The 121,896-nt window shown below is 39.5% G+C and overlaps 2 protein-coding genes across 2 annotated transcripts; one reads left to right on the top strand and one right to left on the bottom strand.

The window, feature by feature from the left end:
• Window positions 1-12,292: 12,292 nt before the first annotated feature.
• On the top strand, window positions 12,293-47,021 carry GTF2A1L (general transcription factor IIA subunit 1 like). Its single transcript, XM_033124935.1, has 9 exons — window positions 12,293-12,313; window positions 14,665-14,766; window positions 14,980-15,103; window positions 23,376-23,431; window positions 24,727-24,811; window positions 25,729-26,318; window positions 39,903-40,163; window positions 40,838-40,927; window positions 46,761-47,021. The coding sequence occupies exons 1-9, from the start codon at window positions 12,293-12,295 to the stop codon at window positions 46,866-46,868; spliced, it is 1,437 nt and encodes a 478-aa protein (XP_032980826.1). The 3' UTR covers window positions 46,869-47,021.
• A 6,429-nt stretch (window positions 47,022-53,450) lies between these two features.
• Window positions 53,451-108,965, bottom strand: LHCGR (luteinizing hormone/choriogonadotropin receptor). The gene is made up of 11 exons (XM_033125124.1): window positions 108,792-108,965; window positions 90,908-90,979; window positions 88,897-88,971; window positions 85,867-85,941; window positions 84,300-84,374; window positions 84,134-84,211; window positions 71,257-71,325; window positions 65,885-65,959; window positions 64,055-64,240; window positions 59,893-59,973; window positions 53,451-55,287 (listed from the first exon to the last, which is right to left on the bottom strand). The coding sequence occupies exons 1-11, from the start codon at window positions 108,953-108,955 to the stop codon at window positions 54,147-54,149; spliced, it is 2,091 nt and encodes a 696-aa protein (XP_032981015.1). The 5' UTR covers window positions 108,956-108,965; the 3' UTR covers window positions 53,451-54,146.
• Window positions 108,966-121,896: the final 12,931 nt, after the last annotated feature.

Genomic DNA, 121,896 nt, shown 5'->3' with positions numbered 1-121,896 from the left:
CTGATGGATTGCATTGGATTTCCAGTGTGAGGGAAAGAGGGCACCAAAACTGACTTCCAGACTTTTAGTGTGAACAAATGGAGCTGTCTCTTGTGGAGAAGTGGAAGATTTTTGTAGGAACAGGTTTTGGGGAGAAAAATCAGAAATTTAGTTTTGGATGTATTAACTTTAAGATGCCTACGAGACATCCAAGTGGAGACAGTAAGTAGCAATTTGATATATAATTGGGAAGAGGACTGGGCTAGAGATGTAATGTTTAGAGATACAGGTACTTAGAGCTGTGAGACCGGATGAATATAAAGAGTAGAAGTGGTCTGAGAACTGAGCCTTTGGACTCTGTGTAGTTTAGAGGTCAGGAAAAGGAGGATGATTTAGTAAAGGAAACTGAAGATGAGCAGCCACCTAGCATTAAGTGTAATCAGCGGCCTCAAATGTTGCTGATAGGGTAAGAGGAGGACTAAGAATTGACCGTGAATTTAGCAACATGGAAATTGTTCATGATCTTGACAGGTAACTCAGGTGGACGTGGAAACAGTGAGTAGATGGCTTTCTTGCAGTGAGTAGAACCTTGTTGTAAATGTGAGCATTGGGACAGTAGCTGGTGAGGATATCTTTTTTAACACCCCTTCCCTACTTAAGACCAAAGTCTTAGTCTTGGTCTTTGCTAGAGTCTCTCTTTCGTTTTAACAAATTTTATTGATGTTGACACTTGCTAAAAATTTACTTCTCTTCCTCGTTGTCAGTGCTTGTAGAAAACGGGTCCTTGTGATCTTTCAGTCCCATGTCATGTGAATCTTGTGTTATTTCTATCATAGGTGCTTCGGATGTGCCAGCTCGTATTTCTTCAGAGTTTTCATTAACTATATGTGCGGTGTTGAAGGCATTACATATTTAAAAATAAATTCATCATTGCTTCAATCACCTCTTGTTTTTAAATTTTTTCTTGGTGGAGCTGGTCAATGTCATTTCATGTTGGTATGGAGATCTCACTTTAGATTTTGTTGTGAAATTCAGAATAATTATGAATTACCGTGTTTCCCCGAAAATAAGACCTAACCGGAAAATAAGCCCTAGTATGATTTTTCAGGATGACATCCCCTGAACATAAACCCTAATGCGTATTTTGGAGCAAAAATTAATATAAGACCCGGTCTTATTTTCAGGGAAACCTGGTAGTTGCTGGTTTCAGAATCTTGCAAACACCTGCAAATTCTTCCAAGTTCCTGCAGGATAACAACAACAACAAAAAAACTTCAATAGTTTTTATATTTACCTAACAGTTTGTACTTTGGTTCTTTGTTACAGTTTGGTGTAATAACATTCTATGTAAATGGTTGTCCAGTAACTAAGTGAATTTTAATAAAATAAAAATATCTGCAAAAGGTACAATTTAAGCAACTGCTAATGTAATGTTTTATCTTCTTGATTCCTTTTTTTAGCTTTAAAACTGATTAAAATAGAAGAGTAAATTTCAATTTTAGAGATATTATTACTCAACTACAATAAATATTTTGTGTGAAAAGTAACCAAACAAAACTTACCAAGCAAAAATATTACATCTTGCCATTCACACTCTATTTCACTTTTTAAAATTTAAAGACACAAATAGCAACTCCAAATGGTCACATAGAATGACAGAAATTAAAGTAACTCACGTTCTATTTCTTCATCTTTGCAATGGTTTATTTGAACCTATGGTTTAAGCCCAGGAATATGTAGTACCAAAGGGGATAGAGACAAGAATTGCACCTGAAGCAAGATTCTGCACCATTATGAATTCCCAAAATGAATATGTGTATCTGAATCTGAGTGTAGGTCCTGGGTTCGACTGTATAACTGGCAGTTTTCCAAATTAACTTCTACATAGAAGACAATGTTTATTAAATGCTAAGAAATTAAAATGTGCTGATTTGAAGCTTATATATGCTTCATTAAAACTCTAGTTATTGCAGCAATTGTTTAGAACACTATGCTAATAAACAAGTTTGGGGGGGGCGTTATCTTAGACATCTCTTACAATTGCCAGCATATGGTTTTTATAGAAGGCAGATTGACTTTTGTGGGTTTCATTATTGTATTGCAATTCCGTACAGACAATGCCTCCCCCATCCTGTATGCCACTGAATGGTGGCTATCTCTACATGTTGGCAGTGATCCAGTAGTGACTGATGGTGCAGAAGACAGAGGACGAAAATGCTAGGACTATATTTCTGAGCAGATGAGGGGACGGGATCAGAGGCGCTAGCAGAGGAGCTGATTTAGATAAGGGCATGAAAAGTTCACCCATTGCAATAGGAGGAAGGCAGAGTTTATGGGTACAGATGCAGGCAGGCCTATATATCCAAGGTATTATTTCTTTGTTTCTTTTCCAGAAATGGAATTGGATTCAGAGACTTGTCACCCTCCACAGACAGTGGGTTGTATGTGGATTCCCTTTAAGGGCCCTTTATGACTGACTTTATTTTCTTGACTACTTTGGCCTTGTTTTCCAATTTATGTGCTCTTTACCGATACTAATGCTTGAGTATCAACTACACTGACCCAAAGAAAGACACACTTGTGATTTTGGAATGGAGGTTATTAATTTCCTCTAACAGAGAATAAGTGTTCTGATTTGGGAAACCCAGGTTGTGAATACTATAGAATTTAGTCTCTTTCTCCTTCTCGCCTCGGAGAGGGAGGCTGCAGATCTGTGAGTGGCTGCGTGCGGGGCGGGGGAAGATGGCACCCAGTTGCTGTGCTTGTTCTTTTCTGTAGGGTTTTATTTTGATATTTTCACACTACTCAGAGAGAATTCCACTGAAAGGTCCTCAAGTGCCATGAAAAGGACAAGGAAAGAGCATCTTTGAAGAATGACATTGTTAAATGCCAAGAGCCTGCCTCTCCAGTGGATAATTTTGAGATGTTCTGAAACACTTTTCAAAGGCTTTGCTAAGTACTCATTGTGGAAAAGGACAGATTCTATATAAACTCACGCTGGGATCAGAAGTGGCCTTGGGTAAAACTGAACAGGATGATGCCCTCTTTTTATTGCCTTTTTCTCCATCAGTGGATGCTCCTCAACTCTCTTGGGGTCATCCCCCTCTCTTCCCATTTGTCTTATTTGAATGAGTGTCAAGACAGGATATATACGAGGTCTGATAATTAAGTTTGTGAACTGTTGCACCGATGTTGCTAACTTTTTGATATCAGAGGGATTATTCATTATGAATTTGTACCAACTGGACAAACAGTTAATCAAGTTTACTCTTTGGAAGTGCTGAAAAGGCTGCGTGAAAAAGTTAGACGACCTGAACTTTTTGCCAACAATTCATGGCTCTTGCATCATGACAATGCACCGGCTCACATGGCGCTGTCTGTGAGGGAGTTTTTAGCCAGTAAACAAATCACTCTATTAGAACAGCCTCCCTACTCACCTGATCTGGCCCCCAGTGACTTCTTTCTTTACCCAAAGATAAAGGAAATATTGAAACAAAGACATTTTGATGACAGTCAGGACATCAAGGGTGATATGATGACAGCTCTGAGGGCCATTCCAGAAAATGTGGAATGGCTGCCGGCGTCAGTGCACAGCTTCCCAAGGGAGTTATTTCCTTTATCTCTGGCTAATAGATCATTAGCCAGAGCTTATAATCTATAGGTTGCATAAAATATATTGAGTGAATGAATAGGATGAATTTAGATCAATGTACTACTTCTCCTAAGGATAGTTGCATCTTAGTCCCTAATTTTCCCCCCACATATAGGCTAGAAATTCCATTTTATAGCAATTTAACAAAAAATTCAAATCAATAACAGTACTATGTTAGGAGGTACTGTGCTAGGAATTTAGGAGGCTTTTAAGGGTGAATGATACACAACTTCAGTCCTTAAGAAATTTAAAGTATGTCACATTTATAAATATACTTTTTCTTAATAAACACAAACATATATCTTCAAGGGACTGAAAAGATTAAAATGTTTGTTTTAAATTTGATTTAATCATGCTTGTGAAAGCTGCTGAAAGTGAAGATCAAACACCTTTAGCCTTTTAGCACCTACTATGTGCCACGGATTGTGTTTTTTTCATTTAATACACAACATCTGATAAAGTCAGTGTTATTTCTCGTTGTGAAATGAGAGTATCTGTCTTTTGTTAAAAGTATTTCGACAACATGGATAGATCTTGAGATTATCATGCTAAGCAAAATAAGTCAGACAGAAAAAGTTGAGAACCATGTGATTTCACTCATGTTGGATACAAAACTAAAAGCAATAAACAAACAAGACAAACGAACAAAAATTCAGACACAGACAACAGTTTAGTGGTTACCAGAGGGAAAGGGGGTAGGGGAGTGGTAGAAGAGCTCACCTATGTATGATGATGGAAGGAGATTTGACTTTGGGTGTTGAACACAGTGCAATATACAGATGATATACAAGTATGATAGAATTATACACTACACTTATATAACCTATATAATTTTATTAACCAATGTCACCCCAATGAATTTAATTTTAAAAATGTATTTTGGACCCATTATGTAGCTGCAGAAGGTATTTTCTTGCACTTGTAACAATACCAGGAGCTCCATTTCCTTGACCTGTCCACAAAAGGATAAAATGTAACCCCAAATTAAAATGGTCATTAAATTATTGTTTATTGGGTAAAGAATTTCAGTTTTGCAAGTTGAAAAGAGTTTTAGAGATGGATGGTGGTGATGGTTGTAAAACATTGTCAATATACTTAATGCCACTGAACTATACACTTAAAAATGGTTAAGATGGAAATTTTTATGTTACGTGTATTTTACCACAATTAAAAAAAAAAGATTAGGTCCAACTTAAAGAAGAGAGCCTCCCCTGATATCTTTTAACAGTTTTGTTGAGGACTAATTTATATATCACAAATTTTACCAATTTTAAGTGTACAATTCAATGGTTTTTAGTATATTCACACAATTGTACAACCATCACCACAAGCAACTTTAGAACATTTTTATCTCCCCCAAAAGATCTCTCAAGCCCATTTTCAGTCACTCCTTGTTCTCATCCCAGCCCCAGGCAACCACTAATCTAATTTCTGTCTCTCTATATTTATCTTCCCTGGACATTTCATACAAATATAACTACAGAATGTAGACCCTTTGTCTCCGGCTTCTTTCACTTAGTATAATGTTTTTGAGATTCACCCACGTCATTCATATATGTTCATTAAGTGTCATGCATGTACCATAACTTTATTCCTTTTTATTGTTAAATAGTATTCCATTACATTGTATGGCCATACCACATTTTATTTACCCATTCATCAGTTGATGGACATTAGGTTTTCCCCACTTTTTCATTATTGTCAACAGCACTACTATAAACATCCATGTAGAATTATTTGTGTGGACATATGGTTTCATTTCTCTTGGGGTATGAGTGGAATTGCTGGGTCATATGATAAATTTATATTTAAATTTTAAAGAAACTGCCAAACTGTTTTTGCAAAGTAGCGGCACCATTGTATAGTTTCTTTTCATCGTTGCTAACACTGGTTTGTGCCTGTCTTTTTGTTCCCTCTGTTTTTATTTCTCTTCTCTTTTTCTTGCCGTCCTGTTCATTAATTGTACATTTTTTAGGATTCCATTTTAATTTATCTATAGAATTTGTGAGTGCATTTCTTTGTGTAGCTTTTTTTTTGTGGTTGCTCTTGTATTACATTATATATATATATACATATATATATGTGTATATATATGTATATATATATATATATATATATATATATATATATATATATATAAAACTTGTCTTAGTCAACATTTTTACCAGTTCCAGTAAATTAAAGAAAGCTTACCTTCCTGTATCCTCCCCCACTGATAATAGAATTTGAGAACAACATGAGGCAATGTTGTTTCAATTTTTGCTTCAACTCTCAAACACAATAGAAAACTCAAGAGAAGGAAAGTCTATTATATTTACTCATATTTTTACTTTTTGTTCTTCTTTTCTTCCTGATATTCCTTCCTTTATTTCAACAACTTCCTTTAGCCATTGTTTTTAGGGTGCTTTCCTAGTGGTAAATCATCTTAGTTTTCTTTCATCTGAAAATGTTTTGATTTCCCCTTTGTTTTTCTGAAGGATATTTTCACTGAGTATGGGATTCCGAGTTGACAGTTCTTTTGTTTCAGACCACTTCCTTCTGGCCTCCATGGTTCTGGATGAGAAATCCCCTTGTGTTTGAGTTATCTATTTTTCATTCTGTTGTTCAAATTGGGTTATTTCTCTTTTTCAATCTTCAAGTTTACTGATTCTTTCCTTTACCATTTTGCTGTTAATTTCTTAGGTCTACCATAACAAATGATCATGAACTGGGTAACTTAAAATAACAGAAATTTATTGTCTCAAGTTTGAAGTTTGGCTAAAAGTTTGAAATCAAGGTTTTGACAGAGCCATACTCCTGGAACCTGTAGGGGAGAATTTCTTCCTTGCTTCTATTAGCTTCTGGTATTCGTTGGAAATCATTGGTGTTCCTTGGCTCATAGATCCATCACTCCAATCTCTGCCTCTGTTGTCACATGGCTATCTTTCTGTGTGTCTTTGTTCTTTTCTTATAAGGATATCAGTCATATTGGATTAAAGGCCAACCCTATTTCAGTATGACCTCATCTTAAGTAATTACATTTGCAATGACCCTATTTCCAAACAAGGTCACATTCTGACCCTATTTCCAAATAAGGTCCTGGGAATTAAAGGTTCTTCTTTATACCTTCTGTTTCTTTGCTGAGACTTTAAATTGTTTCATTTGTTCAAAGTGCTTTTTAAATTGTTTGCTTAATTGCTCATCAAAGCAGTTTAATGAAGGCTGCTTTATTTATTTATTTAAAAATTTATGTTTTTCAGTTACACTTGACATTCAATATTATTTTATATTGGTTTCAGGTGTACAATATAGAGGTTAGGCATTTCTATAATTTATGCAGTCATCTCCCCGATTAGTCTAGTACCCACCTGGCACTATACATGGTTGTCGTAACATTATTGACTAGATCCTCTATGCTGTACTTGACATCCCTGTGACTATTTTGTAACTACCAATTTGTACTTAATCCCGTCACCTGTGAAGGCTGCTTTAACATCCTTGTCAGATAATTCCAACATCTTAGTCATCTTTGTGTCCGTGTCTATTGATTTTCTTCTCGTTCAAGTTGAGATTTGCCTGGTTCTTGGTACGACAGATGATTTCCAATTGCATCCTGGACATTTTGGTTATTATGAGACTCTGGAAATCATTGAAATCTTGTTTTAGCAGGTGTCCTCTGACACTGGACCTGTGGAGGATGGTGAGAGTGCTATCTTGCTCTTGCCACCGGCCAAGGCCCCCCTCCCCCCGTCGCCCCCCCTACAGTCTCTGTAGACACCCTAGGGGAAGGAGGAGCTCCTCATTACTGCTCGGTTTGGGTGGAAGTTCAGGCCCCACCACCAGGCTTCCACTGACATCATCCTGGCTGAGACAGGGAGCGGTACCTTGTTACTCCTCACATGGCCTCCGCTGACACTGCAGAGGGGACGTCTCATGATCACCTGGCTGGAATGAAAGTCTCAGCCTTCTCTAACACCATCCCGGCAGGTGGTGTGGTTGCCTCATTAGAGCTGGGTGGAGTACAAGTCCAGGCACCTGACATCGTGGGGACGGCTGCACCTCATTGCAGCTGTGCAAGAGAGGAAGTTAAACTCCCTACTCTGCCTTTGCTGACAAAGGTGGGGTGGGGCCAATTCTTTCTGTGGTGTTTAACTGGGGTAGAACAGTCATTGTCTAAAAGTTTTCTGTCTTGATATCCCTTTCCTGAGCCTTTGGCTAGAGAGAAAGGCATTTGTTCTTTTTTGTCTGTGACTATTGAGATTTCTGGGTTGCTAGTTTTACCAGTACCCAGTCCAGTATACATGAGGCAAAAAAAAAACAAAACCAGGGAATTAACTGCTGTATCATTCTTTGGGTTGTGAGGTCCCTAGCTGGTCTGTGCTCTTCTTTCCACCTTTCAGAGTTTTCTTATGTTTGTTTTATATATAACATCTAGAGTTTTTAGCTATACGTAGCGGAAGGAATAGGAAGAAGAGTCTACTTCATGTGGTTCCTGCCTCTCCTGATATTTGAGGCACCTAATATAACCTAAGATATAGAATATTCAAGATGCTTCCATTTCCCTCTTATAAAATGAGACAAATTAGGAAAAAAGAAAAGTAGTTATTGTGAGAACAAATCTGTTTGGTTCTCTCCAGTTCATAGCCTTAAGTTCAGTTTATTGGTCTCTAAGTAGAAATTTAGGTTGGAAAATTAACTGGAGACAATGGACATTATGCTTGCTAATATTTCATGTTCAATGTATGATTATACAATTGTGATTAAAGAAATGAAAATGGAATAATTCGTTAGCTAGGAAATTACTGAATCCTTATCAAGACCCTGATGAGAATGTTGAAGAAGTAGCCATGGGAAAAATTGTGTTTGAAGTCATCCTTCATAGTTTCCTGAGTTAATTATAATCACTAATTTTCATAAGCACACAATGTATACAGCTCTTTAATATTAAAACATTTTGAAATAGGCAGCAATGTGATCATTAACAGTGTTCCACTGTGTGATAAGGTCACCAGTTAGCTATAGCATTGTGTCACATGGTCATTTCAACTGAAATCCTGTCGGGGTGGGGGATGGGAGTCACCATGGTGGAGCAATATCTGATGTTCAAACAATGTAAGTTGATTTTGGAGTTGTATTAGAAAATGGAAAATGTTACAAAAATGCAGAGTATAAATAAATCAGAACTACCAACATTGTAACTATTTCAGAGTTACAAGGTGAGGCAAAGATTATCTGGATTTTCATTTCCTGGAAGATGTGAAGGATGAAACAGAGGCAGAGAAACACAATACTGCTGGTTTTAGTGCACTGGTTGCAAAATGTTCAGAAAGTAATTATGAATATTTTTTGCCTTAAGCCATATGCTCATCGACTAACTTGTATTTTTCATTACTGATAAATGTTATTTAGAGTTTATACAGTTACTGAAATGCTGTGTATTTGATTGTAAAATTTAATGTGTAAAAGATAATGGGATATCTCTAAAACACATTTCAAAAATTCATATTCAGAGAGAGGACTTCATACACAATGGCCTTTTCTCACTATAAGCGAAGTAAAATTGTTTCTTTACTTTTGTGATAGTATCACTGAAACCTCTAGGCAAAAGTAATGAGAACATGCAGAATGCAAAGAAATTAATCTGATTATTAAGATTTGCTTAAAAGTTACAAAACAGGTATTGATTATAAATGATATATTAAATATATATTGTAATCGCTAACCAAAGCAGGAGGAAATGAAAATCTGATGCTCTGAACTGTGACAGGCAGTTGGGGGAAGAGCTTTATGCTTTTCCACAGGTGTAATTTCAAAGAACCGGATACTCAACTAAGGACCAAAGCTCAGCATTCCTTTTTTATTTTCTATTTACTAACATAAAAAAATAGTCACTGTAAAATTGCCTCAGTGAGGCTTTTGGATCTTGAAATTCTAATTTTAGCATCAAGAGTGTTTTGTGTATGCAACACACTTTAGCTCTTGAAAAAGGTAAAAAAATTTGAAAAATTGACAAAAGAAATGTGACCATTACATGCCTATAACAGTCTGCTTGTTTGATGATAACCTGGGGTCAGTGGTATCAAATAAAGTCTATAAAGATTCCTTTACATACTTTTCAAGTGCTCTTGTGATTGTGAAGGTGTTCAAGAAACTTTAAATGTTGAGATTACAATGAGGGAAAGCCAAGCCTTCACGAGTCACAGGCCAATCAGAGAATGTGCCCTACATTAATTATCTCATGCTATGAACAAATTACCCCCAAATTAATCTGCTTAAAATGACAAATATTTCTTATCTCACACAATTTCTGAGGACTGAGAATCTGAGAGATTCCTAGAGGGTGGTTCTGATTCAAGGTCTCTCAAAGGGATGCCAGTCAAGCTGTTCATCAGGGCTGCAATAATCTGACAGCCCAAATGGGGAAGGATCAATTTCCAAGGTTACTCATGTGATTGTCACAGGCTCTGGTCCTTGCTGGCCATGGGCTGAAGTCTCAGTTTTTGTCATATGGGCCTCTCCATGGGCTACCTGAGTGCCTGAGTGTCCTCATAACACGACAGCTTTCTTTTCCCAAAGTGTGTGACCCAAAGGAATTTCAGAGAAGGCAGGTATAGTCATTGATTATCTATTCTAAGAAGTGACACACCATCACTTCTGCTTTGTGCTATTAGTCACCCAGAAAAACCATGACATACTGTGAGAGGGCACAACACAAGGTTGTAAATATTAGGAGGAGAGGATCACTGGGGCCATCTAGAAGTGGGCTACCACAGGTCCAGAGCAGATTTGCAACTTGGATTCAGCCAGAATGTGAGTTAAACTATACCTCTTCTAAAAGCCCTTGTCTATTATTGGGAAGACATTACATCTGAGTCTGCCGGTGACCATCCAGATAGACCACAAGGAGCAAATGGAAAGTTGCTGACGTTGCACTTCCAAACCTACATGACCACTCTGTAACCTGAGTCTACTAAGTATGCTAAGCAATAACAGTTCAACTCTTAGTCACACTGTTTTGGGGGTACCAAGGTCCATATTTAATTTCAAAAGTATGTATGGTCTACAGTGTAGCCCAGGAAGGTAAAATACATAATGAAATAATATGAAACAATATGCTCTCACAAAAAGTTAGGTGATTACCAATCCTATGCATTTTGGAATATAGTTTTAAAATTTGGGTATGAAAAATATGGAAAACAAGAGACCTTTCAGCTTTCTTATTTCCCAGCTTGAATAACTGAATTGGATTTTACAATATCAGTAGGAATCAATGACTGCTTTTAGCTTTTCTATTTTGGGTGAAAGATAAGTCACTTTGAGTACTTCTGGTGGTAAATTGCCAGGTAGTGATACAATCATTAAAAATTACTATATAAAATTCTTGGCTTTTTGTAAAAGAAATTTCAGATAGTTTTCAATTTAGGGAAGTCTTCTAAAGGGCTTCATATAAATCAGCTGCTTGAAACCCACAAAAGGTAAGGTACCTGACCCAGGCAAAGCAAATAGAGTGGTAGGGCATAAATAGCTCTATTAAATTTACATGCACAAAAGTAAATAAACAACCAATTGAAAACCTAATGGGATTTTTAATCATTAAATAACTTAGCCATCTGGTTAGGCCAGGACCTATCTGCTGGCTAGAAAGGTCTATTTCAAAGACAGAGTAGCGGCAATAGATGACTTTTCCCCTGCAGGATTCTAATCCTGCAGATTACCTGTGTTTACATCTATCCTCAGTCCTAAACAAGGTATGCACCTGGATGTTCTACCCTGCACGGAATGGGAGGAACTATGGTATGTCAAGAGATGGTGATTTCTGCCTGAGGAGGAAAGGAGCCTGGGTGGGATTGGGGTGCTGACACTATTTTAGCAGTTGTTCTCCACCTCGGCTGCATGATAGAATCAGATTCTCGGGGTGCGACTCAGGTGCCAAGCCTTTATTAAGTTCTCCAGGTGATTTCAATGTGCAGCAAAAGCTCAGAGTCGTGTTTTGAGACAGTCTCATTTAAGTGCCCATCAGCGTCACGTGAGCATGTTAAAGTCATAGCAGGCTGGGCCTCATCCTCAGAGTTTCTGCTTCAGTAGGTCTGGGGTGGTACCCACTAATTTGCATTTTAACAGGTTTCCAGTTAGTGCTGATGTTGCTGTTCCATACTTTGAGAACTAATCTTAGAAGAGTTTGGCTCTCGTTATATTTTTACTGGAGTTCAGCTGCGAGTGGGGCGGAATGACATTTGGTAGAGGGAGCGAACAGATATCACTAGTCTCCCTTCTTTCCTGGCCCAACTCCCTTCAAAGCTGAAGGTGAACCTGGATCTATCACTGCATCATCCCTCACCTATCTTCTTAGTCTTTATTTCATAGATGGAGAAACTAAGGTTCTTCGGGAGTCATGTGAACGGCCCAAAGCTGGTTTGACCGGATTTAACCATCCCGTTGTAGCTGGGCCTCTGTGCTCACGCAGGACAACCTTTTCCTGCCTTGGTACCATGTCTCCCGTTTACCCCGCTTAAGTCATTAACCTTTCTCTCCTCCCCAGCCCCGCCCCCAGCATCCTTACGTAGTTGCGCAGGCAACTGCACCGACATTCAAAGCGCGCCAGGAGCGGTCCTCGGCCGCGCACCGCGTGCTGCGCAGACGCGAGGGGCCCGACGCGAGGAGCCAGGCGCTGCCGCCGCTGTTATGGCCTATGTCACCTCCGTGGTAAGGAGGCCCAGCCTGGCCTCACGGCCTGGGCTCTGTAGAGGGAGCGCTGGTCCCGGGTTCACGGCTGCCGAGCTCTGGACACCCTTTTCTCTGCTGGCCCTTTACAGACTTTCAGATCCCCTCTCCCTTAGGGACTCCGGCTATTGTCCTACGTGCGGAAGGAAGCTGATGAGGGTCAGCTCAGCTGGAAGTTGGGCCTGGCCCCCATCGGAAGAGCAAGTGTCTCTCCTTCTCACTCCTCACCCAAATTGAGGTTGTCTAGAAAGAGATGCTTAGAAGATGTTTAGATACGGACACTTAACCCTCCCAGTTTCCTACGTGTTCATAAAATTCCCGAGTTCAGTCGCACTCTGGTTGTAATTCTTAATTTTAGTATGATATTGTTGATTCTAAGCTATGTTATTTACGTGAAATAACAGGTGATGTGAAGTTTTATGTTACCCCACCACATAGTTTTAGAGTTCTCGTCCCACCTCCATCTCTCCATCCTTTAGCATCTTAATGCTTAAATGTACATTTGGAATTAAACACAAACACTGCTCTCCTACCCTTAAAGGGTTCCCAAGCCTCACAATGAGAACTGAGAGACCAAATGGCACTTGTGAGACCCTCTATCAATCATAAAAACCTGAATTAAAAAAATATATGTATGTCAAGGATTCACTTTCACTTTTAGTTCCATCTCAACAGACTTCACATTTGGGGAAAGGCTATGTGCTTGTGCAGATCTGTGTTATGTTATGGGTTCTGTGCATACATGTGTAGCATAAAGCGTCCATTTTTAGAGACATTATTTTGATGTGTATCCATTTTCTGATGTTAGTGTGTTTTAAGATATGTAAAATACGTATGCCTGAATGTAAGCTTGTCATGTATACCATTTTATCTGATGGGAAACTTTAAGGAGAGAGTATGTATGCACGGGTATGTTTGTGTGTGTGTGTGTCCTATTAAATAGAGAAGAGGTTAAGGTGGATTTCTTGGACTATACATAGTTTTAGTAAAGATAACAGGGGAAGAAAATAAAGTCTAACTGTAGTCCTAGAAGAGAAAGTATGTTTAATGACTACTTTCCTTTTGAAAATTTATGTTCTAATGGGTTATTTTTGATGGCTGCTGTTACACTCTGAGGGCAGATCTTAAAGATGGTTTTAGCCTTACGAGTTTTTTCTTTAGCTGCTAGAACTAACAAGCGTAAATTTAGTATACCTTTACCAGAGTAAACTGTTTTAGAAGAAGCAATTAATCTAGGGCACTTAATGGATATATTTGTGAAGAATTTATTATTTAAATGTAACTGATTGGCCTATTCATAGGCTTACCCTAGATCTTTAGAAGGATCAGTTTAAAACCAAGCTACTCTTATCATGAGCAGGATTATCTAGAGTATTTACCGGGTAGTATGAAAAAGCAATTGTAGAATGCCACAATTTTCATTTTGGCCTGATTAAGCAATTTGAAATAAGAGCAACTCAACTAAATTCCTGTTTTGCCATTTTTTATCACTGAAACTTCCACTAGATCACTATTGTTAGTACACTTAGCATTGTTAGTTTTGGGCTAGGGTGGGAGTGGAGCACAATTTACATAGCTTTATAGGACTGAGTTTATTTCACAGGGTTATTTTTCTATTGATATTGACCAATGTTCAATCTGGATAGAAATCTGCTTAATATTACTGTCATGGCCTGTTTTTGTTAGGAAGCATTTTAGTATGTTGCTTAATCTCTGCAGAGTGCCGATTGTGTAACGGTAAGGTTCATTCATGTCCTTAGTTGCTGTTAGGAAATCCATTTTGGTGCAGTTGTGTTTTTAATTGACAATAGTTCAGAGTATTTTTTTGGACTATGTGTATTTTGGATGTGGGATGGGTTTTGGTTACTCTATTGTAAGTGCTTGCCCCAATCTTATGGCTTGGAATGTATTTACATTTGTGGAAATAATTTAGTGAACTCTTAAGAAAGCTCCTTTGGCCTCTGAGAAAAAGGTAAATTGGAAACAGGTTCATTTCCACCTGCCTTAAATTAATTTCCCTTTTAAAAAGGAGTGGGGAGATTAAATACTTACTCAAAAGCCAAGTGACATAACGTAACCATACATCTTGATGAGATTATTATCTCATATTTTATCGTAGTCCTGTAATTCAGCCTTGTAGATAGGCTGAGACTATAGGTAACAATTTATGGAAATCGAAGACTATATGTACTGGAAGTAAGATGCACTTAGAAAAAATCCTTATCATGGTTTTTCTTTAAACTGTAAGATTAGAAAGTGTACACTGTATGTATTTTAAGGCTGAATACGTTCAAACTTGAGAATTTAAAGCTTGAATAATTACTATTATGTAGCCTAAACTCTACAGATCTGTAATTGAAGATGTCATTGAAGGAGTGCGGGATCTATTTGCTGAAGAAGGTATAGAGGAACAAGTCTTAAAAGACCTGAAGCAGGTTTGTATACAATAGAAGTTTCTCTGCCTTATTGTTATTTCTCAGCTTATATAACTGATAAATTATATAGTTCTAACCCCTTAATTACAGTTTAGTACTTACCCATTCATTGTGCCATCAACTGACAGTTAATTTTTAAAAAGTGAAAAAGGTAGAAATAAATATTATAATGTTTTATTTTATTTAATAAAAGGAAACATTTTTTCTCTGCAGCTCTGGGAAACAAAGGTTTTGCAGTCTAAAGCAACAGAAGACTTCTTCAGAAATAGCATCCCTTCACCTCTGTTCACGCTTCAGTTGCCACACAGCTTGCACCAAACATTGCAATCATCAACAGGTTGGATACAGTTAGTAAATTAGTACCATTTGGATCTTCAGAACAAATTCTCGTTTGGTGGAGGTTTTGAATTAGACAGGGTACTGTTCTTAAGATGACAGGGCTCTGACCTCAAAATCATTAAATGGACACAGTCATCCCATGTACTTACTGACAAAAAATTAGGTTATTTAAAGTGGTTTTTTAAAATGTTAATGCCCACAAAGGTGACAAAGCCTTATTCAGAGAACAAGTTATATAGTTTGTGGGCTATTGGGAGTACGCATTGGTTATTTCAGAGAATTTGGGTCTAGTGAAGGAGTAATCCAGCCACCTTTGCTGAAGAAGCAGAAGGAAAGATGGGGGCTTGCACACTGTGCTTTCTTTCTCTCGTTTGCTTCCTGTACATACTATATATCTGTTATTGGAAGCCAAGTGGAGAGTTAACAAGAATATGGAGATTATTCAGGTTACCTTATTGTTTTGGATATACAGAATGATGGCTAGAAATTGACCTTATACCTTTTATCTTTATTCTTGGCCTTTTGAATCTCTGCCTCTGGTTGTAAGAGAAATATTTGTCCATATTTGTATCAGTTTAAACTGGAAAAGACTAGTGAATGAAAGATAAAAACTATTCTGCTATATCTTTCTAGCCTTTATTCCTTCTTTTCTCCTCTGATTCTTATACTCTTTATACTACTCTAATGTGTGTCTGTCTGTGTGTAGATATCTATCTATCTATCTATCTATCTATCTATCTATCTATCTATCTATCTACACAGACACACACAAATAGATCTTACTGAGTGTAGCTGAAATCCACCAGATTCATGTTTGCAAAGGATTAGATCGTCTGTAATAACTAGATTGTTCATTGCTCACTGGGGAAAATTCACATGAAAATCCCGTGGGCTAAGATGAAGAGAAAAATAGTAAGGAGGCTAGTACCTCGTCTATTACAAAAATGAGAGCATTTAAGTGTGGTAGCAATCATAACTTATAAAAATGAAATAAATTAACAATGAATATTGGATTATCAGGCACATCTTTTATCTAATGCTATGCTTATAAAGTATAGTATAACTCTGCTCTATAAGAATTAGCCATAACAGTTTTAATTACTAAGTTGACACACTGAAACATTTTCTATTAGTTGTTGGATTTGTGGCTGTTTTTGTTTTTAACTTTCCCATTTTATTAAGGCATCCCTTTTATTTCTGTACTTCATAACATTTAAATAACATTAAAAATTTTTTTCTTTATTAAACAACTTCAAAGATTTTTACTTAGAAGTGGTTTGGAGGGTGGCAAGTGTGGAGAAGTAAAATACTTGACTGTCTTCTGACAAAAGCATAGTGAACACTTCTCAGGTTTTTTTGTCATTCAAAATTGCAATACTTGATTTTGCCGCAAGATGGTAATATTCCCAGTGATTTAAATCACAAAATAGTCTTGCAATTGTATATCTCATTGGCTTTCACTCAGCACTTTATTATTCTCTGTCTTAGAAGTTAGAATAATAGAAAGAATTACATTTAAACAAGACGGTTTTTCTCATTCTCTTTTACATCATTTATAATGAAGTAGTTTTAAGAAGAAGTATGTGTACCCTTTAACAATGCATTATGGGCCTTGTTCCTATCCTTCTTCATTTCTAAGTATCCTACAATAAGATTCTTAAAGCAAATAGCCTTATAAAATTGATATTCTTCTTAATTGTATCTTCTCATTGTATACTTTTAAAAGCTTGACTAACATAACCTAAACTAACTTATGTCTACAACGTTTTTATCTCTTGATAACAAGTTCAAATTAAATTCACAATGGAATAACTCATCTGTTTTTGGGCAAACAATAGGGAAAACTTGTTTGCCCTATTATATTTTTTTAACTGTATTATCCATTTGCTTAATAATTTTTTTTAAAGATTTTATTGGGGAAGGAGAACAAGACTTTATTGGGGTACAGTGTGTACTTCCAGGACTTTTTTTTTTTTCCAAGTCAAGTAGTTGTCCTTTCAATCTTAGTTGTGGAGGGTGCAGCTCAACTCCAGGTCCAGTTGCCGTTGCTAGTTTCAGGGGGCGCAACCCACTATCCCTTGCGGGAGTCAAACCGGCAACCTTGTGATTGAGAGGACATGCTCCAACCAACTGAGCCATCTGGGAGCTCAGTGGCAGCTCAGCTCAAGGTGCCATGTTCAATCTTTAGTTGCAGGGGACGCTGCCCACCATCCCTTGTGGGATTCGAGGAATCGAACTGGCAACCTGTGGTTGAGAGCCCACTGGCCCATGTGGAAATCGAACCTGCAGCCTTCAGAGTTAAGAGCACGGAACTCTAACTGCCTTGAGCCACTGGGCCGGCCCCTGTTTAATAATTTCTTGTATCTTCAGTTGTCAACCTTTTTTTTTTTTTTATTTTTTGGTCTCAGGACCCCTTTACACTCCTAAAAATTGAGGATCTCAAAGACCTTTCTTTTATGGGGGTTGTAAGTATCTATTTGCTACATTAGAAATTAAAGATGAGAAATTTTAAAATGTTGGTTTATTAATATAAAAAGATTATATGTTAACATAATAATATATATTTGTTAAAAGTAACTATTTTCCAGAACAAAAATATTTAGTGAGAAGAGTGGCATTGTTTTACTTTTTTGCAAATCTCTTAACGTCTGGCTTAATAACAGACAGCTGGATTCTCATCTCTGTTTCTAAATTCAATCTGCTGTGATAATCTGGTTTTGGCTAAAGTATATGAAGAAAATCTAGCCTCCCACATATGGATAATTGGAAAAGGAGATGTATATTAATAGTATTTTCAGATGATTTAATATTACACTAAAACTCAACAAGTAGTTTTTGAGAGGTAGTGCAAAGTGGAGTCTGAAACCATGCCAATGGACTTTTTATAATGTTAAATTTCACTGGTGTATCTTGCATTTTGAATAACTCTTTAACCCATGTGTAATTTTTTAACGTGTTGATTGTTTGGAAAATATTGGTTCACTGAGTTACACATTTGACACATTGTTTATTATACAAGATAAAAAAGTCATATTCATTAGTATCGCTACATCTCTTATCAGAAAAGTATTGGAAAGCTATCAAGCTCACTGTAGTAGTATATATAAAGTTTCCAAATTTTTAATTTTTGCTTGAAAGCTTGAATTTTATCATTGCCAAACAAATGCTGTCAGTTTGTTTTCCCTGAAGTGATGGGCACACTTAGTTCATTTTCAAAAGAATGTCTACCAAATACCCAAGCCTGAATAACCATAGTTTCTGTCAGTTATTCTTTCAAGTAAAAATAGTGTTTCTTGAAAAAAGAGGCTAGGTCAGCTCCCAGCTTAAACACTAGCACCAATGCTTTTTTTCGTACCTCTTGTATTTCTGTATGCAGCAGAAATGCTTTATGTGTTCTTCCCATTTCATCACAGACTATTACAAGGGTTGAGATAGTTGTTTATGGTTAGTTACATTAAGGAACTTAAGTGAAACAGTTTTGTTGTTGCGGTTGTTTTATCTTTTTTCCCCCATTGTGAGTGAATGGCAATGGAGAAGAAATACAGTGACCACTGTTAAGATTTGTACAGCCTTAATTCCTGCTAAGGTGTGTTCCGTTTTAGTGACCATTGCTTTGTGCCATCAGCGCAAATATCAACAAAAAAGAACAAAAAAATATTTAGTGAGAAATGAAAAAGGCATATATTGTCTTAATATCAGAGAAATAGTTTTGACCTCGTGAACACCCTGAAAGGTTCCCAGGGACCCTTGGGGGTTTGCACACTATACTTGAGAACTGCTGTTCTATTTTAGGGTGATTATATATAATTTACATTTTTTTAAGACTTAATTTTTTCTTTTTAATTTTATTGGGAAATATTGGGGAACGGTGTGTTTCTCCAGGACCCATCAGATCCGAGTCGTTGTCCTTCAGTCTAGTTGTGGCAGGCGCAGCTCACCTCCAAGTCCAGTCACCATTTTCAATCTTAAGTTCAGGGGGCTCAGCCCACCATCCCATGCGGGAATTGAACCGGCAACTTTGTTGTTGAGAGCTCGCACTCTAACCAGCTGAGCCATCCGGCCGCCCCACTGGCAGCAGCTCATTGTCTTCAGTCTAGTTGTGGAGGGCACAGCTCACGGGTCCATGTGGGAATCGGACCAGCATCCCTGTTGTTCAGAGCTTGCGCTCTAACCAACTGAGCTATCCGGCCGCCCCGAGACTTAACTGTTTTTTTTTAGAACAACTTTAGGTTCACAACAAATTTGAGAGGTCAGAAATTCCTCCTGCCCACACTCTTGCACAACCTTCCCCATTATCACCATCTCCTATCAGAGTGGTGCAGTTGTTACAATGGATCAACCTGCATTGACACATCATAAACCACCTCCAAAGTCCATAGTTTATATTATCACTCTTGGTGTAAATTCTGTGGGTTTGAGCAAATTTATAATGATGGGCTAGGTATCCATAATTTTGGTATCCTGCAGAGTATTTTCATTGCTCCCCCAAATCTTCTGTGCTCCTATTCATCCCTTCTCTCTATACCAACTCTGGCAATCACTGACCTTTTTACTGTCTTCATAGTTTTGCCTTTTCCAGAATGTGTTATAATTGGAATCATACAGTATGTAGCCTTTCAGATTGTCTTCTTTCACTTTTGACTTTAAGCTTCCTCCATGTCTTCTTTTCTTGATAACTCATATCTTTTCAGCACTGAATAATATTCCATTTTATGAATGTACCACAGTTTATTCACCTACTAAAGCACATCTTGGTTGCTGCCAAGTTTTGGCAATTATGAATAAACCTGGTATAAACATTCATGTGCAGGTGTTTGTGTGGGCATACGTTTTCATCTCCTTTGGGTAAATCCCAAGGAACATGATTGCTGGATTTTTATGATGAGAGTATGTTTACTTTCTTAAAAAACCCCAAGCTGTCTTCCAAAGTGGCTATATCATTTTGCATTCCCACCAGCAATGAATGAGAGTTCCTGTTGCTCCACATCCTCACCAGCATTTTGCTGTTGTCAGTGTTCTGGGTTTTGACCATTCTAATAGGTATCCTATTGTTTTAATTTGCGTTTCCCTGATGATGTATGATGTGGAACATCTTTTCATATGCTTATTTCTGTGTATCTTCTTCAGTGAAGTGTCTGTTAAGGTCTTTGGCCCATTTTTTAATTGGGTTGTTTGTTTTTTTGTTGAGTTTTAAGAGTATTTTTTGAGTTGCTTTGTGTATTTTGGATACTGTGTGCTATCAGATATGTCTTTTGCAAACATTTTCTTTCAACCTGTGGCACGTCTTCTCATTCTCCTGACATCGTCTTTCACAAAACAGTTTTTAATTTTAATGAAGTCCAGCTTATCTGTTATTTCTTTCATGGATTGTGCATTTAGTGTTGTATCTATAAAGTCATTGCCATACTCAAGGTCATCTATATTTTTTCCTATGTTATCTTCCAGGAATTTTATAGTTTTGCATTTTATGTTTAGGTCCGTGATCCCGTGAGTTAATTTATGTGAAAGATATAAGGTCTGTGTCTAGATATTTTTGCATATGATGTCCAGTTGTTCCAGCACCGTTTATTGAAGAGACTATCTTTGCTCCATTGTATTGCCTTTACTCCTTTGTCCAATATCAGTTGACTATATTTATATGGGTCCATTTCTATGCTCTTTATTCTGTTCCACTGATCTGTGTGTCTGTTCTTTCACTAATAGCACACTGTCTTGATTACTGCAGCTTTATAGTAAGTCTTGGTTGGGGGTGGCAGTCTTCCAACTTTGTTTTTCTTCTTGAATATCGTATTGTCTCTTCTGGGTCTTTTGCCTGAAATCCACTTTTGAGAGGGAAATGGGATTCTGTTAGTAACTTCAGAATAACAGGTGTAAACTAGGATGGTCCTGGGCAAACTGGGACGTGTAGTCATCTAGCCTATGATTGCTTTATCTCTAGGGCAGTTCAAACTGCTTCTGCTATTTGGTCTTCATGATGAAACTATCAGTCATTGTGGGAGGAAGAAAGGGAAGAATAGGAATATAGTGAGGTTTGTGATGACTTTCATCTTTGAGTATTCAAACTCCTAAAGTTCAGGTCCAAACTGTGTGTCCAATTGTTCTTGAACTTAGATCTGGTGAAAATTCCAGCAATGCTGTTGGTTCTTGAGGTGATTTGAGCTAGAACATTCAGTTTGGTCATCAGGAGAAATCCACATACTAATGAGTAGTCACAAAGAAGAAATTGACCAGTCTTTGCACCTCTTGAATCATGCGACTTGGGTATTAAGATTTGGAATGGTTGGTTCAATGCAGGACCAAGAATTGTGAAATTATTAAGTTGATGTAAAAGTAATTGCAGTTTTTGCTATTATTTTTAACCTTTTAAACCGCAGTTACTTTTGCACCAACCTAATATTAACTGCCTAAAGACGTTTTGGTGCATAGGGAAAATTACACTTATAAATGTGAAGGTTGTTATGTTATATTAACTTTTTACAAAATTTCTTAAATATGTTTGAGAAATTGAACTCTTTCTAAAGCCTATTGTTTGTGAAATTTAATATTTCTAGAATAGATACACGAAGACCAAAATTTTGACACTTTGTTTATGTTAAAACACATATTCAGTTAAAAGTTAATTGGTTATCAAAATCATCTTGAATATTTTAAAAAGTGCGTTTCAGGCACATAAATTTATATATATGAGTATATATATGTATATATATACATATAGTTTGTGAACATATATAAATGGTGCATATAACTTGTGAATTTAGTATCAAAATTAAGTAGGAGCTGCATGAAACTTCACTATAAAACTTAGTTCATGCTTTTATTCTGATGGCTATAAAGAAACTCTTAAAACTCTTATAGCTCTGTTTGATTTATATAAGTATAGAGCATTATCCTTTAGGATTTATTGCAAGGTCTTTAAAGGAAGAGCATTGTAGCTATTTTTCCTCAAGAAATTCATTTAATTGCTTCAGATAATGTGTTAACAGATTGTTGTTTCCTCTCAGGCGATGGCTTAAGCTGTACCAGCTTAAGCTCTGCTCACTTCAGCTAATTAAGACTAATACCATTGTGTTGCTGCCACTCCAATTCTTTCTAATTGAGCCTTTCTAAAAGAATGCCTGTTAATAAGCAAAGCCATAGATGTACAGAGGATAAAAATAATTTTGTGCTTCATTAACCATCAATCTCTGTAGCCTCACTTCTGCTGTCTTAACGTGGGAAGAATAACCATTCTTTTTATCTTTCAAATATTTAAAAAAATATTTGCTCTTCTGAGCTGTTTGTTGTATATGATAGAGCCAGAAGTAGATCTTTGGGGCAATTTTCCTTAATGCAGTATGTGGAAAGGCCATAATAAATACTACATTTAAAAATACATATGTGCTACATAAACATGCTCAAAAATTCTTGTTTTTATGAAAGAAAAGGCACCATGATAGTCTAACAGTCATGTTCTGCTAGGTAAAATGAACCTTGAGGTAAGGTTTAAGGTTGTGACATTGATCAACTGAGATCCCTTTACTGGAGTTACTATTTGTTTTTTAGGCTGATGTTTTTTAATGATGGCATTTATAACCATTTGGCTAACCTTTTGGATGTGTTATAAATGAAGGCACAGTTAGTATAGAAAATTGGTAGATAATAAAGGACAGATATATGAGGTTGCAGTTTTAATGCAGGTTGATTTGTTTTCCTAAGAATTTGTTCTTATATTTTTCTTAGTAGTCATAGCTGTTTCGTGCAAAGACTTCAGGAGACATGTTCTTATTCATTTATTTCTAAAACTATGCAGCTGTGCTTGCTTACTCGGCTAAAGTACTGTAAATAATTTTTCATAAAAATTAATAAATTAAAAATTCTTTTGAACATATAAAATTTGGAATGGTTTATGTTGGGTTATATAATCTTGCTCAATAGTTTAATAAATACTGCTTTTTCTCCCCTGTGAAAAGTTGTAGTGGAGATTTAGTGCGATATTGACTTACTAAAGGCAACTTAGGTGTTCCATTATGCATTTCTGTAGTACCGGATACTTGATTACAATGATATATTTTCTTTTGGCATTTAAAGTAGGTTAGTTGTAAAGTCTTTATAGTTGTTGGGAAAAAATATAGCTAAATACTTTTACCTCTCTTGGAATCAGGAAGTTTAGAATTCACCATGGTCAAACATGTTAGTGATGAAAACCAGTTTTTTAAAAATAAGGTAGACTTAGCAATTTTATTAAATTGATGAAGTCTAATGGATGTTTAATTATTTTGTTTTCTATGCAGCATCGTTAGTTATTCCTGCTGGTAGAACTCTTCCCAGTTTAAACACAGCAGAACTGGTATGTAGCTTATTTAAGATATATTTTAAAAGATATGTGAATGGTGGCAGAAGGCTGGGCATAGATGTAGTTCCTAATTCTCCATTTGAATAGGGAAAGATATAGTAAAGGATGGGGAGACAGAAATAACCTCTGTAACACTGATGTTGCAAAAACTCCCGAATTCCAGAATTGACATTTTCTTACCACTTTTTCCTACTCCCAGAGTAGTTGTTAGCATCGCCAAGACTGTACCTGCAAGGTTAGGACATTTCTGAAGTTACATTGTATGGAGTTTTAATACACGGTATAACGTAATATATTTGGTGGATCCTAAATAGATAATATTGATATGGTATTTTTTTTCTGATTCTTCCCCCTCCCCCCAGAGTTGAGTTACATCATAATTCTTCCTTTAAGTGGAATATTTTGGTCATTTTTTACTTTTGTGTACTAGAGGTTACAGTACAGATTCCCCTCATCTAGGATTGGGGGCAGAAAATAAAATTAAAATTTACATATAGAAAATTGAGTAGTTTTCAGTGGGGAAAAGTAGCCCTTTTTCTCTTACCTTTCTTCCATGGTACCAATGGTATATAACCCACTATTTTTCATATTCTTTCAGCCCATGAGCTACCTATCTAGGGTAAAGTGTTTAGTGGGCTATTTATTTCCATTTCTTCATGAAAACCAAACAATAACCACACTCCTTTCAGGATTTTTGGGAAGAATAGTGCTGCTTTTGATAGGAGACCAATGAAGAAATAGCTCTGCCTTTGAAATTCTTGGAAATACCTTTTTTCCTGATTAAAGAAATCGTATACTTCGAAAAAGTAAAAACAAATTTATAACGTAAACAGTGAAAGACACCTGCAGTATTATACCCCAAAGATAACTGCAAAATCGCCCCCCGAAAGGGTTGTACCATATACACTCATTCAAGCAGTCTGAGAGAATTGCTTTTTATCACATATTAATCTTTTGAATTTTTGCAAGTCTGACAGGCAAAAATGTTAATTGACTTTTGATTTAGTATTTAAAATATTTAAAACCCTAAGTTTTAATTATTCCAAAGTAAAAATTATACACTATTGTATTACATACTTTAAAATACCATTAGTGATCAACTTACAGACTAGAGGTCTCCTATAAACAGCTGTGGATCTTACATTTGACATCTTGAAGATCAGTGGCCCAGGCAAAGCTATGTAGTGGGCAAGTTTTATAAGTCAGATTTTTTGACCCGCTGAGAGAGCAGGGAAAGAAGATACAAATAAAGCCCTTTTCTAACTTTCTAATATAAATTTATCATGTAGGGCTCCTCAAACTCCAGTGCAAACTTGACTTTTCCTGGTTATCCTATTCATGTACCAGCAGGTATGATACTACAGACTGCATCTGGTAAGAGTGTCGTCTGAACATGTTTTCTTTTTAGCACTGGTATTGCCTTCTGGATGTTAATTTTTCATGATTTTAAAATAAACTTTATACCAGAAGTTATTGAAGTTATGGGAACTTTTAATAAAACTTATTTTAACAGTAGTGATGAATGATGGTTATTAGTGTTATGAAGGCAGTCTACCATGAAAGACAACTGTATCAGGCCTGTCCTGTGTTCCATTCCTAATTGTCTTTCCCAACACTGTATAAGATGCTTTATATATGTTTTCTCTAATTCAAGTCAGATATTTAAACACATCTGCATTTCTGCTAGCTTTGATCAACAAAAACTAAAGATTTATATTGATCAACTTTTGCCTCCTTTCTTACTGGAGATTGTATGACATAATAGAACATCCAAAATGTTTGGAGATTAACCAACCTCTGCTTTTCAGAGTACTGTTCCTTGATTTGAAAGAGAATCATACCTATTCTTTGAGTTGTTGCCAAGTTTAAGCAAAGCATCTAACTCAGTGTTCAACAAAGAAATTTCATCTTTTCAGTAGAATTTTAAGGGGGAGAGGGAGGATAAATTTGATAACTTTTGACATTATTAAGTTCTTGTTTGGTATCCTTGTCTTAAAATTGTTTTATCTTATATTTTAAATGTATGAAATATATTCTCCATGATTATGTTTGTTAAAACCCCACTTTGGGTTGGTAACATTGTAATTTATGAAACAACGGGAAAGGATAATGGAGTTAATATTGGTGTATGTATCTCAAAATGTGCCGTATTAACAATAGTCGGGAAAGGCTAGAGTTAAAGTAAAACATATTTAAAGATTTTATTTGAAAGGAAATTAGGATTCTCTCCTTAGTTTGATTTCTCTCTCTCTCTCTCTCTCTCTCTCTCTCTCTGATTTCTCTTTTCTAAGGTCACCTTTATAAAGTCACTGTACCAGTTATGGTGACACAGCCTTGTGGAAGAGAAGCTATTCTTCATCACCCAATTCAGCAAGTATTTCAGCAGCTTGGGCAGCCTTCAATAACACAGAGCAATGTTCCACGACTGAACCCATGTTCTCTTCAAGCAACTACTGAAAAAGCACAGCGAATGGAGACTGTGTTCCAACAACCCACAGTTCTTTATTCTGGGACAGTGGATAAGAAGCATTTAGAAAATGCCACCAGTGATATACTTGTACCTCCTGGAAATGAGCATAAAATCATGCCTGAAGCTTTGTTGAGTCAGCCGGAGGGCTCTCAGTCTATCCATCTTCCAGGTGTTGTATTTCCTCCACAGGTCTTTCAAACAGATGCTGACGTGGAGCCTTTGCTCTGTGTTCCAGCAAGCCTGACTCCAAATCGGCATGGTGGGCCCCTCTCCCCAGGCCCTCAAGGGGCTCAGCACCAGCACATGTCTGATATCCAGCTTTGTGCTCTTAGAAATAAAATGCTTGGATGTGATTCTGTAAAGCAGCCAAGAAATACAGAGAAGCCCAGCAGCCTGCCTATCTCAGAGAAGGTAGTTTTAGGTTTAACTTACGAGTATTAGGGGATAAACTGTGGCCAATAATTAGACATCCTGAGTTTTTTAAGCTATAGGGTTACTCAGAAGTATAGTTTTGTTTTTTCCTTTAAAAGATTGTTTTTTTTAATTGTTTTTACTATAATAATCAGTTTTTAGAGTATTCATGCTCAGTATTTCTAAACTTTTAATTTCAATTAATAGAATATTTTTTGAAGAAAATACATTTGTTTTAAGGTAATCCGTTTTTACCTCTCCTTTACATTGTGAGAATTGTTTTGTCTGCAGATAAAATTTAAAAGACACAAAAATCCATCCTAGTGATTAAATGAATACTTTGAAGTTAATTCATTGTCATACTTAATATACAAGAGATCCGAAGTATTTTTTTTCTTGTTCTACCTAATTTTCCTAAACTCTCATATGAAAAATTTTCCTACATGAGGAATTCTCTTCTAGTAGATACTTTGTTTCTCTCTGTTTGCTAAAACACTAGTTAACTTAAGTTCTCGTGGAATTCAAACCAGTAAAAAATAACATCTAATTAACTTTCCATATTGAAAATAGGTTTTAATTATTAATTTCCAAGGAATTCATTGTGATGGCAGAAGGATTCATGGAGAATTTTGGGTGGTAAAATAAATAAAACAACTCATATTACCTTTTACAATAAAAAGTGTGGTTTACAGCTAACTCCATTTATACAATATTTAGTGGCATATGACAAATAATTAAAAGTATGTGTCTCTAGCTAATGGTTTAGTGGTCCTCTCGAACTGCTGCACAAATCTGTAGCAATGGATAGTTAAGTGCCACCTTTTCATTCTCCTAGGTAGAAGAGGAAAGCACAGTGAGAAAGAGGGCACAGTGAGGGATAACAAATAAAGAAAATGTCTGTCAGAAGCTATTTGACCTATTTCAGAATGTTTCAAATGTTTGATGAAGCCCGTTCTGTATCTTTTAGCATCTGTTTCTAGTTTAGTTTTGTTATAAAATACTAAGATTAAAATGTGTTTAGAATTTTTTTTGTTATATTTTCCACATAATATATACAATTTAAGAAATCTAGGCTAAACTCATAATTATGAAACATTTGGTTTTGAGATAAAATAACTAAATTTAAAATAAGTGTTTGTTTTCATTACTGACAACTTTTAGAGGCATTTTTCTCCAGGACTCTGTATGAACTTTGCAGAGTTTTGGTGTGATAATTTAAGGACTTACTCTACTGTTACTTATTAGATGTCAACTTGTACTTTGTTCTGATACGGGGAAATAGATTAGTTAAGGGAGGTGTATCAAGGATTGTTTAGGGGATAGTGGTTTAGAGCTTAAGCTTTGGAGCCACAATAGGTTCAACTTCCAGATTCCTCACTCATAAGCAAGCTACATAATGTTTCTCTCTGAAATTATCTTCTGTAAACTGGGCATAAAACTAACCTCATAATTTTTAGAATTATTGGAGATGATGTGTAGAGTTTTTATTAGCTTCTATCACCACAGTAAGCTTTAATGTAGTGCCATTAATGCCTTATGGGCATGTGATATATTGGGTAACTTTTCATACAACTTGTCGGTTAGTATTAAAATAGATCTGTTAATATATTTAAAATACAAAAATCCAAATATTCAAAAGTATTTATAAAATATTTTTTATTAACTTACTGCAGGATAGCTTTAAAATAGTTCGTAATCTGGTAAAGTTTATGCTGATGTAATTTTCAAAAAAATTATAAATCACTTTTCTTTTTTATAAGTAGTTTTTCAGAAATTCTTATTGCTTAAAGCAAGTTACAATTAGCTCTAATTGCTTACTTTTCCTGTGTAGACTACCAGAGATGTTAAATTTCTATGTAAATTTAACATTCTTACTGTTTTGTAAAATATATTCCTGACAATTTTTGATGTGTTCCTCTTTTAAACTGTATGTCACTATAATAAGTTTTTCCTCAGTGTAGGAATTTAGTTTTCTAAATCTTATAATGCCATAGAGAACTAGAAACTCAGGTCTTGATTAGAACTCCAAAAAATAGGATTAGGAGATAAATGGGTATGGTAGTGTATCTTAACTCCCTTTTATCTCTTGCCTGCCTTGCACAGCCATCCTCATTGCCCCAACTCCAAATATTGTCATTTCTGCTGCCTTGTCTTTTAATTATTTACCTTTCTGACTGCATCCTTTTATCTCCTTCAGAAGCTCCTCTTCTTTATCTGTCCCTCCTGTTTCCTAAGGGTCTATCCTCAGCTCATTTCTTACTTCATGTTTTCCCTGGGCAGTCTCATGCCTTATCTTTTTAAAAAATTTTATTGAGGAATAGTGGGGAACAGTGTGTTTCTTCAGGGCCCATAAGCTCCAAGTCGTTGTCCTTCAATCTAGTTGTGGAGGACGCAGCTCAGCTCCAAGTCCAGTCACTGTTTTCAGTCTTTAGTTGCAGGGGGCATAGCCCACCGTCCCATGGTGGGGAATTGAACCGGCAACCTTGTTGAGAGCTCACGCTCTAACCAACTGAGCCATCCGGCCACCCTCATGCCTTATCTTGGTTTTAACTACCACCTATTGATCACTATATTTTCCACCCTATTACTCCTCTGAACTTCCTCTTGTGTCTGTTTGCCTTTCAGACACTTCTACCAGAATGTCACAATAACTCATTGTTCTTCATCAGAGACGCTGCATGGTAACACTGCCCACCTGGTGTCCCAAGCTAAGGACTGCAATCATCTTTTGGTTCTTTCCCCCCTTAATCTCCTTATATCATGTGCTTTTTAAAAATTATTTTTTAAATGTGGTAAAATACATATGACATAAAATTTACCATTTAACCATTTTTAGGTGCATAGTTCAGTGGCATGAAGGACATTCACATTGGTGTGTAACCATCACCACTATCCATCTCCAGAACTTTTTCATCATTTGAAACTGAAATTCTGTACTCACTAAACAGTAACTCCCCATTATAACCTCCATTCAGCCTCTGGTAACTTCTACTTTCTGTCTGTATGAATTTGGCTATTCTAGATACCTCTAAGCAGAATCATACAATATTTGTCCTTTTGCGACTGGCTTGTTTTAGTTAGCATAATATTTTAAAGTTCTTAAATGTTGTAGCATGTGTCAGAATTTCATACCTTTTTAAGGCTGAATCATGTGATTTTGATAACTTTTAGGACTAAATATTTCTGGAATCTGTTCCCTCATCTTCATCCCTACTGACATTGCCCTAATTGTCTCTCACTTGGGATAACATAATAGTTTCCTAACTAATTTATTAGCTTATAGTCTTTGCTGTTTCTCACTCCACTCCTCCCGGTCCATCCATCCTAGAGGTTAAAGGCTTAGGCTTCAAGGACCAGAATTCTTTTGAATCCCTTCTTTATCCCTGTAACTTGGACACGTTGCTGTTTCCTGATTTGTAAAATAAAGTATCTACCCCAGAGTTGTGTGGGTGGGAGGATTACGTGAGATAATCAATGTGGTAACTGTTCAGTGCATCTTAGCTATTGTCTCTGTCCTAATGGCTACCAGAGATTTACTCCAAATGCAGCCTGCTTAACAAGTCACTGAATGTCCATCAAGTTCAGTGATCAAGTTCAAGATCAAGTTCAAGCTCCTCAATGTCGCATGCCGGGACCTCAATGTTTTTTCTCAGCTAGAGTTTATTTACTCTTCCTTCGTTTCATGCCTACTACTTTATTGGGAACACCAAACTGTAAATGAATCTGTGTTAGCCTTTTTTCCCTACCTCTCTTTTTGCTTTTGTTATCCTCTTTGCTTGGTTCCTTGATTTTTCCCCCACCATCCTTTCTTCTGGTTAATTCCTACTTATCCATTTATTACTTCCTCCAGAAATCTTCAACACCTCTCTACCTACTCCTCCCCCTTCATTATTAGATTGAATGTGTCTCTTCTGTGTTATCATATCACCGTAAGCGTGTGTCTGTTATAATGTACTTAAAAGATACACCCAAATGTCTTGTTTGCATTGAGAAGTACATTAATCCTTGTATACCTAGCACCTAAGAATATGTACACATTCATGTATACTAGAATATAAGCTTTTAAAGAACAGGATCTATGATTATTGGCTCAGTACTTCTCAACCTTTGTTAAATATTAGAATCATTGGGGGATTAAAAAAAAATAACGTTTAGGTCTAACCCAAGGGTTTTGGATCTAATTGGTCTGGGGTGGATTCCACTCATTAGTGCTTAAGAGCTTTCTGAGGTGATTGTATTGTTAAAGTTAAGAATCACTTATCTAGCTGAAAATCAATGTATGAATGAAAAATAGATGGGGTGAGGGGAGAGAATATAACTTCGAGAGTTTTTTTTCTTCCAAATCCATTCGGATGTTCCTCTAAAAGATCATATATCATATAGTTATTCGAATTCAGAATTCAGTTAATTGGGCAAATATATTTTGAGTCACTATATACCACTCCTAAATTAATATCTAAATCAGAGATTTTAAAAACCAGATATTTGATGTTTCTCTTTATAGGAAAAAAGCCAATTTAAAGGAGTAATTTTAGCATTTGTCAAAATAATGTATATTTCGTGCCAAATAAGAGTAGAGTGACATGGGAGGCTATTGTACGTGGTCAGGTAATATGTATTCGCTGCTGCTATGATAGATACCTGGGTTAAATCTGTTAAGAATTAAAAATGTGTCTTGCCATTATGATTTTAGGCAACTGAATTTCACATAGTTTAGTTTGAAAATGTGGAAAAAAGTATGTTACAGCTTAGGTTTCTCTTGATTTATATTGATCCCCACATATGGGTGTGAACTTCTGTCAGGCCTTATCAGCCATTGGAAAAATATGGTTCTTTCATTAAGAGCATAGCTTAAATTGGAAAGGTTGGAAGTGGGATTTGATAAACAAAGCTTCATCTTGAAGCATCCTCTGCATTTGTTCATTGTACTATCCAGCTATAGAAGCCATATGCAATTGAAGAGACCTTGATGAAACCGAGAACCTTCGAACTCACTGAGTTGGTTTGTTTTAGAGCAGAGAAAGAAAACTGAAGTAGTGCCTCTCAGATGATGTCATTGCAACTGTTGACGTTTTTTCATATTCAGCTGGAATTCATAGATGCATCAGTCATGACTTTCCTTTAACATTCAACAAGATAAAAAATACGAGTGCTTCTCAGAGCAGCCAGCATCTGATTTTGATCATTATTTGCACATTGGCACCATGAAAAAAATTCCTATGTTGTGAGACCTGTTTTTGAGAACTGGACATTGACATCTTGGTAATAATGAAAAGTTCTTTTGCTTAGCAAAATTTGGTGCTCTCTGCACTGCTGATGTGCTCCTGAGATGCTGCGCAACACGTGGGTTTGCTGCTTCAGTGAGGAGAACATTGCTATCTATTTCAGCACATGGCGTGCATTAATGCTAAAACACAGCCAATAATTCTAAAAGAAGTCTTGTCGGCTGCCACGAAATTCAAATACATTAGAGTGAAGGTATTGAATTATTGTCTTTTCCAAGACATTTGTCAAAAAGTGCAGGCAAAATGTTAAATTCTCCTTCATGCTGCATTTTTCTGGCTTTTCAGAGGACAATGCTTGAAGCCTTTGATTGATCCTTGGGGAGGCATCTTTTTTTTTGAGAGAGATGTAAAACCCCTTCATAACAATTGGACTTGGAGGAGGTCGCTGATGATGTGTATAGTGGAGGTTTGGCCATATGAGACTTAAATCTTTCCATTCATGGTCCTATCGCATCAATTATGGATGTTGCTACAAAAGTGCTGGGTATTTTGATCAAATTACCACCTTGAAAGAGGATATTGGAGTGAGATAATCCTAGGAACTTTCCGAAGTCCCTCACTCCCCTTTGTAGTCGATACTCTCTCTCCGCCTCCGCTCCCTGGCAGACCCTTCACTGATCTGTTTTCTTTTGTTATAGGTTTGCCTTTTCCAGAAGACGAACAAATGGAATCATATCGTATATCACTGTAGTGTAATACGTTTGAGATTCATCTATGTTGTTGGATATATCAGTATATTCTATTGCACCACATTTGTTTATCCATTCACCATTTGGACGCTTAGGTTTCCAGTTTTTGCATTTGTGAAGAAGGCTCCTAAAAGCATTCATGAGCAGGTTTTTTTGTTTGTTTTTGGCATGGACTTAGATTTTCTTTTCTTTTGAGTAAATACCTAGGAGTGGGTTTCTAGGTCATTTGGTACCTGTATGCTTATAAGAAACTACCAAACTCATTTCCAAAGTGACTATTTCCACCACCAGTGTGTGGTTGAATTTTGCATTTCTGCTAGCAAAGTGTAAGTTTTGTACTTGCTTCACATCCTTGCTGTTTAGCACTGTCTTTTGGAGAGAAGAAGTTTGTGATTTTTGATGGAGACTAATTTATTATTTTTTTCCTTTTGATCTTTGCTTCATGTGTGTTACCTAACCAAAGGTTGCAAAGATCTTCTCATAGTTTCTTACAAAAATTTTATAGATTTTACATTTCAGACTGTGGTCCATTTTGGGGTAATTTTTGTATGTAGTGCAAGGTTAGGATTTAAGGTTTTTGCTTGTTTGTTTTTTTCTGCATAAGGGTGTTCAATTGTTATAGCATCACTTGCTGAAACTACCCTATTGAGTTGTGTAAACCATATTGAGTGTCTAAAGCACTTCACCTTTAATGAAAATCACTTGCCCTATGTGTGTTGGTTTATCTGTGGACTTTCAGTCTGTTTTATTAATTCTCGTGTCTTCTCTTTTCGCTAGTATCATGCTTCCTTGATTATGGTAGCTTTGTGGTAAGTCTAGACATCAGAGAGTGTGAGTCTCTTAACGTTGTTATTATCAAAGTTATTTTGGTTATTCTAATTGTCTTGCTTTTCTATACAAATGTTAGAATGAGCGTCTCAATTTTTACAAAAAAGCCTCTAAGACTCTGATTTGGAGTGTGTTGGATTTATAGATCAGCAAGGGGAGAATGGACATTTTCATAATAAGGAGTCTTTTAATTCATGAATATCACACATTTCCAATTTATTTAGGTCTTTGACTTTTCTGATTAATGTTTTGTAGTTCTCAACATACAGATATTGCACATATTTTACTATATTTTTATCTGAGTATTTCATGGTTTGGTGCTATTATAAATAGTTCTAAAAGTAACACTGTAATAAACAACTATTCGTATTTTAAGCTTCATTTGCATTGTTTTTAAAAATACATTTTCAAAAGTAGGCTTATTGAGAAAAAACTAAAAGTTTCCATGGTTCTTGAAATACATTGCTGGAATTTTTTCAAAAGAGGTGTGCCAATTTTTCTTGCTACCAGCACTCTCTCACAGTTTTATTACATAGTTGACAGTTTATTAGCACTGTTGACTTTGTCCTATTTTTTCTATTGTGGTAAAAATTTACCATTTTAACCATTTTTAACTGTACAGGTTGGGGCAGTAAGTGCATTCCCATTGTGTACAACTATCACCACCATCCATCTCCAGAACATATTCATTTTCCCAACTGAAACTCCATACCCATTAATCAATAATTCCCTAGTCCTCCCTCACCCCAGTGCCTGGCAGCCATCATTCTACTTTCCGTCTCTGAATTTGACCATGGTATCAATGTATGTCTTTTTGTGTCCCTTTTCACTTAGCATAATGTCTTCAGTGTTTATCCATGTTGTAGCATGTGTCACAATTTCCCTTAAGGTTAAATAATATTCCATTGTGTATATATATATATATATATATATATATATATATATATATATATATATATACATATACCATATTTCGTTTATCCATTCATGGACACTTGGTTTACTTATATCTTTTGGCGATTGTGACTAATGCTACTATAAACTTGGGTGTACAAATATTTCCTAGGTACCTGGTCTCGGCTTTCAATTTTTTGGTGTATATAGCCAGATATGGAATTGCTGGGTCATATGGAGATTCTGTTTTTAATTTCTTAAGGAACTGCCATACTGTTTTCCACAGCAGATGCACCATTTTACATTCCTACCATCAGTTCTAATCTCTCCACATCCTCGCTAGCACTTGTTACTTTTCTATTGTTTTTTTTTCTCCCTTTGATAGTTGCCATTTAATGGGTGATAGGTGATATCTAATTGTGGTTTTGATTTGCAGTTCCCTAATGATTAGAGATATTGAACATCTTCACGTGCTTATTGACCATTTGTATATCTTCTTTGGAGAATGTCTATTCAAGTCCCTTGCACATTCCTAAATCAAGTTGTTTGTTTTCTTTTTGGGTTATAGGAGATCTTTATATATTCTGGATGTTAATTCTTTATCAGATATATGAATTGCAAATATTTTCTCCTATTTTATGGGTTGCCTTTCACCCTATTGATACAGTGTTCTTTGGTGCACAAAGGTTTTTAATTTTGATGAAGTCCATTTGACTTTTTTTTTTTTGCATGTGCTTTTGGTGTTATATCTAAGAAATCATTCCCAAATCCCACGTCATGAAGATTTTCCCCTGTGATATTTTTTAAGTCTTACAGTTTTAGTTCTTATGTTTAAATCATTAATACATTTTGAGTTAATTTTTGTATATGGTATAAAGTAAGGGTCCAATTTCATTATTTTGCATGTAGATTCCCCGTTTTCCTGCCACCATTTGTTGAAAGACTGTTTTTCCCCCACATTGAATGGTTTTGTCACTCTTGCTGAAAATCAGTGTATTTCAGGGTTTGTTTTTGGGCTTTCTATTCCATTGGTCGGTTGTCTGCTACACTGTTTGACTCATGTAGTTTTGTTGTAAGTTTTGAAATCAGGTCATGTGAGACCTCCAACTTGATTATTCTATTTGCATAAAAATGTAATTTGTGTTTCCTTTTTCAAGATTATTTTGTTTTTTTAGGGTCCCTTGGGATTCCATATGAATTTTAAAGTGGATTATTTTATTTACATAAAAAATGTAATTTGGATTTTGATAGGGGCTGCATTGAATCTGTTAGATGGCTTTAGGTAGTATTGACATCTTAACAATGTTAACTCTTCTGATCCATGAACAGAATGTCTTCCCATTTATTTGTGTCTTCTTTAATTTCTTTCAACAGTGTTTTGTAGTGTTCAGTAAACAAGTCTTTTGACTCCTTGATGATGTTATCCTTAAGTATTTTATTTCATTTGATCTTAAATGATTTTCAGTTTATTAGTTGTTAGTGTATAGAAATGCAAATGATTTTTGCATATTTTGTATTCTGAAACTTTGCTGAATTCGTTCAACAGTTGTGTGTGTGTGTGTATGTGTGTGTGTGAGTGTGTGTAATCTTTAGGGTTTTGTACATATAAGACCATGTCATCTGCAAACGGAGATTATTTTACTTCATTTTTTCTGATTTGGGTGCCGTTTATGTCTTTAATCTTGCCTATTTGCCCTAGCCAGGACTTTCTATGTTGAATAGAAGTGGCAAGAGTGGGCATTTTTGCCTTGTTTCTGATCTCAGGGAAACTTTTAGTTCTTCACTGTTTTGAATATGCTGTTAGTTGAGGGCTTCTCATAGGTGGCTTTTATTATGTTGAGGCAATTTCCTTATAATCCTACTGTGAGTGTTGTTTTTTTTTAAGTTTAAATTAAAATTTTAATTTTTTATCATGAAAGGATGTGAATTTTGTCAAATACTTTTCTGTGTCAATTGAGGTGATTATGTGTTTTTTCCCCTTCATTCTGTTAATGTGTTGTATTACATTGATTTTTCATATGTTAAACCATCCTTGCATTTCAGGAATAAATTCCACTTGGTCATGGTATTATCCTTTCAATGTGCTATTGAATTCTGTTAGTATTTTGTTGACGTTTTTTGAAGAGTGGTGTTAATTCTTCTTTAAATGTTTGGTAGAATTCTCTAGTGAAGCCATTTGGTCCTGGGCATTTATTTGCTGAGATGTTTTTGATTACTAATTCAATCCCGTTACTGGTTATAGGTCTATTCAGATTTTCTATTTATTCATGATTCAGTCTTAGTAGCTTATGTGTTTTTAGGAATTTGTTCATTTCATCTAGGTTATCCAATTTGTTGGCATATAATCATAGTATTCTTTTATAATTGTTATTTCTGTAAAATTGGTAGTACAGTCTCTTCATTTCTGATTTTAGTTATTTGAGTCTTCTCTTTTTTTCCTTCATCAATCTATCCAAAGGTTTATCAATTTTGTTGATCTTTTCAAAGAACCAACTTTTGGTTTTATTTGTTTTTTTCTATCGTTTTTCTTTACTTTGTTTATCTCTGACTTAATTGCTATTATTTCCTTCCTCCTACTAGCTTTAGGCTTTATTTGTTCTTTTTTGTTTATAGTTCCTTAAGGTGTAAATTTAGATTATTAACTTGGAAGCTTTTTTTTTTTTTTTGTGAGACTTTATAGCTCCACATTTCTTTCCTAGCATTGCTTTTGCTACATCCCATAAGTTTTGGGTTTTGTGTTTTATCTCAAGATATTTTGATCTTCTGATGAAAGATTTTGATTCTTTTGATTTAAAGAAAATTTTTCTTTGATCCATTGATTTTTTTTTAGAGTCTGTTACGTAATTTCCACATCTTGTGGGTTTTCCAGTTTTCCTTCTGCTATTAATGTCTAGTTATATTTCATTGGGATCAGAAAAGATACTTTGTATAATTTCAGTCTTTTTAAATATTAAGATTTGTTTTGTGGCTTAACATATGTTCTATCCTGGAGAATGTTCTGTGTGCTCTTTGGAAAAATGTGGATACTGCTATTGTTGCATGGCATGTTTTGTATATGTCTGTTAGGTCCAATTGGTCTATAGTATTGTTTAAGTTCTTTATTTCCTTATTGATATTCTGTCTGGTGGTTATATTCATATTTCAAAGAGGGGTATTGAAGTTTTCTACTGTTATTGTAGAGCGATTTCTCCCTTCAGTTCTGCCAGTTTGTTGTGGCATTTGGTGCATATGTTTGTAATTGTTATATCTTCTTGGTGAAATGATTCTTTTATTACATAATGTTTTTCTTTGTTTCTTACAGCAGAATTTGACTTAAAGTCTATTTTGTCTAATAGTAGTATAGCTCTTTCAACTTTCTTTAGGTTACTACTTGCATTGAATATCTTCTTCCATCCTTTTACTTTCAATCTATATGTGTTCTTTGATCTCAAGTGAGTCTCCTTGTACACAGCATTTAGTTAGGACCTGTTTTTTCTTTTCTTTTCTTTTCTTTTTTTTTTAATCCACTCTGCCAGTTTCTGTTTTTTGATTGGGTAGTTTAATCCATTTACATTTAAAGTAATTACTGATAGGGAAGGACTTACTCTTGCCATTTTGTTGTTTGTTTCTGTGGGTGTTTTAGTTTCTTTGTCCTTCATTTCCTTCCTTACTGCATTCCTTTGTATGTAGTTGATTTTTTTTTTTGTAGTGACACATTTTGATTCCCTTCTTATTTCTTTTTGTGTATATTCTATAGATATTTTCTTTGTGGTTATCAGGGGGATTACTAGTAGCATCTTAAAGTTATAACAGTATATTTTGAACTGATACCAAATCCACTTCAATCTCATGTTAAAACTCTACTCCTTTTCAGCTTCACTGTCCCCACTTTGTTGTCGATGTACCAGATTACATGTTATATATTGTGTACCCCTTAATATAGATTTATAATTATAATTGTTTTTATGCTTTTTGTATTTTAACTCTCATAAAGGAATAAAAAGTAGAGTTACATACCAAAATTATGATAATACTGGTTTTTATATTTGTCCATGTATTTACCTTTACCAGAGAACTTTATATTTTTTGTAAAGCTTCAAGTTACTCTCTAGCTTTCTTTCATTTCAGCTTAAAGGACTCCCTTTAGTATGTCTTATAGGGTAGGTCTAGTGGTAATTAATTCCTTCAGCTTTCATCTGGGAAAGCTTTAATTTCTCAATTATTTTTGAAGGACGGTTTTGCCAGATATAGAATTCTCAGTTGACAGTCTTTTCTTTCAGCACTTTAAATATATATATCATCTCACTGCCTTATGGCCTTCAAAGTTTCTGCTTGTTATCTTACTGCGGATCCCTTGTATGTGGTGAATTTCTTTTCTCTGGCTGCTTTAAATAGTGCTGTTTTTCAATTTCCAATTGTTTACTGCTGTTATACAGACAAAATTAATTTTTGTAAATTGATTTTTATCAGTCTGAATGTTTATGTCATCCCCCCTACTCCGAATTCATATGTTGAAATCCTAACTCCCAAAGGTGATGGTAGTTAGGAGGTGAGACCTTTGGGAGGTGATTAGGTCATGAGAGTGGAAGGTGAGTAGCTCATGAATGGGATTAGTTGCATTATAAAAGAGACTCCACAGAGCTCCCTAACCCTTCTGCCGTGTGAGGACATAGTGAGAAGCCACCATCTCTGAACCTTAAAGTGGGTTCTCACTAAATAGCAAATCTTCTCGTACTTTGATCTTGGACTTCCTTAGCTCCCTGAGAAGTACTTTCTATTGTTTATAAGCTACCCAGCCCAAATAAAAGACAATTTCCTTATCCTTGTAATGTTCAAGATTTATGGCATTTTAATTCCTAATAATGTTTATCTGTATTTTTCTCTCTCTTTTTCTTTGTCAGTCTGGCTAGAGGCTTATCAATTTTATCGATCATTTCAAAGAATGAACTTTTAGTCTAATTGACTTTATTTTTTTCTGTTCTCAATTTCATTTATTTCCTTATGTTTATTTCTTGTTTGCTTTGAGCTTAATTTGGTCTTTCTAGTTTCTTAAGATGGCATTTTAGGCTATTGATTCGAGACTTGCTTCTTTTATAATATAATGTAAAGCTATAAATTTCCTTCTAGGCATTGCTTGAGCTACATCTCACAGATCTTTCGGGTACTGATTTCTGGCTTAATTCCTTTGTGGTTGGAGAACATACTTTGTGTGTGTTAAATTTGTTATGGTTTGTTCTATGGCCCAGAATATGGTCCATCTTGGTGAACTTCTGTGTACCCTTGAAAAGAATGTGCATTTGGCTATTTTGGGGTGGAGTATTCTATAAATTCCAGTTATGTTAAGTTGGTTAATTGTGTTGTTCAGTTCTTCTACTGAATATCAGTCTACTTTTTCTGTTGATTACTGAGAGAGGAATGTTGAAATCTCCAACTATAAATTTGGATTTGTTTCTTTTTTTTCAGTTATATCAATTTTGATTTATATTTGTCCTTTTATATTTGGCTTGTTTAGTTAGTACAGTCCTTTATATTATATTTTTTTATTTATCCATTGAGCATGATGTCACTTGTCCTTTCCACTTCATGGAATAGTTAAAACCTAGTATGTACTATGTAAATTTAAGGTATATAAACACCGGTAAATATTATCTGAAAGCAGTGAACTCATTTGCTGTCTATGTATGACTGTGAGTGGGTTTACTTTACTTACAATTTAAAAATTATTCCTATGTTTAATAGAAATACTAGGGGTCTTCTATAATTCAAAATTAGGGAATATCATCTTACAGAAAAGAAACACTTTAAGTGACCACTTATGAGATGTTTAAGTGATTTTATATTTTGTGTAATTCAATGTTTTATACACATTGTTTGACTTGAGAAGTTACTGCATTTCTTTTTCTTTTTAGGATTCTAATTCTCAGATGGATTTAAGAATTCAGATAACCGATGATGATATTAATGAGATAATTCAAATAGATGGAACTGGTGATACATCTTCCAATGATGAAATAGGAAGTACAAGAGATGTAGATGAGAATGAATTTCTGGGGATTATTGATGGAGGAGACCTAAAGGTACTTGAAGAAGAAGCAGACAGTATATCAAATGGAGATTCAACTGCCAACAGTAGTGATAATGAAGACCCTCAAATAGAAATTGTGGAAGAGGTAAGGATTACTTTTGAGGTGAAACTTTCTTTGTTTCTAACATTTGTACTTTAATATACTTTGGAACCAAGAGGAATAACAATTAAGATTAACTCTGTCTTTAGTCTTTTACAATGAGACTTATTTGTACACTAGTATTTCAACTTTTAATCTTAAACTCTGATTTAAACTGGAATTAAATATTTAATGATCAGCCACTGTATTTGTTGGTCTTAACTATAGAGAGTGGGAGGTTTAGGGCATGGGAATGGAGGTAAAGAAGGTAGTCAGGGTAGAGGCATATTGTATTTGCTCTAATCCTAACACAGCACTAAAATCTTTGGAATATGGTAATTAGGAAGCATATAAGTAGTATTAAGTATCATTTACGGTTGGCTTTACATATGTTCCAGGTACTATATTAAGTCATACCTGCCTTATGTTATTTGACGTTCTCACTGCCCTGTGGGTCTTATTACTATCCTCGTTTTTTTCAGATGAGAACACTGAGATATAAGGATTTTTGCCAAAAGTAGGTAGTTATTAAGTGGCCAAGTTGGGATTCAAACTCAGGCTATTTGACTTTTAAGTACACTACTATTCTGTCTCTCCAAGTTCCTTTATTTACATATGTCTGTCTTTAAAAAATACAAAGCATCATTAAATTTCTTAATGTGACTGTCTTTCATCTTTAGGACCCTTTAAATTCTGGAGATGATGTCAGTGAGCAGGATGTGCCAGACCTGTTTGACACAGATAATGTAATTGTCTGTCAGTATGACAAGGTAGTGTATTCACCTTTTAGACTTTGGGTTTATTAACTGCATTAATTAATAGTAGAAAGGTGTGTAAAATGATGGGACATATGATGGTTATAGTCATAGTTCACAGTTAAATTATTCTGGAAATAGCTAATTAATTCTATAAGTTTTGGGGGTGTATTTTGGGTCTAACACTGTGCTGGTGATCTCAGTGATACAAAAAAGGCAAGAGTCCTTATCTCAAGGAGGTGATGATCTTATTGAAACAAGATGTTTCTGTATGGAATAATAGAATGGCATACAATGAGATGGTAGGTAAATCAAAAGCCAAAATATGTGAAAGGTAAATCAAATACTAAGATAAGTGGCACAGGTAGTAATTCCTAAAAATGGCTAGGAGATACAAGAATCATTTGTAGTTGGAGTCCTCCACAAATCCTTCATGGGTGATGTGGGGCTTTGAAATAGGTCTTGAATGATTTGTAGGATATAGATAAGTGTGGAGAGTAGGCAATCACAGTAGAATAGCCTGATAAAAGGCAGAGAAATGAATGCATGAGAATGTACAAGGGGCAGTGAGGAGGTCGCTCTGCCTTGAAGTGTTCTCCTTTTGGATGTATTAGGAAATGAGGCTGGGTGGGGAACAGAGTTGGGAGCAGATTGGAAAATCCAGAATCTTGGTAGGAGAAATCTAGAATTGATTTGATGGACATTAGCCTTCTAAGGATGCTATTGAGAAAAATTGTAACTGGGTTTAAAAACTGGAAGCGTTTTCTGACTTAGAAGAGGCAAATGATAAGAACAGCGATAGTGCAAACGTGAAGTAACCAGATTCCAGATTAAGGATGGCAGTGTAGAACATGGAAGAGTCAGAGATTCTGACGGAAGACTCAGTGGGACTTGGTGATGTGTTGGGCATTATAGAATTATCTGTAATAGGGAGGGTTGAAGATGTCTCTCAGGTTTCAAGCCTAGAAATTAAGTTAGTAGCAATTTAACTTCAGCAACAGAAATATAACACTCTTTTTGTTAAAAAAAAAACACACGAAACACTATAACTGTGATTATGTAGTAGAATGGTCAGTTTTTGTCCTCAATTCATGCATATTTACATATTTAGTTTTTGGAAACTTTGAGATGTAATTCACATACTACATATTTTACCTATTTAAAGTGTACAGTTCAATGGTTTTTAGTATATTCATGGATATGTGCAGTTTTAAAGTGTACAATTCAATACTTGTAGTATATTCATGGGTATGTGCAACCATTAACATGGTCAATTTTAGAATATTTTTATCATGTTGAAAAGAAACCCATACCCATTAGTTCTCACTCCTGTATCTCCCTATTTCCTCCCTCCCCACTACCAGGTCTAAGGAACCACTAATCTACTTTCTGTCTCTTTAGATTTCCCTATTTTGGAGTTTCATATGAAAGGAATCATGTGATATGTGGTCTGTTGTGACAGGCTTCCTTACACCGTGTTTAAAGTTTCCTCCATGTTGTAGCATGTAATAGTTTTTCATTCCTTTTTATTGCTGAATACTAGTCTATTGAATGGATATAGCACAATTTGTTTATTCATTCATCTGTTGATGGACATTTGTGTTGTTTCCACCTTTTGGCTCTTAAGAAGAATGCTGCTGTAACAAATTTTTGTGTGAACATATATTTTCATTTCTCTTGATACATATGTAAAAGTGGAATTCCTGATTCATGTAATAATAATAGTTTGAGGAACTACTAGACTGTTTTCCAAAGTGGCTGTACTATTTTTCATTCCCACCAAGTGTATGAAGGTTTAGATCGATCCACATTCTCACTAACACTTGTTATCTGACTTTTTGATTCTAGCCATCCTAGTGGGTTTGAAGTGGTACCTCACTGAGGTTTTCATTTGCATTTCAGGGATAACTAATGCATGTTTACATCTTTGACTTTTTTCCGTAACAATTTCAGTATACTCCCGTGAAACAGAGCATGCTGTTTTGAATTGTTGTAAAAATAAATCCTTTTCTCTAAAAATAAGATTGTTTTCTGTCCTATAACATTTTATACAGATAATAAATGTCAATGTAGGTGCTGGTAAACATAAACGTAAGAAGGAATAGGTAATAGAAAAAGGACCATTCTTAGTTTGAAACTTATGTTACTTTTTAATAAATAGTGTATTGCCTTCTATGAAGGAAACAGCGTAAGGCACTAAATTATATGTGCCTTCCCTAGAGGCACAAAGAATTTTCTAGACCCTCATGGATAGAGTATACTTTGTTGTACTTCAGTGTGGGAAATTGCTTGTAATTAATTACATAGCCGTACATATTTAATTACATATTTTTCAAAGTATTTTTTCATACATTGTCTTTTGCTTCTTACAACAATCTATGCAGCAGATAGGAATGACATTAGATGTATATAGTGTTAACAAATCTCGTTGTCTAATTAGTTAATATTTTAAGAACAATACTAAAAATTTTAATGGAAACCAAGGCATTGGGGAACCACTAAGAAGTTTTTAAAAGGGAGTGATGAGAAGATAGCTAGCAAAGAGAATGTATTTATAAAGTCAAAACGGGGGGGAAGGGAACACTGTCATACTGAATTTTTATAAAACAGTAACTTTCCAGTTCTTGTCATCAGTTGGCTTGTTTCAAGTAGTATTGAAAGACTCAAGTAAATTGAAAGACTTTTCAGAAGTCTTTTAAGGGCTTTACTACTCAGTGTGTTTTGAAGGCTAGTGGCATCGTTCCCCTGGAGAGTGATACGAATGCAGAATTTGGGGTCTTATCCCAGACTATTGGATCAGAATGTGCATTTTAACAAGACACCCCCAGGTGATTTGCATGCTCATTAAACTTTGAGAAACATGTGTTGGTTTTTTTTTAGTGTATTTTTAGCTTTGATTAACACCTTTAAAATTTTTACCTTTAAAATATATTAATTAAATGATTGGGGAAAAACTTCACCAAAATTAAGATGTGCTATGAGAAAAGGTTAAATGAAGGTCATTGGTCAACATGCTGAGTGAGAATTAAGGTGTATGGATATGTTATTTCAGAAGCCTAAGGATTGTGTAAGATTAATATAAAGGTTAAAGTAATAAGGATATCATAGGGAAGATTAATGGTGAAATGAAACCTTTTACTATAGATGGAAGTGTTCTATGCTATGAATAAGGCACTGTTTATAGTTAAATGTGAAACTATTTGGATACGCTGCATCTTCATTTAACAAGTTTAGCAAAGTTTTGCTTATAGCTGGCTTTGTCCAGTACGATCCTTTGCTAATGAGTAATTGCTAAGTGTGTAGCACAGTATCTCTTTTTCTCTCTCATATGTAGTATATGTTTTGTTTTTTGAATTGATACTGCATACACATCATTAAAAACAGCAAAACACTACAAAAGTCATACGTTGAAAAGTCTGGTTCCCGTTCCTTCACCATTTGTGCTTCCTGTCCTGTCTCTGCCTTGAGTACAAATAAGTAATCAGTTATATTAACTTCTTAATATGTTCTTTTTATTCAAGTACAAGTCTAAAAGGTAGCACAAACAATGCTTTTTCTGCACCTTATCTTTTTTTTCAAATTAAAGTTTATTGGGGTGACAGTTGTTAGTAAAGTTACATAGAGTTCAGGTGTACAATTCTGTATTACATCATCTATAAATCCCCTTGTGTGTTCACCACCCAGAGTCAGTTCTCCCTCCATCACCATATATTTGATCCCCTTTACCCTCATCTACCACCCCTTTCCCCCCTTACCCTCTGGTAACCACTAAATGCACATTGTCTTTTAAAGAGAGTAACAATCTATCTTAGAGATCTTTGTGCAAGTGTTTTGATCGCTGTGTAATATTCCATTGTAGAATCATTAAAATTTATTTAACTGATCCCCCTGATGAATATTTGAGTTAGTTTTCAGTCGTGTGCTATTGAATGGCCACATACATAAGACGTTTTATACGTGTGCAGTTATCTATTAAATAAATCCCCAGAAATGAGATTACTGGGTCAAAGGGCAAATGTATTTGGTTAGATATTGACAGAATGCTCTCCTAGAGGCTATCCTGGTGTATACTCCCATCACGAGGTTTGAGTGCTTTTCTTTTCCTATAGTCTTGCCAATCAAGTATAATGAAACATTTGGATCTTTGCTATTAGGAAAGGTGAAAAATGATATCTTGGTAAAATTTTTAAATTTCTGTTTGTTTAATGGCCATTTGTATTTACTTTTGTGTGAATTGCTTGTTCATGATTTCTATTTTAAAAAAGTGGATTATTGGTCTATTTATTGATTTCTAAGAGTTGTATTCTTTTGGGGGAAATTAGCCTTGGTATATGCAGAAGTACTTTTTCCTCAGTTGTTTGCTTTCAGTGCTTTTTCTTTCTTTAATGCAGATGTTTAATTTATCCACCTTTATTTGTATGACGTCTAAATTTTGAGTCGTGAATAGAAAGTTCTTTCTTGCCTCAAGATTTTAAAGGGATTCACCCATATTTTCTTCCAGTATTTCTTTGGTTTCTTTTAAAAAATGTAAGTCTTGATCCATTTGGTGTTCATTTTGGTGTATAATGTGACATATGGTTCCAACTTTTTTTTAAGTGGCTACCCAATTTTCCTAACATTATTTATTGAAAAGTCTATCTTGTTCACAATGATAAGAGAATGATTTCTTTATCGTCTACTTAATTTCTCTATGTATTTGGGTCTACTTCTTGATTTTCGGTTTTATTCCATTGATTTGTCCATTGGTCTGTATTAATTGGTTTCATTATTGAGGTTTTTAGTATCTAGTAGGGCTAGTCCTCTTCATTATGTTCTTTTCCAGGTACTAGTCATAGACTTCTCTTCCTTGATTTGACTAGTATTTGTAGTCAACTGGGTTTAATTTTTCACCCTTGATTTCAGACCATACATTTCTAAGGTTTTTAAGATATGTAGTCACTTGTGTTTTACCCAGAAGTAACAATGATTTTATAATTTATTACCTCTTGAGACAGTGGGATTTCCTAGTTTTTAAATTGTCTGTATCTAGGCTGCCTTACTGAATTCAAAGAACAGCCAATAGAATCTAATAAATTATAAGCTATGTCTTCTGACCTTGCTCAGTGTTTTATTGTGACATTTTTTCTTTAAAGTGAAACACCACTTTAAAAAAAATTCCTGCTAGTATTAACTGCATCCTTTCTGTTGATTCCTTTGCAGACATACTGAATTCTTTGCTGTTCTTGAGCAACCAGGCATGCCCCTCCTCAGGACTTTTGTACTTCTGTTCCCTTTGCCTGAAATGCTCTCCAGTCAGTATCTTCCTGGCTTCATCCCTAACCTTCTTCAAGTCTTTGCTCCAATGTTACCTCATAAGTCAGACCCACCCTGACTTTCCTCTTTAAAATGATAACCCCACCTCTGTATTTGTGACCTTCCTTTTCTTGCTCTATTTTTCGTAGCAGTTGTCACCTTTTAATATTCTATATAATGTATTATTTATTAGGTTTCTGTTTCCCCTATCCTTACTAAAATGTAACCTCTTCAAAGACAGGATTATATATATATAATATATATATATATGTATATGTATATATATCTATACACGTGTACATATACATGTCTATATATACCTATATATATCTATATATAATTTTTTTCTTTTTAAAAACTGACATATATTCAGTGCCTAAAACAATATCTGACACACAAGAACCTTAAATATTTGCCGAATGAATGAATGAATGAACTATCTTGAGGAGGTCTTACTTTAAAGAACTCTCAGAATAATCCCATGTGATACGAAAAGAAATGTAAATAATCCTTTGACTTTAAAATTAATTAATTTAGACTGCTTTTCTCCCTCTAGATTCATCGAAGCAAGAACAAATGGAAATTCTATTTGAAAGATGGTGTTATGTGTTTTGGAGGGAGAGACTATGTATTTGCAAAAGCCATCGGTGATGCAGAGTGGTAAAACTTATGAGCTCCATACATCATAAACATCTGTAGGACTATATCATGTATTGTAAAACTTATTTTTATTTAAATATAGCCCACAGAGCTCAAGTTTTTAGTTCACTGTATGGAATTTAATAAAATTATAATTCAGAAGCAGATACAAATACACGATTTTATATTTCTTTCACTTACTATTTTAACAGGGTTTATTTATTTGTTTATTTATTAACCCTCATTATCTGTACCAATACAAAGCATAGATGAATCAGATGTGATGGAACATGAAGAAATGGCACATTCCTTTCATCTCGAAGTAAAATTTAAATCAGTCTTCAATTCCCCTTCATAGTGAAGTCAGTATCAATTATTGGATTGAGGCCAGTGTTCCTCCCGATTCTTACCAAGGAAGTAGCACGATATTCAAGAAAACTTCTCTGGGTCTTTTAGTCTATGCTCGTACCTAGCGATCTGCTGATTGTGCAAGCCCAGATGGTCCCTTGGAGGCAGAGGCCTCTGCTCAGCTCATACTATATGTGAACATGGAAATCTTTGCTGGGGCCAGGATCCCTGGAGCTAAGAGTGCATCTCTCTGGGCTTATCCTGTGGCTTGGTCTTTCTTCTTGTATCCTGCTATCTCTCTGGGGAATTGTGAGCGGGAAGTGGGTTAGGTTCCCGTTCTTCTTGAAACTTCAGATTTCTGTCCTCTTCCTTGTCATGGTGGGTTTTCCCTCCCTCCTTAAGTTTTTTTGTTTTCTTAATATGGAAGAGCTCTTTGCAAACTCTTTATCCATTAAAGATACTACCTCTCTTCCGTTTCCCTAACAGGGAATCCCCTCATTGAGTTTTAGACTTTCTAAAACAAATGGCAAGGAGAGATATTCTCTTTCAGGAACCTTCTTCTGCTTTGGCCAAATTAGATTGCCTAATCTCATTTGAGACAGAAGACCTGGATAATTGTTTTAAAATCAGGGAGAGAAAACAAAATGTAAAACACAAATAGCTCTGATTTCCCTGCGCCAATAAGAACAAAGCAGATTATCCCAATAAGTTATTCTGTAATGCTCTCTTTCTTAGTAGATTCAAATCCTTCAGAGGAACATTTCCCCCACCCTGCTTCTCTTAACAGGTAGAGTGTACATGGTCTCTAAATCTAGAATCCCTCGCTTCAGTACTGGATGGCGTTCTCCAGGACAGTACTCTTGCACGGAGAGCAGTGCTGGGATGAGTAGGTCTGTGATGGCTCCTTAATGTTACATACCTGGATCTGGCTGGTCACAGGGCAAATTCCCAATTTTTTGGAGGCAGCCCCACGTAGAGAGTTTAATTGATTCCAACACTTGTCCTGCCCAAGGGACTCAGCTACTGCTGGTAGATCATTTCAAAATCTGGATAAATCGCTTCTGGGTCTTGGGCTACATATGTGGGGTACTGTCTTTGCCCTAAAGTTGGCAGCTGCATGAGGATTCAGTCTGTACTAGTAAGTGGGCTGGTTCCCTGCCTAGATTCTCCAGCTCTGTCTTCTTCATCCTCGGAGTGGTTGTCCTTTACCTTACCACCATGGCTCTTCCAGATCCTTCTCTGCCTTTGAGAACATCCAGGTATTGTGGGTTCTCTTCATGGATGTTGCCTAACATGAAATGGCCATCTTTTCTACATGGAAGGCGAAAAGAGAGCACTTATTCTTTGTGCCTATCTTTGAAAGGTCCCCTCTCCAAGGCTGAGGAGTACACTTTCTAGTCTTCTTCCTGCTGTCTTCCTCCCAAGCTTACCAAGTCACTCTGTATTTGCTCTAGGCAATCCTTAGTGTAAATTAAGTGTTGAATTTATTGACAAGGTGAAATCACTTGGGAATTGGGGTTTAATGTGATGGTTTAAGTGTTTAGGAGAGGCAATAATTGTTGTTTCTAAAATTCCTCTGTTCTAGTGTGAATTTTAAAATTTGACTTTGCTTCAGTGATTTTTTTTTTTAATGGCATATTACAAATACTGTTATTTCATAGGTCGTCTTTATTTGTGTGGTACATTTTATCATTAGAGTAAAAAGCTATAGTTGTCCCATTTGTGTCTCTGCATGCCCTCATGCCCCTGATGTTTTAAAAATGCAACAAAAAATAAAATAAAAATAAAAGTGGGCTTACCATAAAATAAAACAAAGCCCAATAATAATTATCCTTGCATTCTAACATACATGATGATAATTTTGGTGGTGACTGCAGATAGAATTAAAAGATACGCCAAATTATTATGGACCTTGTTCCCTTTTATTAGTCTCTAGTAATGCCAGAAAAAAATTCTAGTTCTTGAGAAGTTGTCTGAATGAGTGGTTTTCACAATTTCTTTTTGTCCAGTATCCACATGAAGAAATAATACTTTAAAAATGAGTATATGTTTGCATGTTCATAGACACCTAACACAAATGAAACAAAAATCTCAGAAAATCATGCTTGCCTTAGCATATGATAGCCTCCTATATTTTCTATTTGATTTTGTTCTGTTGCATTGAAAGAATGGATGGTATTGATCTAGATTGGTTTTACTGATTGATGATCATGACTCATAGTTAAAAAAATATTTTTAACCCATCTGCTAAAGATAGAGTGAGACCAATCTTAATCCATCTTAAAAGAGAAAATTATTCTTTAAGCCCTATGAGTTGGTGGAGTTTATTGAAGACTTGGCTTTGATATGATATTACTTTCACTTTCAGAAACCTCTTCATGTCCAAGCACATTATCACAAAATATCGTAAAGTAGGTTCTAAGTTCTTATAAGTACAATGCCTTGGTAAATGTCATCCTTTACCTTTTTATAGGTAGAGAAAGTGTCTCTAATTATAGAGGTTACAGTTTGCTGTGTTAAATGGAATTTGTGAAAGTATCACGTATCATAATTCCTAATTCAAACTCTTTCTCATGCATGCGTCCTACAATATTTTCTTACATACCTTCCACCGCTCCCTGTTAGGCTAAGATCTTAGTTGAGTTTGCATAGTTAGTGTCTCAGCGCTGACCAACTGACTTTGCTTGGAATGTCTTCTTTACCTATTTTATTCAATGTGCTATATATGTGTAAATAATATGTACAGCTCAGACTTCATAGGTCAGTGAGACTCCAATTCTGGCTGAGGCACTCAGTTTCAATCAGTTAAGTTGTGTAGGAAAACTAATAACAATGAATAGCAACAGTTAATTGAAGTAGTGAGCAGGGGAATTTAGTAGGCGCTTTTCTTGTGAGTCATGTTAGTACGTGAATATTATGCTGTTTTTCATGTAAATATACTCTAAGCCAGGTGGGAACTTTGTGACTTACAACTAGAAAGCTAAATTATAAATAGCAAGCCCATGGTAATAACACTTAGGGAGAAACTCGATATTAATAAAAAATATTGCACATTTCAAAGAAAAGATTATTCCCAATTATGAACACATTTACTGAAATCTGTGACATAAAGATTTTTAATTTACACAAGGACTTACTACATTTGTGAGGAAACTAAAACAAGGCACTTTCCAGCAAATGTTGTGAATGGAGGACAAAATACCTTTTGAAAATATTTTGTAATATTAGATGAGTTATTCTGGGTTATTAGAATAACCCAGAATACAATGGGTTATTGTAATATTAGATGAGTTATTTCAAACATTGTAAGAAAATACAAGATAGAAATATAAATTTCTTGAGCATTTGATGTTTTTGTGATTTATGTATGAGACATTACACAGCTTAAGAATACACACACTTTCTATGAGACCATCTCATAAGGGAAAGGCTTTTTAACAAGGATTGTTTTATATTTATATCAGCTATAAAAGTGAATCAGCTACAAAAATACACATACCATGTGTAAGGCTCTAGGGCAGATATAGTGGGAGAAACAAAGAAGTAAAAAAGATGAGTGTAGCACTAAAGAAATCTGTAACATAGGTGACATAAGAGGTACACTATACAGTAAAGATAATAATCCCCAGCAGTGCAGAATAAAAGACAAATGAGTGATATGGATGACTAAAGAAGTCCAAAGAGAAAAACCATTGTAGGTTACATATTTATTATTTATGCCCTACTTTATTTCAGATAAAGGAGGTGTCTTGACTATAGTGGATTAGGGGGTAGGGCTGGAATAAGGAGAGCTTGATAAAGAAGATGAACCTGTAGCTGGGGTCTTAAAGGATGAAGAAAGAGGACAAGTAAGGTAGAAGGTGTTTCAGGTGGTAAGGTAAGAGTGGCATGGGCACCAGAATGGAGATGCATAGGACGTGGCTAGGAAAAAGTAAGTGGAACAATTTGTTTCATGTAGAAAAACAGGAAATAAAGGGAGCATATTTGAGGATGGATTCTGGAGCTCTTTGAATGTTAGGCTAGGAGCTAAGACTTCACGGGTACAGATGAGCTGCTTGGGAGTTTTGGCAGGGATGTAATAAGATGAAATAGGATTTTAGGAAGATTAACCTGTGGTGCTGGATATGAGAGTGTGAGCATAGGAAAGATTGTATATAAATAAAAATGAGGGAGGATATGGTGGTATTCCAGAGGTAAGGGGAAATGGCCTGAGATGTGAATAAAGTTATTTGATGGGGTCAAAGAAGCCCTGTGTGATTTGAAAAAAAAAAAAAAGGCAGTAGGAATGCAAAATAAACTGATGTGGAATATAATTCAAAGGAAGTTCTTAGTGAATGAAAGGATATGAGAATGAGGGAGTCAGTAAAGTATGACTCTATGTGTTGAAACTTAAATTATAATGTACAAAATAAAGATCAATATTTGTGGAAAAGGCCACACAAGTTATTTTTAGAGTATGTGTATAAGGGCCTTGGGTTCAAACAATATTTTAGAGTATATAACTTAAGTGAAGTTTCTCCACAAGGATATATTTTATTTTTTTCCTTCTTTTCCTTTCTGCTGTTTTGTTTACTTAGTTGTTTTTGATCTGGGATTTATGTATGAATCAAAAAGTTTATTGTATATGTATATAGCAACATGACTAATGAGTATTCTCTCATGCCACTGAGACAAATTCTAGAACACTAACTTATGAGAGAGGATTGCATCTGAGTAAGGACAAGTTACTGGTTAGGGAGTGAAAGTCAGAAGTGTGAGAAACACAGAGAAGTGATATTTTATAAAGTTTATAGTCTTGTATAATCTATTTTGAATCAGTGTACGATGGCATAAAGATTGAAAGCAGACTGAATGTGTAGAGAGTCGAGTTATGACTATACAATTATTTAATAAAATGTCAAAGGAAAGCTACAAACTGGAAATAGCCCAGATATCCATCAGTAGGAGAACAGAAAACAGTATTAGATTCATATAATGGACTACTACTCAGCAATGAACTACTGATTCCACAGCAACAGCATGGATGAATAGCAAAAACATTGTGTTGAGTGAAAGAGGCCTTACACAAAAGAGTATACTGTATGATTCCACTTATATGAAGTTCTAGAACAGGCAAAGTTGATCTATGGGGAAAAATCAGAATTATTGTTACCTCTGAGAGGTGGGGTGAGGGAATAATTAGGAAAGGGTATGAGGGAACTTTCAGAGGGTGATAGTGTTCTATATCTTCATAGAGATTTTGGGTTACATGGGTGTGTGTAATTCTCAAAAGTCATTAAATGTATGCTTAGGATGTGTCTATTTCACCGTATGTAATTTTTGCCTAGAAATGTAAACAAATATTGAATCTTGGGTAATGATAAGCATGCTGAAGTGTTCAGGGCTGACAAGTACTGATACCTGCAGTTTACTTTAAAATGCACCAGAAATGATGGATGGATAGATAAATACTAGATAGGTAATTATATAGATTTGTAATGAAACAAGTAGAGTAAAATATTGACTCTAAGTATATGGCTCTAAAATATTGACTCTAAAATATGGACTCTACTGTATAATTCTTTCAACTGTATGTTCGAAAATGTTCGCAACAAAATACTGGGGAAAATTTAAGGAACTCTGAACACATTAAGCCTTTGGATGACTAGTAAGCAGTAAAACACAGTGGTTAAGATGCCGAGGCCCTGAATCAGAACTTTGAGTTTGAATCTTATTAGTTGAGTCTTTTATTAGTTTTGAGAACTTGGGGAAATTGTAATAGGTTTTTCCCTACACTCATAGTTTATGAAGATTAAATGGGTTAACATATATAAAATAATCAAGATGTTTATCAAATAATAAGCTTTCAATAAAAATTATTTAAAAAAGTCTAAAGAACATACCAAAAAAAACACTGAAATTAAAACCATAATTTCATCGTCCTGTACGAGTCAATTTTGAGAAAATATTTTCTAGCAAATGTTACATACATATGTCTATACCCACCAAAGAAAAGGATGAAAGTTAAATATTTTTAAATATTTAAATATTTTCTTTTACTTAAAAAAAAGATGGGGCTCTTGAAAGAAAAAACAAAGAAACATTTTTTCCCTTATAGATTTTAGAGCTTCACTGTAATTGAGCATATCTCTTGCACACCATTGCCAAGATCCTGAGTGAGGAGACAGGAAGACAACACTGAGTCAGGGTTACTACCCAGAAGGAGTTTACAATTTACTATTTAATGTTTCAGTGATGCTTAGAGCCTAAACACTGAACCAAGAAGATAAGCTCAAATGTGCTTTTAAATGCTTACATTAAATTTTAAATAGTAGAACCTAGACAAGAGATAGATGAGTCTCTATAATAGCACGAGCCAATAGAACTTTTCTGTGATGATGAAAATATTCTGTATCTGTGCTGTCCAATATGGTAGCCACTGGTCACATGTGGCTAGTGCAAATGAGGAACTGCATTTTTAATTTAATTTAAATTTAGGTACATGTGGCTAGTGACAACCATGTTGGACAGTGCATCTCTAGACTGTGTTTCTTAAACTATCCAAGGAAAAGGACCAGTTATTTTAAATTTCAAATCTGTTATGAGTTCATATTTTTGTAAAATGCAATAAAAATTACTACAAAGATGAAATGAGAAAAAAAATAAAGACATAAAATACCACCTCATTTGTTTAATACTAGATTCCACAGACATAAAATTACTCTGTCAAAATTGCTGTAAAACTTTTTAAATACTCTCAGCTTCTCTACTGTATATCATCATGTACCAATCAATGACAAATAGTTTTCAGACTGGCGATGGTCATGGCCCACACTTAGAGCTAGATGCAAGTCTCTTTTTGCCTGCTGTGCCTAAGAATAATTTCCTAAAACCAACTCTTTGTTAAAATTACTGGTACAGAGAATTTTTTTACATATTTAAGTAGGATTCAATAATGTGGTTACTGATGTGACAGTTAACACTCTTTACAACGAGTCTTGTCTGGGACAGCTGTATATTGACAGTGCAATGAGGTCAGCTTCAGAGTGGACTGGGAAGGCTTATTTGATTCAGTGAAGCCATTTTTGTAGGTGGAAAAATCCTTCCTCCTGTAAAGTTCAGCCCGACGTTTACAGCAGCCAAATTTGCTCAGCAACAGAAAGAAATCCCTTCGGAATGCCTTTGTGAAAATTGCATACAGAAATGGATTGGCACAAGAATTGACAGGGTAAAAAAGAACCAGTAAAACTTTGGAGTTGGTTACTGTAATAAGGGGTACTTTGAAGGCAGCTGAGATGGCAAAAAAAGAGATAGGCGCCATGCAGGTGAAATCGGTGAAGATGAGGATGGCCATTTTCTTAGCAATCTTTGTATCTTTGTTGGTAGCCATCAGCCCTGGATTTTGAACTGCAAAATAAATTTTAATGTAGCAAGCACAAATGATGACGAAGGCCATGACGTTGAGTATCAGAATGGTTAATATGTAGACTTGTGAGAGAGTGGTTTCCACATCCATGGGGAGGCAAATGCTGACCTTCATGTAATTGCTGACACCCACAAGGGGCAACATGGCAATTAGAGTAGAAAAGAGCCATCCTCCAAGCATAATTGGAATGGCATGTCTTAATCGTAGCTTCTGGTCCAGCTGAATAGCATAGGTGATGGTGTGCCATCTTTCTAGTGTGATGACTGTGAGGGTATAGACTGAAAGTTCACTTGCAAATACAGTGAAAAAGCCAGCAGCGCTACACCCACTTCCCGTCTGCCAGTCTATGGCATGGTTATAATACTGCCCTTTGGTTTGGGAATCAACTGAGGCAATGAGCAGCAGATAGAGCCCCATGCAAAAGTCTGCAAAGGAGAGATTACACATGAGAAAACGGGGCACTGTCAGTTTATAACGACTGGTCAGGAGAACAAAGAGGACAGTCATGTTTCCCATGATGGCTAGGATATTAATCAACCAAATCAGGACCCTAAGGAAGTCATAGCCCATAATATCTTCACAGGGATTAAAAGCATCTGGTTCCGGAGCACATTGGAGTGTCTTGGGTGAGCAGAAACCATAGTCATAATCCCAGCCACTCAGTTCGCTCTCAGCAAAGATGGCAGAATAACTGTAAGAAGAATATTTAGGCTCAATGTAAAGAGATTTTCCATGATTCTGATTATTTTTTTAAAAATTCAACCGTCCTTAGTGTTTTTTTTAAAGCCTAGGAAACTAAAGGAAACAAAGCCACAACAGTCTCACTCTTACGTTTATTTGTTAAATTAGCTGAGAACTCTGAATTGATGTAGGAGTTTTTAAAGAAGGAAATACAAAACCATTTAGACTCTTTTATATATGGATTTTATACACTGATGCAAAGACTTAATGAAGCTGTTTACAGAGCATGATTTTCTTTGGAAAACAAATTTAGAGACACAATATATGCTTGTTAAATCAAAAAGAATTCTTTCTTGGCATTTTCTTAGCTATTTATCTCATTTAGTTGCCAACCAAAATGCTATCAAGCTGTCTGTGGTCGAACACAAGTGGGATTGGATGGCTCACACTGAAGATAGTCGGCTGCTGGTAGACTTGCTTGCACTTAAGTCCCTGCTAACCAAATAGCCCAGTTGAGAAACAGAAACCAAGGATAGATGACTAGAAACAGAAGCAGAGGAAGAATGTCGTGTGGACAATAAGAAGAAATGGTGAAAACTGATACTCCTTAGGGATATAAATCAAATTCAGAGAGTGGACTGAAGAGGGACTCTGTCCCTGGTGAAGGACAATTCCAACCCCACTGCTACTGTGTGAGTTCAGGTTTTCACCCTCTCTTAGGTCCAGTTACGTTTGTTTTCTTCCTGTCATCCTTCCTCCACTTTTAGCCATCTCCCAGTCCATCAGTACATTCTTCCTAGAACAGCCTTTCTTAAGCACAAATCTGTGAGTTCAAACTTTCCCTAGGTTCTCGCTGGCTATGGGATAAAATCCAGACTCCTCGTGATGACCTCCATGTCCCTTCCTGATCTGGGTTCTGCCTCCTTTAATGGTCTTGTCTCCAGGAAGCAGTAGTGCTCCACAATTCAGAACATGGGCCCTGGAGGAAGACCGCCTGGGTTCCAGTCTTTACAGGCTGTGTAAACCAGGAGAGTTACTTAACAGCTTCGTGTCTCAAGTTCTTCATTGGCCAAATAGGGATAATAATTAATTATACCATCCTTGGTAGGGTTGTGCAAGGATTAAATGCATCAACACATGTAGAATGTTCAGAATAATGCCTGACGCGTATTAAGTGCTCAGTGAATGTTAGGGGTTCTTATAATTATCTTGCAAATCCCCTGTGCGACCTTTCTTTTGGTCACATGACATGACTTGTGGCTCTCAGAGTAAGTTCAATGTTTCATCCCTCAGTCCTAGTACGTATGCGTTATTTCTTCTTTCCTCATCTCTCTCGTGAATTCCTCCTCATCTTTAAAGATACGCTCCTCTATGACCGTCTTTCTTGATTCTATAATTCCAAGAAGTTTATTACTCCTTCCCTGTGCCATGGCTGCACTTAAGTACTTTTGTAATTATCAAACCATATTGCCATTGTGCGTGTATGTCTTAAATAGTTTATTAGCTCCTTGAAGGCAGGGAGTAGGTTTTATTTCTTTCTGAAATCTCAGCGCCCCACACAGTTTTGGCTCAGTAATCATTCAATAAATGTTTGTGGGATGAATAAACCAGAGTGATTCTGGCTCTGAGAGGAACTGAGGGGATATAGGGACAGTGACTGTATGTAGTATGATGTGTGTAGGCTCAATGCATTTTCTCTTTGCCCACCGTTTGCTACTATAATCCTGGGAGCTGGAGAATGGGGCATAATTTTTTCTTCTGTAGGGCCCTTACAAACAAGGATTTCACCTGAAGGTTCCTAACACGTTAAATGAGTATTTTTCTCCACTCTCAACACTTAGCTTCTCATGCGCTCTCTAAGGAAGTGTGTATCTAATTCAGTGAGTGGATGAAATGATGTATGTGAGCAACACAATTACTGAAGCGAAAGAACACAGATTGAAAAAAAGAAGAAAAAGATATCTATGACCTGGGACTCCAAAAAGGTGCTAGAATATCGTAGAAACCCATTTGGAACTAGAGAAGGACTATTGCTATGTGCAGAAGACTGCAAAGGAACCTCACCTGTTTTATTTAATAATAAAATATTTAATCATATAAATAGCACATTTGTCTGTCTTCATCTCATGCACATCAATATAATTACCTATTTTTTAATTTTTTAAAGCGCTATGGTGGTTATAAAGAACGATTAAAGAAGATAGGTTATTTCTTAGCATTAGAAAGGTCCTTAAGGACTATCTCAATGAACCCCTCATTTTATTGGTAAGGAAACCACGATTAAGGAGGTAATGACCTGCCTGAGATTCCTCAGCACTAGGCTCTAGTGGCAGCAGTAGTTTGTCATACCCATCGTCCGTGGTCCTTTCCTCTATTTCACTATCTCTCAATTGGTGTTTTTCGAAGTGTGGTCCTTAAACCACTTCCATCAGAATCCCCAGGATGTTTGCAAAATGTAGATGCCTGGCTTACTTCAAATCCTGAATCAAACTGTCTAGGGACAGAGCCCAGGAATCTACATTTTAAGCAAGGTCCCTGGATGATTCCTACAAAATAATAGCCTTTATTAAACCAGGTGAAAACTTTCCAACAATCGCTACCTTCATTTCTCTTATTCCTTTCCCCTTATCAAAACCACTTCAGCTGCTAGAAGCATTACTTCAAAAGCTTCTAAAAATTCTGCCATGATTTTGGAATAAATTTGTGTCATTAAGAGGTCAAACATATTTTCTCTCCCACTCTCCTGGTCCTTCGCCCTTTCTTTCTATGCACTGTTGGGCATATGTCTAGCAGTTTCCTCCTTGGTGATTTGTCTTCAGACCAGATATCCACATGCTGCTTCTTACCTTTGTGTCCTGGGATGGCTCCTGAGGGCAGCTGCATGCTTACTGACAAAACCCAGCACAGAGCTGTCGTTAGTACTGACGGCTTATGCAGGGAATGTGAATGGACCTACAGGCTTAGCAATACTGAGTCAGGGGGAGAAGAAGCAGTGGCACCCCTGCTTCAGTCACAATGAACAAAGAAAGGAGAAAATACCGGCATTTAAGAGAGCCATAGCAGTACAGGACACCATGATATCTTAGGGAGAGCAGGCTAGGCTTAGGGGCTGGCTCTAGAATTTCTCAACTCTAGGGACTTAGGAATAGCAGTCTGTTGGGAAGCGGAGGAAGGGGATTTATCATAAATGTTTTTACAGGAAGCACACTCTTCTTACTTAGATTATGTATTAATTTCAGGTCATTTTGGGGATGCTAAAGATGAGGGGACTTGTTTGAAGGTAGTTTTAGCTTAACAAACTCGAGATTGTATGCTCATTTGGGAAGGCTTACGGTGAGGGCTAGTGAGGATCATTGAGAGTGAGCTACAGTCTCTACTCCCCCAAACCACCCCTTGGTGCCACCATTGTACCCAGAAGTGGCTTCCTGTTGATGACAGAAAAGCCATATGGTTGCAAAAGAGTTATGTGGACGGTGACTGATGGAGAGAATATCAAGAGAGAAGAGTGGGAAGGGTGAGGAAAGGGAACACTGGAGACTAGATGGTGAAAGACCTAATTAAAAGAAAAAGAAAAGAAGGATTCAGAGCATAATATTTATAATGTACCCTAGATCCTGTCACATTCTTCAACAACTCCCTTCACTGTCATAGTACTGAAAGCCAAATGATATTTCTGCTGTCCCTTACAGATGAGGACAAAAGTCTCAGAAAAGAGAAGTACTGTCCAGGGATACCCAGTGTTCCAGGAACACCACCACCAAGGATTCATATCCAACTCTGAGGAGCAAAGAAGCTCAGGGTCCTTCCATCATACTACCCTCCTGCTGGCCTCTATGTAACTTGTAGACTGATGTGGGGGGTGGGGGGGGAGAAAAGAAAAAAAATGTAGAAGAGGGAATGGAGATTGGCAAGGTGTGTTAGAAGGGCACCTGGCTTTGTAGCCTGAAGGACACATGGGGGGGGATAATAAAACTTCGAAATCACAGTAAATGTGGCAGGGGGATCCTGGGGTTATACTTCGAGGCATGCTCTTTTACATTTGAAGGTGTGGGAAATGCCAAGGCAGCCAGGAAAAATGTTTAAAAAATCAGTAGAATGGAAACATTGCTCCCATCCAGTGTATGTTAGTGATAGCGTTAAGCCCGAGTAATTTTACGCTCCAGAGCGGAGTGGTCAAGGTGGGGGTAAGTCTCTTTGAAGGAAGTAGCTCCTTCTAGAAGTTGTGTCAACCATCCATCGGTTAATCTTTACGGAATGCTGACCATGTGACTAGTGAAAATTCCTGCAAATGAAGCTGTCACTCAAACAAGCCCTGAGTGACATCAAAATACTTGCAAATAAAATTTCAATTTCTGAGGAGAATTTAATTGTAGAAGGAACATGTAGGTACTTTTTAAGAGAGTTTTTTTTTTTTAATGCAGTTGAACGAGATACCTGATCAACTGGATGCCACTTACACAGAAAAGTTCCCATTTTAAAGCGATTAAAAATGCTTTGCAAATGTCCCCCCAACCAAGACTTTTATCAAAAGAAAATTGTGGGCACTGATAATAATAATAAGGGACACACAGAATGAGATATGGCTTCCTGAGTTTCTTTGCATGCAAATACTTACAGTGTTTCATTATTTGGTTTCCTTGCTGTGCTTTCGCATTGTTTGGAAAAGTTTTCAAAAATGGAAAAGGAAAAATTCTGCCTGAAGGAGAAGAGGTGGGAAAAAAAAAGCAGTTGAGCTTTTGGTCTTTAAATCTGATCATGTCTATTTATACTTCGTTCATCCAAATTCTTTACCTATTGCACCAGCTTCGTGTTCTGCCCCATTGTCCTAACTGAAACACTTCCTGGGGAGAGAGTAAAGGCTTCTGAATTGTCATTAGAGTGCTTCCAGCTTAGATAAAATGCTTCTGAATGCTAAGTGTTTTGTGTGGGCTCTAGAGATGAGAAAACTTAACTTTGTCGCATTGAATCACGGAGTTTTCAATGCTCATTAAAATCCACCTTTGTGGTATGTTACGGTTTTCTCCTCTCCACTCTCCTCACCACGTTGACCTTGACGAACAAATAACCCTTCTGAGTTCATGGCTTTGAATTGTAACTGGGGATTTCTTTTTGTAAGGATTTGAAGATACTGGACCTGACATCATTATGTGAATTTTCTGCTTCTTTTAGTTATGTGCAGGAGTATATGTGGGTGATCCTTATTCCTTCATCTTTCCGTTTAAGAAGTGTAGCCAATAGAAAGGGGGGTGGGGGAAATGGCAAGGAATTAAAAGAAGGTCTGTACTTCCATTTCCTAAGGTGAAACCAAAGGGAGGAACAAAGGAAAAGTGGATGAAGAAATAGAAACAAGGACAGTAGGCTGTGAGAACCTCAGCCTTTCCTAAGGAGGAAGGAGAAATGAGACAATCCAAACTAGACATTTCTATATATTATGCTTCCCCAGTATTAACAAGACAATTCTTTGTAGGAACAACTTTGTATAAAAGTAGGAAGGTGGAGAATATATCAGAACTATTTGACCTACTGGACCACTTTAAAAAATTAATCAGCTTGTTATTTTGGGTGAGGATTATAAATCCTCAAATTTGGATCAAATTGTGTGTGTGAGACAGAGAGAGCGAGAAAGAGAGAGAGAGAGAGAGAGAGAGAGAGAGAGAGAGAGAGAGAGAGAGAGAGAGAGAGAGAGAGAGGGACACGCTGGCTCTAATCTGACATGTAGAGATTCTGTGTGAACCAGTCTGCAGTTAACATGGAATGTGGTTGTTCTTGGCCTTCAGATAATAGCACTGGGTTCCGTCTACTCCATTTTTTAAAAATTTTAATCACAGATACCAAGGAGGTCTTTGGGGCCACATGCCCAGGCAGCTGTGAGCATTATCCAGACTCAGCAGCTGCAGGGCCAGCGGTGACTCAGAGTTTGCACTAACATTCCACTGGCCCCACTTCAGGCTCTCCATCCTCAGTGGCATCCAAGGTTTCGAGCTTTAGGTGTATGGAAGGAAGGAGTCAGTCAGACCTTGTAATCCCAACCTCTCTGTGACTGCATTCCCATTACAGTCTGATACTGGCCCACAGTTGTCTAATCCCATCCCCCCTTTTTACCTAGTCTCTTTCGTCTAATGGAATAAAAACCCCTGAACTCAAGTTTTTACATGTCAGTAATTTCAGGGGGGATGTGACTGTTTTGCCACAAAAGTGGTGCTCAGAGTCAGCTTTCTCATAAACCAGTGTCTGTATTGTGTTTCTAGTTGGTCTCTCACCAGCGTTGCTCACTTCCGACCCATCCTCCATCCTGCGGCCAGAGTGATATTTTACAAGAGCAACTCTGGGTACTTTTGCTTTGAATTCTTCACTGGTTTCTCATCCTCTAAACAACTTGGCCTGGCACTCAGAGCCCAGCGTGGACCACCTCTCCCTGGTTTCCTCTCCTCACTCATCTTCCTCCGTGTACCCAGAAGTCTTCTTGTTCTAGTTTTTCTGAATGACATTTATCCTACTGTCTCTTGCCTTTGCGCCTTTACAGGAACTACTTTGTATTTTTGGTATGCTTCCCCCCACACCTGTCCAGCCAACTCCTACCTGTTCTTCAAAGCTCAGAAGAAGTCACTTCCTCAGAAAGCCTTCCATAAGCCTTTCTGTCATTTAGAAACTTCCTCTATGCTCCCAGAGCACTCCTGCTCTCAGGTCTAGCATAACATTGCTGTTTTGTACATAAGCACTGGCTCTCTAGTGTGATAGTCCCATGCAGCTCTTCATGACTCTGTGAGGCTTGGGATGAGCCCTTATTCATCTATGTGTATCTGCAGACTTTTGCACAGTGTTTAGAACATGGTAAATGCTCAATTAATGTTCTTTGAAGCTCAGTTAATGGTTCATGGCTCTCTAACTACAGTGAGTGGTTTGTCTTCTGGTTACCTCCAAAGATTCAGATACAAAAAAACATCAAGTGTTGGTGAGGATGTGGAGGAAAGGGAACTCTCGTGCACTGTAGGTGGGATTGTAAATTGGTGCAGCCACTATAGGAAACAGTGTGGAGATTCCTATGAAAATTAAAAATAGAACTACCTTATGATCCAGCAATTTCACTTTTGGAATTGCAACATCATTTACAATAGTCAAGATATAGAAGCAACCTATATGTCCATTGATAGATGAATAGATAAAGAAGATGTGACACACACACACGCACACAATGGAATCTTACTCAGTGATAAAAAGAATGAAATCTTGCCCATTGTGACAACATGGATGGACCTAGAGGACATTATGCTAAGTGACATAAGTTAGTCAGAGAAAGACAAATATCATATGATCTCACTTATATGTGGAATGTAAAACAACAAATGAACAAACAAAACAAAACAGAAACAGACCCATATATAGAGAGAACAAGCTGATGGTTGTCAGAGGGTGGGGGTGGAGGCATGGGCAAAAAAGGTGAAGGGGAATAAGAGGTACAAACTTCCAGTTATAAAACAAACAAGCCACAAGGAAGTCGTGTATAGCACAGGGACTATAGGCAATAACATCATAATAACTTTGCATGTTGACAGATGGTTGCTAGACTTAGCGTGGTGATCACATCGTAAGATACATAAATGTCGAATCACTATGTTGTACACCTGAAACTAATGTCATATGTCAACTTTAATAATAAAAAATAAGCCTCAGATAGAACTACACATACCTATGCAAGGCATAAAGTAGGTGTCCAATAATACATGCTGGTTGATTAATTACAAATAAATTGATTCCAAACAAAGACAGCAACATCCTAGTGTGACTCTCTCAATGCCTCATCTAATTAATTGATTGAGAATATCTTTTTAGGCTGCATAATATCCCTTTAGGACAATGTTTTTCCAATGGGTAGCAGGTCATGAAAACAATAGAGTACATCAAGACTAGCATTAAAAACCAAGAAACAAACAAACATGAAATAGAGTAAAATAGACAAGAAAATATCAGTGTATCTCATGTAAAAAGTTAAGTATTACTTTTATTTCAGTTACATGTGTGATGTGTACTGAGTAGCAATGTAAAAATGGTGTTTCTTACTATGCATCTCAGTAAAAAAAAAAAAAAAAAAAATCTTGGAAAATAGTGCTTTAAGGAAAGAATGAAATCCTGCACACTCTGCCATTCCGTTCTGGATTAAAGTGAATCAGTTGAATCAGTAAGATGCCCCTCACTGGACACAATCCAGCCAGGAGCTTTTGCCCTTTTTGTTTCCACACTTAGTTAATCCTTAAGGATCTAGGATTCTGTTCTGAAACGTAAGGTGGTCTTCTACAGGAAGAACAATAGCTTAAACAAAAACAAAAATCTTCTGTAGTGCTTTGTGTCTGTTTTTTCTTTTTTATTTTATTTTTTAATTAAATATTAAGACGTTAGGTAAAATTTACCCTCTTGAAGTCACTTCCTTCACTGCATAAAAATTATGCTTTCTGATAAGGATTAGAGCTAATTGATCTTCATGACGCCAGTTTTGTACTCCATTTTGCAGCTGCTATCATAGTCTAAGGCTATGATTCAATTAGTCTAGAATAGGGTATAAAGGTCTTCTAGCTGCAGGCTGAATTGACTCTTTGGAATTGGCTTTCAGGAGGAAACAGGATGGTTTATTTTCTTCTTGTCTATCTGGGGGTGACCCCGTGGGTAAGGAGTTGGTCTAGAAGGAGGGGACAGGAGGGGCAGGGAAACGTGGACCAGTTGACTATTTGATATCTGGGGTTTCTGCCACAGCTTGGCAGGCTTACCTTTTGTTTTTTACTTACTCTTTTGCTGGCAAGTTTCTGAAAGCACAGCAGTGGCTGGGATAAGTCAATGTGGCATCCAGGAGACTGGTAAATTGTTCTCTCGATGGCAATTTTTTTAGAGAATAGGATGATGTGGCTATTAGCGTCTGAATGGACTCCAGCCCATAGCTAGGCAAAGCCTGCAGTTTGGTGGAAGAAATATCCCTGAAAAATAAAAGGGAGAAAGGCTTTTTATTTATTTATTTGGTGCATTTGATTTATAGAATGAAAACCTCCTCTAAACAACGGTCTCCTTCTAGATTCTGAGGAATCTTTTCTTCATCTTGCCTTTGCTCTAATTTTCCATTTCACGCTCATTAAGATCTAAATTCAAAAAAGCTATGCTGTGTTTTTCCCCTCGTATGGATCCCATTATTCTTTTCAAGGTTGAGTATAACTCCTTGTACCTGTCATACAGTCATTAGCATTCCTCTCTCTCTGCTCTCCTGATTCCTTTCTCCCTGGCTCTCCCTCCCTCTACCGCTTTCCACTTAGCAGAAGTGAAATAACTACCTGCTTTGTGAGACAGCAGGCACACGCAGTGACATCAGTTTTAGTGCTCTACCCCATGAGGAAATACTCAGGGCTTCAGGTGAGGCTTGGTCTTTGATTGATCAAGCCCCGCGGGGTAGGTTTTCATGCAGCACAGGCTGGTCACGCTCTTAAGAGCTGCAGCGTGGTGTTGGCCGTCGTCTCCCCGGGAAGCAGAATGCACGTTCTCTAAAGGCAAACTGCATTCATCAGTCCGAAGAGCAAACTCGGCTATGCCAGCAGAGCTGTGTTGCAAATTCAGGTTTTGGAAACAAGGTGTCCTGAACTCCTTGGTTTTTTTCGATTTGAGGCAATGTCCGAGAAAACTCCAAGCAAGATAGATGTGAGGAAGAAGAGCAGTCAGTGGGAATTTAAAAATTCTGCCCATTTTCTAAGTGGCTGCGGCTGATGCCCCACGAAACACTTCCAGCAGCGCAGCCCATCCCTCGACCCCCCAGCAAACTGCCCCAATGCTTAGTGCTCAGCACATGGGAGGGGAGCAATAGGTGGTTGGCAGATGGATAAACTTGACAATGTTTCCCACATGTCCTTACACTGAACTCCCATAACTGAGGGAACTTGGCTCCACTTCTGGCACCCTCAGAGAGCCTGATACACAGCAGCTCAGCCCTGTCCAGCCAAATGCCAGGGCAAGTCAGATCTCTGGCCTCGAATGCCATGAGTGAATGCCAGGTGGGCAGCCAACCTCCTCTGCCAGCACCAGAGGCAGCCGTCCATATTGAGTGTTATAGGTAGAACCATGTCTCCCCAGATTCATATGTTGAAGTTCCAACCCCCAGTGCCTCAGAATGTGACCTCATGTGGAAATAGGGCCTTTACAGGGGTGATCTAAGATGAGCTCATTCGGTGTCCTTATAAAAAGAGGGACAATTGGACGGACGGACACACACACACACACACACGCGCGCGCGCGCACACATAATGTTATGTGGAGATTGGAGCTATATTGTCATAATAAGAATGAACTACCAGGAGCAAGAAGAAAGGCCTGAAACAGCTCTTTTCCTCACAGTCCTCAGAAGGAACCAGCCCTGCTGACACCTTGCTTTAGACTTCTAGGCTCCTAAACTGAGAGACAGTAAATTTCTATTGTTTAAGGCCCCTTGCCCCCCAGTTTGTGGAGCTTTGTTAAGGCAGCCCTTTCACATGCGGAGGCCGATGTCCCTCAAACCAGGCTGAGGACCATGTGGCTGGACACCCTACGCTGGCATGTTGGGGTGCGCTGGGTGGGGAGGGGAGCAGCACCACTGTACTCACAAGATGCTAGGCCCTGCGGCCCCCCAGAAGGCTCCATGGTGCATCTTCTCCAGGCGGGCATTTTCCTTTAGCTCCCTGTGGGGAAGCACAACGTCCTCAGTAGAGTTTGCACCTCCTATGTCACCAGCCACAGCTGTGTACACACACGTTTGGACTAGTCCAGGGGTGTCCAAACTTTTTTCAACGTTTTTCACCAAGGGCCTTATGCGGTAAAATACACAAACAGCCGGGCCACTCATTCGAGGTGAAGTACGTATTGCCTCACCTGGTTTATTTAAGTAAACTAAATATATTTTTGGAATTTGCTGCGGGCCAATTAACAATGGATTGCGGACCTCAGTTGGCCCGTGGGCTGCAGTTTTGACACCCCTGGACTAGTCTCTGCATGGGGCTCAGGGTCAAAGGGCACCGGGGGGGGGCTGTAGGCAAAGTGGGAAGAGAACATGCTAGTGCTCGGTGTCATTGTGAAGTTGCTGGAGAGTGTGTGTGGCCCCACCTTTCCTCTGTGATTTCCCCCTACTTCTTGGAGCCCTTTGTCCTACAGCTTAAAGTACTCACCCCTCCTGTCCGGGAGTTATGGAAATTTACTATCAGACAGCTGGGCAAGGATGAAACTGCTGCTCCAGTGTTCAAGGCTGAAGGGTGGAAGAGCAGCCCGCCCTGCATCAAGGCTCTCAGCTGTCCTGACCTTGGAGGTCTCAGGGTCTGTTTATAGTGATAGCCTAAGGTTTGCAAATGCTCCACTTAGAAAGAAAATGTAGGGTCCATTCAAAGTTACCCCTCTCCTCATGTTAATTGCACTCCTTTTCAGATATGCGTTTCTCAGTGAGTGAGAAAGGGGAGGAAGTAAAGCCCAAGTACACAACTGTCCCATACCCTGGGTGCCCCATAGGTCGGTGCTAAGTACGTGATCAGCGCCAGGGATGGGGGTTGTGGAAACAAAAGGACTGAGCGCTGCTGCTCTTAAGGCCGTGACAGAAGCCCAAAGCTCTAGGCAGTGGCTACCTGCGGGCTTCTGCTCCCTTTAGCTCAGAGCAGTGCTGGGTGAGCCGCTCAGGAACAGCTCAGCCAACCTGCAGAGCAGCCCCCTGTCTGGGCCCTGACTCTGGTGTTTCCAAGCATAGGACTTTCTCTGGGTGGACAAAGAACTGGGAGAGGAATCCTGGACTCAGACTTGCCTGCCTTCTTTTCAGCACGTTCTTCCTATAAGAGAAGGGGGATGACTCAAAGAACATTCTGGAAATCCTGGACAGTGGGCACAGTATACATCCATTGTTGGTGTGATGATTTTGAGCATGGGGACAAGTTTCTTCTGCACCACGGTTACAGTGTTACATGGCAAAAGAGACGCACCAACACCTACGCCCTCTCCCCGGCAGGATGCCTAGGTAATTACCTGACTCATTTCATAGCATTACAGCTTCTTCAGTTTTTTTCAGCCTGTATCCATATCACGCCTGCTGTTTAAAAACTGCAAAAGCTCCTGCATCTCCTTCCCTGGGTGGCTGTTTTCCACATGGTTCTACAGAGCATTTTCCTTGGAATCCCTCAGCCCTTTCATCAGCCCTTTCACCCGTCACTCTCACATCATCCACCCCGCGGGTGTATTTCCACTTTCAAAGAGATGAGCTTGTCAGAGTCAATCGCTGTTTAAAATCTGAATCTAAAGAAATTTTCCTTCCCAAGCCTCCATTGCTCTTCTCCCTGATTTGGTTTATTTTAATTATGTTCAATTATGGTCATCAATCGTGGCAACTGAGCTCTGTGAGCAAATCATCCTCATGTTAGCCAGGTCAAATTAACTTTTCAAATTTTTGACAGCATTTTGCATGTTTTGTTAACACTCAGGTCTTTCTGTATCCTGATACCTCTGTGTTATGTAACTTGGTCACAAATCAAATTTGTCGACCACATTTTTTCGGGAGTCACTTTTGGGAACTCTCCCAAGTGACATGGTCCTCCAGGTGTGAGAAGCACAGGCAGCACGGTGAGAGAACCCCAAACTGCACCCAAAACTTTTCTAACTGTGGTGCTATGGGAATGATCGGGACTGACTCTCGGACCCCTGGAGGTGTCTGAGGACAACATTTTGGTGCTGCTTCTCTCCACTTGTCCTGCCTTGGTAAGGAGTGTGTTTGAGAACTTTGCAGTGCTTTGGTGTCATTGTTCTGAATAGCTCTGGACAGGCCTATTTTACGAGGAAGGTATCAAGACACTGGGTTGAATGTAGAGTTTGGAAATTTGGCTTGACAGTTCTATAAACCTCCCACTCCTCCCCTGCTAAAATCCTTCAGAGGGCCTCCTTGCCCTTTGAAGAAAATTCAGACTCCTTTCCTTGGCCTCTCAGGCCTGCGTGATTCATTCTTGCTCCATCTCCAATTTATCTTGCACCCATCTTCCCCTGGCTGATGACCCGACAGCCACCCTGGCCACCTCTCAATTCCTGGAGCTTTTCTTTTCTTTCCCAACTCAGGACCTTTGCACATGCTGCTCCTTCTTTCTGTAACACACTTCCCCTCACTATTGCCATGGTGAGCTCCTTGTCACCTTTTCAGTTCAGCCGAAGCATCATATCTTCTGGGAGGCTATTCTGAGCACCTGACCTAACGTCAGTCACCCCCCTGTGCTCCTGCAGATCTCAGTGATGGCTTGTTCCCTTCACATATCACTACCTGCAGGTACATATCACTACCTGCAAGAAATTTATTTATTTATTTGCCTTTTGTCTGTCTCTTCACTAGAACAGAAATTGATGAGGGCAGGGACTGTTTCTACTCCACCCATTTAATATAGTGCCTAATATATCAGTGATGCTTAATAAATATTTATTGAATGAATACATGAATGAAATTGATTTGTGGTCTTGGTTTCCTCTTTCTTGCAATAATGAGGTGTGGGGATGCAGAATTTTGACCAACTGGACTTTGCAAAGTCCATGCCCATTTGGCATCTTTGAAGCAGTTGAGACACTGCTGACCAAGGTCTCTCTCTCCCCACCCCCCGAAGTGCTATTTTTCCCTGATGTTCCAAGGATGTACTCTTCTGGGTTTCCTTCTACTTCCCTTTGCTTTTGCTCTGGCTTCTAGTTGTCATTTCTTGTTTTTCCCCGGTTTTATATCCAGTCCTCTTATTTTTCCTCCTTATCCAGGTGACACGAGTCTCAGAGGACTTCAGCTGCTCCCTCTGTTCGGATAATCCCAGTGTCTGTGTCTCTAGCTCTGAACTGCCCTTTCCAGTTCTTTGTCCTGCCTGCTAACAGATGACCTTATTTAAGCGCCCTCTATACTACGCTTCCCATCCCAGAACTTTCAACAGCGTCTCATTTTCCGTAGAAGAGAGTCCAGATTCTTTACTCTGGCATTTAAGGCCCTTACTGCTTTGTCCCTAACCCACAACTACAAGTTTCTAGAAGGTACTATTTGTTGGTTTATGAACACATCTTATATTTCCTCCACTGGGCCATTTGTTCTTTGTGTTGTCCTCTGCCCAGAATGCATTTTCCTTCTGTCTTTGCCTAAATTGGGCCTTGCTTGAAGTCTACCTCTCTTACAAAGCTTTCTCTGATTTCCTTCTCTCCTGCTTTTGAATTCCCAGAGGACTTTCCCTCTCACAGGGCAGGCGTCATGCTTTGTCTTCCTAGTTACTACTTAGTGGACAGTTTCTGTACCATTTGGGGATGCTTTTCCTAGGCTGTAAACAAGCTCCTGTGGGGCAAACGGCAGGGATCGTTCACGTTCATTTCCCCCCAGAATACAGTGTGATCCTTCAACCACAGTGGATGTTTGGCAAACACTTGTTGACTGAACGATGGAATGAGGCACCTGAGAGTACTGTGCTGGGAGAGGATATGCCTCTGATTTAAATGTGGCTGAAACAGATTCGGTTGGTGAGAGTACACCCTTCATTAAATTCAAGTCAACAAGAAAATGAGGGAAAATTTACTCCATGACAGGGAGCACCACTTTTAAAAGGCTACCATTTCTTGAGTACTTAGTATGTGCCAGACCCGTGCTAACAGCATAAAAAATGTCATTGTATTTGAGTATTACTTACTCATTCACAAGTAATTAACTACATAATGTCATAAAAATAAATGAGCACCTACTCAGTGCCAATCACTGAGGACACAAAACAGACCTTTTCGTTTTGGTGGGGGTATCCTCAAATCAAGCCTGTCAGTGGCTCCATTTTATGACTGAGAACACTGTGGCTTAGAAAGGTTAAATCACTTCCTCAAGGTAGCTGAGCAATAGTGGGATTGGAGATAGAGTCCCCCTCAGTGACTCTTAGATCTGCTCTCTTAGCCACGAAGCTGTATAGCACGGTGTCAGTACAATGGGGTCTTACGTTAATATCTATAGTTAAAATAAATCGTATGTCGTACATATACATTTATGCCACTCAACTTCAGACAGACTGGCAGCATTAACATCCCCTGGGAGCTTGTTAAAATTACAAATTCTCAGTCCCTCCCCTAGTCCCACAGAATTAAAATCTCTGGGGGTGGGGACCGGGAATCTGTTTTAACCATCTCCACGTTATGCTTATGTATGTTCAAGTCTGACGAGCACTAGTATAGATCACGGTTTACGTGACCTATGCATTATAAAAACCCTTTCATTTGTTTGTTTTCCTTAATTTTGGCTTTAGTGGAGCTTTTCGCATGCTCTTAGTTTTTATTATACACCACTGTAGTGTGATCATTACTTCAGCTTGTACCTGTTATGGTTCAAACAGCCCTTGCTCCGGATGCTTGGTGAATGAACCACTCTTCTAGAAAAGGAGCCATAGAAAGAGAGGTTGAGAATAATGAAGGAAACGGTCAGGATGCTCCCCTTGAGTGAAAGGCTATTGATGCTGGGGACTGGGGTAGGGTGTGGTGAAAATGCAAGGCTTCTCTCCCCTGTGGAAAGGGAGCAACCTACCCACCCCACGCCCACCCCAGCAGTAGGGAGAGGGGCCTGTGAGTGGGTCTGTTGTGGCTGATTAGCTGGTAAATGGTGTTGCTCGATTTCTCAGCAGTGGGGCCAAGGGGAGGAATTTCTTTGCTGAAATCGTCTCCCTCTAACACACCCTCACCCTGAGCAAGGGGGCTAGCGAGGGAGGCTGTGAGATGGACGAGCCTAAAGTAGGGTGTTGAATATTTCAGCAAACTGTCAACTTTAATGTATCCAGGCTGCGTCTCTCTTTGAAATCAGGGTGCTCTGGGGTTTCCAGCCAGCCAGTTGCCTAGTAACATGCATGAAACACTGAGGACTAGCCACTTGAAAGTTTATTTTTGTCCTGAGTTAGTTGCTGAAGATTGAATGTGATCTGGTAGCCAGAGTAATATTTCATTTTTATTCATGAGCTGGGGAAATAAGCATACTTACAGGGAAATCAGTGTCGTCCCGTTGAACGCATGACTTTGTATGTCTTCAAATCCATTTCCATATAATTTGCTGAAGAGGGAAGAGAGAAGATTTAGGAATGAAAGAAACACAGTTTGGAATCACACGCTCTTCCTCCTGTGACATTTATTACTAAGATAGTTACTGGCATTCACAATATCTAGCTCCGTTTTTCCAACATTTTAGATTCTATGGGCCTGGTAAAATGAGGCTATTCTTTTTGCTCCAGTCTGCCCCCACCTCCACCATTACCACCACCACCAATTTTAAGTGTTTATTAAGGACCAGATACTTGAGCGGCCATTCTACATATATTCTATGATTTAACCTTTGTCATCTTTTCCATTATCTTGATAAGAAACCGAGGCCTCAGTGCTGTTGTGTAGCTTGCTGAAGGTCAAAGAAAGCAGTGGCAGAACTGGGCTTTGAGGCCAGAGCTGTCTGATTAACACTCAGATCTTGCTCTGGTTCCACAGGCCTGCGGGAGCCTGTGGGCTTTCTGGGTTGCTGAAAGCTGAGGGCAGAGTAAGGCGCCCATACTGAGTTAGTTCTTCTTTTTCTTGGATGAATATATGCTTTTGGTGATGCCATATTTGCCTCCACAACCAAGAAGATTTCAATGTCTGTAAACAGTTTTTTAAGACTCATTGGTGGATAGTGAAATCAATTTAGTTGGGTGCAGTGAGCATTTAAAAAAAACTGAAATAGAAGTGATTAGAACAGAATGAAAAATATGAGAGTATGTTGTATGTAATTAGGGTAGTACTGTTTATGACATTTTGTTTCACAATTTTTGTATGTTATATACATATAAGTATAAGCATGTATATATATTATATATACACACACACACACATGCACAGGTGCCAAAAAAATGTATACACATTTTAAGAAAGGAAAAAAACTGTATTAAAATTGTAATGCTCAATATATACCGATCACAAAAGATAAATACGAGTCCTGTATTTACATTTCTTTGGCATTGTGGGGACAGAGCCAGGAGTGCAGTTTCCAGACTCTCGCCCTCACGTGGAAAGGTGCTCACTCGGGTAGTAAATAGCCATCAACTGTGAGTGGATGGCCATCAGCTGTGGCTGGTTGGCCGTCAGCCGTAACCAGTGAGCCATTGGCCAATAATATAACTGCCCTGGCTACACTAGCAGCAAATGGGGGCTAGCAAGAAGATGGGGGCTGAGCTAGCAAGCGACGGAGTGTGGCGGAGTGTGGATTGTGGATTCTGTGGCTGCTGCTTCCTGTGTCTCCAACCCAGCCACCAACGAGACTATAGAGGTATGACTCCCCTACCTATGGCTCCGTGGGTTTTCCTTTTTGGCCTCGCCAAATCCTGCGTTCTTATGCGGGGAGCGGGACCAGAGGCCCCGCAGGCCGCCCCACGTGACAAGCATCCTCTGTATTTATATCTAGAATAAGACATAAGGGGCTCCTTACTTGCTGGGAAATGTTAGAGTCAGAAAGACACTTGTTGAGATTCAAACGGCACCTCTTCATTTTGCAAAGAAAGAAATAGGGTAAGAGAGGAAAGTGACTTGTCTAAAGCCCACAGTAGGCAAAAGTGTGACAAGAACACATGACCGTGGCTACTTGTAGCACATCAGTTTTGCTGGTTGTTTTCTCTTTTCTTCCCGGAGATATCCACATGGCCCCCTTGCCCGCCTCCTGCAGGGCTGTGTTTGATGTATTTACACTACTCTCCTCCCCGCCCCCAGCATCCCAGCATTCCCCCTCCCCCGCTTCTCTGATTTGTTTTTCCTCTGTTGCTTTATCACTGTCTGACCCAAGATTGTATTACACTTGTTCATTGTCTACCTTCCCCAGCACAATGTAAGCTTCATGGGAGCCAGGATTTCAGACTGTTCTGTTTATTGCAAAATCCTTTGCATCTAGAACAGTGGCTGGCATCTGGGATGATGACAATAAATATATGTTAAATGAATTAGATGAATAAGTGAATCTATGGGAGATGAATTTCTTACTATAAATCATAGTCAAACGAGTTTGAAAGCCACAGTCTTAAATAGAAATATTTGTATAAGTTCTTCATTAACAATGATGTAAGATTCAAGTAAAGAAGGGCTGTGGTAAAATATAAAATTCAACTCCTGTATCTGGCAAGACCACAGCTTCCCCTTACAGGGTTGCTGGCAGCGGAATGGCCATGTCAGGAACAGACTGGTGGGTGTGACTTGAGAAACATTTCAGACGCATTCTCCACAGCTGTTGTCTGAAAGGTTCCCCTAGTCTTCGTTAAATAGCATGGAATAAAGCACGGAATGTCATCCTGTGGTACATGTGTATGTGTGTAGGGTGTATGTGTGTAACATGTTTGTATGTATGGTGTATGTGTGCATGTGATTTCCTTCCATCAACTCAAGCACACCTGAGACAAAGCAGTCTATAAATACATAGAAGTGGGACTCACGTTGAAGCACGCTATTCGAACACTGAGATTCACAAAATACCGAGATTACAAAATCATTCATAAATTCTTATTGGATTGAGTTCAGAGGGAGCAGGGGAGCATCTTTCATTCATTCCATAAAACCCCAGGTGTCTCCGAATGCCCGCTGCCCTGCTCAGTGGTTAGGCTGGTGTAGCAGCAGCCTCGCCCCTCAGCAGGAGGATGAGCCTTCCTTGACTTCCCCTGATCTCCTGTGCTTTCTTCTAGAACTCTTCTGAGTTTAAAGTTTCACACACTAGTTCTTAACTGTCTTCTGTAATGGATGATTGGGTGCCATTTTGTAAGACCTGTTGTCTTACATAATTATACACAACCTTCTTGCCTCCTTAGCACTCAATCCCACTGGGATTTAAAACATTTTTACACTTAGAACATTATTCTTTGGCAGTATCTTGTCATGGGTGGGTGTGGGAGGGTGGCAAATTCCTTTATAGCAGTGTCTTTTAGATGAAGGAATGATACCTGTCTTTCCTCTGAACCTCTTTGAAATTGGATTTCTTAAAGCCTAGGCCAGTGTTTGTCAAAGCATTCGCCACCATCTACTGAATCAGAATCACCTGGAGCTGCTTGCCAAAAAGACAGACTGTCGTGCGGGGCGTCCGGCGGGGTCTCTGGTCCCACTCCCCACACAAGAACGCAGGATATGGCTAGGCCAAAAAGGAACACCCACGGAGCCATAAGTAGGGGAGTCATACCACTATACTCTCGCTGGCGGCTGGGTTGGAGACACAGGAAACAGGAGCAACACAATTCCCAACCCTCACTGCGCCGCTTGCTGACTCAGCCACCATCTTCTTGCTAGCCCCCATCTTTCTTGCTAGCGTAGCCACAGCAGTTATATTAGTGGCCAATGGCTCACTGGTTACAGCTGACGGCCAACTAGCCACAGCTGATGGCCATTTGATCACAGTCGATGGCCATTTACTACCTGAGCCAGCACCTTTCTATGTGAGGCCGAGAGCCTGGAAACTGCTTTTTGGGGCTCTGTCCCCACACTCCACCCCTACAGGGTCTCGCCTCACAATCTACGCGACAAACGTCTTCCGCGAGGGGCCCTGTGCGAAGATCCTGGAGGTGAATGCTATTTCCTGGACACAGCCAAGCTCTCTGGTCACAGCCAGGGTTTCTCAGGGCACCACCAGTACTTCTGGGCACAGCCAGACTTCCTGGGCTTCTTAGGGTACCACCAGTCTCCCCGGACACAGCCAGGGTTTCTCAGGGCACCACCAGTACTTCTGGGCACAGCCAGACTTCCTGGACTTCTTAGGGTACCACTAGTCTCCCCGGGCACAGCCAGGGTTTCTCAGGGCACCACCAGTACTTCTGGGCACAGCCAGACTTCCTGGACTTCTTAGGGTACCATGAGTCTCCCCGGGCACACGAGGGTTTCTCAGGGCACTGCCACTCTCTCTGGGCACAGCCAGACTTCCTGGGTTCAGCCAGGGCTCTCAGGGCACTGCCACTCTCTCTGGGCTCAGCCAGACTTCCTGGACACAGCCAGGGCTCTCAGGGCACTGCCACTCTCTCTGGGCCTCTCAGGGTACCGTGCTGGAACAACAGTGGCTCACAGTCAAGGTGCTTACAAATTTTCAATGGTGGCCGGTCAAGACATAAAAGCAAACATCCGCCAGTTCCACTACACGGTGGTATGTTCCCAAACAGTCAAGTGGTCCATTAAATTAGGGGTGGAAGGCAATTCCCCATAGTCCATAGTCATTCGCCAGGGCTGTCCTGGGGGTGAGGGATGACCTTGACCTCACCCTCAGCTCCCATGGAGGACTCAGCAAGTGTTTCCTCCTGGGACTACAAGTCCTGCATCCGGGCTGCCTCAGCAAGCACTTCCCAGCCCACAGGACCGCAACAACCTTCGCTTTCTCTGGCCTCTGCTGGTTGGGGAACCGTCCACGTCTTCCCACCCCTCCACGGGATTCCAGCTCTCAGGCAGCTGCTCCTCCTGGTCTTCCTGCAACTGAGTGTTCATAGGCACAAACTGCTCCACTGCCCACTGAGTCTTAATTAGAACACATCCTGAGTAACTCTCAAATCTATTTCTTCTTTTGTTGTCTCAAAGCCTTTCCTTAGATAATTCTCTTACCCATGCTTGCCTATTTGTTCCATCAATGCCCTAACTTGGTTTCCTGCCTTAAGTTATCTCACTCCTCCTTCCATCATATAAGTGATCTTGAAAAAACCTATAATATGATTATGTCATTGTCACGCAGGACGGCCTGCACGACACAGACTCAGACCTGCTGACCAGATACACTGCAGACCTATGGAGTCAGACTGGTAGTAACATCTAGGAATTGACACTTTGATAACAAGCTTGCCCAGGGAGCCTTGGGAGTGTCACTTTGGGACCCCCTGCCCTCATTTCCACAGTGCAAATCTGATGGTCTGTTGGTCAGAATTGAGTCCGGAGTCTAGTCCCCTCACTGCTTTCTAAGTGATGAAGCTTCTTGGGTAGGTGATCAAGAAAGTGTAGCCCCTGCTCTGATTTTGGCAAAGCAAAGCTGCAGCGGTTGTCTGGATGCCATTCCCCATCACTCCTAGGTGCTGCTCTGATCCTAGTTTTGATACATATTAGGATTTTGTACTTTATTGTAGGGCTCACAGTGCCAGTGCTCTAAGTGCCACCTCATAGTTAAGTCTGCCAGCCCTGAGCCCAACTGCCTGGGCTTGAATCCCAAACTGCTACTTATGAACTGACTGACTTTGGGCAAATTACTTACCCTCTCTGTGTCTCAATTTCCTAATCTGAAAACTGGGATGATAATAATAACATCGACCTCAAAGGCTGTTGTGAGGATGAAAACAGTAAACATAATGTTAAACACTTAGAAATATTAATAGGTTCTGGAACATACTAAGTGCTTAATGTGTTGTTCCTATTATTCTTATTCTATTTGGCAGTGGCCTTTAGCTCTCTGACCAGAACAGAGGGAAACAATCTCCCTTTCCATGCTCTGGACAGAATTTCCATGAAATGCAGCCACCTGTTTAAATGAACTTACTGGGGTTCTTAGGGCCTTTCTATTTCTGGGTGGAGCAGGTCGGTTCCGTGGCCTGGGCTGCCTCAAATGGACTCACTCACCAAAAGCCCTCAGCCACCTTCGGTCTGTATTGGTATCACTGACATTTTTGCATTTGGACTTTTTTTTGTTTTGTTTTTTGATAGCCTGGGTCCTTCTTGTGCCAACTTCCCAAAGAACATGGCTCATTGTTTCCTTTTCAGCTGCTGCTCTTCGTCTCTGTTCTTACCAGACTCACACAATAGAATGCACTGTATTGTTTAGATTAAAAGAGTAGCATCCTTACTCTGGAGAAATTACAAATGCAAGTGGGAGACCTCATGTTGTCAGGCGTGCACAATGCGTTTTGCCTTTTAAAACATCTGGAGAGTCACTTCAGATAACTTTTTTCCAAAACACCGTGGTGTCAGAATTAAATAAGAAGGGCTTCCTTTGCTTTGAGGATGCTGTCACAGGTACAGAAAAGTATTTCCCTCTCCTCTTCTCTATTACAATAGTTGTGCCTTATTTTAAAGCATTGTCTAGGTTCTCTATTCAAATACCAGTCATTATGATTCAGACAGAGAGAATGGCACCTTTTTATTCAAAATAAGATTCAGGCTTTAGAACTTAACCACGGATGATACTCTAATTCTGAATGCTGCCTTATAACAAACTCCAAATATTCCTGAGGCTCTAAAAGCATTTCTTGGGTTATATTAACATTCTGCCATAGTTCCCTCTTGGATCATGTAGCCACCTACTTTTTGGATGATTTCAAAGAAGAAAGCTTAATTTATGTGAACAGATCCTCAGAGTCTCAGAAAATGGCCCCCATTGCTGAAGGGCGAAGCATACTATTTTAGAATATATACCCTGTGGTGGTATATCTATAAGCAAATTTTTATCAAACAGCTATAAAACACCATCCTAAAGAAGAGGGATCCTAAATTCACTACTGTCTTCTCCGTGTGGTACTTTGCTGCAGTCCTTTTATATCTGAATAATTCCTCTGTATAAAGACACCTCTCTAGTGGATGCCCTCGCATTGGTTATGTGGACAACTGTCACTGGTCACTACCCTATGCTGCCTTGACTCTAGTTTTGAATGTTCATTAGGATTCCCCCATTTCTGTGGGGCTCAAGTCTCTATGGCAAGGGGTCCCTCTCTCTGATTTGGGTATACCTCCTGCTTTTCCGCAGCACAGAAGTTTTTATGTTTCCTTTCACCTCAGCCAATTTCATGTCAGCTTATATGACTTGACCATATGTAATAATAAAAAGGTGACAGGCATCCAAAAGAATGATGACAGCAATGGATTATAATGTGTTGAATAAAATTTTTGACTATTCCATGTTCCATAGTAATCCTTAACAAGAGAAAGGGTGTGAGAGAGAGGAAAAGAATAAAAAAAGGAAACTTCTTTGTTACAGAAGAGTGCTGGCTGATAAATGTAGAGGACCGGTAGACCATAAAATTACCATTTTGTAAATCCCATTGTAATAACAATAATCAACAGATGCCAAAACCATTGGATGAAAGGTTGTTGGCCAAGTGATAGTCACACAAATGCAAATTATCCCACCCTGATTTACTTATTAACGACAAAGGGAAGTACGCATCCTTATGAAGAAGAGGTCTATCAGTTACTATCTTAACTGACTGGCCAAGGAGTGGGACAGCGTGACACAATGTGCCTCCTGGTGACACGATGTGCCTCCTGGTTTGATGCCGTGGGAGAGATACAACATCTCCTTTGCAGTGTTCCTGCAGAAATGTTGACCTGAATCTAGTCATGACAATCCAGTCAGATGAATCCAGACAACAGGCCTGGGTCCCTCAAAATAACCAGTGTCATACAGAACGGAGGAACGTGGGGGGCAGTTCTTGGGGGATGGGAGGAGTAGGGACATAACAAAAATGCATAAATGTTGGATTCTGAATTAAAAAAAAATCTGTAAAAGACATTTTCATTTGAATACAAACTGTAGGTTGGATTATATCCTTAAATTCATGTTGATTTTCTTAGTTGTAATGGTGTTGTAGTTATGTAGAATGTTTTGGGGAGATACATGCTGAAATATTTAGGTATGAAGCGTCATGTCTATAAACTTCTTTTGGATGATTTGCAAAAAGGGAAATGTGTTGTATATACTTACATAGAATATATAAGAGTATATAAGTGTATATAAGTGTATATAAGTGTATATAAGTGTATATAAGTGTATATAAGTGTATATAAGAGTATATAAGTGTATATAAGTGTATATAAGTGTATATAAGAGTATATAAGAGTATATAAGTGTATATAAGTGTATATAAGAGTATATAAGAGTATATAAGTGTATATAAGTGTATATAAGTGTATATAAGTGTATATAAGTGTATAAGTGTATATAAGATTATAGTGTATATAAGTGTATATAAGTGTATATAAGTGTTTATATAACTGTAGACATAAGATTATATAGAAGTATATAAGTGTATCTAAGTTATATAAGCTATATAAGTGTATATATATAATTATAAGTGTATATAAGAGTATATAAGTGTATATAAGTGTATATAAGTGTATATAAGAGTATATAAGTGTATATAAGAGTATATAAGTGTATATAAGTGTATATAAGTGTATATAAGTGTATATAAGTGTATATAAGAGTATATAAGTGTATATAAGTGTATATAAGAGTATATAAGTGTATATAAGTGTATATAAGAGTATATAAGTGTATATAAGTGTATATAAGTGTATATATAGAGTATATAAGATATAAGAGTATATAAGTGTATATAAGTGTATATAAGTGTATATAAGTGTATATAAGAGTATATAAGAGTATATAAGTGTATATAGTGTATATAAGTGTATAAGTGTATATAAGAGTATATAAGTGTATATAAGTGTATATAAGAGTATATAAGTGTATATAAGAGTATATAAGTGTATATAAGTGTATATAAGAGTATATAAGTGTATATAAGTGTATATAAGTGTATATAAGTGTATATAAGTGTATATAAGAGTATATAAGTGTATATAAGTGTATATAAGAGTATATAAGAGTATATAAGTGTATATAAGTGTATATAAGAGTATATAAGTGTATATAAGTGTATATAAGTATATGTGTCTATAAGTGTATATAAGTGATAAGAGTATATAAGTGTATAAGAGTGTATATAAGTGTATATAGTGTATATAAGAGTATATAAGTGTATATAAGGTATATAAGAGTATATAGGTATATAAGTGAGTATATAAGTGTATATAAGTGTATATAAGAGTATATAAGAGTATATAGTGTATATAAGTGTATATAAAGTGTATAAGTGTATATGAGTATATAAGAGTATATAAGTGTATAAAGGTATATAAGTTATATAAGAGTATATAAGTGTATATAAGTGTATATAAGTGTATATAAGAGTCTATAAGAGTATATAAGTGTATATAAGTGTATATAAGAGTTATAAGTGTATATAAGTGTATATAAGTGTATATAAGTGTATATAAGTGTATATAAGTATATAAGTGTATATAAGAGTATATAAGTGTATATAAGTATATAAGTGTATAAAGTATATAAGAGTATATAAGTGTATATACGCGTCTCTCAGTGTCTATAGTGTCTCTCCGCTAGAGTCGGTGCGCCCCGCTGTTACCACTAGGTGAATCTAGGTAAGGTATATAGGGGAGTTCACCAGTACTGTCATTTCTATTTGTCAGTAGAAAGACAAATGAAAAGTGACTGCAATTACCAGTTAAAATTTTCAAAATAAAAATCTTTAAAATGAGATGATGTGATACAGTGTTTTCAGGATGGTCTAAGACAAGTGGCTTGGTGAATGTTAGCTTTTAATTGTGGCAGTGCAGTGTAGATGATATAATGTGATTGCATTTGCACAAGGAGGTATTAATAATCCCATCGGATACAGAGACAGGCACATTGAGGTGACGTGACTTGACTAAGGCTGGTTACATGCAGAACCAGGACTAGAATTCAGGTTCTCTATTGCAACGCCCTGCAGTCTCTCGACTGTGGCTTGTCACAGGTGCAGCCTGGAGTCTTGTCATCTTTTGCCAGGCATCCTTTCTTTGACGGGTCTTAGAAAGTTATTCCTTTTCCTTGTGGAATTCAGATATGAATCAATGTTGTCTCCTTTCTGAGACTGGTATGACCAGTCATCTAGACTATTTTAAAGGTGGTGCAGCCAAATCCTGCTTACCTACAGGGGACGTTTCAAGGGGGCCACTTGAGGAGATTTAATGAAAATCCAAACTGCTATAAAGGGACATAAGAGTATAACGTACAGTTTTAGCATTAGCCCCACTGAGCTTCTCCAGCATCAAGTAAAGTGTTTTGTTTTCATTAAATGAGCTCACAGTCGGTACAGATTTGGGTAGGGGGAGGGCAGGAAAGCTTCAACAAAGAGCAAAATCTCAACAACAACTAATGAAGAGAGAAGGCTTGCTTTCATTATTTTCTAATTAGGGAGTTGAACTTTATAGCTGAGAAAATAAGGCTTTCCTCCTTAAGTATAATACCCTTTCTCCAGCGGGGGTGCTCCACAGGATCTTTCACTTACAGAAGGGCCCATTCAGCTGAGAACAAGAGCCAAGCAAATGACTAATCTCTCCCCTTCCAGATGAAGGCTTGAGAGGGAGGAGGGGGATGGAAGCACAATGCCTCGGAGGGCTCTCTGGGAGAGATGGATCCTCAGTCCTCATTAACTTCAGAGGTGGGGCAATTGGGCCCTGCTAGTAGGCACTATTAGCCTTAAAATCATAACTAACAAATTAATGGTCCCAAAATGAAAATACCACAAAGCTCTTGTGTGCACATATTGAAATGTGATGTGGGAAAAGCCATCTTTGGTTGTTCCTTGAGTATGGTAGAGTAGCCCAGTCTTGTGAGCCTGTGGAACCCTTTGGATTATCCCTACAGTCCTTTTCTTGTTGTTCTTCCTCCAAGACTTTGGCCCTTTCATTCCTATTCTACTCTACACCATCACTGTACATTTACCTGGGAGGAAGTGGTTCCGGATTATTTTTAGATTTAGGGAGTCTTGGATATTTGTGCTCTTTCAATAAAGACTACTCTGTTGGGTGGTTTCTTCTTAATATATTTTTCAGTGTTACTGCAAAGCCTTTAACCCCTTATCCTGGCACTCAAGACCCTCTGCAATCCCGTGTCCCCTCCGCTCCTTTTTAGCTAACTATAGTGTTTGTCTAAACCTATTTCCCAACCCTTGAGCAGGATGTGTACTACCAGAGAATGTGCCTCATCCTGTTTTCCTCCTTCCCACAGCCCTGCTTTGGCTCATGCTATCCCCTCACTTGGATTACTCGCTCCCCTTTTCTTGGTGAAGAAGACCATGACTCTGGAGCCAGACTGTCTGGATCTAAATCTTGACCTTGAGGAAATTGCTAAACTTCTTAGTGCCTTGGTTTCCTTATCTAAAAATGGGGCTGATAGTCCCCACCTCATAGGGTTGCTGTGAGACTTAAATGAGTTTTTAAAGAAGTACTTAAAAACAGTGCAGGCATTTAATAAATATTACCAAAATATTACACATGTTACTGATTCTATGAGGTCTAACTCAAGTCTCAGCTCCACCATGCAGCCTCCTCTGATTTCTCCAGCCCAAGAGCACTTCTTATTTCTGTGTACCACATACTCTCACAGTGAATATATACTGGCTAGTATTATTCTTTTATTATTTTCATATTTTCCTCATTGAGATTATGAGCTACTCAAGGTCATGGATCTTATATGTCTTTTGTGGTCTCAGTAAAGACATGGGAAGACCCCAAATCCTAAGGCTTGCAGTACCCCTCCACTCAGTGTTTGCTTTGTAAATACCCTGTTTCTGGCAGGATATGATGGATAAGTAGTTCCAGATCCATATGTAACAGTGAGTCAGAAACACATTTATAAACATCTGAAGAGCTGTTGTGTGAGAGAAGTGGAGGAATAGAAAAACTGTAGAAAAGTTTTTCCTAGGGTCCACAGTCTCCATTCTGGTGTTCAAGAGTTGCAAGTAAAGACTTTGAGTTATTTTGAAATTTTTGTTTGTTTGCTGCTCTGTATTCTTTTGATTGCAACACTTTGAGTTGGGGCTACCTTGGTCACAACTTCGTAACATGACAATTACGTGTTGGATTACATCTAAGCAAAGTAAAAGCACTATACAAATGCAGTATACCATTGATACCAAGTTTTAGAATCCATTGACATAAAAGAGAGTCCTCTGAGATGGTCTCTCCTCTTGCTTCACAACTATTCCTCATTTCAGGGTCATCCAATCCATACTTTCTTTTACTTTCTTTAAGGGCAAACTCATTTATTACCTCATCACGATCCTGTCACAGGCTATAACCAAGGCAGAAAGAGTGAAAGGTATATGGATGTGTGGAGCAGAACTGAACATGGGTCACTGGGCTTTGGACAGACATGAGACATGGTGCCCAGGGTGCTGCTTCTGGATGGTAGGTCAAAGGAAGGTGACCCATGTGAAGATGGCAGGTATCCCAGAGGGAAGGAAGTCAGGCAGGTGTATAGTAAAAAGGATGACTTGGGTTCTCTTAGTACAATACCTCTTCATCTTTAATGTGCACGTGAATCACTTGGGATCTTGCAGACTTGCAGATTCTGAGTCAGTAGGTCTGGGATGGGCCTGAGAGTCTGCATTTCTAGCCAGCTCTCAGAAGATACTGTAGATGCCAGTCCACTGACCGTAGTTTGAATAGTAAAGCCTTAGAAAAGAGCATGAAATGGATAGGGCCTTTGATCCTGGTGCCCTGATGAGTGCTGGTCACATAAAAAGACATTTCAAGTATTAAGCGACGTAAGAAATGGGCATAGATTGTGTTGCTTCAGAAGCAAAGTCAGCAGGTTCCCAGGGGAAGGTAAAAAATCAGAGACAGAGGGAGCGAAAGCAGTGTCCATGGATCAACTACTCTGACTACTTGGAGAATATCCTTCTAAACTCTTTTCAATGGAAACCTGAAATTTCTATGCTCTCTTTCAACCAGGGCAGCCATTCCCCTCCAGGCTGTCTTTTCCCAGCTTCAAAGCATTCCACGGATGCAATGACCAATTTCATCGGTTGGAAATTTGGTTACTGTACATCCTCAGGGCCCATTTGATTAACTTTAAACTGAATGGATTGGTTTGTTGTCATGTGAACATATGACCCAGCTTTGATCCCACACTACTCTTCTCATCCTTGGTATTTTAGGTCCAAAAGTATGTCATCAGCAAGTGAGGGATGTGGTAAAAGATGAGAAAGAGCTCACCTTAAGTTAGAAGTGAGAACAGCAGGAGGCTGTATGGTAGAGCGTGAATTTGGAAGTTTACTCACAGTGTTATGGATTCGTTATTCATCCCTTGAAAAGCATTTCCTGGTATGGTGGTGATGTGTAAGTTATCACAAATTTCCCTTGAGGAATGAAATGAGAAATATTTACTTTCCGAATTTCAGTTGCAAATAGGAAACTGTTGTGCATAGCGATCAGCCTGGTACTTACAGAATGAAATTAAATTCAGAGGAGAGGATCTTCGTAACATCTGGAAGCTTTCGGATGCCTGTGTTACAGATGCTCCTGTGATTTGGGCCAGGGTAGGGATGTGGGCAGACAGTAATAGTGATTGTTACTAAGGCATGAAGATAAAAACAGTAGAAAGGCATTTTGCAAATACAGAGAAGAGAGAGGCTTCAGTGGTGGGTTAAATTGAAGGATATTTTATTACACAAGAATGGGATTCCTTTAGAGGAGTCCAGGCATCTGGGTTTCCCCCAACCGACTTTTAAATTCACCAGTCGTGGACTGTGGACAACTGCTATGAACTGCCTGGCACCTGGTGATACAGAAAGGAGGCCAGATTTCTCTTTTGGCTCTCTCTGGTTCTCTTCCTTACTTGTTACCCCAGCTCACCCTGAATCCTTGCCCTGTCTGTGGCTGCTGACAGCAGTGTGGGCTTAGACTACAGTTTGTACTAGGATTGAGGGAGTGTCACTTTTTTGGGGGTGAAAATGCTATTCAGTGAAGACAATGATTCTTAGAGAACAAGGAGCTGCAATCTTCAGATTTGGTTCTGGGATTTTCTTATATTTTTCCAAAGTGGTGAATGCTGAGATCCTTATGTGTTCTGTAGAGGTTGAAGGTTTGGAAAAGCAGAACACCTGGGTTAGGAATCACCCAGCCTTGGAGCTGCCAGAGGAGCCCTGCCAATGCCAGCAGCAGCTCCTATAGGGGCCCCAGAGTAAGATGACGTGGAGCACCAGAGAAAAGATGTCCCTTCCCCACTTTCTGTTTTTTTTTTTTTGGAGGTGATGAGGGTTGTGGACTTTTCCTCCTTCAGATTTTATAAAATTTAATTAATCAGGAAGAAGAGAGAGAGGACATCTTTGTTAGAGAGATTTAAATTTTTCTGTGTGAAAAAGCGATTACTTGATTACTTGAGAAGACTCAGACTGTAGTGATAAATTTATAGATTGTCTCAAATGTGAGGAATTTTGGTATTGCTGGCAAAGCAATGAATCTGCAGGGCTACGTGTACTCAGAATTCTAATTAGTGGGCTTAATCAGATTCACTGGGAAATAGAAAATGATTTAGTTTATATGGCACAGTGGCTACCTGAAGGCAATAGTTACAAAGTTTTCCCTTAATGAATGAACAAATGAGATAAAGGAGAATGGTATTCTCAACCAGGGATGGGCGTCAAATCAGAATGACCTCTCCCACTTTCACCCATCCTCTGTCCACATCACCACGTCACCTTAGAGATCTGATTTATCTTTTTTAAAGATAAATTATCTTTATCACCACTAGCTTTCTAAATCCCTGCAAAGGGGTGATAGTCTTCTCAGGTGTTTGGGACAGAGAAAATGTTGGGAACCACTTACAGGTATTCGAAAGCACCCAGCACTGTGGCTGACAAGACGTGCTGATTAAATCAGAGGGCTGAAGGTGGACATTCAAATAATGCTAAGTATATGGCTAAACCGATTCTTCCCAACTTTTTAATTGTTTTGATTTCCATCAGATACCCATCTTTCCCGCCCCAACTGCTTAAAAAGGAAAATTCCTCACAGGTATTTTAACCGGGAGAGATTTGTAAAAGCTGCAGGCTCGATGTAGACCAGGTTTTTGGTGTTCTGGATCAGTCTGTAAAGGGAGAGAGAAAAACAGGCCGCAGTTACTAAAGGTGTGTTATTTGGAATGCGTGAGACGACGGTCAGCAGAGAATGCTTGCTGAAAATGGCATCAACAAAATCAAGTGCTTGAGAGGAGCTCCTGAGACCCCGGGGATGGAAACAGCATGGTGAGGGCCCGTTGGCTATTTCCAGGAAGCTCTGCTCTTAACCTCCTGCCAAGGCAGGTGCCTCATAACTGGAAGTCTCTTCCACCCCCCAAACCCCTTCTCCCCCCTCAACCTCCCCAGGCAGCATCAATGTCCTGGGCTCCTGGCCAAGTAGGTGTTGCCCTACTATGGAGCCTGCACATGGGAGGTGTTAGGTGATTCTACTCCCGGGAGAGATGAGGACATTAGGTACTCGCCCTTGTAGACAAAATTGTTCTCTTCCTATTTGACTGGCAGCCACACTGACCAATTATCCAGATGTGCACCCAGTCTATGGAGCAGCCAGGGCAGAGTCCAGGGCCTTGGATTTTGGGAATTTTATGCTCATTCTGTAGATAATTCATTGTGTGATGATGCCCGTCTCCTAACTTCCCCGAGCTAGTGTTCCCTTCTGTAATATCGGAACAATAATACACTCTTCCTACTTCACAGGTGTGTCAGTGGTAATAGAGTATGTAGGGAATATGTATAAGGCAGGGCTTTGCAAAGTATAAAAATGCAGCCATAACATCACAGTGGTGTTATTGTCCCTTTCCCTAGTTCTGCCAGTGACTTGACCCTTTGAGAAGTAGCCACAGTTGCCAACTCCTGTCTACTCTGGATTCAATAAAAGGTCAGTAAACGCCTTTGGGTTTTTTTTTTTTTTTTTAAGACCCATTTAACAACCACCTGAGGAAATGATAAGTACTCTTATTCTGCAGAGAAAGTATAGTGCATTGGTGAGGTGGACAACCTTCGGAGTCAGCTTGGTTTTACATCCAGGTTTTACTAATTGTATGATGTTGGCTATATCACTTAAAGCTTAGTTTTCTGATAGGGTGGATTTTAAGGAATAATTGTGTGTGTTTTGTTCAAGTAAGGCTTCAACAAATGTTAATTATTATCATCGGTGATGAAATCAGGAGGTTGAATGATTTGTCTCTAATCACACAGCTGAGAAGTAGCAGAGCTGGGAGATTAACTCATTTTTTTCTGGCTCCAAGTCTAGGGCTCATTTCACTGTACTATAGTTACCGGCCATTGGTGCCTATTTCTATCTTTTACGTTCCTTTGATCCTTTAGAGATGAGTGATGTTTTGTTGTAATTATTTTTACAGCAACTGAGTCAAGCAATTGTGGGCCGTGTAAGGCATTATGTAGGTGGGATGGAAGGGACTTTTATCTCTTAAAGATCTTTTGGGGTTTGAACTTTGACCACTCATCCATCCATTCCTTCATTCAACAAACACTTATGGAGCAACTCCATGTGCCAGGCACCATCTAAGTGCTGGGAAAACAGCTGTGAACAAAACAAAGAGAGCCTACACGGAGCTAACATCCTAGTCTCAGGTGCTTCCTTGGGAAAAGTCCACAAACTTTCCCTTAGAGCACTTATTCTTTCTGTTGAGAAATATTGCTTTGCATCATGGGAAGCTTTATCTTAGGCTGCTCTTGTGGTTCTCAGTGTAAGCTGTGCTCCAGCATCACGTGGAAAGGCCGTTAAAGCTGGAGATTTTTAGGTCTGGGGTAAAGACTATCATCTTTAATGAAAGCCCCCTTTCCCCCACAAAATTCTACTTCACAACCAAGTCCAGACTATACCTTTTGTACTTAAATACCCATTATTTTGGCTTTCCCCATATACCTTTGGTGAATTAGCTTCACTTCCCTGGCCACACTGTCATCTCCTGAGAGAGATTCGTGTTTTTCTTCCTCTGTAGACCAGCAGCACTTGCCCCTTGGTTGGACATACTTATAAGTTAATTGTTCTCCTTAGATAATCGGACCATTCCTAGGGAGGCCTCAGGGTAGAGTGGAAAATGCACGAGCTTTGAAGAAAGACAGGTTGGGGTTGAATCCCAGCCCTGCCATTGTCTAAGGAGCCACATGGTCAAGTTACCGACCTCTATGAGTCGCCATTCCTTCCCCTGAGAAAAAGGGATATTTATTCCACTTTACAAGGTCACTGTGAGGATTAAATGACACAAGTCAGAGGAAATAAAGGCCATGCACAAATGCTCAAAAACTGTTTGTTGCTGACATCCTTAGCTTTCTAAAACTCCTGTGCAGGCGGAGTTTATATAAGCTCAGGTTTGGGCCAAACAAGAGGCCTGGTTTAAGAGCCATATGACCTGATTTGTAGTCCCAGCTAACTTGCTGTGTGACATCAGGCAAGTCAGTTAACCTCTTAGGGACACAAGGTCATCCTCTGAAAACTGAGTTAAGCCAGTCTTCTCTCATTCTTTATGTAAATCGGAGGAAAAGGATAATTTGGAAAGGATAATTTTAAAGAATCAATTCTAAGACATCCTAATAATGACAACAAACTCAACATATATGTGCTCAACACAGGGCTTTTACGTGGTAGGTATTCAAGAACCATTTACTGAATGAATGAGTATGCTCAAACAGCCCCCAATGAACAAATCCATGAACTCTAAGCTTCTTTCCAAATTTTCCCACCACCCCAGGGTACTTCATACCCTCCCTTCCATAAGGTAAGAGCTACTTGGCAGGACTCCACAATGTCAATTTTAATTTCCAACTTTGTGTTGTGATGTTTCAGAGTTTATACAGCTCTTAGGGAGAAGCAGTTGTCACCATGGCAACCTTCAGGCCACTGCAGAGCGAGAGATTAGTGCCTGCCCAGAACTAGTAATTGCTGTAGTCTTTTCCTCTTGGATTCCGAGCAGTGGATGCTTGAATACAAATACCGAGTGGGCTCCAGCCCGTGAGAGTAATCGTGCACGGCAATAAACGATCTGGTAGCTGATGCTTACATTTCAGACAAATTGAGGAGGTTGTCAAAAGCATTAGCTTCTATCTTTTCCAGGGAATCGCTCTGAGAGATTTCACTAGGGGAGAGAGAGGGAGAAAAAAGCAAATGAAGAAGAAACGTGAACGAAATGACTGTGTCTGCATCGTAATAGGCTGTGTATGTGGCCCAGCAACTGGGGGCTCCACTGTGCCCTTTTCCAAAAGAACGGGGATGCCTTAAGCTGTCCTCACATCATAAAGTGCCAATGTCTCCCTTTAGGAGCACGACGACCCAGGTGCAATCGAAATGCAAGTTTCAATAACCTCTGTTCATGTGAAAGGTTTTTCTTTCTTTTTTTTTTTTTCCTTGTTTAGTCAGATTTTTAGAAGTGGACAGTCCCTTTCAGAAAATCTAGTCAGATTCCCTTGTTTTACAGCTTTGAAAATGGAGATTGTTTTAAGAGGAGAGCCACCTAGTGTTTATAGGAAGGTTTTAGGACCACGATCAGGATATCTGGGTTCCCAGCTCTATCACTCTAGTGAGGTTTTAATTTGGTTTGAATTCATTGTTTCACAACCCTCCCCCTTGCCCCAAATCCTGTTCTGAGGCAATTGCACCGTGTTCAAATCCTGCACCTAGTGTCTTTCTTGGGTTGTAACTGTCTATTTCTTTTAGTGTTTTTCTCACTCTCAGCAAATTAAGGACAAGGAGTATGTCCTATTCACTTCTGAATTCCTGGTGGCCTCATAATCCTGGCACATTGAGTATGAATGAATGACATTAATGAATGAACTGATTTTTGAAAAAAAGACACAAAAGTAAAGGAACCATTTTTGCCATATTACCACCCCCAAGCATGTAGATAATGCTAGTGTTACCCGAAAATCCCAACATAAGCTACCATTTGCTGCCAGCTGAGAAAAGTCTCAAATTTACAAATTGTACATTCCCGCGTTTCTAAGGTTAACTTTCAGCTGAAGCCTTTACACTTGACGAGAGCTTTAGCCCACAGCAAGACATAGCCTAAGGCAGTTAATGTCTTTTATGAACAACACAGTAATGGATCAGTCCTGGGCTGATTCATCTTACTCCCACCTAATGGTTTGCTTATTTAACTGTGGCTGCTTTTCTCACTAGGAGGTCTTAATGCTTTAGAAGTTCTCAAAATTCAACATTCAAATTTGAGAGCAGAAGAATAAGGGTTAGGTTCAAACAAAATGACATTTCTATAACCTGCAGGGATTTCTTATAATATGCACTAATTGTTAAGGAATTATTTTTAATATTCTCGTTGCTTGCTAATATCCTAAAGAGCACTCAGAGGTTTCTCAGGTTGCTTTGACAGCTCAATGGATTGTAAAGATCAGAGATGCTCTCTGGAAACTAAAAGGCCCCTTACGTCCTTTGACTCAGACTAACATTAAGGAGGATGCTGGAATCCTGGAGCCTGAGAAAGACCCCTTTTTGGGATCTTGGACCTTAGAAGCTGAGACCCAGGGACAAAGGGCTAAAGTTACATCTGACAAAAATGTGAGCTCACACTGCCTCATCAGGCTGCTTTACACTCTGATAAATGCCTTTTATCAATAAGGCTATAAATATTGTGTTTTTGTCCAATGCTTATTATATTTTAGATACAAAGATTATCTTCTCATGCACAATAAACTTTCAACACATTTTCTTCTATGTGGTTGTTACCTGAAAATGTGACATGAGGGAATAACTGCTCTAGCAGGAGAATTTTTATGATTGGAATCTATGTTTTTTTCTACTTGAGAAGTTTATCATCACTTACCAAAATGCATTCAGTTCATTGAAGCAAGGTTAATTATCTCGATTTTAATGACTCTTGAAAATCATACCTTTCTTCGAAGGTCCCTAGATATTATTGTATTAAAAAGATTAAAGTGTTAAGGTTTCCTAAACACAGTTTCTTTCCTAGAAAAATTATCCCCTTTCAACTATGCTTTCTCTTGGAAAAAAATTTATTATTCCAATTATGAATGTCTTTTGATATGCAGTATCTTACTTACATTTTTACGACTTCATTAAGTCCTCTGAAAGCTTGAGATGGGATTACTTTGATAGGGAGATAAGTGAGTGATCTAGAAAAGAAAAGAGGAAAGCAAAGAGTTAAAGATTTAAGATTGGGTGCCTTTTAAATTCATGGATAAAATGTGTGTGTGTGTTGTGTGTACGTGAGACTGCAGAGTTCCCAACAACTGGATTCAGGTTGAGAATTCTAACTTACACCAATAAGGAGATCTGTCATGACTTAGTCTTGGTCTTTATCAAAGAATCAAAGAGTGTGTAATTTTGCAGTTAAGATCCTGAACTTTGGCATCAGACACAGCTGGGTTCAAATCCCCACTCTCTCACTACCTGGCTCTGTGACCCTGAGCTTGTTATTTAAGTCCTGTGTTTCAGTTTCTTCACCTATAAAATTCAAATAATTCCTATTTTACAGGGTTGTTATGATGATTAATGAAGAGAACACATGTAAAGAACAGGGCTTGGCACCAAGAACATTGTAAATACATAGTTCTAGAGTGGTCCTGTAGGCTGGGTTGGGAGGATGGAAAAGAAGCTATCTTGGGTAGAGTGGAGAAATGACTGGTGAAAACACAATTGGAAACGAAGCAGACAGGAGAAGGGAGGATGGGCTAAGAACATACTCCATCCTCTTCAGGCAACCTGTTTCAGTATTATCCCAACTAGAGCACTTGCTCCGATGCTTAAGTCACATGGGCAGCTCATGCCATTTTGGGAAACCCCTATAAAGCATTTCCTTCAGGCACTCGTTTATATCCAGAGGAACAATCTAAGTGTTCTTGAATTGAGATTAAAATTATGCATTATATAAGAGTTGAGAATAGAGCTATCACTCAACAACAGCAAAACTAGAATAGGATAATGTATGCGTGCTCAAGGAACCTGGGGTTAAGGTAACTCTGGAGAAAGCATCTGCCAGGTACCCTCAACCTCCAGAAGCTAACATTTATCAAGCTTCGACAGTAGTTTCAGGTTTCAGCCCAAGGACTGGCAGAGAGGAGGGGAGTGGACCGGGACACATCAGACGAGATGCGAATATCAGGAATGTGAGAATAGAGGTGGGAGATGCTGCCTTGTTTTTCATGTGTCTCTGCAGCAGAGACCCTGTGAGCTGCCAGGAAAGAACATCTGCTCCATGAGGAGCAGATATGAATCAGTGAGATGTCTCACAGTCCCGGGAGAGAGTTACTACTGGTGTAAGGTGCTGTGTGACTGATGCACACACACTTGTAACCTTGTTTTACCCACCCAACAATGGAGTGAGGTGGCATTCCCCATTGATAGCAGAAGAAACTGGATCACAGAGAGATTAAATAACCTGAACAAGGTAACATGACAGCAGACTGAGTCCAAATGTTCTTTGACCTGTGCAGTATTGGGCTGGAGCATGTGATTCCGAGCCGGCACGCTCTCTTTATCCCCCAAGTTTATTGAGGAATAATTGACAAATGTAATTGTATTATTTAATGTGTACGTGATGATTTGATACACACACATTGTGGAATGATTAACAAGAGCAAGATAATTAACACATCCTTCACCTTACATAGTTAATTTGTGTGTGTGTGTGTGTGTGTGTGTGTGTGTGTGTGTGTGGTGAGAACACTTAAGATCTACTGGCAGCAGTTTTCAAGTATACAATACGGTATTATTAACTATAGATACCATACTGTACATTAGGTCTTCAGAACTTATAACTGAAAGTTTGTATCCTTTGACCTATATCTCTTTATTTCCTCTCCCCCACCCCTTGGCAACCGTTCTATTTTCTGTTTCTATGAAATCGGCTTAAAATTTTTTTGTTTTAGATTCCACATATAAGTGATAAATACCATACAGTATTTATCTTTCTCTGTCTGGCTTATTTTACTTAGCATAATACCCTCCAGGTTCATTCCAAGCTGTCACAAATGGCAAGATTTCCTTCTTTTTTATGACTGAAAATATTCCTCTGTGTGTGTTTGTGTGTCACATTTTCTTTATCCATTCATCTGTTGAAGGACATTTAGATTGTTTCCATATCTTGGCTATTATGAATAATGCTGCACTTAACTAGGGAATGCAGATATCTCTTCGAGATAGTGGTTTCATTTCCTTTGGATATATACCCAGGTAACCCTCTCTCTCTCTCACAGTGAGCGTGGTAGAGGGACCGCCTTGCTTCTCTTGAGGGAAGGCATGTCACACTCTTGCTATTACTCCTGCAATGCAGCTTATGAGCAGTTCCTCTCTAGGGGCTGATGCAAAGAAGTTTCATTTTAGGAAAACACTTTCACTCAGTAGTCTCTTAGAGCTGGTACAACCTTGAGGAAGTGATCCAAACTTGGTCTTCTGAATCTCTTCCTGAAGACAGCCCACCAAGCTCATCGCTCAATACTCAAACTTATTTACCAGGGCATCTGAGAGGAACAGGGACAATGGGGGAGAAATCTTCTTACGATGGCATGTTTGCTTCCTATATTTCTTCTCGAATCATGTCTGCTTGGCTTACTGATTAAAAACACAGTTTTATAGCTCTCTGCACTGCCGAGTCAATAAATTTCCAGAAGAGAAAGCTGTATTCTACTGTACCCCATGCAACATCAATAAAACTGACAGCCAAATTCGGATTCCAGAATCTTTATTGCTGGGGATAATGCAGTGCAGAACATATTTTGGAGAGTGTTTACATAAAAGCTTAAGCTGAACCCTTCAGAGCCCTTTATTCATGCAAATGGAGAGCAGAAGCTGGAGCTTCTCGGGCAGGCCGCCTCCTCCTCCACAAGGGAGCGCGGTGTGGCTCTCAGGAGAGCAGTTTGGCTCTGATTGGATCAGGTGGGTTGTTGGAGCTTTTGATTTATGTAGGGATGAAGGATGAGGCGCAAAGGTCGGACAGAAGAGAGAGAAGCTGTAGACCATGCACTGGCTGTCCCCAAAGACTACGGAACAGCCCTGGTGCAAGATGAAATTTTGCACCTGATGTTGATGCTGCAGAGCAGGAAAGGCAGAGTGAGAGTTCCCAGTGGGATCAAAGAGCCACTGAGCGAATAACAGGGGGCTTTGTGGGTGTGGCTAGGGCAAGATGGAGGCCTGGGGGCCAAAGAATGGGGAGAGGGCAGGAGCAGCAAGCTTTTCACAACAGATGTGTTCTAACGAAGCAAGGTGGAGAATATGGTTCTGTGAATCCAAACGGTTTTTTTCCACTGGCTTATATTTTTATTATAGAGATGTCATGTCTTCGCTTCTGACGTGTCTTCAATTGGCAGCAGATCCTAAGCAGTCAGGTATCTGTCTCCTGTATTTAAACTTGTTCACATGGCCCACGGTTTGTTCATAATCACTTGAATGTCCTCCCTTTGAAGGTGCTTTCTTCTTTGATGGATGCATCTGTGATTCTTTCCACGAAGCCAGAAACTTTTGGCAATGTAAATGATTGTCTCAATTACCTCTGCTATTCTACTCCTGCATACATCCCAGAGAAATTCTCACTCTGATACTTAAGGGAAACTGTGCAAGGATTTTCTGCACAGCATTGTGGCATCGGGTGGGTTGGAGGCAACCTGGGTGGCCACTACTGAGCGAGGGGTTGATAAAATGTGCACATTACACACTGAACCAATTGGTCAGCTGTTAGAAGTAAGGGTTTAAAGGCACAGAGAGCAGCATCGTAGATCTTAGAATCATGGTGCTAAGAGAAACAAGTAAGAAATTAATTATATATATATATGTGTATATATATATATACACACACACACATATATACATATATAATTTGTATATATATAATGCTACTTGCAGAATTAAAGCACATGTATACCAAACATTAGACATTTTAAAACAAGACATATCAACATACATTAGTATGGTTACCTATGATGAGTCGAAAGAAAGTAGAAGGGGATAAAATAAATAACTAAAAACAGAGAGACATTGGGACTTTGAATGGACTGATGATGATGTTACTTGAATGACGAAATATGATCAACTTAACCCTCTGTACCTAAGAGACAAACGGATAAGCAAAGAAGTCCTATTTTGATGTATTGAGTTCTCCCCTTCTTCCCTTCCCTCCCTCCTTCCTCCTTTTCTTCCTTTCATTTTTTGAAGTTAGGCCTACGTGTATTCCAAGAATTTTGTGAACTTCAGGAACTCTTGTGGAAAGGTCTAGTTGGTCTCATGTGATACAGAGCAGAAGCCAAGGGGAACCGAGGGGAAAAAAAGCCAACAGCAAGGACACTTCAGCGGCTCAGCTGTCCAGGGACAAGAAAGGGCCTGAAAGCTATGCATAAAACAAAGAAAAAGAAAAGAGGGGCAGAGCCTTTTCTGTCTCAGACTAAGAGAGTGACACTCCCAAATTGTGCGTCACAGGAGCTTGGTAAAGAAGCAGCACTGGTGGGCGAATGTGTGGTCGAACTTGCAGGGTGGAGAGTTCTCTCTGCCTCTAGAAAAGTGAGTTGAGATGGCTGTGGAACCAAGCGGCTGCTTATATTTATTACATTTTCACAGTTTTTAAGCTTTGATTTCTAAATGAATGGATGATGTAGCACAAGTGCCACATGGATTATGGCCATCTCACCTTGCCCAAGTGCCTTGGCCACAGATGTTGAAACAAATAGATTAGATGACAAAGGCTGCCTTAGTTTCATCATTTTGGAACCTCCATCTACTCGTGAAGATAAGAGTCCAACAAATAAAGACATATCCAGTAATGAAGTTACCAAATAGATCAATGCATTTAACAGCACAAAGATTTAAAATCATTTGGAAAAGTCCAGACATTTGCATGATCAAAAGGTACTTCATTCCTTCTACTTGTGGGTTAGGGTTGAAGCAGGAACAGTCTCTACCCCTTGGGATTGGAATGAAGCACTCGCCCAAGTTCTGGGACCTTGTAATTGGTGATGACTCTGGGGATGCCCTGGGTCTCTCCACATTGTCTACACTGAGCGCAACACTATTTGGGGCAGGAGGGCACCTGCAGTGCCTCGAGTTACCCTTGCTTCCCCCCAAACCATGTTGGTGCTTGTTTTTGCCTTGCTTCCTTATCCTGTAGCCTGCCTGGTCACCCCGGTGTCCGTGTAGGAGTGGAGCCCCTGCCCTGCTTTTTTCTCAGAAAAATCCAGATCCCAATCCCTGTATCTCTGCCCCTTAGAGGACACTCCTGACCCAGAACAGTTCCTAGTTACCGTCTGGTTAGGATCCATGTGGTATCTCTCACTGCTGGGTTCTAACTTTCCAACTGGGCATCTTGGCACAGATGGGGCTACCCTGTGCTGGGCCTATCCAGTGCAGTTGGGTTAGTTGCTGTCTTGGGCTGCCAAAATCACCATTTGGGAATGAGGCACTAATTCACCCAGTTGCTGGGAGAGTGGATGGCTACAACTCTCAACTGGGTTGCTCTCCTGGAATAACCCTCAGCCGAAGATTGCCACCTCACCCAAGAGATCACATCTTCTCTCCTGGGCAGTCCTCATCCAATGACTTGCCAGTGCAGAGAAGAAAGGCCCGGCCCCTTTGTCTCAAGGAGGGACTGCTCAGAAAGGCCTTCCCACCTTCAGAACTCCTTTCCATCAACTTTTCCACCTGGGCGGGCCCCTGACCCAGTCCTCTTTCCAGCCAACCCCAGTGGCCAAGCCCCAGTGCACCGTGTGGCAGAGCCCAGCACCAGAGGCTCTGCTTACAGACAAGCAAATAGCATCCAGATAAACCCAATCACCTTGAAGAGGATGGTGCCACATTATCAGGGGTCCCTAATTGTTCTTATAGTTTCTAGAGTACTTAAGGGTGGGCCTCGAGGCCTCTTCTTTCCTCTTCCCAGTTAAATAACACAGATGACGAGAAGAAGCCCATCTGCCCAGCTCACTGACTTGTTAATGAACCCGTAAAATAATGTTACCTAGAGAGCTTCAGATTCAGGAGGGGCTGTGTTCCCCTTTGAGGAAACCCGATTTGGAAATCCCTACTTACACCAAAACCTATCAATTGGGAGACATTTGCATTATCAAAAGCTTCTTTGTTCTACAGAAGGGTTCCATGAAAGGTTCCTTTAAATGGCAAACTCCCTAGGTGAATGGAAAATATGGTTCAATTGACACATTTTCTCCTCTTAAAGATGAGGTCCATTGCATAAAGCCAATGACAATTGTAAGTTCCACACCTGCTCTTGGTTTTTAAGAGCTTGGAGTACACAGGTGGTTTCCAGGGCAGGACCACCTTCTCAAACCCATAGGCTAAGCAGGATTACGGGGAGAGCCGAGGAAGAGATCTGGCACCAACCGCAAGTCTAGAAGCCTGGGTGGGACCTTTGGTCACCTTGTTGGAGATTTTACCTCTCTTTCTGCCCAGCACGGCAGAAGTGAAATATTTTTATTCACTTCCCTCTAATTGTTTAGAAAAGCCATCTATATTTTTGACCTAAGAAAGCTACAAACATCCATCCATCTTTCACAGACGATTAGTTTATTGCTAGTGCTACACTCCCTGAATTTTAAAACACTACAAAATCAAAGGGACAGAAAAAGAGAGAAATAAGAGATGGTCAAAGCTTTTCTTTTGTTGTTGCCTTAATGAACTTGTTGAAATGGGAGGGAGAAGCATTACTTTATTTACATTCAGAAGAATGTTAATGTTTTTGTATTTATTACACAGGATCTTGTTCTACATTTAACAGAGACTAAGAATTGCTGTGTTCTTTGTGAAGCTGCTCAGTAATGACAATAAACTCGCTTTCGTCTTGGAATGAAATAAATGGCTTTCCCTTTTCCGAATGATTTTAAATCTTTGTGCTGTTCAATGCATCGATGTATTTGGTAACTTCATTACTGGGTATGTCTTCATTTGCTAGTCTCTTGTCTGCAGCATTTACCTAGAGGGAGCTGAGAATTCAATGGTAACTGAAATATGAAGTAAATATAAATGGACATCCGATATGTTATGTATTACATCAGAAAATTTTGGACTGAGCCTTAACCATACGTCCAGGTAGTTTTGACTATTGCTTGACTACTCCTTTAAGCATTTATTGTATTAGGCAGTCAGAGGGAAAGGGCTGCTTGCAGGTGGTTTGGTCCAACCTTTCACTTCACAGATGAAGAATCTTAAGTTTGAAAAAGTGAAATGACTTCCCTGAAACCACATGGCAATTCAGTGGCAGATCTGGATTGGATCATGGGTCACTTCATCCCGGGTCCCCTGCTGTGTCCACTCATCACACCACACCAGTCGTCTTCCTTTAGGGGTTTGTTCACTCACCCTGCTGCACAATCCTTGGGTTCTCAGGTGGAAACCTGACTGTCTGACGCAGCCACCAGCTTCTTGAGGGCACGGGCTCACGGTCTTCAACTTCAAAGATGCAGCTCAAATTCCTGTTCCTTCATGAAGCTTCTGAGCCTGCCAGAGTGGTTTTTCTTTCTCTCCTTGGTTCTCCTCAGTGCTTAATGACTACAGAACTTTTTAAAACTCCACTGTTATCTGAAATTTTACCAGGTACCCTGGATTCCATGAAATACCCAGTCTCTGGTGGATTCTGCCTTCACACGTCTCTTGCTTCCATTCCCTGTATCTCTTTCCCACTGCCACTCTTCTGGGCCATTCTTTTCTCTGCCTCAACTATTCTGTGATCCCCGAATTGGTTTTCCCTGACTATCCCCGGTTTCCCCTGCTTGGTCTAGATTACTCTTCCTGCCAACATCGACCATATCCCTCTTAACCTCAGATGTCTTCTGTGCCCGCTCTTGGCCTGGTTTACTTATCTACAAATGTCTCAGCCTTGCATTCAAGGCCCTGCAAATAAAGGCTCAAACTTCATTTGCCAGTCCTGTCACCCACTGTGCCCCTCCTATGACTAGGACACTAAACGTGTGCTGTCCAGTACCACAGCCACTAGCCATATATGGCCACTGGGCGCTTGAAATACGGTCCAAATGGAGATGCCCTGTAAGTGTACAATACACACCAGCTGCTGAAGACTTGGCAAGAAAAAGAATATCAGGTGTCTCAGTAATTTTTATATGGATTACATGTTGAAAGACTGATTTGTACGTATGGGATTAAATATTTTATTAAAATTAATATCACCTTTCAAGAACTTTTAAAATGTGGCCATTAGAAAAATAAGAATTGCACAAGTGCCACACAAGATATGCCTACTGGACAGGGCCTGGGCAAATCAAACTGTGGTGTCTCCTGAGTTGCCTCATGCTTTTCTGCCTTCGGTCACACTGTCTCCACCATCTGGCATCCCACACTTTTCTGCTGGCCTCATTCTACCCTTGGTTAAAGGTTTAGCTCAGGCGCCACATACTTTGAGGAATGTGTCTTCATCACCACTTGCGTGTGCTTTCTGTCTGGAAGCGGAACAGTGGGATGTGAAGAGTGTCGTTCCTGGAGCCAGGCTACCTGAGTGCAAATCATCACTTCGTTCCACATCTACGAAATGGTGATGATACCAACTACCCCAGGGATTTGTGAGTAAATAAGAAAATGTTTATATAATGCTGCTACAGCATCTTGCACAAGATAAGAGCTCAAGAAGTGCTTTTAATTCATAGCTGCTCACTGGGAAACATTCAAGCTCCCCCACTTATGCCTAATGACAACTCGACTTCCTTGTCGGGGGTAGGGTAGGGTGGGTTCAGTACTTTGGAGTGGACTCTTCTGTTTGTCACAGGTCATCCTTCTGCTTATAAAACTGTGACTTGTCCCTGACTCTTGACTATCTGCTGATTATACATAGGACAACTGAGAGGAAGGGTAAACACTCCCGCTTGGCACCTTTCTTTTTGATTCTGGTTTTTCTTATAGGTCTCACCCCATAGCTTTCAAAGACATGATGAAGAACAACCTTGCATTAAATATTTCAACTCCAGGGAGCCCCTCTGCAAGGTTCACATTTGCTCATTGATTCTAAACAGTCCAGTCAGTTGGAACTCTCCCCTCAGAAAGTGCAGTTTCAGGGACTGCCCTCCAAGACAGCCTGAGCATATGAGAAGCTGCGAGGCGTGTATGAATTACAGTGTGAACTAAGATGGTCAAGAAGATTTCTGGATAATGGATTTTCCAAGTCATTTGTGCTATAACTAAATTAAAAATATAAAGCCTCAGAAGAAAATGGTAAATACGTTGAAGCCCGTACTCAAAACCCATTTAAAGTTTCTAAAGACACAAAGCAAAATGATGCAATCTTTACCCCTTAAACCAGAATTCTTCTAGCAATAATATAACATGACAAGAATAACTCTGGTAAATAAAACTGCATGTCGAATTCTCCCCAGGGAATGCCTGCGTCATCTGTAATGATTTCTCAAAAGTATTTTTTAGGAGCAGAGAATATCATGTTGTCAGGGCACTGACATTGCAGAGATGCTTCAGGAAGCTCCTTCATTACAAGCGTCTGTTTCCAGACACTTAAAAACTTTCTTATTTTGTTTTTAGTGAGTCTGTAAAAGCTGGTTACAACTGATATACCACATACTTTTAATTAATCTGAGGACGGGTTTGAAGTGCCAGAAATTACTGGCATGTGTGTGTGCCTTCTGGTAGACACCAATTTGTGTGGTTGCCTGGCTCAGAAATTTCCTTTCTCTGGAAGCATCTTATGGGCTGTGCTCCTATGTTTCTGCCTTGGGGGTGGGGCAGGGGGAGGCAATCAGATTCTTTCTCTTGGGAATTTAAAACTTGTCATAGACACACAGAAGGCCTCTTTGGAGCTGATTCATTGTAAAGGTGGAATCTAGAGAGAAATTCCCTGACCTCTTGCTGCTAAAATGTCAGATTCTCTCTGGGTCTTGCCCGTATCCTTCTACCTCCTCATTCTTCTAGTAAGTTCATCTCTTACGATTAAATTTGTCAGAGTTGATTTCTGGTGCTTGCAAATGATAAAAGGCTTAGAGCCCCACCCAAGGTTTCCAGTGGAAGTGGTCCACTGTCCTGTTGATGTTCCATAACACAGACAGTCTAGGTGCTGGTGGTCAATGAGAAAGCAGAAGACTTTCAATAGTGATTTCCCAGAGGCTTTTCTAAGCTGGTGTCAAAAGCCAGGACTGAGCTTATGGGATAACTGCGTTAGCCCTGCTAGCCCTATAGAGAGTGGGACTTAAAGAAATACGGCTCAAAACCTCTGCCAGGGTTTCTTTTGTTACTGTGGCAAGAAGGGATGCTCCCTTCTCTGAACTCCTACTAGACTTTGTTTACAACCTTTATCTAGCTTTTATCACCGTCCACTTTTTCTTGCAGTCATCTGAGAACTGGTCCACTCTCTCCTATATTCTGAAGACTGTCACTGGACCCTGCACGTTGACCTTTCCATTTCAGTACGTAGTTCCTGAGTGGTCAACAAGTTTGACCTGAACGTTGTCTGTGTGTCCAGCCTGAAGCTTAGGGATGGAGAATGGGGAAAGGAAAGTATGCCAAATGGGCTTGGATGCTCTCGCTGGGCATGTGGGAGTGACCCAACTGAATGATAGAAAAAAGCCTATAATCAGGTGTAAGGTGTTTGAGAAGCAGCTCAGCCTGAGGTGAAAAGAACAGCATATGAGAATATTGAGTTCTGCTATTTTGGGATTCTGACTTACCTTCCAGCTTGAGAAGACCTAGTGGGTCATTTTCTCTAACACCTCCCAGAAACAAACCTATGCCATTAGGTTTGCCCCTTGGATGATGGATATTAACTGTTCAACCTCGCACGCATGTATGGGTTTTCAGTCTTCTCTGAATCATTAGATTGTTACATTTCACATAACTACTTCGCAGTTATGTGAAACATTTATTTCTGATTACTTTGGTTCTGCTGTCTTCTTTACGTTCACCACAGTCAGCCCCACTCAGGGACAGGAACCATCGCACTCCTTTTAAAGACAGCACAGAGGTGTTATCACTAGCTTGAACCCACAGTGCAAACTGGGGAAAGGGGACCTGGTGCTAGGTCTTTGTCCTGCTGGTCAGTTCAGATCATTTGAGGGCTGTGTTAGTGCTGGACCCGCCCCTGTTGTACCAGAGCGTCCCATCCCTGTGGGCTCAGAAATGCTATCTGTTGCTCAGAAATTCTGTTGCTCATGAGGTAGAATTAAGAACCCAGGAGTCAACTCATTTCATCAGAGTCAAGGACAAATTTAATAGCAGCAAGGGATAAAGCCTTCATTCTGAAAGCTAAGTTTTAGTTATAAATTGGATGGTTCTGATTTGGCTCAGATGGTATTACAGAGCTTGGTTCAGGGCCACACAGAGAGCAGTTGTGAGTGGTTTGCTGGCTGGGAGGTGGTTTCATCTCCCAGTGAGGCAGAAGCTGGGAGTAAATGAAGGCCATATAGAGAAGCTGCTAGAAGCTGTCCACTAAGTAAGAGAACCCACCTGCCTGGTGGGTGGGATTATTTTAATTCCCTTCTTAAGAAAAAAATAGCTGGTGGAAAATTTGCTAAAATCTGCATTAAATGTGATTTTTCACACACCGAAGTGGGGCTGCCAGAACAGAACACATATGCTCCCGTGGAGCCAGCCCTCGCCGGTCTGGAAGTGAGCAGCAGGGCCTCTCCCCACCACTGTGACTCAACTGGCTTCAACATTCCTTGTGTGAGATCAGAGATACATGTGGCCAAGACACCATCTGGCGCAGCTACCCTGGGACATTGTATTTTGGAAAGAAAGCTTTTAGGCCTCATTTCAAGATATGAAAAGAAGCCAGATTGAGGGGCTTAGAAAGAAGATAAAGGTGAGGAGAGGAGCAGAACTAGAGCCTTGAATTAACTGACACTGGTTTTGGAACTGGGAAAAAAAAATAAAAAAGAAGAAGAAGAAGGCAGAAAAAACCCAAGGAATTATTATTGCTCTCCAAGGGGTTCGCTAGGTCCAGTGCCAAAGGGATCTTTTGGCTCTACACTTCCACTGAGATTTTGGGAACTCTGTTGCTGGCTTGTTAGTGTCCCGCTAGGAGCCATCATTCACTTTCCCCAAAAGGGTGATTTTTAAACTAATAAAATCTGGTTCTTGCAAAGCTTCCCCCAAGGAGACTGTTTCTAGGCACAGCCGGGTTTAAAAACTGCATTGAAGGTGTAGCTGGGGGAGCCCAGTCAGAACTGAAGTCAACATCAGTCACTGCCTGGGGCCAGTGCTTCCTTTGTAGGGGCAAGGGGTAGGGAGGTAGGATATGAGCTTTCTAATTTCTGAGAGCTGTTTTGGTCTGACCGGCTTTAGGGAAGCTATGGCTAGGGCCCAGCTGTTTCACTTACAAGGTTTTGGTGGGTTTCCCTCTGTCCTGTGGGCTCCTGTGTGGTGTTCTGGAACAGGAACCCATGGGTCTCGATCCAGGCTGCCTTGGTGGTTGGTTTTGTTTGTTTTAATGGATCCTGGGCTGGGGATTGATTTTTTTTGCTTTCTGATGAGTGAATTAAAATAAACAGACACTAAAAATTAAAACAATCTGGATGGGGCATATTCATATAGGTAAGCTTCCAGTCTTGCTTCTCTGAAACTGATATGGCCAGTTCACAGGACAGAGTGGGGGAAGGTCTGCAAAATCTGGGACCTGGATGTTGGTTGACGTAACATAGAGATCTCCCTCTACAACCCACAGTACACCCTTAATCTCCATTCTCTAGATTTTTAAAATAACATTTCGATATTGTACATGCTAAGATATGTGTCCTTTTGGCATTGGTTCATTGTTCCTTTCAGCTGTCTACTCAGTTTGGTCATCATGTATGTAGCTCAGTCAAAATTTTGATCAAACCACCTGAGAAATTCGGGGAATCCTGAGTTGAATAAGACCTCTTCAAGTAGTTTTCACTTTAGCATAATGATTCAAACCCAAGGGCAGGGGGTGTGGATTTTACCCTCAGGGGGCATTTGCAAATGTCTACAGGTATTTTCGGTTGTCACAATTTGGGAGGGCAGTGCTGTTGGCATCTAGTGGAAAGAGGCCACAGGGTACAAAGCAGCCCCCACAACAGATGGTTATCTGACCCGAAATGTCATTTGTGCTGAGGTTGAGAAATCCTACTATAGCAGAAGAGGTACATACTGTGGTGGCGTATATGCAAAAATATATGTAAGTACAGTGTATCAAAGCAAGTGTGTGTGTCTGGGAGGGAGCGGACATTGGGGAAAGATTCATGGGGAAGTGACTACAAATCACAATTTTTGCTTAATGGCTTTGTAACTGTCCAAGAATGACTTTGATTGAAGGGCAGTCGGTGACCACAGGATGGCCACGGGGTTTGAAAATTAATCTGGGGAACGTAATTTAGCGGTTACCAGAGGGTAAAGGGGTTGGGGGTGGGAGATGAGGGTAAGGGGGATCAAATATATGGTGATGGAAGGAGAACTGACTCTGGGTGGTGAACACACAATGTAATTTATAGATGATGTGATATAGAATTGCACACCTGAAATCTATGTAATTTTAATAACAATTGTCACCCCAATAAATTTAAATAAAAAAAAAAGAAAGTTTATTAAGAACAACACAGTGGGCTTTTTTTTTTTTCTTTTTGCACAACCCTCTGGGTAATTTAATCAACTGTTTTTGATGACTTTATATCTTTCCTTAAAAAAAAATTCCACCAGAGAGCCTGGGAGAGGCATAAAAAGAGAAGAATACATTCAACCTTATTCTGTGCTTCTTTAGTCTACTATAACCTGTGGACTCTTCTTCCCTTCTCTCCTTCAAGGTTCAGCCTCATGAACCCTGGCCCCTGAAGTCTTCCTTTGGAGATTTCAGTCCGTAGTGAGTGGTCGACTCTACTCTCTGATTTCCTTTGAGCCTCGTTGCCTCTCTCCCTATGTATACCAGTCTCCTGGGTGTGTTTCCACCTATCCTGTGGGCTCCTCAAGGTCAGGGACCAGGCCCTCCTTCTGTACATTCCTCCACAACATTGAACCCTGTTCTGGACCCAGATTCCCACTGAAGTTGGAAGAAGGATAAAGACATTCAGGAAAGATGTCAGGATACTAACATATTCCTGTGACATTGGCTCATGGATGCAACACATTTTATTCTTCCACCATCTCTGGATCGTGTCTTATAATAAAGTCTAAAGGTTTAATCTCTGTTCAGTAGAAACAACATGCAAAAAATAAATTGCCATAATTATTATTAGCATTTTTTTCTTACGAATTTTTCTGAAGCTGTTTCCATATCAAGCAGATCAACCTTTCTGTTGTCATAGAGACAAAGATCTTTTTATAACCATGTGCAAGGTGAGACTTTTTTTTTTTTCCTCTCTCTTCCAGTTGTCTGGAACTAATAAGAAAAGGAAAACAAAATTTTAAAATCAATTTTTTTCCATTACTCTGTTATTCCCCAATTAAAATGAGTGAAAATGTGGGAGGCTATTTTTTGTATCACATTGTAGATTTTAAATACCTAAGTTTTAATAAAATATGGGAGGGGAGGAAAGATATGAACAATTGAAGGATGCCATTTTCAAAATTTGCAAGCAGTGGACTTGTCAGTGATAAGTAATTATAATACAACCCATGGTCCTTCTTTATTTCTTTTCAACCAGATAGTTGGAGGTCTTAAAAGACAGGACTACCAGGGCCTGAAATGATTAAAACGTAAGCCAGCATCTACTGAGGGGCTAATGATGAATTCTAAGGTTTTCTATGGGACTCGCCTCCTCCAACCCCCAGACCCACAAGTACTGCTCTTCTCTCTGCTGAGTCAAACCCTGTGGATAACTTAGTGCGAGAGCACATCCCTCTTCTTCTGAAACCCTCATCTCATAATTTCTGTTCTTTGCTTTTTGTGAACTCCTGATAACTTGTTATCCATAACATTTGTCTGTCTTGTAATGGCCATTTACATTTCATTCATTCATCGTTAAGAAAAGAGGATTTTAGCATGAACCGGTTCTCTTTTCTTGTCCTTCGCATCAGTGTTGAATTACACCTTTACCCACCTGCCTTCTTCCCCCAGTACTCAGAAGTCTCCCTACTTTTTCTAAGATGAACCCTTGCCCTGTGATCTCACACTGAGGCTCTCCCCCCGCCCACATTGAGGTCCTACTCCATCAAGTATGATTTCTCCCCAACCCTCGTATCGTCAGTGTCCATCCTTCTGCGTGGATTCCTTCCCTTATTCCTCTTTGAAGAAAAACAAACAAACAAAAAACCAATGAATCTTTTCTCAATCCTGTTTATTTTCTATATGTCTCAGAGTTTGGTGTGTTAATTTGATTTCAGCTGCCTTTTGCAATAAATAGGTATTGTGTATGTGTGTGGGGGAGGGGAGGGGCTGGGATGGAGGAAGGAAGTATATGGCACAAGGAAGTTTAAAACATACTTCTTCCTTTCCAGAAGGTTATATCCTCCTTGGAGAGCAATACCTTGGTTTTCAAACCTTAGCGTGCATCAGAATAACCTGGAGAGTTTGTTAAAACATAGATTGCTGGACCACACCCTCAGAGGTTCTGACTCAGTGGATGGGGCTGAGGCCTGAGAGTGTGCATTTCTAACGTTTCCCAGGAGACGCTCACGCTGCTGCTGTGGGGCCACACTTTGAGGAACGCTGCCTTAAAGTAACTGCCCTCTTATTCCTCCTCATGCATCTGTCTTGTCATATGGAAGTTGAAGTCACCGTATCCTGCTGAAAAAGTTATTCTGTTGGGCCTTTATCAGCTTCCCTTCCATAGGGTTGTCACTGGAAGGATGAGGTGATCTCTCAATTGTCTGATCCTCAGGAAGGCCGACCTGGGGAGGGTCAGCATGTGTGTTGACCTAAGGGGTCTAAATGTCTAGGAGAAGATGCTCCCAGTGTGGATGCCAAGATAGTGCACGTGAAAGGAGGAAGTCAGGGATTCTGCAGGATCCCACAGGGATGGCAGAGAGCTTCAGGGCCTGAACAGCCAGCTCCTCTTTGGGAGCAGGTGGAGCCGGGGTCAGCATGCTGACAGTACTTATATCGTGCCTGCTTCCCACCGCCACCCCCAGACCTAGTCAGCACTATAAAATCTTTTTGAGGGTCTCTAGGTGTCTCTAAACTGCACTGTGGGGCAGCAAGAGCATTTGTTTTGTTTTGTTCTTTTCACTTCAGTCTTCTCCAGGAAAGGGGTACCCTCCTGAGGCCACCATGGGGGTGGCAGCAGGAATTATTGAGAGATCTCAGTGAAAAGCTGAATCTGAAAGGAGTTGGGGCTTGGTCCACCCATTCCTACCTCCCACCAGGGCGTTCTCCACTAAGTGCCAACTTTGGAGAAGCTGGGAAAATTATGTATCTAAAGGAAGGGGTAATTTTCTTCCTAAGAAAGCACATATAAAACGATAATTAACTGATGAAGTGCTGTCTTTACTACTCAAGAGCCATGGGACCTTGGGTAGGTTATTCCATCTCTTTGGATCTCAGTATCTTGTAATCTGTATGATGAGTACCAGGCAAGTAAGAAAGGCTGTTAGTGGCACAGTCATTCATAAGAGCAAGATGAGAGGCTTGTCACAGAAGGGAAGGGACTTGGAAGGTAGTTTCCATGGGTTTGTTGATCGATTGAAGCAAATTCTGTCAGCATGGTCCTCACCTTCAGGGAATTGAGCTGACAAGATAATTAATGGAAACTAATTAATATAAACTCCTCAACCTTTAAACTATATCTGTCCACCACAAATATTCCCTGAAGGCCACTAAGTCTTCCAGGGGAGAAGTTCAGCCGCTAAGGAGGGAGGGGAGCCCCTCTGTGAAGTGGGCCTCTGACAGACACTGAGGGCCCAAAGAAATTAGGGGAAGGTGTCTTTTCTTCCCCTCAGCATGGAATTCCATCACCTCTAGAACGTAACCAAGACCTATACCAGCCTGGTGCCATTCGGATACTTTTATAGTACTACACTTCTTTTTTTTCCTTGTCTCTTTTAACCACTTTATTGAAATGTAATTCATATAGCATAAAATTCACCCATTTAAAGTGTATAATGCAGATTTTATTATGTTCACAGAGTTGTGGAACCACCACCACAATCTAAGTTTAGATAATTTTTATCACCCCCAAAAAGCCACTCCCATTAGCAGTCACCAGGCCTTCACCCCAACCTGGCAGCTACTAATCTACTTTTTGCCTATCTGGACATTTCACATAAATAGAATTATGTTATGTGGTACCTTTTTCTAAACTGAAGATGGGAGATGGACGTGGTGACATTGAGGCACGAATACTAAAGTCCCCCTTCTCTTCTCCTCATCATTTCAGCAAACTCCTGCCTGCTGATGTATACAGTCCCTTAAATACTTCTGTGAGTGTGGAGGTGGCCGCGACATGCCAGAGGTGGGCACTAGGCCTTCTGCTGATTAGGCGACCAGACCGAAATGCAAGTCCATCTGGGACAGGGGTGGAGCACTGGCTTGTATACTCACTAAGGTGTAGGGGGGCATTTGTTGGGAGGCGGCTCCCCAGCAGCTCCTGTTGAGTGACCAGGTCATCCCTGGCCACAGGGCCTAACACTCCGTTTCTAGAGGACCACAGGATGCCAGAGCCCACAGTAACTTTCATCAACCTGCCCGACTCAAGGCTCACAGACCACGCAAGACTTCTCTGGGCAGAGACAGCTGCTGACTGAGGAGCATCACACCCTGGCCCCTCCCGCAGTGGCAGGGTGCGAGACCTTCTTTCCCCTGTGGCTTCTGGGCAGTTCCACACCCCTTGCCACGGCCCCAAAGGAGAAAGGGTGGACCTGGGGCCCACTAGAAGCTGGAGGATGCGCCAGCAGGTGGGGCCCAAATCCACGGTTCCGCACGTGGTATGGTAAAGACAGCCCCCACGCTTTGGCTTCTCCTCCCCCTAAAAGGTGGTAGAGTTTGAAAGGGGCGAAGCGTCTTTTCCCAAACTTCCAGGTAAAGGGGGCCCGAGTAGGGAGGAAAGGTGACCCGGAGCGAGTGGGGATCGCGGGTTGGAGGCACGGTGTACTCACAGTCGGGTGAGGCCGGCCCGCGGGCCAGGGCAGCGCAGGGCGCCGTCCGGAGGGCAGCTGCAGGGCTCGGGGCACTGCGCCCCCGGCAGCGCCCGGGGCAGTATCGGTGGCAGCAGCAGCAGTAGCCCCAGCAGAGGCCTCAGCGCCGGGGACCGCGGCCCCATGGCCAGAGAGCCTGAGTGCCGGCTCCCGCGGCTGGGCGGGTGGCTTGGACAGCTCCGGAGTGTGGCCCGCGGCCCTCTCCCCGCCCCTTAGCCTCTTCTCCCACCCCCTCCCGCGCCGCCTGCCCCTGTTCTCCCCCCTACGGGCCTGAAACTCTGCCTTGACATGGGACAGTGTGACCCCATCACTTCCTTTCTGCTACTTTTCCTGGACTGCCCTGTCCCCTACATCTGCAAATAGCCCTCGTTCTAGGAGGTCGAGTGTGGTAATGGTGCATGCTTTGGGAAAGGAGTGAGGAGTTCTGAATTGTCCTGGCTCTGCTGTAACTGTGAGTGTGAAGTGGAATGAATTGTGTCACTTAGCTGAACCTCTTTTATTACATCTGTGGGTAGAGCAGACGGATACTCGCCATACCCACGCCAGAAGGGATGGAAGAACCCAGCTCAGAAGCTTCTCCTTGCCTTCATTCTCAGCCCTAAATCTTTTCTTTCTCTCCCCATCATCATCTCACTCCACACCACGAGTCATCTCTGTTCTCCCAACTTCCCCAGTGATCTCTCTGTATTCTCCTGGTAGTAACCGCCTCCCTCCTTATAGCGATTTGAGTCGGTTTATCAGGCTGTATAGATCATGAGGTCCTAGAGAACAAAATCCAGTTCAGATTTTTTTTTGTATTCCTTCTGGCGTCTGCATGCCAAGTCCTCAATAAGGATTTGTGCAATGAATGAAACTTCTATAACATACAGCAGTTACCCCAGTGGGAGGCCCAGTATGGGCTAGATCTGTGACAGGTGCTCTCCCTCACATCATGTCTAAGCTTTACAATAGGTGTTACAGTAGGTGTTACAACCAGAAAAATGATGTCCTGGGAGGTTACATAACTTCCCCTAAGTCACATAGTTTCTAAACAGCAGAAACCTGTTTGAAATCATGTCTGTCACCCACTTTCTCTCACCAATGTAAAAAATTACTATATATTCTGCATAGCAAGGACTTGGAAAGAGACAAAATTTTATGGTGAGCCTAGGGATGCAAAATTCCCCCTGTTTAATCTCATCATTAAAACACTTTTCCGTCCCTCCTTCCAAGGACTCTGGAAATCCTAGAAGTCTTTCTGGAAGAGGTGGACTTTGAGAGCTGGGAAGGTGCATAGGACTCTCCAGACAGGAAGTAAAAGCAGATTTCTTTCTTTCTGGTTTGCAGACAATTCTCAAGGACAGACTAGCTTAGTTACCAGTCTCTAGTCTCTTGGAGTCTCTTGCCAAGGAAGGTAGCTTTTCTTTTTTCAGTTATTAAAGAAAAATCATCTGGCTTTGCTAGATGACAGCATTGTGCTTGATGGCATGAAAAACAAAGCTTATGTCCATTTGATTGTCTTTCTTCTCTGGATCCCTGTCTTCAACTGCTTACCTGATTGCTTTTACCCACTCATCTTCTGCGTTTACTGTTCCCCTGACCTGGAATGATTTTCTCTTCCGTTTCCATAGTCCATGAGGTAAATCCCTCGTTGTGCTTCAAAACTCAGCCCAATGTCATTTCCACTGTAAAGCCTTCTCTGACTTGACATAGCTGAGTAGTGTGGCCATAGCACCTGATTCGTAGCCAGTAATATAACACACTGTAATTATGGCTTTAATTTTGCTTCCTCCTGTCCATTCATTTTACTATTGCTAGTGCATGTCAGAGCTTCTAGCTGTTAGTAGGTGTTCAGTATATATCGTTGAATAACAGAATGAATACACGAAACCCACGTGGAGACCTATAGCAGAGATGAAATAAATCATCTGAGAAGAACTTAACCTTTCTTGATTTATTCTCAACCACACTGGATAGGTATCAAGTAATTACCCCTGACTACTCTGGGGACACATTTTCTCTCCTGTTTTAACTTTGTCAGATTTTGATAGGGAAATTGGGGTAGCAGTGGGCTTTTCAAACGTTTCCACCATGAATTTCAGGACAAGGAATGAATAGCTCAAGGTGACCGAGTGGCGTTTATTTCAAGTCTTATATTTTATGAGGCCTTTTCTTTTTACTCCATTGCCTATCTGTTATATAAGAAGAATGGTTGCACCCACCTCCACCCCTGAGGAACCATTTGATTCTGTGCTTGGGTATCCTTGGGGACTACTTAAACTCCAGTAGCAGAAGGACTGGGAAGTCACAACACCTGGATTTTCCTTCTTGTTCTGTCACCAGCCATGTGGCTTGGTCTTTGATTTCCTCATCTGTAGGAGGAGGGGTTGGAGTTCACAATCCCTAAGGCTCTTCTAGCTCTAAAATGCAAGGCCTTGGTGGGCAGCTCCTATTATAGTGCTGGTGGAAGGAGTTGGATTGTGTATATTGACTTCTTATTGCTTGTATTAAATTGGAAATAAAGTCCTATTTATGAATAGGTGAAGTTGTTCATTGAAAGAAATTCATAACTGTAATGAGTTTTTATAAATTTTTTCTATCTCTGATTAATTTCAGTTGGATTGGTTCTTGCAATATATAACAAAATCACGTTGAATTGTTTGTTATTATCACCATGGAATTTACCTGTCCTACTCATTAATATGCAACCTATTTAGAGTGAATATTTTTAAATCTGAAGAATTTCTATGTCATATAACTATACTTATAGTTACTTTTGTCACAGAACTTCAAAAGAGCATGACCCACAAAGATTGCTAATTATATTTTACTGACAAACTAAAGTTCAAGGAAGTCACAAGAAGTTTATCCTACCTTAGAGATATAAAAATATGTGACACTGCAACTCAGAAATCCTAATAGAACTCTCCAAAAATCTAGAATGGGGCTTCCCATGTTTTAAGGTGCAGAGATATCATTTGGGAAGCTTAAAAACAAAGATTCCTAGACAGTCTCCCTGAAGAGATTTTGATTCTGTTGATATGGAGTGGGGTCCAGGAGTCTGCATTTTAACAAGCCCTCCATGCGATTTCGATGCATGGGGTTCCCAGAGCACAATTTGTGAAACACTAAAATGGAAATTCTAGAATTAAGTTTGCCTGAAAGAAGATAAAGCTCAAGAATCCTTACTCAGGACTCATGGATGAAATCTAAGAATATTGATCCATTGTTAAAGAAATCTGGTGTGTATAAGCACACACAGATAATACTGTGTATATGTGTGTAAAATTGCTCAATTGGTTGTAATACTGAGGGTTTTTTTGTTTAAGTAGCAATCAGTTTACTTATTTTAATTTTTTTTGGGGGGCGAGAATGAGCAATTTTACAAGATCATGGATTCTATTTTCCTTTAGCCTCACTAAATCAAAACTCAGTAGCACTGGATATCACAATATAATATTGGAGTTGGAGAAAGCAAAGTAATGAAAAAACCTCAAGCAGAATAGGTAAGATTTTCTGATTCTTGAACACATACCCTGTTAGTATCATAACTGAGTATTTCTTCCCTTGTCAAAGCAGTGGTTTTACCTTTCCCTCAGAAGAAAAGGTGAATGTATAGCAGAGGAAGGAAAAATGTGTAAGAAAAGAAAAACAGTTACACCTGTGACCTGTCCACCTTGCCACCTGGAACAAAGAAAACCAAAAACCAAAAAACAAAAATAAACAAACAAAAAACCCAACAAAGCAAAGAAAACAACAAAGATGACCCCTGAAAGTTACACTCTGAAATTTCATGCAGCTTCTCTGTTGCTTGCTTGGAAATTTCATCTTCTGTTTTCTTGTATACATGGCGTGAAATCAGAGATGTGATCAGCGGTGCTCCTCCAGTGCTGCCCTGAGGTTCCTCTGGGCCTTAGGAGGAGCAAACTCAAAGCTGCAGGCTGATGGACACCTGGGCCTCAGCCCTAGGGATGGGTTTGGGAATGGAGGGTTAAGGCTGGTCTGGGGTGTGAAAATCCTTCTCCAAGACTGCGGGAGAGAGTGCCTGAGAAAGGGCCTTACCTTTTTGGTCAAGGGTGTGAGTGAATTGGAGCTGCTATCCTCCTTGTCTCATGGAAAAAGCCTGCCTGCTCTGGCAATGACTAAAACTACAGAGAGAAAAACAGAGATGAGAGAGAGGTGGGGGCAAACAAATTTGGAGGCCAGTACCTCCCTTGGACTTCCCAAGTAATGAGCCCATACGTCCTCTCTTTTCCTTAAGCCAATTATAGTTCAGTCTCTCTTACTTGCAACTAAAATTCTTAATCTCTACTATCAGCCTTGCCGTGACCTTTATTTGACCTGTCCACTTTCCCCTTCCCTTTTCATCTAGGAAAGAAATAGGGCTTTTCTATTCTTATCTCTGTCATAGGATTCATCACAAACACAGTGAATTTTCCCCCTTCGATCGGCAGCATTTATCACCATGCTTATGGGAATAAACGGGTTGAGGGAGTGAATGAACAAAATGAATGATGAACGAGTGAACAAAGAGATAGTGTCGTAGAACCACATTATTTTTCTTTTTAGAGAAGCGACATTTTGCTGAATAATTCACCAAGCATTGTTTCCACTTTAGGGAAGGGCTTCTTGGTTTAGAAATCAAATTTTGAGCTAAAATATTAGGTAGAGCCAATACAAGGAAAGAGAGCAAATGTTCTGAAATGATGAAATAAATAAACAAGGAAACAGAATTTGGTTTTTAAAAACCTGATGTAGAAATAATCAAAGCATGTACCACAGGATTCTGGATGCCTGTCACGCTAACTGGCAGTATTTAGGGAAAAGGTGTCAAAGCTCAAGAAATTTTGGGAAAATTGAGTTAAGGTTAAACAAAGTTCTTTCTAGACAGTTTCTCAGAACTTTTACCATGCATCCTGAATCTCCACGAGGGCCACAGTGTATGTAAGGGACTGGTGTTTCTTTGGGACACACTTTGAGAACACTAATTTGGGAATACACGTTGAGAACACTGACTTTAATGGTAAAGAACCCCTTCACTGAACTGAAAGCCAGAGCTGACCTCGGCGTGGATATAGCCTACTGATGTGTGGACTTGGTGTGATGGAAAGATTGCCTGGGTCTCTCTTTTTCTCCCTCCAGCCTTTGATGTGGATACTCCGGGTCTAGAAATCCCAATGTTATCAATATATCCTTTCAGGTTAAGCATTGCCCTCCCCAGGCTCCTTTTTAAAAATGAAAATACAGGCACAGGGTGGGAGCACACTGATTTGATTATATCTTCATCTGAATTATTTATTTTCAGAATAATTTTTGAAGGCCCCGGGATGGTGGGAAGACCCAGGGTGGATAAAGTTTAGGGAGTGCGTGCACCTTGCCAGTGGGGAAGAGGAGTCTACAGGGAAGCTTCCACTCCTCAGAGCTGTGTCAGAAGCAGACCCTCTGACCTGCCCTCAGATGCACTCAGAATACAGAGATTAGGGTCTGGAGAGGGAAGGAAACCTCGGTTTTCCTCCCGCTGCTTTGTGTGGAGGCAGTGGCCCTCCTGCTCTTATCCTCAGCCTGTCTGGGGGCAGGAGGAGTGTGGGACTCAATCCCGCTGATAGACCCTCTTGCTCACCTGTACCTCCATTAGAGATGCACTGAGAGCCTTCTGTCTGCCACTACTGACAATACCTGTCACGTTGAATTATGCTTTCTGGACATCATGTGACATACAGACAAACAGAGAGGCCGGCCATTACCCAAGGGCCTCCAAAGCCTTTATCAAAAGGGGAATCTCCTTCAAGGGATAGTTTGGAAATGGCTATCAATACGGAATTGTGCGTGTGGGCCCACAGACTGGAAGAATGGTGCCCCTGTTTTCAGCCAAAGGGAATGCAGGGGGAGCAGCTTTGCAGCAATGCTGAGGGTGCCTGTGCGGGACGGGGTGTGTTGGAAGATGACTGCTATTTGGATGGGCAGAGTTTGAGGTGACATCTGGCTGGAGAGATCCAGGAGGCAGCTGGACTGCCCTGGTGCAGAGCATGGGAAACACTGAAATGGGAGAGTCATACCTGGGGATTCTACCCTAATGGTTGTCATCTCTTAGAATCACTTTTGGGAAGTTGCTTAAGAGGCAGATTCAGGGGGCCCACTGGGAGATTCTGCTTCTGTACAGTCAGTTCAGGACAGAAAACGTGCATTTTAAAAGGGTCTCAGGTGACGGCTTTGGAGAAGGATCCCCAATCCACCCTCCGACAAACAGCTCCAGTGTGACAGCTGAAACCCAGGGAGAGAATACCTGAAGAGAAGTGGGCTGGGGGCAGCATGGTGAGATACGTGTGTGAGGGAGGAACGGGAGGAGCCAGCAGAGAGGTCAGGCGTGCGGTGAAATTGAGGGAATAGACTATTCACCCAAGAAACAAGACAAATGATAGAATAAACTTTTCCTTTGTGTTTGCCTATCTTGAAATTAAAGTATTAAAATGAAAGAAAACCCTATGTATGATTTTACTTCTAAATTAACCAAGAGAAAAGTCATTTAAAGGAAATAAAAATGCCCTGAGAATGAAGATATTCATTACAGTAGGGTCTATATGACAAATTTGAAATAACCTGAATATCCAGAAATATTACAGAGATTTAAATACACTGATTCACTTAATCAATGAAATATTCCAGTGATTTAAAACAATTTGACTAATTTAGAGACATAGAAACGTTGGATATGTTAAGTAAAAATGTTAGAATACAAAATAATATTTACATTGTAAGTCAAATAACATAAACATGTTCCTTTGAAGAGAAGAAAACCAAAAGTCATTTCTGTCCCAATCCTGCATCTCTAAGTCGGCTCACTGCTCCATGTACCAAGTTGCTGGTGACATAAAGCAAGCCAGAGATAACAGTTGTTGTTCTGAGCAGTTACGTGGTTCTCAGGTGGCCAAGATAGCTCTGTAGTGTCTTAATTTCCCCTCTCACCAGCTTCATCATTAGTTTGCTTTCCAGTTCTTCCTTTGTAAGGAGGGCGCAGCTCACAGTGGCCCATGAGGAGATCGAATGGGCAACCTTGGTGTTATTAGCACTGCACTATAACCAACTGAGCTAACCAGCCAACCTGCTCCTTTGTCTTTATCTTTGTGCCACTTCTGACCCCCTGAGCTTTATATTAGCATCTGGTTTCTCTCACTCCTGATTTTCGCCTTCCCCTCACTCTGCTGTGACTGGCTCTCCTCGTTTCAGACAATCTCAAGTAATAATACCCACCTCAAGAGTCCTATAATGTGTCTAAGTTTTCTCTTAAATTTTTGTTTTGCGTCAAAGTAATGTTCCTGCTAAAACGATCCAAATGGCTTTACACGCCTAATATTGAAAAGTTTAATGCTTTTTCATATTCCTCTTCCATCCACAGCCCTGGCATTTGCTTCCTTTCTAAATAACATACTTTTATTGCTACCTGTATTATTGCTACCTGTTTAAATTGCTGTGTAACAGGTTACCACAAACTAAGCAACCTGACAAGACACGTTGCACAGTTTATGTGCGTCAAGAGTTTGGGCACGACTTAGCTGATAGAGGGTGAGCAGGGTTAGGAGAAGATCTGATGGCCTAATCTCTATGTATAGACTTTCAACCGACAGAGCTGTTTTTAACCTCGCATTGTACCCTGTCACCTTCTACAATAATTTGTGTCTCCAAGTCCTGAGAATTTCTGGATTTGCTAATGGAATCGACTCAATGCTTACCAGCATTCCTTTCTGCTGGGCTTTGGGTTACACTGCTTACATCAACTACTGCTCCTCTATCTGCTTATTTTCCAAGTATGTAGTTGTTGAAATCTTTTACCTGCAGTTATGAATTAGTCGGGTCTTTCAAGAGACAGATTACAAAATGATGTATGTGTAAGGATTTTATTTGGGAACAGCCTTTATGAGAGAAAATGGGAGGGAGCTAGAAAAGGCTGAGAGAGCATTAGGCTGAGATGAGAATGAAGGAGAGAAGGAAGGAAGGCTGGTGGAGCACCCTAGACCACAGTGCCATCTAAGGGTTGATGGGAGTCCTTGACCAAAGGTGGTTGTTGGAGGAGTCCCGTGTTGCTTAGGAACGGGCTTGCCTTATTTCCTTGCCATGCTCAGTCATTAGTTGGGAGCAGCCCGGGGGAAGCATTACCTGGGACCAAACTCAGCCGTGATTTTAGGTGGGTTTCAGAGCCCAGAAGCAGGGGCCCTTGGTCAGTTACACTCCCCTAGATGGAGGCCTGAGCATTTTCAGGGCTGCCACAAATTATTTTTTCTCTCATTCCCTCTATCCTTTGCATGTATTCCTTTCTTTTGGGCAGTAGGGAGAGGCGGGTGCATTTTTTTTTTTTTAATCCTTACTAAATTTTAGTGACATTTAGGAAAGGAAAGGAAATAGATGGGTATAGTTCTATGTTAATTTTAAAAATTATTTAAAATAATTTTCTCCAACAGTTATGTACTGTCATGTATTCATACTTTAAAAAATGTCTAAAAGTAGAAGGAGAAGGTGATCAGAATTGCCATATGCAGAAAGCTGAAGGAGGACAGAGAGTGAGAAAGACTGTGTGACTTGCTGACGAGGAGGCCACTGATGAACTTATTGCTGGTTCCACAGTTGTTGGGGTAAAAGCCAGCTTGAAAGAGACTGAGGAGGGAGAAGGTATGGACAAGTCTGTTAAGAAGTTTGGTGGCAAAGGGAAGACTAGGAAGAGAGAGTTAACCTTAGGGGTGAACTGGACGTAGAAAAGGGAGACCCTAACAGTTTCATTAATAGATATAAAAAAGGGCCAGAATGAAGGGAGCGATAGAGATTACAAATAAGAAAAGACCTCAGGAACATGGTCTAAGAGGAGACAGGAAAGGAGATGGGATCAAGAATACACGTGGAAGGCTGGTTCAAAAAGCAGGAGGGAAACTTCTCCCTCAGAGATATGAGCAGGAGGGAGGGAGATGCAGACATAAAGAAATGTTTCAGTGGTGTATCAGTTAGGATTGCTTTTAGCTGCAAGAAGCAGAAAATTGACTACTATGTCTTAAATAAGTAGGGGTTTAGGAGGTAAGCAGTCAGAGCCAGTACGACAGAAATAAGATGCTGCGAAGGACTCAAGATCCTTCCATCTTTCTGCTCCATCTTGCTCCACTAATGAATGAATGAATGAGCAAAATATAGAGCGGTAACTATAATACTCCTATTAAGACTTTTCTTTTTCAGTGAAAAATAATGTGAATGACGAACTGTGGCTACTTGTTTAATCTAGTATATCAACAAATTAAGTTTTACAATGCTTTAAAAAAATGTATAAATGAGGTAAGAAAAAAAAATCTAGATTCTGTACTGTTAAGGAAAATAAAACCTTAAAATAATATGGTTACATTGATTACAATTCTGAAAAATTATATCTGTACAATATTAAAGTAAGGAGAGACCATTGTATCTTGACACTAGTTTAGGTTTTAGAGTGAAGAGGGCTGCGATTTTCCTTTTTTGATGACTCTGTTTATTTTTCACTATAAAGTTGTTAATATATAATTAAAAAATTAAAAAGCCCATATGGAACATTCCTTTAGCTCCTTTAGAAGCAAGGAACTCCAAAAACGCAAGCATGGTCATCAAAATATTATCACATCATCAGCACACATACAAGGATGGTCATTAAATTCTGATACTAGTTGCTAGGTTCCAACTGGAATGTTGGCATGATTGAAGTCTCCGTGACTCTGCGTGCAGTGGTCAGCCTGCAGTGAGAACTAACTCAGGTTTCTTGGGGCTGGGGGAGGGGTGGACCATGTGGTGTCAACTATGTGGTTCATGAAGGTTTCCTCCCCAAGTTTCTCTCTACCTTCTGCACAGGTCTGCGATTCTTCCCTAGAATGATATCCAGTCAAGGTACCAATATTTAATAATACATAACTGGATAGATTCTTTATCTAGGAACTTTGTGAAATCCATAAAGAAACCAGTTGACAATAATTGAACTCACATATAACTATGAGAATTATATGTATCCCTAAGAAAACAGCCCTGTTTTTAGACTGTTCTGTAGATTTCTTCTCTAAGTGTTTCCAAAAATCCTGATCCTCTAGGACAGGGGTGTCCAAACTGCGGCCCACGGGCCAACTGCGGCCCACAATCCATTTTTTATCGGTCTGCAGCAAATTCCAAAAATATATTTAGTTTACTTAAATAAACCAGGTGAGGCAATATGTACTTCATCTCTAGTGAGTGGCCCGGCTGTTTGTGTATTTTACCGCATAGGGCCCTTGGTGAAAAATGTTGAAAACAGTTTGAACATTTCTGCTCTGGGAGGTAGCCTATTTTTTCCTCTTCCCTCATCATCTGCTCTGAGGTGATCATTTTCCTATATTGATGCTTGTATTATTTGTCTTCAGCCAGGTCTTGGTTTTTGCACCTGCAAATGTTCCAAGTTCATTTTAATTATCAATTATCATTACAATTGATAAGAATGTTCTGCTTTCCTCCACACACAATGCTCTGCCCCTGCCAACTTGTTACCTGAGAAAGCTCACTTCTGTCTGTGATGGGCACTCGTCGTTTTGCCTACCTGTTATCCCCCTCCTTTGGTAGCAGCATTCTGCTTTTCTTTTAGGGGAACTCGCGGTCCCCTGTTCCATGTGTGTAGTGAAACTGTTGATCTATGTATTCCTTGGTCTTCGGCTTCTATCCAGGAGGTGGGGAGCACATGACCTGGGTTAGGTCCTTTCTTTTGGGAGTTTAGTCTTCAGTGAATGACTTGCCAACAGAGGCGGCCAGACTGAGTCATTCTTTCTTCCGTGAGATTCTCACTGAAATTCTTGGAACTGTTCTTTTCCTGTTCTTCTTGAGGACTGCTTGTTCAGATCTTCCTTCCATTCTAGGACATTACCAAATATTCTGTTGTCCTCATAAATCATTATTATTATTTTGTCTATGTATTTTTAGAATCAGTTTCAATTGCTTACAACGAAAGAGCCCAATTACATACAAAGTCTCTCTGCTTTCCTTTCCACACGTGGTCTTTTCTGTTCTTTGCTCCGTTGGCCAAAAGTGGAAAGGACCGCTTCCTACTCCTTTTAGCAAGAAGGTTGACTTCCTAATTGTGTTCCGAATAAGAGACTGCCCTGACTCTTCTTGGTGATCTCATTTAAGGGACTCTGATGAATGCCATGGAGAGCAGCAAGAGGAGTGGGAGAGCGATGTCCCTCGAACGCTGAACAAGACACCAGGACTGGGGAGGAGGCAGGGAGAATGCCTGGTAAGGACTGGAGCTCAGCAATGGGAGAGCCCCTGACCGAAAGTGGTGGCAAGATTTCAGGGGAAGGCAAATGATGAACCTGTAGAGCCTGACTTAGGCTCCTTTGCTCCAAATGGCAAGAATGCTTTTTCTTCAGGCTGGGCGTGGAAGCAGGGAGATACCAGACTTTAAGGTTCACCATTGGCTGGGACAATGGGGATGTCAACAGTGACCCTGATGAGAGGATAATAGAGGCCCTGATGCGGATTGTCTGAGCACCATGAAAGCCTCCTGGATTCTGGGGAGACCCTGAGGAAGAAGGAGACCCCAGTAATGCCTGAAATTGAAATACTTGCAAGTCTAGGAAGGTGAGAACTCAAAATGGAAATTAATTTGATTTAATGAAAATAAAGAAGTAGATTTTTTTTGCATGTCTCACTTTGCAGATTTAGATTCATACTGGCTATAACCCAGGAATACGTTCTCATTCATAGATTAATGAGCGCACTGAGTGTCAATTCTACCCCAAACATTAGAAGACTCACTTTGGGTAAAGCAGAGACATATGGGGTTCTGCTTCAGTCTTCTGGGAGCATACAGCCTATGTGGAGAGAGGTGACTCAAATAGCTAAGAGGAGGTTAGATATCCTCACAGGAGATAATCGTTAGCATCTGACAACAATTAAGAACTGTCACTTGTGCTTAATTGGCAAATGAATGACCTGGTCAATAAGCAATATGAGTTCAACGACTGTAACATTAAAGTAAAATGGGAGGGAAAAAATAATTTAGAGCTTTTTGTTCCAGTGAAGTTGAGTTTGCAGGGTTGCTTGTTCTGAGAAAAGGAACAGTTTGTTCCTGCAGCTCTTGACTTCCCAGGGAGCCCCTGCTCTGCCAGTCTGTGGTCTCAAGGGTCTCTCTCGAGATGGGGGTCAGGCCAACTAGAGCAGCCTGCAGAAATCAAGCAGGCTGATAATGTGCTTAAAGATGTTTTCTGCTTGTCCTTTCTCTCTGTCTTCCCAAATACACAGCACTTGTCCAGGTCGGTGTCAGAGGAGCTTATGTTCCTTTTCAGCAATAAGACCCAGCAGGCCTGCGATTGCTTGGAGATTAGGGGAACTCAAAGTGGCTTTGTGTGTTGGGGACATAGGCCTCTTCTTCCATGTCAGTATTCAGCACAAGGTGGTTTGACAGCCTTGCTTAAAAAAATCTCAAGTTATGGCCCGCTTAGAGCTCTGGGCTGACGTAGGCAAGGTGAAGAGATCAGATGAAGTTCCTGAGAGACCCAGGCAGTGAGGTTGGGTGGATGGGGAAGGGATTTGACAGTTATGACAGTGCTGAGTTTGTCCCAGCATGTTCTTGGATGGCACATAACTCCCTTTTGGAGCTTGGTTTTTCTGTCCAAGAATATTGATAGAATTTTAATCAAAACTAAACACAAACGTCTAAATAGCCTACATTAACAAATTAAGACGTGGTTATTCACTTAAAAGGATTGTTCCCTTTATAAAAATTAACACATAATCCATTTATTGGGCAGTTGCCTTTCATTTAAAAGTGGAATTTTGTTGGCAAAGTGTGATTGAATTTTCAACTTTTAAGGAAAATATTAATAGTTGCAGAATGGGAGTTCTGCATATCTTCTTGCTCTGTTCCTTCTTCACCCCTCTACCCATCTCTTCCTCTCCCCATGAAAACTGTGAAGATAATGATGGTGCTTAACAGATGTTTAAGATCTGAGCTGAAAAATCCAAATTGATGGTGGGCTCCTCAGCAAAGAGGAACTGGGGTTCATCGTCCAGTGGTTTCTGGACAGGCAGTGGACAGATTTTGGTTTTGGCCCAGGTTTTACCT

This window comes from Rhinolophus ferrumequinum, chromosome 13 (genome assembly GCF_004115265.2).
Source record: "Rhinolophus ferrumequinum isolate MPI-CBG mRhiFer1 chromosome 13, mRhiFer1_v1.p, whole genome shotgun sequence".
NCBI lineage: Eukaryota > Metazoa > Chordata > Mammalia > Chiroptera > Rhinolophidae > Rhinolophus > Rhinolophus ferrumequinum.
This window is presented reverse-complemented; position numbering and strand designations above follow the sequence as displayed.

Excerpts from the sequence above, each read along its gene's own strand:
- GTF2A1L (XM_033124935.1), top strand. The coding sequence starts at position 12,293 with ATGGCCTATGTCACCTCCGTG. Across the intron at positions 12,314-14,664 it reads TGGCCTATGTCACCTCCGTG|CCTAAACTCTACAGATCTGT; the intron begins GTAAGGAGGCCC and ends ACTATTATGTAG. Across the intron at positions 40,164-40,837 it reads AAATAGAAATTGTGGAAGAG|GACCCTTTAAATTCTGGAGA; the intron begins GTAAGGATTACT and ends TTTCATCTTTAG.
- LHCGR (XM_033125124.1), bottom strand. The coding sequence starts at position 108,955 with ATGGGGCCGCGGTCCCCGGCGCTGAGGCCTCTGCTGGGGCTACTGCTG. Across the intron at positions 85,942-88,896 it reads CTCCTCAATTTGTCTGAAAT|ACTGATCCAGAACACCAAAA; the intron begins GTAAGCATCAGC and ends CTCCCTTTACAG. Across the intron at positions 84,375-85,866 it reads CTCTCCCGGTTAAAATACCT|GAGCATCTGTAACACAGGCA; the intron begins GTGAGGAATTTT and ends CCCAAATCACAG.